The sequence below is a fragment of the Peromyscus leucopus genome, chromosome 12 (genome assembly GCF_004664715.2).
Source record: "Peromyscus leucopus breed LL Stock chromosome 12, UCI_PerLeu_2.1, whole genome shotgun sequence".
Classification (NCBI taxonomy): Eukaryota; Metazoa; Chordata; class Mammalia; order Rodentia; family Cricetidae; genus Peromyscus; species Peromyscus leucopus.
The window spans coordinates 22,254,256-22,398,434 of record NC_051073.1 but is presented as its reverse complement, the minus strand read 5'-3'; the positions used below and the strand labels follow the sequence as shown (position 1 = coordinate 22,398,434).

At 37.7% G+C, this 144,179-nt stretch overlaps 1 protein-coding gene across 2 annotated transcripts; it reads right to left on the bottom strand.

The window, feature by feature from the left end:
- Positions 1-41,894: 41,894 nt before the first annotated feature.
- On the bottom strand, positions 41,895-126,908 carry Samsn1 (SAM domain, SH3 domain and nuclear localization signals 1). 2 transcript variants are annotated; one of them, XM_028874776.2, is made up of 8 exons: positions 126,609-126,908; positions 73,695-73,766; positions 69,129-69,278; positions 63,798-63,927; positions 61,601-61,752; positions 58,670-58,876; positions 56,010-56,160; positions 41,895-43,231 (listed from the first exon to the last, which is right to left on the bottom strand). In XM_028874776.2, exons 1-8 carry the CDS (start codon positions 126,891-126,893, stop codon positions 43,032-43,034), a joined length of 1,347 nt encoding a protein of 448 aa, XP_028730609.2. In that variant the 5' UTR covers positions 126,894-126,908; the 3' UTR covers positions 41,895-43,031. The 2 variants fall into 2 exon arrangements, with proteins under 2 accessions (XP_028730609.2, XP_028730608.1); XM_028874775.2 differs by lacking the exon at positions 126,609-126,908 and adding an exon at positions 91,664-91,849.
- Between the last annotated feature and the right edge of the window lie 17,271 nt (positions 126,909-144,179).

Sequence of the window (144,179 nt, the reverse complement as noted above, 5' to 3'; positions counted from 1 at the left end):
TTGGATGTTTTCAGGTTTGTTTACCCTGTCATCTTTTTGGACCTCTAGTAGGCATTCACAAGTCTCCCATTTGTGAAGATTTTATAGGATATGGCAAAGCATTCATTCAAAAAACAATGAGAGGAAAACTATAGCATCTTCAAGGACATGTGTGGACCTAAGGAAGAATTTTAAGTGTTCAGAATTATCTACCTCCCTATTCATTTAGAGGACAATATGTAGATATTTGCTCTCTTGGTCCATTTAATGTTGTCTATAACAAAATATCTGGCTGGGATACTTTGTGGAGAAAAGAACTATGTTGCTGTTATGGAGACTGGTAATTAACCAACATGATGGTCTAGGGAGGATCCCTGGCTATATGACAACAGGGTACAGAAATGGGGAGGAATGGCCTCACTGTAGATGGCCAAGCACATTGTGTGGCTAGCCTTACTTTATAACAACTGACTCTTAGGAGAACTAACTTTTTTTTTAAAAATGGCCATCAGTTCCCTTGAAAGGTAATAACTCTAAGCTCTATTCATTTCCACTAGCTCGCATCTTCAAAAATCTCTATTTTTATTCTTTGACAATTGTGTACATGTATATAATGAATTTGATTCCCTCTCATCCTCTCTTGCCCTGTCTAGTCTAGCCCTCCCTTATTGAAATGACCTCCTATTCTTGTGCCTTTCTCTGTGCGTGACCTACTAAATTGAAATGAGGTTTCCTGAATGAGCATGCATCTGAGGTTATTTACTGGAGCACCATCAGCTCTTCCAAGGCTACAGCACTAAGGAAAAATGACACCATTTATCTCACCTGTGATTAACTATCAGCAGTCCCTGAGGTAGGGGTGCAAACTCACAAACCCTTCTGTCTTCCATGATGAAATGCTGACTTGCCCAACCTTGGTCAGGTAACAACAGGTGTGGTGAGTTCATGAGTGCATTGGCTGGCTCGTGTTCAAAAGACCCTGCTTTGGAGCAGGCCTCTCCAGTCTCTGTTTCTTACATCACCTCGGCCCCCTTTCTGTGATGTTTCTTGAGCTTTGGGGCATGTGGTAATGATATAGATGTTACAGTTAGAGCCATACACTCCAATCATTTATCCTCTAAACTTTGTCAAGTTGTGAGTCTGTGTAACAACTGCCATCCACTGAAGAATAATCTTCTGTGAAAAGGGATGAGAGCTGCACTAATCGATGGGTGTAAAGAGAAATAGTTAGAAGGGAGTTTGATACTGTGTCTTTTTAACAAAACAAAGCAGTTGATTTCCCCCACCCCCTGGCACATTTGACTTTCCTAGCCATGGCTTCTTGGCCAGGCTCACAGTAACAAACATGAATTTCACCTGTGAAGCAGAAAGTAATGGGTTACTCCAATAACATTCATGCTGTTATTGTACCAATAGGCTGGTCTCCTCACACAGTTATTATTACAGATCATAGGGTTCATGACTGGATAAGACTGTTGACTTTTGGTTAATACTCTGGGAGTATTTGTGTAGCTGGAGAGCTTCTCTCTGGGTCCCGCCGAGCCCACTTATAAAATAAACACACAGATGCTTATATTATTTACAAACTGTATGGCCATGGCAGGCTTCTTGCTAACTGTTCTTATATCTTAAATTAACCCATTTCTATAAATCTATACCTTGCCATGTGGCTCATGGCTTACTGTCATCATGACATGCTGCTTGTCATGGTGGTGGCTGGCAGTGTCTCCTTCATTCAGCCTTCCACTTCCCAGAATTCTCCTCTCCTTGTCCTGCCTACTTCCTGCCTGGCCACTGGCCAATCAGTGTTTTATTTATACAGAATGATATCCACAGCATATTTGTCTCTTTTGGCTTCTGGGAGGAGCATCCTCCCCTGTATACAATACCATTATTCAAACTATTTTTATTATGGTGATATGTATGTTTTTAGCTAGTTTATAAAATAGCAAGTTTTTATATTGCTTTTCAAGCATCCTTGGTGTTAGTTATCTCTCCTATAGATCCCTCTGTTTTCTCCTCCCCTTGTAGCTGAAGATTTCCTGGTCCTTCCCAGCTCCCACAGCCCTATGGCCACTTGGACCCAAGTAAATACACAGAGGCTTATATTAATTAAAACTGCTTGGCCATTAGCTCAGGCCTACCACTGACTAGCTCTTACACTTAAATTAACCCATAATTCTTATTTATGTTTAGCCACATGGCTTGGTACCTTTTCTTAGTTCTGTGTTCACATCTTGCTTCCTCTGTGTCTGTCTGGCGACTCCTGACTCTGCCTTCCTGTTCTCAGAATTCTCCTCTCTGCTTATCCTGCCTATACTATACTTTCTGCCTGGCTACTAGTCAATCAGCATTTTATTTATCAACCAAATCAGAGCGACACATTTACAGCATACAGAATGACATCCCGAGCATCCCCTCCCTCAGTTTAAAACATCTCCTCCCATTCCTCCCTTTCCCCAGTTTATACCCACTGTGTTCTACTATCCCCCCCTCCTTTAACTCCCTCCTCCATAGCCCCTTTGTAGTTTTCTGGCTTCTGCAGGTGCTTCAAATTAAACAGACAAATTCTGGAATCAAAGTTAGGATCTATTCATGAGAGAAACTATGTGATGTTTGTCTGTCTGGATCTGAGTTACCTTACTCAGTACAATTTTCCAAACTTTATCTATTTGCCTGCAAATTTCATTTTTCTGTACACATGTATAAAATTCCATTGTGTTTATGTACCACGTTTTGATTATTTGTTCATCAGTTGATTGGCACCTAGATTGTTTCAGTTTCCTAGATATTGTGAATACAGCAGTCTCTCTGGAGTAAGAAATCCAGTCCTCAGGGTATATGTCCCCCCGAGTGGTATAGCTGAGATACATAATAGTTCTGTAACTAACTCCTTTGAGGAGTCTCCATACTGACTTCTGTAGTGGCTACATGAGTTTTCACTCCCACCAATAGGGAATAAGTCTTCACCTTTCCCCACATCCTCACCAGTATTTGTTGTCATTTGTTTTTTTTCTTTTAAATATAATTTTTTAAATTTATATTATAATATATTACATAATTTCTTCTCTCCATTTTCTCCCTCCAAATCCCTCCATGTACCTCCTTCTCTCTTTTAAATTCATAGTATCTTTTTTGTTATTATATATACCCATGTAATATATAGATATTCCTAATAATATATATTCCTGAATATAGAAATACAACCTGCTGCATCCAAATAATGTTAGTTGTATGTTTGTGTTTACAGAACTGACCATCTTATATTGGCTAAACAATTGGCTTGACCTTAGCCATTCTGACTGAGATAAGAGGAACTCTCACCTCATTCTGACTGAGATAAGAGGAACTTGGTGCATGCACTGGCTTTTCTGGAGCCCATTACCTATGTTGGGACACCTTGCCCGTCCTTGATGCTGGGGGCTTGGTCCTGCCTTCACTGAATGTACCAGGCTTTGCTGACTCCCCATTTTCGGAGGAGGAGACAGGGAGTGGGTGGGTGGGAAGACTGGGAAGGGGAGAGCCAGAGAGGGGGATCTGTGGTTGGTATGTAAAATGCGTTTAAAAAAAATAAATAAAAAAGAGGAAGTCTCAAAGTAATTTTAGTTTGTAGTTTGAATTTCCATGATGATGAAGGATGTTCTACCCATTGAAAATTTTATTTTGGTCATTTGTATTTCTTTTTTGAGAACTTATTATTCAGTTCCATATCTCAGGTTTTTTTTTGTGTGTGTGTTTGTGTATGGGTGTTTTTGTCTGTATGTGTATACATGTTCCATGTGCATGTAGTAGCCCATGGAAATAAGATGCCATCATATCCCCTGGAGCTGTAGTTATAGACAGTTGTGCGGGTCCTGTGACTCAAACCTGGGTCCTCTGGAAGAGCTGATCCTGCTGATCCATTTCTTCAGCCCTGTAGCCCATTTTTATGAACTGGTTTATTTTCATGATGTTTAGTTTTAGAGTTCTTTAGGTATTCTAGGCCCTAATTTTCTGTAAAATGTATAGCTAGGAAAATTTTCTCCCATCCTGTGGGCAGCCTCTTCACTCACTCATCATTTTCCTTTGCTGTACAGAATTTGGAAAACTTCATGAAGTCCCTCTTGATGATTGTTTAGCTTCCCCTTTTAAGGCTTTGCTACAAGGCCATGTTGGAGAGCCAGTTTCCACTCTAGGAACTTTGGGAGAAATGATTCAATCCCAAACCATACAGCCCCTTTCAGGGCAAAACACAGTGATTTCAAATAATTTCAAAGTGTTATTGTATTTATATTTATAATAATAGTTCAGATACATTGAGCACTTTTTTTTTTTTTTTTTGGATTTTTCGAGACAGGGTTTCTCTGTGTAGCTTTGCACCTTTCCTGGAACTCACTTTGTAGACCAGGCTGGCCTTGAACTCACAGAGATCTACCTGCCTCTGCCTCCCGAGTGCTGGGATTAAAGGCATGCACCATCAACGCCTGGCAACATTGAGCGCTTCTTATGTGCATTTGATATTCACTATCTTATTAATGCATTATATGAGACTGTTGCTCGACCTTTTCTTAAACTCTCGTGTAGTTTGCCTATGAATCACTTCACCCTTACTGTCACGCTGGTCTAGTGATTCTGCCTCCAGGAAACAAGTCTTACAGGGTGCTTGGCCCCACACTCAAGGTCAGCTGGCTAGTTTTGGTAGCTATCATCATTCATCTATCTTGCAATAAGCCAGACATGAGACTGGTTTAGAAAATATGGAGATGTATGTAACTTACTGGGCTGTTTTCTGTTACATTTGTTTTTGTGATCATGTGTTAGTGTCTCTGTCCTTACTAAAATCTGTAATAACAGAAACCATCCCAGGTGTGCTCAGAGGAACACTCCTGATGCTGACTCATGAAAATAGATAGTAAGTTGTTCTTGAATTGGAATGACTTAAGAAGTGTTGCCAGAGTGTTAACACAGATACTACACTCAGGGTTTTACTTTTCATGGTTTTAGTTGCCAGTAATTAATCATGATTCTGAAATATTAAAAGGAAAATCCCCTACACAAATAATTAATGGGTTTTAGGTTTCACATTGTGCATTATTATTTATTTCCTATATCATCATGTAGGATGAGTCTGGTGCAGTAAGATGCCTGAGAGAAACCATTCACCTAACTTTTATTACTGCAGATTACGTGTTTTGCTTTATTATTAATTACTATTCATCTTTCTTTATGTAACTTGTAAGTGAAACTTTATTATGTATCTATATAGGGCGAATAAACAATGCGTATAAGGTTTGGTTCAGTCTACAGCTCTAGACTATCGTTATACACCTAGGAAACTATCCTCCCCAGGAAAGATGATTTAAAAGATCATGGTCTTTTAAAATAATGCTGCAAAATCTATGTCTGGTTTAATTATTTTAGATTATGTTGGAGATATCTTTAAACCTTAAACAGAGGTAATTTTTGTAAGAAATACATAAAACATATTTAGAGAATATTTTATATTGGTGACAAACCTTAAAAACATTCATACCTAAGTTGAGCATAGAAGAAGTCATCATGAAAGTTGTGGATGTGCTTTCCTAGAAAGAGAACTACTAATCATTTTTTTATCCCACCCTCTGCCTCTGCTTATCACATTGTCTAAATCTACGGGGTAGGAGAAAAAAAAAAACCCTGTGATCATAAGACAAAATAATGCCCAATAAAGTTGAATTTCAAGGAGTTGAATAGCAATTCCCTGTCATAGCAAGAGAAGATTTAAAGGTATGGACTCCTGGTTGTGAATACCCTGTCTTTAGAGAGAGGGTCACATGGCCTCTGAGGTTCATGTGAAGTTATGCATCAAAAGGATATTTGAAGGAGACACACAGAGGGGATAACGTGCGGAGTGATCTGGCCTCGCCACTGTGAAAAAAAATGCCGCCCCAAGGCATTCTTTGTGATTTCTGAGTGAATCTGTCATTCACACACAAGGAAAGGAAAGCAGTTTTTGAAAATTGCCTGTATTTCTCAAATTATCAATGGTGAGCCAGGTCCTTACTAATGTACCCCAAATGACTCCTAAATTCATTGGTAGACCAAAGTAATATGATCAGAAGGTATACTGTCCCCTCAAGTTAATATTTATTAATAGGTTAAATTTTAATAGATAATAATTTACAACATTTGGAACATAAGAAACACGTCAAGGTTATTCTAAGAAAGATCTCCCCTGAAATTCCATAGCTATTATTTTAATAAATGTATGTGAAGAGGGTATGCATTTCAGTATTCACTCAAGTGTTTACTACGTAACTTAGGAAATGGGAGGTTCATTTTTCTGTGGAAGATGGAATCTCATATAAATGGCAGTGCTTCATTTCTGAATAGAGACCCTTTTATCTTTCACTAGATGGGAGAATTTTCATTGGTTCAAATTATACCAAAGACTATAGGGAGAGCTTGCTTAATGCTAAACTCTTTAGGTATTCCTAGGCTACTGTCTGGCAACAGGGCTCCTGTCTCCATTATGAGACTACATGAACATTTATGAAATTGCTGTAATTCACTTTTACTCTTATTTTGCAACCACAAGACTCTTCTTTATTCAAAATCATATACTTTGCAAACAAAAAAAAATGAGACAGAGTTCCAAACAAGGTTGGAATGTGAAGATTTCGGCTCAGCTGCAAAAATGCTACATTTTCTTTAGAACAGTGGTGTAGCCCATATTTCAACAAATATGTAACTACTTTGTTGGACTGCCTGTTTGTGACAAACTTTTCTTCCTTCAGCCTTGAGAAAATAAAAGAAACATGTCTATAATAATTTAAAAGGTACATCACATCAAATTTAATTTAGATGACTTAGTTGAGGTTATATAATTAGCAGCTGGGCTGTTATAATGAGGGAACACAGACCAAATGCCCCAAGTAACAGAAATGTATTGTTTTGTTACAGTTCTGTAGGCTAAATATGAAGGATCATAGTATGGTTTATAGATGGATGCTTTTTCTGATCATCCTGTGATCGTCCCACCTTATCTGTGTTCTAATTTCTTTTTCTCATAAGGCGCCTTTAAGCTGGGCGGTGGTGGCACACACCTTTAATCCCAGCACTTGGGAGGCAGAGCCAGGCAGATCTTTGTGAGTCCGAGGCCAGCCTGGTCTACAGAGTCAGATCCAGGAAATCACAAAGCTACACAGAGAAACCCTGTCTCAAAAAAGAAAAAAAAAAAAATGGAGCTTTTAATCCCAAATCCCAACAGGCTGGATTAGGACCCACCAAAGGCCTTCTTTTAGTTATTTATTTAAAGACCCTAAATAAAGTTACAGTCTGACGTTTTGGAGGTGAAGAATTCGACGCATGACTCTGGGGAAAACTATTCAGCTGATAAGGCATCTTATAAATGGAGTTTCTGGTGTTTGAATGGTGGATGTTTGGTTTCCAAAGTCCAAATTTCCCCCATTCACAGCTCCCTGGGCCATTCATTCTTTTCTTTGCTGTTTCATTCCACCTCATTAAGCGATTTCATTTGCTACCATCCCAAGGTGCTGCTGGTAGCTCGGAAGATTTGAAGGAATTAGAGCCCTTTGTCTCTTGAGTAGACAGAGTGGAGGACTATAAGAAAAAGAAGCCGTAGTCTGCAAGTGAAATTCCTGGAGTGAGATTTATAATGGTTGTGTACGCAGTCTGAAAAGTCCATTTATTAAATGAATATGGGTGGTTTGAAATTCTCAACCAAGGAGCTCTAGCTTGAGGAGACAACAAAATCACCAGGTCCAAGTAGCCGTTGCTTTATTTGTTCTGCTCTCTAGTCCTCTAGGTAGAGAGAATTTATATTTTATCAGCGTCAAGACAAGGAGTTGAAGCTCAGAGAGTTTGTATGACTTGCTCACGTGGGGCTAGGACTGCAAGCTGCTTCTTTTGATTCCAAGTGCCGTGATCTTTGCCTGCGTTGGCGCTCCCTTCATTCAGTGAGCCTGCAGGATGCTGCGTACAGTTCTGTAGGTAACATGGAGATGCACCACAGGATACGCTCTCAAAGAACTTCCTTTATAAAAGATCAAACAAAGGTACTCCTCACCCTCTTCACTCTGTTCCCACTGAAGCCCCAGGGCACACAGACAGATCTACAGATCCCTACTCACAGAGTCCTACCTGGTGTCATATTGCTTTACATTTTCTGCAAGTGAGACTCTTACGTGCTTGTAATGAGCTAATACACAGGGATTTTGGACCATTCACAAGACAACATCCACCCTGTTATGTATGTATGCTTATGCACTTAGATTTTTACACCTTCTCTTCTCAGTGGATGCTAATGTTGTAAATAAAATTGAAGAAAGTGATTCTCAGTTGTCGATGTATCAGTGCCTTTCTTTGGGGTAGTGTGAAGTAAATTCTATGGATCAAATATTTAGAATATAAAGTAAAATAATACAAGCTAAAAGATGAACTGAAAAGAAATAATTCATGAAACTTTTTTCCTTAATTTTTGGGACCTACACAGTAGATTCAGATGAAAAGATTTTCTTGTTGGGTGGCAGTCTAAAAAGTGGTCAAGAAACCATTTTTGTAAAGATTAACTATGAGTGGTGAAATATAGTTAAATGAAGGAACACTAGCCTCACCTGTTCAAGACCCTGGGATTCGATCCCGAGTGTTCCCAAAAGAATGGAAAATCTACACTATTTTACTTAACTGAAGATTATTTTGATAATATGATACAAGCCATGTCTCCTCAAGATAAGAGCAGAAAATTCCAGACATATGCTTTGGCTAAAATTTGAAAAGGTGTCGACCACATACGACAATCATCCATGAAGCTCACATTAAAGACACTTGGTCTAGATAAAATAGCATAACTTCCCTCAAAAGAGAAAAAATGGCCCAAGAGATTATCTTTAATATCTTTCTCCGGTCTTTAAGTACATCAGCCACAATGTCTTTAGCATTGTCTGGCTAAGAAACAACAAAGGAAGAGAAGAAAAGTCCACTTCATTGGGCTAAAAATGTTTTAACAATAAACTAAAGCTATGCATACAAGGCTGTGCATACCAAAGCACAGTAACTCTGTGGCTTACTTTCAAAAAGACAAGCAAGGCAATAAGCAGCTAACAAGTGAATGACATAACACTTGTCAGTAGAGTTTCTGCCTATAATAACTAAAACTGGAGTGGAGAAATACACACTAGAAAGGAGGTTGGATAGTTGAGTTATGGCCATTGATTTTGTTTTGATGTTAGGGAAAATTGTTTTATTCGATGAATTGTTTTATATTTGGGGTCATGTTTCCTCCACTTCTTTAAACCTGCATTTTACAGTATTGCAAGCACTTCATGAATAGTTATTGATTTGTAATTTTATTTAAAATTTCCAGGATTTATTGAGAAAACAATCATGGCTAAGTCTCAAGGTACTGGCATCAGACTGCCTACACTAAACTCTTTGCATGGTCCATCACTAGATTGAGCACAAGATGCTTGATTGTGCTGACATTAAGTTTCTTCAGCTTTATGTATAAATTGAATAAGAGACTAAACTCACCTACATGAATTGGGATATTATGAGAATTAAATAGATTTACTCATGTGAGGACCTCATACACTATCCCTTTTGACGTCTATCTCAGACAGGCAGCATTAAAAATCATTTTTATGAAAATGCACAATTATCTGCATCGGGACTATAGACAAAGCTCAAAGGGACAAATCTGCTTCATTCTTCAGCTTCAGTAGCTTAGGTCACATTGTGGCAATTAGCTAGAAGATGAGCTAGTTGAGGGATGGCCCCATGACTGTCCTCATATTTGTGATCTTGGTGGCATTGCTGGATGGCTAGAGAGGTTGACCATTGCGCTACAAACTTATTCACCAAGCCCTATCCAGGTAGTTAGGAGACTCCAGGCTCCAAGTTCTAAGGAGCAGAAGCAGATGTGGAGAGCTTCTTGGGAGCTCCATCCAGAAATTAACCCAGAAACATTTACGCTATATTTGGTCAGTCAAGGCAGTCAGGACCCACCCTGATTCTGGAAGGAGCAACAGACTCCTCCTTGGCATGCAGTAAATAGCACAGAATTTATATTTATCTTCAATCTTACACATCTTCCACAATATCTAAAAATGGCTTAAGTTGTCTAATTCATAATTACTATATCTTTATTTCCCACTTAAAATCTTGTCATGGATTTGTTTCACTTTGTTATACAAAACTAAACTTTAGTCTTGTCTTTCTTTTATCTAACTTCAAAATGTGGGATGAGTATGTGCATGTAAGTACAAGTGCCCATAGAGGACAGAAGGTGGTGTTATATTGCCTGGAGCTGGTGTTACAGGTGGTAGTGGGTCATCCAACATGGTGCTAGGACCTGGACTGGGGTCTTCTGCAAAAGCAGGAAGCACTCTTAACACCTGAAGCATCTCTCTGACCCCTTTCCCTAACCTTTTTAAAAGCTCTCATCAATAGGTGTCAGTGGAGATTTAAAGACATGCACACAGTTCTAAAGTCACTAGATTAATTATGTAAATGTCCCTCCTTTGATAGCAGCCAGTTTTTATTTATGCCACAAGATCCACAAAACTCAGTTTCAGTTTCTTCACTGGTAGCTCATAACCTCATTAATACTAACTCACAGTTCTGTGAGTGTCTTCCCGTGAGAACAAGGACAGACAAAAATGGCCACATGTGAGCACATTACAATTCATTTACCCTGAATCTTGTATTTCTTGACTGAAGAGAAATTTGTTGCTTCTTTTTCTCTCCAATACTAGCAAACATCTAAATTAAAAGAACAGGGCAAAGCCACATAAAGTGTTGTGCAAGTTCTCATTTTAAAATGTCTGGTAAAGACCAATACTGGTGTGATATTAATCTAAGAAGACATTTCCTGCAACCACTTAGGGCCCATAGAAGTCAGCAGCTTAATGGGGTCCCATGCTTATCTGCTGGTTTAGCTGTATTTTTAAACTATTGTTTTGGCTGTATTTTTAATCTACTGGTTTGGCAGCATTTTTTATCTTTTGGTTTGGCAGTCTAAGTGAGTATTTATTGTCTTTAGACAAGTCTGTGTATTCTTTTTATTTATTTTTCTCTGAGATTTTGTACTGTCCCAGTGGTACACAAATCTTGGTTTTGGTCATTTAAAAGTGAGTCCTTCCAAAACCAAGCACTTTTGTGACTGGGTCATCGAGCTCCCTGGACCTGTTAAGGCTTTTGAGGTGTACATAAGGAGAAGCAAACTGATAAGCCAGGCAAGGAACTCCTGCAAATGGAGAAATATTGACCATGAAAATGTAGTGTAGTGGTATTTATTTTGGGGGAAATGATGCATTATATCACTTAATTCTTTGTGTAAAAACAAAAACAAAATTAAAAAAATATTATTATGGAAACAATCCCACCCTTTCACCCCAGCCCACCTACCCAGCAAGCTATGTATCTATCAGCTGAAGGAATCTTGTTGTGAGGTCACATTCTCCCAAGCTTCCCAGGATGACTACTCCCTCCTCCCAAACCCGCTTTACTTTGTGTAGCAAGGCCAGTTCAGAAAGGGGTATTTGCTAGTGGGACTATTGATTCAGTAAAAGAGTTGCAATTCAGTTGTGGTGCCAGAAAGCCTATTTTTCCTGTTGAGAATGATCAACATATTTAGATTGTGGATGGTAAAAAAAAAAAAAAAACCAAAAAAACCTGATTATATTTGTGATATTACTTTTGGCTGCTTAGGCAAAGAACTTCTTGGAGTTCACAGATTTGGACGTTTTAAATACCTTTCTTTCTTTAGAGAAGAAAAATTGCCTTCTTCAAAATTAAAATTGATGTTCCCTAGAGACCACCTGCCATCTGATGTGTGACATCTTTCCCAGCATGGTATTGTGACTCTCACAGACTATCTGAAGCCAAGTTTGGTTAAAGGACCGTTAATTAGGAGCCAGGAGGCCTGGCGTTGATACTTTCTTCTGCTCCTCCATGGTCGCTGACATGGGAGTAATCACTTAACTTTACTGGGGATCCTTTTCATCTGTCATTTAAAGCAAGGATGTGGAAATACATAGTCATATTCATCCTTTTCCATTCAGGCAGTCGAAAGAAGCTATACCAAGCTTAAAATGTTGCTCTTCAACATAAATTTAGGAAGAGCAGGATCAAGAGAAAGACTTCGACTCCCCTTACCTTTAATGCATTCCTTAGTGTTTGGCTCTCTTGATGACACACTCTGAGAACCTTTCCTGGGGTGTGAAGATGAAAAATGTTGAGCTGGTTTCCTCCTCTCAGCCACCTTTAACCCACACAGCAACATTTCCAATCAGACTGATGTTCACTGTTCTATTTCTGGCAGCAAACTCCTTGGCCACAGGGTCTGTACAATTTCTGCTTTTTCTCAACACAGCACTTTGCTAGTACATGTAAACTCTGTGTTAATTATTTTTGGCTGTTAGCTGAGAAAGAAGAAAAGCTCACATTTGCTAAATAAAGAATGACAGAGTGGATTTAGAAGTGCTCTCGCTACAAAGTGGTTTCCACTGTGGAGCTAATGCAGACTTTTTCTCTTTGCTTCTATGTGCTGCTCACAGTTATCGATTAATCATTTTTCTTTATTAGCTAATGTCTTCTTGGTAGTTTAATGTGTTTGACTTTCCTTCTGACTCTGGAGAGTGTGATGCTATAAACTTGACACTGTCAGCAAAAGGATTCCAGAGATAATTTCTTCTACTAAAAAGTAAATATTAGAAGGTGATGTTTTCCCTTCATGCCCTTTTCACCCATGTGCTATATGTACATGACCCAGCGTAAGGCAGAAGACACTGCTGATATCATCCCATTTTATTCTGTTCATTATGGTAGCTTCCACAGTGGTCCAAGGATATACTATTCTGTGTCTTTCAAGAAGGGATGGAGGCCCATCCTTAGAGCTGTGATGTAGCCATACATCTTCCAGTGTTACGTGAAGGAAAGACTCTGGTACAGAGGTCTTCCCTTTAACTACCTATGTATGTAAAACTTCTAGGTGATAGTGAAAGAACTGATCTGCTCTTTTGGGTTACATTTCACAAGAATCGTTTTATCAGTGAGAACTCAATAGTTGAAGAAATACAGTTTATTATGAAAATGGAAATTCCCAGGACAAGAAAGTAAGAAGTTGAGCATCCCCAGTTGTTACTCACCCCCCACTCCCAGTGTCTGTTCCCTAAAGAACCCCCGTGGGATGGAATATCCTCCCACCAGGTCTTAACCAGTCTACCAGTAATAAGTGTACTTATCTAACAGGCCTATGTCCATTGTCCTGAACTTTCATGGTGTAAATCCAAAAGTAAAACCAAATACATGTTCCCAATTGATTACTCTATGTACTTGTTATGGTGGGAAGATCCTTTTGTATCAATGTCAGAAGGAAAACTCAAAGCTGAACACATGGTCCTATTAACATTTCCTTGAATTTTAGGTATAATTTGTTGATTTTTTAGTGTAGAAGAGAGGAATCTTGTTCCTTGTGACATTGGACATCCTTACCACAGAGATACCCAGTGACTAGTCAGCATACCACTCAACATATGGACCCTTCTCATACAGCACATTTCCTGTGCTTAAGTCATCTATGATTTGGGATAAATTTGCAGTTAATGTTAGAAATATGCTGGTGTTACTTACATACAACTATTCATTAGCCAAAATAGGCTGGTCCACATATATGATACCAGAATCATTATGGATTTGGCTCATGCTAACTTTGTTCCACATCTAAGAGTGATGATACACTCATGCATAGCTTCAGCAGTCCAGAATGTTCTAATATGTGGCTGTCCCAGCATACTACTTATCCCCAAAGGGGAGGAGATAGAGGAAATGAAGGTGAAAATCCAGGAGCTTTTCACCGTATCATACTGGAGGGGACTATTTATCATCTGTTCGCACTTACTTGGTTCACACTAGTCACTTTGTCTTTGCATGTTGTAAGAATGGGATATGTGCTGGGCGGTGGTGGCACATGCCTTTAATCCCAGCACTCGGGAGGCAGAGCCAGGCGGATCTCTGTGAGTTCGAGGCCAGCCTGGGCTACCAAGTGAGTTCCAGGAAAGGTGCAAAGCTACACAGAGAAACCCTGTCTCAAAAAAAAAAAAAAAAAAAAAAAAAAAAAAGAACGGGATATGTAATTCTCAAGTAGAAATAAAAAAATAGGGTGGTAGTGATGTCTGCCTCATGGGTGATAACTTGCATTAGTTTTATAATTATTTTATTTTTAAATGTCCTGAAGTTCATACAGTGGGTATCTTCTTTTCTTAAATATTCCTCTTTATTTTTATTTTTGTTGTGTGTGCATGTGTGCCTGTGTGCGCGCATAAGTGCATGTGTGTGTGTGTGTGTGTGTGTGTGTGTGTGTGTGTGTGTGTATGAGTGGCATAGGAGACCTGGAATTAGAACCCTTGGAGCTGAAGTTACCAATGATCAGGAACTGCCTGATGTGGTTGCTGGGAAACAAACTCCAGTCCTATACAAGGACAGTATTCTCTTTTAATCTCTGAGCAATCTCCATAGCCTCAAATAATACTATTTTAGCTGTGAAAATTAAAGAAAGACAAATTGTCTTTATCAAGCTATACCACTTGGGATTGTAATTCAAGACCTTTAGAAATTCTGGATGATTTGAGTCTGGCTATAACATCATTAATGCTACCTAAGAGGACTAATAGGAATTTCAATGTAAATGTGTAAAGATTTACTTGGTTACTATGAATTCTGTTTGGAGTATCTGATTCAGTGACCCAGCATTGACACCTTCTAATACCGAAAATCTCTATCTTACACTCTTAGTCAAATCTGTGGTTAATTATACAGACCTTCTGCTGAGTAGTATGGCAGAAGAAATATATTTATTCATTTGAGATAAAGTCTTACTATGTAAAATAGACAGGCGCCATCTCACTAAGTAGCCCAATGTGGCCTCAAACTCTCAGCAATTCTCCTGTCTCAACCAGTCACATGTAGGGAGTAGAGCTATGTGTCACCATGCCTTGTTTGGTCTAATTGCTTCCCTGACAATCCTCCTGTTCTCAGCTCAAATTCAGTTGTAAATGCTCCACTTTTTGGAGAATATATGAACTGAACTGTTCATCAGATTCACCAGTGCTGGCATTAAGATTTATCTTCTTAGGCCCTCTAAATCATTTACTAATCAGTCTATGTTTCTATTTTTTTCCCTCTAACATTTTCTGTCTTTTATTGGTTCATGTTGTGAGTTAAAGCTTAAATAAAAAAGCCAAGTAATGTTTTATAAATTTTATAAATATGAAACACTTCTCAATGGAAATATAGTTCAGTTATGACATTTAGACTTAATGCTCATGAGCTTCTTTCAGATTAATATTTTAATCAGAAAAATAATGTGCCTCACTCTGAAATGATACCAGAATCTTTTGTGATCCTTAGCACAGTTTTAATTGCTTTAATTAGGACTGTTTTCTCAATGAATCATTGCTACTCTGAAAATGTGATTATAATTTTAAGTAAATGTTTAAACAAAGTACAATATTTATTCTTGAGTATGTATTTGAGATTTAATATAGACTTTTCACTTCATTTATATGGAAATTCTCTTACTTAGCACTGGATTAAGAAATACTACTTAACATTTCTTCTTCCTCCTCTTTAGCATATTCTTCCATATTAAATGACTGTAGGTAGTTAATTATGATTTGTAAGTGGTGACCCTAATGGCTGAAATCATGAGAAGTTCAAAATACTCACTTTCTAAGCCACTACAAATTAATTATACTTTAGCACCAGTAACATGCTTAGGGACTATGATGTAGAAGAGGCAAAATAATGAATCCCTCCAAGATGTACCTACTTCCAAAATCTCCACCAATGGCAGGAGCCTGAGTTTTCTCATTGTCTGGGCAGTTTCCAGCCTGTTTGTAGAGTTCTGAGCCTAATCCAGCAATGGAATAGAGAGACAGAAGAACAGAAATTGCAAATCACAGTGAAGAGAATCTGACAATAGAACCAACCAAAGTTAGATTAGTGTGTATTTTAAAAATTATTTTCATTGTAAATGATAGAATGTTCACAATGCAAAATGTAATCCACCAGAATTAGAAATGTCCATACGCTCATGCTGTAGAGAGTCATTATTAAAATACTCCATGTTTCTGTTCAGGTTGTCCCCAGTACCTTCTCATATATACACAGCCTCACCATGTTAAGGAGTAGCCCAAGCCAATGCTATGATTAGCTGGAAACATAGTAAACCACAGTGAATTTAATCTACCAAATGTAATCTAGCAGCACAGTACAACAGAGAGTGTCGGCTCGATCACATAGGATAGAAGTCACATTCAGCTTTCCCTGGCCAAGGCCAGAAGATATACTTTCTTATTGGCTGGCTGAATACAGCCAAGATCTGGGGAAAGATCAGCACTCAAAATTTCAAATACGGTTTCTTCTTAATAAGTATCACTTTTATGCAATTGTATAGTCAAAAAAATGTTAGGTAGAACCATCAATAGTCACAGATCGCAGGTATGTATAGTTGAATATATTCATCTATATACACACAAAAAATAAAAACAAATGCATGAATATATGCATTCATACAACTGTATATTGTTCTAAAATAGAAATTATAATGATATATGGCAATCATATTCCAATGATGTTTTATATAATCTGAAAAAATCAGTGAAGCTAACCATCTCTTTTTAGACATTTTAGGTTATTAATTACTTACTAAATCCTGGCTCTTTACATGATACAGAGGTTGTAATTTCTGCCCTAGAGAGCCATCAGGTTCATAAGAATAAACACAGTTTTTGCAAGTGAGAGGATTCTTAGGGTGACATGAGAAAACATGGCAGGAAATTAATCTGCGCTGAGGGTATCCAAGGGTGTCTTTTCAGAAAAGATTAACAACTGAGCTAAGTCTCAAAGGCTAAGAACTTCAGCAAAGATTGGTGAGTGTCCTAGAGAAGACAAAAAAAGCTGTTGATCTTTCAAATATCATGTGCCTAGTTCACATGGAAACAGTGGAAGCCATCTGCCGACAGTAAGGGATACAGTGATGAGGCAGAGGTGGTAAATTTATGGACTGGAGGATTAAGTAGAAATGGACCATTTAAGTCAGTCCGAATGAATGCTTGGATTTCATCCAGATAACACGTAGGAAGCAAGAAAGAATTCTTAAACTGAAGTGTTGTATCATCACTTTGGGACTGTAGAATCTCCACCAGCTTTTAAATAGACTAAAAGGGATAAGTATGGAATGATCAAGGTTATTTATGATGATATTGTAATTGATTGTATGTATGCATATGTAAGTAAACACTGAGGTAGAGGGAATGAAAAGAGAATACAGGGATTAAATAGGTTTTATTGCTAACGTTTGCTGTAACTGAGTGACTGACTGCATGTGAATTATGAGGATGAATGGTGGTATAACACAGGGTTTAGAAAGAAGTTTCTTTTTGGCAGCTTAGATTTGAGATTCATGTGGGATATATTGAACAGCTGTGGTTGACGTTTATATGAAATATTAAAATAAGTCACTGGGTTCTAATGCTTGGCTAAAAGTTTAGACTGAACATGACTAAGAGCCATATATTCTCAACTTTGCTGTATGTACAAAAATCAAGATTTAAAAAAGTCTACTGCCAAGACTGTGTTCTACATCAACTTAAACAGATTTTAAAATTCCCTGGATGGTTCTGATGGACACATAAGACAGGATCACAAACTGGTGGCACAGACCTGTCCATTTCAACCTTTTTTTGTATATAATGAAATAATTTGAAATGCTTTTAAAATTCCCAAGGTTCAGAACACATTCTGTATGAATTAAATTGAAGTATATGGAACATTTTGCATCATGTCTACTGAGACACAGCGCACTAGGAAGTTTATCGTTTTAGTTTTTATTACTGTCCATGTGGTTGTGTGGCGATATGTATACAGGGGTATAGGTGTATCTGGAGGTCAGGAAATGGTGTCAGATCTCCTGGAGCCTGATTTACAGGTGGTTGTGAGTCACCAAACATAGATGCTGGGAAATGAACTTAGGTCCTCACCATGAGCAGTTTATGCTCTTAACCACCGAGCAGTCTTTCTAGTCCAGATTCATAATTTTAAAAGTAGAAATTTCAGTGTATGAAGCCATCACATCCCTGGTTTCTCTCTCTCTTAGAACAGTGTTTCCAAGGTTCATCTGTTTGTGGTAGCAGTAGTAGACACCTGCCCAACCTACGTAATTTTCCATTGCCAGATTTCTGCCCATTCACCAGCGGAGGAGATTTGGTTACTTCTTCATTTTGACAGTGGTGAATAATGTTACTAAGAACCTTTGTGTCTATGCTCTGACATGAACTTTCTTTTTCAGTTTCTTGGGTAATACCAAGTATTGGAATTGCTGACTCATTTTGTAACTCTGCCTTTAACTCTACAGGAGCATTACTGGAGGAACTGATAAACGAATTTTTCAATCATCTACACCATTTTACATTCCTACCACTGTGCATCCCAGTTTCAGGTTTCCCTCCTGCTCAGCGTCTTTCCTTTGAACTCTAGCTGTCACATTGGGTTGGGAGTAACATCTCATGCCTTTTTGATTTGCATCTCTCTACTGTCTGGTGTTATTCAGTGTGCTTTTATGCTCGGTGGTTAAGAGCATAAAAGCTTTTTATATACTATGAGGCCATATGTATATCCTCTTTGAAGAGATGTGTGTTCAAAACTTTGTCCATTTTTATTTGAGCCTTTTTTCCGTTTGAATTTTAATAATGTGTATTTTTCCATTGTTGTGGAGTATTTTCTTCATATCTATTGGGTCTACTTGTATTTATGTAGTGTTATCCAATGTTTCTATTTCTTGCCAATCTTTAACATAAATCTTTTTCTATACTTTTTTAAAATCATAACTAATTGATCTAGTACTGAAACAGTCAGTCTATTTCTCCTTAGGATGGACTATTTTTCACATCTTTCCCCATATGTTCACTCAACCTATCTGTGTCTATGACTTCCAAGGGTGTTACATATAGACAGCATGTGGTTGAACCACATTTAAAAATCCATTGTGTCCAGTTGTTAGACAGAGCCCAAACTGGACATTTCTTGTTACCACATTAAGCTTCCAGTACCAGGATTGGGTTACATCTAATTGAGTTGTTGGCCAAAGGAGTCCCATTGAAACCCCCAAACAACTCAGGCTGTTGCCAAGACAGTAGATTGCTCTCCACAGACTAACAGTGAGGCATCATTGCTCAGAAGAACACCTATACAACTCATTGAATAGAGAGAAGCCAAGCTGGGGCCTACACAGGGCCTTCACCCCTCTGCTCTCGAGTCTGTGGTATATACAGGAAGGTGTTCTGCATGCAACCAAAAGAGAAACGAAAACACCAAGACAGCCACAACTCCTTTGATCTACAGGGTTTGCTGTCTTGCCTGCAAGATATGCTAGGGAATGGTAGTGCAAAGCATATGAGGGTAACCAACCTATAACTGATTTGCCTTGAGGTCCACTCCATGAGATGAAATCCATATCCAGAACTGCTGAGGTTACCAAGAAGCAAAGACAAGAGAGCCCAGGGACCTAGGGTAAAACCAAAGACTACTCTTACGGAGACATTTTCTCAACTGAGGCTCCCTCCTCTCTGATGACCGTAGCCCATGTCAAGTGGACATAAAACTAACGAGGACATCACCTACACTGCTGGAAGTAATCCCAATGAAATGTGTTGGCTCTTCAAACTGGTCTTTGGTGGAATTACTGCTTTGGCCCATCATTGCTTCCCTATCTCAGAAAAGCAAAAGTCTCCTCAGGAAAAGTTACATAACATTCTTTTGAGGATTTTTGTCAGTTTGTTTTTATAGTATTTTTTAATTTCTTTTTTTTTACATGTACTATTTTATAACAAGTGTAAATCATTTAGCAAACCCTTTCAATAAACAGCGTTTTAAGAGAACAGTTCACTTAATCATTAGCAAAATACCACATCAAAAATATATTAAGACACTAAAATAAATACACACATACTGCATTGTCAATGTATGGAAACATCATGACGCACACTGACTGACAAAGTAAGATTATTTTAGCTTTGAATGCATAGTAATCTAGCTAGCAGATTCAGATGTGTAAATCAGACCTGTACTTCTATACTTCCATCTTATCCACAAGATAAAGGACTAGTGACAGATTTGAAGCAATGACTTGGGTCAGATTGCATTCCACGCATAAGATGTTCATTCATTTCAGGTTTTGCTTCCCTTGGCCATTGCTTCCAAAGTCAACCTGCAGTAAGGAGTCTAGCAACTTCACGACTTCTGAATTTTCAAGTAAACAGCTTTATCAGATGATTATCATCAAGGACATGATTTACCAAAACAACTCTGAGATACCACCTTACGCCTGTCAGAATGGCTAAGATCAAAAACACTGAAGACACTTTATGCTGGAGAGGATGTGGAACTAGGGGAACTCTCCTCCACTGCTGGTGGGAATGCAAGCTTGTACAACCACTTTGGAAATCAATATGGCGCTTTCTTAGAAAATTGGGAATCGCCGGGTAAAAGAAAATAAATGAAATACACAGAGGTTATTTCAAAACAGAACATGACCATCATCCAAAAAAAAAAAAAAAAGTCACGATTCCCGATTGGGATCATCTTTTGTTTCCCACGTTGGACTATTTCACACTCCGGCATTGGCCAAAGGACACGAGAGCTGGTTCTGGAGCATACAGTTTCTCACACAGATGTCCCCAGAGGAACACCAGAGACAAAGTCACGTGAGGCCTCTCCCGTACAGAGACTGTCTCACAGGGGCAGTGAGGGAGGACACCCACTAGTTTGTGGAGATCCCTGAGAGAGTATGATTCTTAAAATCTGGACTGTACATAATTCACATCAGCCCTGTTCAGGTACTTACTGGAAGAAAGATGCAGCTGTTTGCCAGAACTCAGCACTCCACTCTAGATCTCTGCTGCCTTAGTCTCCATCGCGGATTTCCGAGTTCTGGTAGTTACCTGGACCACTGAGGCATTGCCACAAGACTTCTTCTCTTTTGAAACAGCCTTTTTTCTCTAGATATTAGGATAGCTACACCAGCTTGTTTCTTAGGTCCATTTGCTTGGAAAGCCTTTTCCCAGCCCTTTACTCGGAGGTAGTGTCTATCTTTGAAGTTAAGGTGTGTTTCTTGTATGCAGCAGATGGATGGGTTCTGTTTTCTTATCCATTCTGTTAGCCTATGTCTTTTTATAGGTGAGTTGAGACTATTGATATTGATGGATATTAATGACCAGTGATTGTTAATTCCTGTTATTTTTTGTGGTTGTGTTGTGTTGTCCTTCTGTGGTGTATGTTGGTGTGGGATTATCTATTGCTTGATTTTTCATGGATGTGTTTAGCTTCTTTGGGTTGAATTTTCCCTTCTAGTACTTTCTGTAGGGCTGGGTTTATAGACAGGTATTGATTAAATCTGGTTTTATCTTGGAATATTTTGTTTACTCCGCCTATGGTGATTAAGAATTTTGCTGGGTATAATAGTCTGGGTTGGCATCCGTGGTCTCTTAGTGACTGCATGAGATTTGTCCATGATCTTCTAGCTTTCATAGTCTCTATTGAGTAGTCTGGTGTTATTCTGATGGGTTTACCTTTATATGTTACTTGGTCTTTTTCCTTTGCGGCTCTTAATATTTTTTCTTTGTTCTGTGTGTTTAGTGTTTTGATTATTATGTGATGAGGGGACTTTTTTTTTGGATCCAGCCTATTCGGTGTTCTGTAAGCTTCTTGTATCTTCATAGGTATTTCTTTCTCTAGGTTAGGAAAGTTTTCTTCTATGATTTTGTTGAATATATTTTCTGTACCTTTGAGTTGGTATTCTTCTCCTTCTTCTATCCCTATTATTCTTAGTTTTGGTCTTTTCATGGTGTCCCAAATTTCCTGGACGTTTTGTGTTACGACTTTTTTGTCTTTAGTGTTTTCTTTGACTGACGAATCTATTTTCTCTATCGTGTCTTCAGTATCAGAGATTCTCTGTTCCATCTCTTGCAATCGGTTGGTTATGCTTGTTTCTGTAGTTCCTGTTCGTTTTGTCAGGATTTCTATTTCCAGCATTCCCTCAGCATGTGTTTTCTTTATTGTCTCAAATTCATTTTCTATAAATCTGTACCTTGCCGCATGACTTACTGGTATCTTTACATCTTGCTTCTCATGGCAGCAACTGGCAGAGTCTCCTCATTTCTGCCATGCTGCAGGTCAAGCCCGCCTGCCATGAACCAGCTCAAGCTTGCAGGCTTTGGTGGGCCTGAGAAAGACAACCAGGAAGCTGCTCTTGGTTCTAATATAGAACTCTTTTTAAAGCTTTCTCAGGTTTTAGGTGGAAACTCTCACCCCATGTCTTGGTGCTGCATAATTGGGGATACTAAGTACTCTGCAAAATGTAGGCTTTTTATCTCTCCCACACAGACTGTTTTGGTAGCTATCCTCTACCAGCCTGGATGACAATAAGAGCTGTTGAAGTTGTCTGTATTATCATGTCAATGTTTTTGAAAAATCAATCCTTGGATTTGTTGCCACTATCCTGTTCCTACATTACTACTGAAATATCTAGCTTATGTAAATCTACTACATGAATTTTTGGTCAATTAAAAAAAGACTCACACTTACAGTCATGATAACATAATGGAGACAAACATTCAAATACCTATAAAAACATGTAAATATACATGAAACATCTGTTATTCAGACAATACTTGTGATTGACATCCATCTTCTAGGCAAGGATCTACTGGGTGACATGCAAGAACAATTATAGTAAAGCTCAAACTGTGAAGGGCTGTGACATCTCAAAGAAAAGTAAGGCCGTGAGATTTGTAGGCAAATGGATGGATCTAGAAAAAATCATCCTGAGTGAGGTAACCCAGACTCAGAAAGACAAATATGGTATGTACTCACTCATAGGAAGATGCTAGATGTGGAACAGGATGACTGGACCGCTACTCACATCACCAGTGAGGCTACCTGGAAAACGGGACCCCAAGAAAGACATGGATTAATGGATGAGATCTACATGAACAGCCTGGACATGAGTGGGAGCAAGGATGGCGAGGGTCCAGGGCAAGAGAGTGGGAGATCCCACCTGGATCAAGAACAGAGAGGGAGAACAAGGAATAGGAGACCATAGTAAATGAAGATCACATGAGAAAAGGAAGAAACAAAGAGCTAAAGAGGCCCACAGAAATCCACAAAGATACCCCCACAAAAGACTGCTGGCAATGGTCTAGAGACAGCCGGGACTGACCTACTCTGGTGATGGGATGGCCAAACACCCTAATAATCATGCCAGAAACCTCATCCAAGTACTGAGGAATCTGGATGCAGACATCCACGGCTAGGCCCCTGGTGGAGCGCTGGGAGTCTAATTAGTGAGAAAGAGGAGGGTCTATATGAGCGAGAATTGTTGAAACCAAGGTTGGATAAAGCACAGGGACAAATAACCAAACGAATGGAAATACATGAACTATGAACCAAAGGCTGAGGGGCCCCCAACTGGATCAGGCCCTCTGAACAGGTGAGACAGTTGATTGGCTTGATCAGTTTGGGAGGCATCTAGGCAGTGGTACCAGGTCTTGTGCTCATTGCATGAGTTGGCTGTTTGAAACCTGGGGCTTATGCAGGGACACTTGGCTCAGTGTGGGAGGAGGGGACTGGACCTGCCTGGACTGAGTCTATCAGGTCGATCCCAGTCCTCGGGGGAGACCTTGATCTGGAGGCGGTGGGAATGGGGGTGGGCTGGGGGGAAGGGAGGGGGGCAGGAAGGGAGAGAACAAGGGAATCTGTGGCTATTATGTAGAACTGAATAGTATTGTAAAATAAATAAATAAAAAAAATTGATGGAAATTTAAAAAAAGAACATGATTTACATTAGCATTTTCACAGTTAAAAAAAAAACCACAAGTTATTGCTGATGACTGTTCTTCCTATTGGAACTCTCCACTGGCATGTACTCTACAAGATAAACAAGAAACCCCCTGTAGCTTCTGGTTAATAAGAAACTGGAAAATCCACAACAGAGGCTTTTTTTGTTTTGTTTTGTTTTGTTTTTTGGTAGATACATTAGAAACATTCTTGTGAGAGGCCTTTCATAATTTACAACTATGCATATAGAAAGGTTTCATGATAGGCCTATATGAAACATTTCCTTAGAGATTCCTGACCATATTAACAACCAGAATTTTTTGCCTATATCTGAAAGATAAAATTATGGGAAATGCACCCTGTGTGCTTCAGCACAGACAGTGAACCACTCCACCAAAATGTAGCTTCTGCACCTCACTTAGCTGCACCCTCTTCCCAGGTTTACTCAGGTTGTTCTCTAAGCTGAACCATTCATGATGTAACCTGTGCCTTGCGCCCAGCCACAGATGAGGCAGGACTGGAAAGTGTGAGTGAGGTTTTAACTAAGGCTCAGGAATGCCAAGAGGGAACCTGTGTGTGTAACTGGATGTCCTGGATCAGCCCTTTCTTTTGCAGTCCTGTTTTAAAGATGTTCTCTTCCCTAGCTCCAGCCTTCCACATGTCACACCCTGTCTTTTGGGTGGACGGTGTGGAATAGAGGATGAAGGAAAGCATTTTCATTTTGCCCTTAACCTAGGAATTCAGCAGGTACATAATAGAAAAACTAAATATTTATTGTCGATAATGTTTACATAGCAATATCAGAGCCCTCTTTAGCAAAATAGAAATAATTTAAATGATTTCTTTGAGAATTACAATTAACATCCTAACTGCAAAAGTATTGTTCATATTATAGCGACTTAATTTAAGTAGTATACATTATGCTTCTGCTTCTATAGCCTAAATATCTTTCCCAGGATAATATTATTATCATGCAGTTGCATTTTTATTTATTATTATAAACCCATCCACATTGTTTTATAAGTATTATTTTATTAAACTGTATTACTGTATAATTTTATAATTGAAAAATAGAAATCTATATTTATAGAATATATAATGCTGTGATCTATGCATTTACTGCAGACTAACATATTCCATCAATTCATCAAACTTTTTATGAGAATATTGAAATCTACTCTTTTAGCCATTTTGAAATATACAATTAATTACATTTAATTTTGGTCAAACACACACACACACACACACACACACACACACACACTGGCAATATGTAAATTTTTTGAAAAAGAAAGTGGTGAAAGATCTATACAATGGATTTTACAAAATAATAGCGAAATATTGAGGAATCAATAGATGGAAACATGTCCCATTATCATGAATTAGAATAATTAATATTATCCATACTTCCTGGAACAATCCACTTTTTACCAAATATCCAGTACAATTTCTATCAAAATCTCAAATAAATAATTTTACAAAAATAGAAAATATAATTAAAATTGTATAGAAGTAGAAAGGCTACTGAATAGTCAAGGTGATCGTATACAAAAAGCACAAAACTGAAAAAAAATCACTCCCTATTATTTCAAAACTATTCATAGTGCTACTGTAATCCAAACAATGTGGTACTGGAATAAAACAGGCATTTCAAAAAGGGGACAGGATAGAAACACAGAAATAAGCCTATGTCTTTATCATCAATTGGGTTTTACAGATGTGCTGAGAATGCACAACAGGGACATGATAATGTCTTTCATATAGGATGCATAGAATATGTGAATTCTGCAATCTCCCCACAGGTACTGGCTACATGGCTTTGTCTAACTTCTTTGAGCAGCCACACTTCTACCGTGTGGATAACACTTGTATTTCAGGTTTATCTGGAAGATGATGAGTTGTACAGGTTTTGCAGCAAAAACTCCTCTTGTGCATTCTGCCTCTTGTACATTATTTGAAAATGGAAGGTAGTTTTATAATGTCTATTTGATCATATATAATTTTTTAAAGTGTGTGTAATCACTCCATTTTCTTCTACCTCTAACTAGTGGGCCTTTGATATTTTTTTAGTTCAACACTACTTGTCATATTCCTTGTGGGCTGAGATCTATTTAGACATTGCTTGCGTTAAGCCACTCTGTATATGATAGTTTCATATACAGAATAAGAAAAGGCATTTAAAATCTCAAGGAATCAACACACAAGTACACTTCAGAAGACATCTCCACCTAACTGGAGAGGCATTTCTAATAAATGGGCTCATTTCCATGACATATGAGAGAATCCTCAGTAAAGATTAAATCCTTTCAAAACAGACACTGAGAAGAGGCACATCTGGCACAGTGCCAGATGTTGAAGAATGGAACTGTTTTCAGAGCTCCTGAGCTGATGTTGTTCTTCAGAAATCTGCTGGTGGAGGGTGAATGGGGAGACTGGAATAGTACGCTCCAAATGGAAGAAGGGTGGACCTGATACCCTAGCATGTCCGAAGAAGAAGTAAAGGAGCAGAATTGCCATAGGATGCAGGTGGATGGAAAACAGAGTATAAGAGGACCAGGATTAAATGATCAGCTAAGGGAACCAGGAGAGCAGGAATGGAGCTGCTTTCTGAGCTGGCCCAGACATGAAGAATGGGAAACACGGAATTCACCTTCCCAGAGCTGGAGTTCTCTTTGCCACCAAGATAAAACACTGTCTTTCTTGTTTTTTTTTTTTTAGTATGTGTTGAATTTTCTGATGTGTTTTGGCAGAATGGACAGTGTGATTTAACCCCTTACCACGTTTCATGCAGGAATTTCAAACCTGTCCTCATGCTCCACTTGTGGGTTACTGTTTTAAATGCCCAGGAAAAACAAAACAGAGAATTGTCATTGCTGTTGAAATTATTTGAGCATGTGTCTTGCTGTTTAACTGCAACTAGCCTGGAATCCATGGAGTAGCAAGTTGACTTCAATCCTGCAATCCACCTGTCTCAGCCTCTCAGTTCTTGCATCACATAAATGGATCAATGTATTTATCTCCAATTCAGTTTCACCTTAAAATGTTTTATTTAACAATTTATTGGGGCACTCTCTTGCTATGTAGCCTGGACTAACCTTGGCCTCACTATCCTCTTGTCTTGTCTTAGCCTCTTTAGTGCTAAGATTTCAGGCACGTGCCACCACACGCAGCCAACTGTCATTTAAAATGAAATGAAATTATGAGGAAATAAAATTGAGGAACAACATTTCATTCATTGTACTTCTATTAAAGTCTGCTTCCTATACAACCTGTAGAATGGTATCCCAGTTGGTACCCCCATTTTGATTATAAAAGTATACCTATTAGTATTCTCTTTCCTTCTTTTGTCCTTATCAGGTGGCCTGTAACATAGATTTATTCTTTAAATTAGAAATGGTCAGTCAATTTTCTTTTGGAATATTCTAATTCCACTCTACTTCTTGAGTGAACTGTTCAAGGCATGCTTGAATTCCCTATCTATACTGGCAGCTGTATGGAAGGCATTCCGTTCTCCCAAAGCTGATTTGTTCATATATACTATTTGGCAAGAGAGGGGAGCTGGCCTGCTATTGGATGGCCCCTCGTCTACGTGTCTACTATTACTTTGGCTGGTGCTGTTGATCAGTTGGGGGTTTGCAGGCAGCCAGGCAGTGCTACTGCCCTGGAGCTCTTCCTTAGCAACCTGCAAATGATGCTGACACCATGGAAGATTTCTTCACAGACAGACGTTTTCAATTAACCAAATTACTCTAACAGGGCGTAGCTCAGGAAGATTTAAGGCAGCTCTGGTTGCTATACTAGCCAAGGAGACTGCTTTGCCAATTGAAAGGCAAGCACATTGTTCGCTGCCAGCTTGCAGGGAGATGGTTCTTGCAGGGATAGCAGATCTACCGTGCAGGTTTGATTTAAGACCCTCTATTACCATACCTTTGTAATTATCATCAGGCAATGATGAGTCCTAGGGTAAGTGTGGATCTTAAATTTGAGACTCCAGAAGCCTAACCAAAATGAATCATGTAAAATGAAATCTTCTTGGTAACTTCTTTTCAACTAACTAGTTTTTATTTGCAAAAGAATAAAAATAAAATAAAGAAATAAAAAATAACGGTTTGCCAATTATACTAATTCAGTTTCTCTGTTCTCATAAAAGTGCTGTTTCACAAGGCCCTGACAGAGATTCCTCAAGACACCTTACAGAAAGCTTTGCTTTCCTTTAAGTTTGTTGGCATAGATCCCATATTTCATAGAAAGCTGTGAAAAGATTTGGAATAGTAAATTTGCTTATTCTAAGGATGGGTAGCACACTCAGTGATTCTAAAAGTCAAGCATATAATAATGATATTTTTTATTCTGTTACTTAAGATCATTGACATTCAGACTGTTGTGGTGTGTGTGTGTGTGTGTGTGTGTGTGTGTGTGTGTTGTGTGTGTGTGTAGTCAGAAGGTATAATTCCTCAGGCACAAGCTACCTGTTTTTGTTTTTTGTCAGATAAGGTATCTCAGTAGGACCTGGAATTAGTCTAGTAGGTAAGGCTGTCTGCCAGTGAGCCCTAGGTGTCACTCCCTAGTGTGACTCCCCACCTCCAACACTGAAATTATAGGTCAGTGCAACCATGCCTGACCTTTGAAACTTGGGTCTGGGGGTAGAAGTCAGGTCTGGCTTTTGTGGTTAGCACTTTCCTGAATAAACTCTCCTATCATCCCTTTTATCTCACTTTAGTGGTTTTTCTTTTTGTCTCACCTTAGGAAATTTTTCTTCTTGAAAAATATATTTAAGAAGATTACAAAAATGAAAGAAGTTATTAGTCTCATTATTTTTGAATAATGCCTAACTTCAAGCAGGAGAAGTTTGCTAAATATCTAACTTTTCTCAACACTCTGTCCTGTATATGATTAGACAGCATAGTATGAAATAGCTCCAGCTTGATGCCGTATCTCCATGCAAATCTGAATTCTTCTTGCTTGTGAATAGACATGGCCATAGACAAATCGCTTCATTCCTCTAGGCTCAAACCTTTCCTATGAGGAAGTGACATTGAACTTGACTACCTTCATTCTGTTTCAGACATCTATCACTAGGACATGGCACAACTCTCCTGTTGGTGAGTTAACCAACACCATGCAAACTGTACTCTGTATATAATACCATAAGATAGTTATTTAAGACATGCTATCAATATATGGAAATTCTTTTCTCCCAGGATTTTACCTGTGGTATTATTACAAATAATGAAAATTTTGTAAATTGGAAGTAAAAAGTTTAAATATGAGTTTCTTTCTCATGTTTCTCTTCACAGGGTTAGAATGGAAATGGTTCTTTTTGGTTTGGGTACCATTATAACTGTAGAGATTCTTGTGTCTAAAGGATCACTTAGCCTTTAGACATATTCATATTTATATATTCATATTGTATATGTTACTGTATTATATATTGAATTCTGATTTCTTTGTTAGCAAGTAGGACAGTGTGGGGCTATTTTGTGACTCTAAATCGCTGAACATCCTCAGGGCCCAATATGTGACAGCTGACCCCACAGCTAATCACTTAGTAAACTGTGTTTCACTTTTTAAAAGGTAGAAATAAGCTTCTGAAAATACTGACACTGGCAAAAGATCTTTCAATCCCCAGAATGTAAGCAGTACTCACAACTCAATCAAAATGGAGTGAATATAGCATTTTGTTTACTGTCCTGAACTTAAACTCATTCTGTAGTAATTATTGACAATTTATTTCAAATTGACAATTGCTCTCATAAATTATATCCCATATAGCCAAGTAGTTGTGACCTCACAACTTACTATACTTTTACAGTAAGTGTTTGTATGGTGCTTTTTCTTTTAAGATTATGTGATTACAAAAAGAAAATGTAAGCAAGTTGTGTATTAAGAGCCATAATGCCATGGCTTAGAAGGTAAATATCTAGCTATGGCAGTTGATAGGTCTTTCTGTCTCCTCAAAACACCACACTTTTCCCTTGTTTTGTTGAGTTGGCTCTGTTATACGTCTTTGTTCATGTTGTGTTACCATTACAGTCATTGATATCACACTTATATCTGCAACTAGGTTAGGAGCTTGTTGATAGTGATGACCATGTTGCTTATGTTTCATTAAGTCAAGTGTCTAATGGACTTTCTGTGTCTAGAAAATGTCAACTAATATTTGCTGGAATTTTATAGGCAGGGCAGTCAACATTTTACACCCTGAAAAGCTCACAATAACATCTACAATTGTGTATATTTTCCTTACGTCAAGTGATACACTTTGTTGGCCTGCTAAGGTGACTCAGCAGATAAAGCACTTGCTGGGAAAGCCTAGTGCCATGAGTTAAAATCTAGAACACCCACACTTAGGTGGAAGGAGATAAAAGACTCCACAAAGTTGTGCTCTGCTGTACACTCTGCTGTACACACCTCCTCAACACCATAATCCGTAGACAAAGACAATAAATTAACCAGTTCTCTCTCTCTCTCTCTCTCTCTCTCTCTCTCTCTCTCTCTCTCTCTCTCTCTCTCTCTCTCTGTGTGTGTGTGTGTGTGTGTGTGTGTGTGTGTGTGTGTGCTGATGTGCGAGTGTGGAGGTGAGAAGAAATTTGCAGGGTCAATCCTTGCTTTCTGCCATATGGGTTCCCAGGATCTAGGTAGGCTCATCAATAATGGCTTTTCCCCACTGAGCCTCTTGCTGGCCCAGAAATAATTTTTAAGAATACATTTTGTTCCTTTAGGCATTTCCAGAGTTAAGTATTGAATCTTTTGTAAGTGTAGGATATTTTAATACTGCTAAATACCCTAACCTGTCTAAAATAGCAAACTTACTAAATAAATTAATTATAAAGATGACAATGTACATTAAAGCATGAAGCAACTTTGAGCTTACTGAGAAAGAGTAGAACTATATTAATAGTCACATTCATGATGTCTGAATCTTATCTCAAAGATGTATTATAAACAAATCTTAAATTTATATCTTCAATCAGGTTTGAAGAATTTGAAGTCTTCATTCAGAAGAAAACTACTCCAGACCTTTTAAAGCATAGTAAGTGAAACACAAAGACATGGAGCCTAAGAACACTCCAGAAAATCTAAATATATCTGGGTGCCTATATTAACATTTAATATTCAAAATGAGGAAGTAATTTCTCTCATTAAACGTCTTGGTGTGAAAGTTCAGTCTTTCATAAATGTTTAATGAGTTATTATTTCCTACAATTTAGAAGTAGATGATTGAAACATTGTAACATATGTATATTTGTTTGCTGTGCAAAGAAATGGAGTACGAGGGTACCTTTGACTGTGAGTGTACCTTGGAAAAAGTCAGGGCAAGAGAATTCCTAAGTTTTAGAGAGGGGGAAGGATGTGGGAATAAACTCGAAGTCACCTGATGTAAACACCTCTTCATTCTTAATTCTTATAAGCATTGTTATTAGTGCTAATGACACCATGTAAATAATGAACTTGGCAGAAGAAAATCCTCCTTAGGTGCCTTCCTTGTACAAGCTCAATATAAACATCACGTAGACATTAACATGACTTTTACCTCTGAAGAAGGTAGATCTTAGGTGCTTAAGCACTTGAAATAAGTACATGGGAAAATTAAGCCTCGGAGCAAACCGCTCCCATTTCAATAGCCGTGCTCTTTCCTTATGTAATGCTGACTTGTACGCGGAGGGAAAGCTCTTTCGACTTTTGCTGTCTATAATTTAGGTAGCTCTTTGCATACTGACTCTGGCACCGTATCACATAGGAGCTTCCAATAACTGCCAGTCACATGGTGACAATTATGCTTGATTAAGCAGATCCAGTAAGTACTTGATCGACTTTTTCCCATAAATGCTGACATTCTGAAGCCAAAGGGAAAAGAACACTGGCCATTATCCTGTGCACTCTGGCCATCTTCCCTTGTACCTCTGGATAATACCAAGCTCTGGGCTTCTTAAGATCAGTGTCCCCAGATACTTAGAGTCATCCAGACCCCAGGGCTTTTATCAAATGTATCCTTAGGTAGTTTGAATTTTTTGCAGTCTGTGACTCTTATAAACAGAAAGGTGGTGATATATAAGATTTGAAGGGATATTTGGCAATGTATCATTTCTGCTATTGGTCATATTAACCTTGATAAGTGACTTTGAAGTTTTAACAATGTTTCAGAATCCTCTAGAATTACATACAAAATAAGTGTATACATTTAAAAATGATTGTGATTGATTCCATTATGAGAACATAAATCTTGACTATTGTTTAATCATCCACTGAAAAGGCAACTTTAACATTTTTTGGAAAGGTAACCCAAGGGTTATAGGTGTCAGGGTTATTGAACAAACTTGATACTCCCAGGGGCTGTATCATCTTTCATCATGCTGAAGAAATTAGTCTAGTTTTATATGGCACTGTGGCCTGGATCCATATCATTCACAAATGACTCTCCTCGGAAAATGGCCCAGGTTTCAGGTTCCTTCCTGAGCAAGCTCCATGCTCCTTGTCTAGTCATAGCAGGTTCCTTCCTGAGCAAGCTCTGTGCTCCTTGTCTAGCCATAGTGGGTTCATCCTTAGCAAGCTCCATGCTCCTTGTCTAGCTGTATAGGTGAAGGGGTATAAGGAGTCCATGAAAGAGTAAGGAGAACTGTAAGAGCTGGGGAGAGGAGTCTCAGAAGAGATTTTTATGGTCCAGCCACGGCCTTTGGCCAGAACTCATCACATGGACTCAAGTGACTGGAAGAGAGCTGAAGTATGCCCCAAAGCCTAATAAACACACTTTGGTGAACACAGATCATTTTCTCTGCCTCATAACTTACATGAGTGAGGCTCTCTAGAACAGGGAAAGCAAAAGCAAGCAAGCGTGAAAAACTTTGATCATAACAATTTTAATGGGTACCAAAGAATGCCATTATAGTTAATATAAGCCTGTGTACAGGATACATGAGCCCAGCCTCTTAGGCATGTTATTTCTATTTTCCTCATGTACTGATACAGTTCTTGAGAAAACTCCATTTGGAATCCTTTGTAAGGAATGCTAGAAAGCAGCCATATTTTAGGTCTTATAACTTGTTTTATTGACTCAAGGCTGTGTTCTTACAAAGGCTAACATTTGGTTTAAATCTCTACTATTCTGTCTTAAAATGCTTAACAATTCTGAATCAAAGACACCATGCGTTTTCTTTTGCACTGGGCAGGAGTCTAAATATTCTGAGTATCTTTCATTGTATACACCCCACTTTCTGACTTGCATGTTTCATCAAGGACAAAAACTAATGCCTCAGGAATAAGTGCAGGATAGAATATTCAGATGCATATCATGTACATCCACCCTTTATAGTTTAGTAGAGAAGTTTTGTGTGTGGACATATGTACTCAGAAGCATGTGTGTATTTGCCCATGTGCAAATGTGTATTTTTCAGGGCAAACTTTATTAAGAGCAATTTGTTTTAATTGCTAGTCACTGGGCTTCATTCCATTGTTTATTGTTAGCTACTCATGTGTAGACTTGGTTGATATCAGTAGCACAAACATTTGTTTCAGATAAATGGCGTTTCAGTTGGATAGATTTTAATTAAGCAACCTTTATTTTACAAGTGGTTGCTTTTGAAACTATGAGAAAAACTACTTTAATTCTTTACTTCTGTTATCCAGAATTGGAGGTTGTTCAACATTATCTACTATGACCTTGAATAAGATTTTGTCTGTGAGTTTCCAAAATATTTGCACATAAAATTAAGGAGTAAGAAATGTTTCTATTGTAATACGTTAGGTTTTTCTTCTACTGCTAATGTCTGTACCAGTGTGTGTGTGTGTGTGTGTGTGTGTGTGTGTGTGTGTGTGTGTGTGTGTGTACACTAGAGGTCCATGTCTGGTGACTTTTTTCTATTGCTCCTTAGTGAGCTTCCTGGATTCACCATCTTCAGCCCTGAGTGCTAGGGTTACACATGTGGGCCATGCTGGCCTTTTATGTAGGTTATGGGTATCTGAATTCAGGTCCTCATGCTGGCTCTATCATCTCCTCAGACCTCTTCCTCTTCTTCTTATACTGACAATTATGATTGTATTTAGGGATCCATACAATCAAGCCTGATATTCTTTTCTCAAGATCCTTAAATACATTTCCAGGGACTCTTTACTCACGAAAAGTAGTACAAGCAGGATTCCTTGATTTAATGTCTTTGCTCTTTGGAGCAATATTTCAGTCTACTACATTTGCTCCATCCACTCTTCATTATTGACCAAAAAGGGAGATACTAGATGATATACAATAGTACATTTTTTTCCTCATGGTCACTGACAGAGGATAATTTGTGCTGGAGAATTATACACTTAGCAACACCATGAAGGAAATTCTGCTGAAGTAGTTGACTTTCGTATCTGCTAGGATCCAGTCATCACACTGACACTGACCGACACAAATGTTAATTGTCTAGCCCAGAGCAAAGTTAGTATGTAGTTGATTGTTCCCACCTTGAGACTCTATTTTGGTCTCCCTGTGGCCCTATATTTGCAATTGTATTTACTTGTTACTCATATGGGATAGAAACACCTCCTGGTAGATTCGTTTTGGTGTATTTCATCTACAAGTATATAAAAAGGATGGAAAAATGACCAACTAGGCTATGATAAGCTCTGTATCAATCAAAGACAAAAAGTTCTAGAATGATTTCAGTAAGTATCATTTGGAAACACAATTCTTAATAAGTAGAAAGAATGTTTTCTTACCCTTCTCTAGATAGAAACAGCTAAACTGCTAGGAACCTTGCTGCTGATCAAGGAGGAATCTTCAATTTCACTTTATTTTATTTTATATTTGCTGAGTAAGACTATTCTAATCATGAAAGAGAATAACTCTTCCTTCGGTATATTTTTAATTAATCTCCTACTATGACAGATATTGTGTACAACATCCTGTTTAATACAGTTTCTATCTTTGCCCTTACGTTTATGATTTTCTATGGAATTTGTAATTTACTCAAAATAGCAAAAATCTCTGCATAATAATTTAAAACAACCAAAGTCACAGAAAAGGACAGTTCAGTTAGGAGAGGGTAGGATAAGGCAAAACAAGAATACTCAAAATCACATAAATGTCCTCTAGCTCTTTCATGTTCAGAGGGCTAATGTACTGTAACAATTCATCAGTCATTCTAATAGTCTTTTAACTTCTGTCAGAAAGCCTACTAAATGCTAACATCTTAAATGCTTAATATTCAAAATGTATTTTCATTAATCATGCAAATTATCTGGGCATCCATATTTTGAAATAAATTCCTTCAAAATTTAAAGTCCTGAGGTTTTTGTATGTGAGAAACCAATGTTAGTGAGTGATACTGTATAACAATATAACTTTGAATTAAAGCATTTTAGATACAAAAAGCTGCTAATATAATCCTAGTTTGCATCTGATATCAATTTTATATAAACTCTAAAAATGTTATTAATGTCAGATATTTCTGATTCAGTAATAATCAGCTAAAGTATGCACTTGCATCATTCTGTTTTAGTGCATAGTTGGTGGGTGAATATTAATGTTGGTAGATCTCTATTGTTCTAATAGAAATGACCCCATATTTCATATCAAGGAACTGTGGGTGTGGTTATTACTAAGAGGGTGTTTCTTCTAGATTTGCCTGAGCAGCTTTGTGATGATATCTTATATCCTGCCAGTTGCCCTAGTTTCTTGGCTTCTTGCAAAAAGAATTACAGATGTGGGCCTCTGAAACAGATAAGGTGTTGAAAATGTACAGGACCTTGGTTTTGGTGGTATGAGTGGAAAAGTTTTATCTTTCTCCTATTTGTTACTGGAGTTCCTTGACTGTCAAAAGAGATGGAGGCTGGGAGTGAAATAGAAGTAAATGACCTGAGACCATTTAAATGTAGTTATAGAAGAGGCACAGAGCATTGCTCATTGGATTCATGAGTGACCCAAGTAACTGGCAGTCATGAGGGATAAAGATGAATGTAGCACTCTAACTCCCTACAGAAAACAGATGGCACAATCAAATAAGGATCATTTAAGGGATCTCGTTGATAAGGAAACTAATTATATAAGCAGAGTTGAGAGTAGAATAACAAAAAAATACAAAAAGAAAAACAAACAAACAAAAAAAAAACAAAAAACCTAAAGCAAAAACCCAAAAGCCTAGCAGAAAGTGTGTGAAAGAAAACCTTAAGAGGTGAGGGAAAGGAGACATTATTAGAATCTAAAAAGAGTCCTGTGTAAAGATTCCTGGCAAAAACTCACAAGTGACTGTTTATTAAGGAGAACAGCTAGCACAAGGTAACGTTATGGGTAGAACTGATACTATTGGGTCCACATTCCCGTCTGTCCCACCAGTCCCCTACGGGAGCCACCCATTCACTGAGCCCAGGAGGTACCGCAAGTGAACAGACCCAGGACGGAGGCCACAAAGATGAGCTCTGAGTAGATAATGGAGCTTCTTTACATGAGGCACCCCATGTTCAGAAACCTGCCAGTGTTTGATATTCTAGAACGTATTTCTTTAGGTTTTCTGGGCATCCATGTTGAGATTCAGAGCCCTGGATGAAGTAAAATGGATAGAGAAGCATCTGCATTGGTATGAATGTCACTTCCCTGGTTACGGCACCAAAACTCACAGCTACTTTTTGAATGGTTTTCCTTTGTTTAACCCTTTTTGTTTAAACCACAGTCTATATTCCTCCAGGTTTCTTTTATGGCTATTTTGTTTTTATCTTAGCAAAGTTTCAAGCAGTGTTTCTGCTTCCTCAGTGCACTTAATGAACTTCCTTTATCTTTAATTAATCATACCTATTTAAAAACATAGACAAGCATGAGCCAGACAGTTCACTGTTATTTTCTATCAGTTATTTTGTCAGGCATAATAGTGTGACCAAAATGTCTGTAGTTTGTATTGCTGGAGCAACCATTAAGATTTCACTTTGGCTTCTAATTATAGTCTCTAGTAAAGTTCTTAAATATTACTTCCTGAATCTTGGATTCTAAGGTACAATAAAAATTCAAAGGGGGATATGTTTGTTTGTGTAGAGAGAAGCAGATTTTTTCCCAGGGCATTTTCAGTGACTGTTTCGGGAAGACATGAGTAAAGGTTTGAAGAATAAACAGTTGCAGAAAAACAAGTTAGCGCTCTATGTAAGTCCCTGTAGCCTCTGGGTACGAGCTCTTATGTATCTCCTTTTGTTGAGTTCTCTGTATTTTTATGAATATGCATACAGGGAAAAAACCTCCCATCTGCTTTCTTTTAGCTGATTCTATCACATTTTGAGTTGTGCATCATTACTGAGCTTCAGAGAAAGATGATCATTTACATTACATATGGATATAAAAGAGAGATCGAGTTGATGAATTGCAAACAAGTATAATTTATATGGACAAAGTATGCCAGAAGTGCTTTTCACCCCATTTTCCTCTGCAAATGGCATGGTTCCTGCCCATTTTGTTGGCCTGGTGCCCAAAAACTGAAAGAGAAAATGATCCTCTTAGCCTGTGCATCACAAGTCCACTCCTGCCCTATGAGAAAACAGTATTTTGCACTTAGGCTTGCTTGGGATCCCAGAAGGTCAAAAGACATCACTGAATATACTAAAGCCATTTTTTTTTTCATTTTTCTCTTATGGTTTTTAAATTTTTTAAACATAGTACAAACCAAAACTAAGTGTTGGAAATGGAAATGTGAGGGGTTTTCATGATGCAGATGCAGAAGGGGAACAGTGGAAAGCACATATACCTGGTATATGTAACCTGGTAGCACTTTGATTTCCCATGACAATCTTCTCCCTAGATGTGTATAAGCTTTGTGTTTATGTTAATATGTACATCTAGGATGTCTTCTAAGGGCTTCTCTGTTGCCTGTAGCCCAGGCAGCTGAGGCTCTGTAATTTATGAGAAACCAAGGTCCATGGCAATGGCAATCCTAATTTTAATTTTTCCACTCATCAAACAATCATTTATATGTTTAATAATTCATTACTAAAATGATTACTCATGCCATGTATTGAGAGTATAGAGCTACGGCTAAGTGCAGTATAGTCTCTCTCTGAACTGATCAGGTGCAAACAAAAAAATGATGTGCCAGGAAAAAACTCACTGACCAGCTGACCCTCCCTCATTGCCAGCACAGTTTTTCTGCAGACCCCAGGCCATTTATGTTTGAAGACTTTCAAGATACTCTAAGTACATACCTGGGTGATCATAGAATGAGTACTGCTTCCATCTTATAGCTACGCTAGGTAGGGGGAAAATGAAGTTGTGGATATAAAAACCATAGTGACTTTTATACAAACACTACATGTACTGTGTCAAGGGCCTCATATAAATATACTGTGATTTATATCATTTTTAGATGAAAAAGCATCACTTTTTGGTGATAAATGCCTGACTAGAGTCCCATGTTTCTCAAAAGCAGATGGTTCAATCCCATAACCGTTAGTCTGTAGGTCTGCATGCATAGAAAGTCCTCAGAGGAATGCAGGTGTAAACTGAAAGCAGAACAAAGTCAGAGGGAATTCTCTTTGATTCCTCCTGCTAAAACACCTCTTCAGAGTTAGAAACTGCAATTATTTTTACCCTCTGCTTAGATTATAATCACTTATCTATGAGCCTTCTCATAAATTTAGCAGGGTTTCTCACGTTATCAAGAGTATTGGAAACCTTAATGCTAATTAGTTATGAAGTTTTTTGGTGGCAGTATGGGGCAGTACATGTGTGTAAGCCGAGGGGATAGCTCAAAGTTTCTACATATAATTTTTCTCAGAACTTATGCTTACAGCGGAAATTTCTCAATGTTAAATGTCATCAATTTTGCCACACTCAGGAAGTTGCAAGACATGTGGCTATAAACTCAGTGAAATGAAACTAGTCTGAAACCAAATAGTCAGCTACTGATCATTTTCTTTAAAAATTTTTTAAGCTACCCCCCTTGGCAATATGATTAAAAAAAACCCAAAAGCTGCGAATAACATTTTCATTTGAAGATAATATTCAGACTTATAAATATCAGTTATAGAATAAATGGAAAACCAGAACTAAAGTGTTCTGAATTTTGTATTTATCAAAAAACCAAACCAAACAAACCAAACAAACAAAAAACTAAACTGGATTTGATGATGCAGTATGGAGGGGCTACCCATCAGCCCCACGTTTCCCCAGAGTGCTCTTGAGTAGGAGCAACAGGAAATATTAGTTAGAAGAATATAGACCGGGGGCAGAGGATAAAGATAAAATACACAAGATAGCCTCGAGAGTGCCTAGAACCTATTCCAAGGGGCCCCGACTGTCTCTGCCCCAGAGTATATAAAGGAATGCCGAGAGGTGGAGCAAAAGACCTCCCCCCAGTACAGCCAAGTGCAGACCATCTCAGATGGTCTCAGGCCCTGGGTCCAATCATATTCTCTATGCAGACATGCTGGGTAAAGCCACTAGGAACCTGAAAGTGGTCTCCCACAGTGCAGGACTGTAATTCCAGCTACTCAGGAGGCTGAGGCAGGCGGATCAAAAAAATTAAAGCCACTCTGGACAATTTAGTGTACCTTATAAATAAATAAACAGCTGTGCGGTGGTGGCACATGCCTTTAATCCCAGCACTGGGGAGGCAGAGGCGGATCTCTGTGATTTCAAGGCCAGCCTGGTCTACAGAGTGAAATCCGGGACAGGCACCAAAGCTACACAGAGAAACCCTGTCTTGAAAAACAACAACAGTAATAATAATAATAATAATAATAATAATAATAATAATAATAAAGGATAGAAGTGAGTGATTAGTTCTTGCCTTACATTTACAGTGTACAGGATTCAATTCCATGTATTGAAGATTGTTTTATATTAGAAAATTTGGTGGAGCTGAAATTTTTCTAACGTTATTGACTGTCATAGCTAAAACTACAAATATAGGAAACCTCTGGGATTAGGTAATCCCTGCACACAAGAAAGGTTTTACAACTGTATAAAACTACCTGTACACAATTAGTTCCAACAGGTGGATTCTGCTGTCTTCCTAGTGCACATTGTTTGGTCCAAAAGACCTTTATTGACCAAGTCTAAATAATGCATGTGATTGGGCATCTTGCCAGGTTTAAACCTACAGAGCCAATAAGAATGTCCTGTAAATATTAGCTTCGTGGCTTTCTATCTCCTTATCTGCTTTTAAAGAACTCAGACTCAAACTTCCTTCTAGAAACAAAGCAGAAGCTACAGTTCCCTTAGCCCACCAACTTTTGGTGATCCCTTGCTTTTCTGCTTCTTTCCTTTCAGTGATCCACATATGATCAACAGGGGGATTGATAGGTGAGATTAATAGGTGTTTGACCTCCTTTGCATTGAGCAGACGGATGCTCTAAATCCAGGAACTTAGTATTAAAGAAATGCAGCAGCATCTTGGATAGGGACATGTTTCTGTGGAAATGTCCTCATCAGGACAGCTCTCCATGTTCAGTCCTTTCTCCTGGCTACTTTTGCTTCTTGTTTTTCTACTTCTCTCTTCTCCCTTTTGTAAGAGCCCAGACTTTTCTTTGCTATTGTCTCCTTAAAGGCTACTCCCAAAAGGATGACCTTAAATCCTCAACTGATATGAAAGTTTCGTTTTCAAGGAATAGAAATTGTGAAAGAGTTTAACTCAGTAGGAGATTGGCACTGTTTTATTAATAGTTGGTTTCACAGTTTTTTTTTTTCCAATCTAGAGTTTCCTTGCATCACCATAAAAATGTTACACTCTCTTGAACAAACTGAGAGTGGGGTTAGTATAGTTCAAGAGAAAAGCTGAGGTCAGTCTCTGTGCTGTGTCCCAAACCAGTTTCTAGACTAATCTACTAAGAGTGGTAACCATAGTCAGGAAAAGCATACTTTACTGAGGAGGAAATCAACGCAACGGTGTGCGTCACACCTGCTATGACACTGCTGGTGAGATTAGATCTGTTAACAAGACTAAAACTACTGTGCTGTCCTCAGCATTCAGAATAACATTTTATCTTGCCTGGCCGTTCTCTATTACCTTTTATTTCTTATTTTGTAAGATTTGTTTTGATTATTTGAATGCTGTGTTTGTGCATGTCTGGGTTGAGGAATGTTCGTAGGGATGAAGTTACATGCAGAAGCTAGAGGAGCTGGATCCCTCTGGATCTTAAGTCTCAGGTGCTTGTGCACTACTGGGTACTGGTGCTGGGAATTAAACTCAGTTTCTCTGAAAGAGCAGTCTATGCTCTAAACACTCAAGCCAACCATCCAGGCATCTTATTTCAGGGTGTGTGTGTGTGTGTGTGTGTGTGTGTGTGTGTGTGTGTGTGTGTGTATAACTATATGAGCACACATGTGTGAGATTGTCCATGGGGGCCAGAATAGTGTATCAGATCTCTTGGAGCCCTTACAAATGTTTGTGAGCCACTCACTTGGTTGCTGGGATCTAATCTGCAGATCTCATGATTGAGGAGCAAGTGCTCTTAAACATTGAGCCATTTGTCCAACTCCACATTGTCTTCAAAAACTTTTTGATAATTGGAGACATTCACCTGTAGGTTGGTAAGAGTGACTTAACTGGAAAGGTACAGTTAAAGTTGTACATTGGAAATAATCACCAAACTCAATAAACTCTAGCAACTGTTTCCTAAGTGTTCCTCATCAGCCAGATTTTACTACACCCTGGGTAGTTAAAAGCCTGGGCAAATAAATCTATCAGGAGGAGATCAGTCTTGTGTAAAGTCAGCTATCAGGTAAAGAAATAGAGGATTTCTGTAACCAACTATGTATAAGGGGGGGGGGGGCTTGAACATACAAAGAATAAAGCACAGAAGGGGCTCACAAAATTGTAGCACAGCAAGTCACTCTTTTGTTGTAGTTTGAGGTCAGAATAGAGGGAGGATTTGGCTGAATAAAAAAAGGATCAGGAAAGGCACTGAAAACATATACTGAAACCATACACGGAGAGTCATGGAGGGAAGAGAGGATTTGGAAGACTATAAGTAGGTTATGCACTGCAAAGTGAGGTCAGAGAGAAGACTCATAAGGTGGGTTCAAAGTCCTCTGCAAAGAACTTTCATGTGTTTACATGTTATACTCAAGTTAATGAGAAGCCATCAAATGTTTTAAGCAAGGAGAATGATTTTATTTGAGTCGTGAATATTTTTCTAGAGACTATGTGGGGATGGATTTGAAGATGGGATATCTATTGGAAAGACATTACAACATTCCACACAAGAGTCCAAAATGTGACAGCAGTCCTGGGAATGGATGAGATGTTATAAATATTACAAGAATTTCAAGAGGTAGGATCCACATTTGTGAATTTGTCTGAGGAAGAGAAAAGCAGATCAAAGTATAAAATAACTTTCCATTTCAGTAACTAGCTCTGGTTTAAAAAAATGATGGGGTAGAAAGAAAATAGGAGAGACAATTTTACAGTGAAAATGAAGTGTTTGAGCATGTCAAGCTGAAATCTGGAGTATTCACGAGTTCAGTAACATGGATCTGGGATTAGAAGGTGCTTTCAGAATCCATAGTTTCTTAGCTGAGGACTGACTATACAACATGTTCTAACAGAAACTATCTCTAAAATATAATATTAAAATACCTTAAGTAACTTTAGCCTTGTAAATACAATATGTACATGGTATATTTTATTATTATGGTTGAGAAAAATTAAAAATATTTACATATAAAAATAAAATACCTCTACAATTATTTTCACTAAATCAAAGCAGAAAGTGTATTGTTAACTCCATCTGCATATTAGATAACAGAATGAAGAAATAAACAGAATATCGTTAGTAAAACTCCACCTTTGATCAGAACAAAGTATCTAATCTCAGACTATGTTTTCCAGCAATTAAAAAAAAAAGAGTGTATATGCTGTCTGTAGAAATCAGTTCAACTGAAATGTCTTCTATAATATATTCAATAATATATATAAATACACAGTTTTCATGGTTATATTTTTAACAGTTATGAAATAAAGGTAAGTACAGCATATACCATGCATAGGCATGGTATCTTGCATTATATCATTTTTCTAATATAGGTAGATGAACTATAACACATAGTATTTAATAAATATACATTTTACACACACTGGGAATTTAGATATAAATTTGTATGTGCAATCATTCATATTAAAACAATTTGCGCTTTGGGGTGCATTTGAAACATTTCCGTTTGATCTTGTAGCAGATGAAGAGTTCAAATGGAATTCCTCTGTAGATAAGGAGATGTGAATGTGTGTTCAGTCACTGGGTTCTGTGATGGCAATCTTCTGTACCATGTCAGGCAGATTTTCTGACTCTAGGTCCTCTTTGCCATTATCCGAGTTTCCTGATGAGATATAACAGCCAGAGTCCCTTGGGCAGTCATCTAACTGTGACTTACTTAAAACATCTGGTCTTAAGGACAGAGGCACAGATTCATCTCCTTGCTCTTCAGTGGCTATGAATGGAAAATGTGCAGTGGTTAGGAAAAGCCAAGACAAGTTTTATATGATTGTCAGTTGAAAACATTATCCTATTTTAACTATTCCAATCTTGACTTTACTTCAACAGAAACTCCTGTGAATACAATACACATTTACACCAGATATGTGTGCTCAGATGTTCAAAGTCTTGGAAGTCAGCAATTGCTTATCATTGTTCACTTCTAGCCTCATGTTATTCATGTGAGCTGCCTACATGAGCAAAGACCAATATGGACTCTCATTTTACATTAATAATAAGTTGCCAAAGAAAACAGATTGTATCCACAGTATGACAGATGCCTGGTCCAAATATTCCTTAAAGGATCATTAGAAAAGTCACGTGTAGTTTGAAGTATAATCCAAGAGATGTTGATGTACATTCTGGAATAATTAATATGTGGATATGTAACTGAAAAATCGCTCACCATGACAAACTGTACGGCAGGTCTTCAAACACTTGGAATTTAGCTAGTAATATTTGCAAAATTCTATCTCTGCATTCACCATAGAAACATATGTAAGAAAACTAGGCAATTTTTTGAGTATCAAATTCTGAATTTCCAAGAACTGCTTCATGAAATCCTTTTTAATTCTAAATAACAATAGTTTATTTTGAGATGTATTAAATAAAGCAGTTTTATATACAAGAAAGCATTATCTTTTAGAATGAAGAATATTAGAACTCAAACAAGAAGTTTCTCTAAAGAACCTAAGCAACCTTGTATCCTGTGACTCCCTTCAGGGATCCTTTGTCATGAGGCTTCTCTTTGTCAATGTGAAGTTTCCTTGTCCTCTTTGATGCCAGAGATAGACATTCCTCTGCATCGTGAGCCAAGTTCTTCCAACAGAAAATGAATCTCTAGCTGTCATCTCTTAGCTGTATTACCACATTAGCACATCTCTGTTTTCCCCTAACAGCAGGGATTCTTCACTGCTCTCACACTGGGATGATCAAGCACATAGATTTACAATTGAGGCTAAAATTATGACTCATATTCTTAATCACATTGTCCTGCACTTCCAATTAGAGGAAGATATAGCAGAGCTTCAAAATCCAAAAATGTTTACAGTTGACTCACATGATGCTAATTATGTTATCTTTAGGAATCTGTCTTTATCTTACACATCATCCTCTGTTTTTCAAGAGCATTGTCTAGGCTCCATAGTGTCAAAGATGCTCTGCCATCTAGCCAATCCATCCTCATGATAACATCTGATAGATGTAAGAACCAAGCTCTGATGATTTCAGATACACCTGTATGTAGTGAATGAACTTCCTTTTTTTGTATCAGAATGCTAGTGGTTATGTATCACACTTAGATAAATTGAGAAAATGCTTAACATTTTTTATGATTCTGTAGTTACATAAGTAACTACATTCAGAAAGGCTGAAAAAATGTTAAAAAACACTTCCTGATCTACTCATCTTCAAAATTAACACACAATTTCCTTTAACCCTTTCCTGGAGGATTTTAATTTGAAACCACAAAAGCCACATTTATTCCATTCTTCTGAATAAATGATTCCTAATGTATAATATTAACATATAATATAATAAGTATAGCATGAATCCTAAAGGGTCCTATTAATAAAGACAAACCTAGGGCCTGGTATTGGGGTGAATGCTGGAAGATCAGAGAAGTAGAACAAGCCACAGCTTTCTCACCTCGCCACTTCTTCAGCTGATCCTGTTTCCTCAGACTGGAAGCTTCTGAGTCCTCATCCAAATAGATCTCAGCTGAACTGCTGCTCTAAAGCCTAAAAGCTTAACCAGGTCTAGTTTCTGGTCCTCATGCCTTAAATACCTTTCTGCTTTCTGCCATCACTTCCTGGGATAAAAGGTGTGAGTGAATCACCATGCCTGACTGTTTCCAGTGTGGCTTAGAACTCACAGAGATCCAGATGGATCTTTGCCTGTGGAATGCTAAGATTAAAGGCGTGTGCTACCACTGCCTAACCTCTATGTTTAATATTATGGCTGTTCTGTTCACTGACCCCAGATACATTTATTAGGGTGCACAATATATCAACTAGAAATAAGTATAATATAATACAATATAATATATCAATAATATTCTTATGATAAATTGTTACTACAACTTTTAAGTATTTTGGTATCTGACCTTTCAATTCTGGTGGTATTAATGATTTGATCATAAAAGTTAGCTGTCTTGAAGCACTTGCTGTTTATTAGCAAAGATCTTGAAGTTGTAGGAGATTTGCTTAGTAAGTGGACTTGATGAAGATATGCCACTGTGTTTCTAAGCCCTCCTTTTATGGACAGGCAGCTGAGTTTAGGCATCATTTTCTAAGGAGTTGGTCCTCTTGCCTTTTCATCTTATTGTTACTGAAAAGAAATGAAACTTTCTGAGACACAGAATCTGCCAGCTCTCATTGGACCAAGAATGGCTGCCTGAAACACAGAATGCATCAGCTCTGACTGGACCAAGAGCCCTAATAAGACCAAGAGCAGCTCCCTGAACTACAGAATCTACCAGCTCCAATTAGACCAAGAGCTAAGACTGGACCCAGAGGGTCCCCCTGTGCCACAGACACAGCAATCAGAGAGTGGACCAATAGCAGCTTGCTGAAACACAGGCACCTCTTGCATCTATTGCAGGAAGAGATGGTTAGATGCCAGTGCAAAAATACATACAACATAAAGAGCAATATGGCATCCCCAGAACCTAGCCCTTCTACAACAGCAAGGCTGGAACATCACAATGTAGAAGAAGTGACCTTAAAAATAACTTCATGAAGATGCTAGAGGCCTTTAAAGAGGAAATAAAAAATTCCCTTAAAGAAACTGAGGAAAAGACAAAAAATTGAAAAATATCAATAAATCCCTTAAAGAAAGCCAAGAAAACCATGAAAAAACAATTAAACATGTGAAGGAAACAGTTCAAGACCTGAAAAGTAAAATAGAAACAGTAAAGAAGACACAAACAGAGGGAATGCTGGAAATAGAAAAATCTGAGTAAACGAACAGGAAACACAGATGCAAGCATAACCAACAGAATATAAGGGATGGAAGAGAGAATCTCTGATGTAGAGGCTACAATAGGGGAAATAGATTCGTCAGTCAAAGAAAACACTGAAGCTGAAAAAGTCATAACATAAAATGTCCAGGAAATCTGGGACACCATGAAAAGGTCAAAACTAAGAATAATAGGGATAAAAGAAGGAGAAGAACACCAACTCAAAGGCACAGAAAATATATTCAACAAAATCATAGAAGAAAACTTTCCCAACTTAAAAAGGAAATACCTATGAAGATACAAGAAGCTTATAGAACACCAAATAGAGTAGACCGAACAAAAAAGTCTCCTTGCCACATAATAATTAAACCACTAAGCATACAGAATAAAGAAAGAATATTAAGAGCAGCAATGGAAAAAGGCCAAGTGACTTATAAAGACAAACCCATCAGAATAACACCCGATTTCTCAATGGAGACTTTGAAAGCCAGAAGGACCTGGACAGATATAATGCAGACACTAAGAGACCATGGATGCCAGCCTAGACTAATATACCCCCCAAAACTTTCAATCATCATAGACGGAGTGAACAAGACATTCCAAGACAAAACCAGATTTAAACAATACCTATCCACAAATCCAGCCCTACAGAAAGCACCTAAGGAGGTCAGATATACCCATGAAAACACAGGCATTAGATACCCCACAGCAGTAAATATCAAAGAAGAGAAATACACACACACACTACCACCAAAAAATAATAGGAATTAACAATCACTGGTCATTAATATTCCTTAAAAGCAATGGACTTAATTCACCTATAAAAAGACACAGGTGAACAGAATGGATACAAAATCAGGACCCATCTGCTGCATACAAGAAATACACCTCAACTTCAAGAACAGACACTACCTCAGAGTAAAAGGCTGGGTAAAGACTTTCCAATCAAATGAATTTAAGAAACAAGCTGGTATAGCTATCCTAATATCTAACAAAATAGACTTCAAACTAAAATCAATCAAAAGAGATCATGAAGGACATTACATACTCATCACAGGAAAGATCCAACAAGATGACGTTTCAATTCTAAACATTTATGCCCCAAATACAAGGGCACCCACATATGTAAAAGAAACATTACTAAAGCTTAAATCATACATCAAACCCCACACATTAATAGTGGGAGGCTTCAACCACCCCACTCTCACCACTGGACCGATCTGACAGCTCGAAACTTAACAGAGAAATAAGGGACCTAACAGATGTTATGACTCAAATGGACTTAATCAATAGCTACAGAACATTCCACCATTACAAAAAAGAATATACCTTCTTCTCAGCACCCCATGCAACCTTCTCTAAAATCAACCACATACTCAGTCACAAAGCAAATCATAACATATACAAAAAAAATTGGAATAACCTCCTGTATTCTATTGGACCCCCATGGCTTACAGTTAGATTTCAAGAGCAAAAAAAAAAAAATTTACAGAAAGCCTACAATCTCATGGAAACTGAATAATGCTCAACTGAATCACCAATGGGTTAAGGAAGAAGTAAAGAAAGAAATTAAAGACTTCCTAGAGATCAATGAAAATGAAGACACCACATACCCAAACTTATGGGACACTATGAAAGCAGTGTTAAGAGGGAAATTCATAGCACTAAATGCCCACATAAAGAAGTTGGAGAAATCTCACACTAGTGACTTAACAGCACACCTAAAAGCTCTAGAACAAAAAGAAGCAAACTCATCCAGGAGGAATAGACACCAGGAAATAATCAAATTGAGAGCTCAAATCAATAAAATAGAAACAAAGAGAACAATATAAAGAATCAATGAAAGAAAGAGTTGGTTCTTTGAGAAAATCAACAAGATAGACAAGCCCTTATCCAAACTAATAAAAAGGCAGAGAGAGAGAGAGAGAGAGAGAGAGAGAGAGAGAGAGAGAAAGAGAGAATCCAAATTAACAAAATCAGAAATGAAAATGGAGACATAAAAACAGACAACAAGGAAATCCAGAGAACCATCAAGTCATACTTCAAAAACCTGTATTCTACAAAAATGGAAAAAATCTAAAAGAAATGGACAATTTTCTGGATAGGTACCATATACCAAAGTTAAATCAAGACCAGATAAACTATTTAAATAGACCAATAACACCTAAGGAAATAGAAACAGTCAGTAAAAGTCTCCCAACCAAAAAAGAAAAAAAAAAAAAAAAAAAAAAAAACAGGACTAGATGGTTTCAATGCAGAATTCTACCTGATTTTCAAAGGAGAGTTCATACCAATATTCCAACATTTGTAGATATTTGAGTATGACCCCTCTAGTCATGCTGGTGAACAAAAGGCCATGTTTTATCCGATTAAGTGTGGACCTACTGCCTCAACGTAAAATGAAAAGCCCTGCACTACTTCTGTTCAGAATAACATTCTAAGCAAAACTTGCAATCATCATACTCATTTGTTCTTAGCTCTGTCTGTGTCCTGTTCAGGTTGAGTAGAGTTTGTGGAGCAATTCTGAAGACAGACAACTTAGGCTCCGAAGCCTCTGATTTCCAAACTTATCTCCTTTTTTTCTTTCAAAAAATACTTAGCTTCTTTTTTTTTCATCCTCATAAGCCTCTACACACTCCACAAATGGTCCCCAGACAGTCAATGAAAATTGGATTTTTCCAGAGCACATACATTGTTTTAGTAATGAAAGAGCATTTGTTTTGTTTCCACCTGAGAAATGCTGTCTCACAGTCTCTGAATTCTAGGAATTGCTTGGTTTTAAATACAGATTCTTTACTGTGAGAGTCCCTCCATCTGCAATTTTTGTGAAGAGAGAAAGTAGATTCCCAGGCTGAGACCTAAGCAGTACAGTAATTTACAGAACAGCAGTGATTTGCTAATGGTTTCCTCGTGAAGGGAAAACATGACTGCTCTCCTCAGATGCTTCCCACCAGGGCTGCAATAAATTCAGGCAGGTTATCAGCTGGAACCCCTCAACTGTAACTATAAAAAGAAAAGGCAGGTCATTATAGAGCACTGTGGAGAGGACAGAGCCATAGCACCCGGGCTCTGGATGCAAAGGGCCAGAGTTGTTCTTGTTCCTTTTCCTCCTAACACTAATGTCAGGGATTGGGACAAATGTAGGTCCTGGGCTATGGTTGTTGCTGTTTTATTTGTTTGGGTTTTCTTTTTTGCTACAGAGAGAATAAACTCACAGTAATACATTCACATTTTCTTCTAACTCATTTAGACCTCTCATGTGTTGTTGGAACAGAGCAAGGCTAACTAATTGGCTTACCTGGAAATTGATAACACAGTCTACATCAGCTCTGTCCTGTGGTCCAATCATTTCAACTAGCCAGGCAAATAACACATTGTAATAAGAAATAGTTTACTGCCAAAATTATTGACTTCACAGAGAATATCTGAGTGAATGTTTACACACTACAACATTTCTGGTGGTACTTTAAAAAACAAAACAACAACAAAATAAACAATATGTATTTTTCTATACTATGGTTATTCAAATTATATAAGAGCATATGTTCAGATAATTAACGAATGTATTCAAATGACAGATGGATTTACTGTTTATTTCTTAGATATCTATAATATTTTATATTTTATTTTTAGATACTGGAAAAATTAAAATAGTATTTTTATTCAATATAGCCACAGAATGGTTTGTGAATTTCCCAAACATGAGCATAAGTGAGTATAATTATTGATATATCTCTCTTATTAGCAATTTAACAATCAATTAATAGTAGCCACAATAAAACTTTAATAATTGAATTCTATATGTTACATAAGGAAATTAAAATTACCATATTAAAAAGATTATTTAGAGAATATTTTATTCCCTACCAAAAGTTTTAGAGAATTATATAAAGTCCATAAATCAAAAATCATAGATATAAGATTGTCATCAATGTTGAAAAATGGCATGGTGTTTAAAACATAAGACAGCTAATATAATTATTCATAAAATAATTATATTGGAGTTGTGACATTTAATTAATTAAGTGTAGGCAGTCTCAATTATATTAAAAGTGAAGAACACTTTAAAGACATAAAACTAGATCCTTTTCCTGGGAAGAACTTTTCTGTCTCCAAGGAAAGCAAGCTTCCCAATTCTCACATGTTACAAAGTTAAAGGTTCAGTGAAAGTCAGAACTTCCCATTGGCTTGACCTTCCAGGATTTTTAACCCTAAATTTTCCAGATTTCAACTTTACTATCATGTTTGCTTTAGATGTAAAAATATCTGTTTCTGTGACTACCTAACATATAAAATAATGTAAGCTGAGAAACACAGGGAAATGCCTGGACAAAGGAAGTATTGATGGAAAGTGTTTGTATACTAACAAAACAATATTTACACTTGTTAAATTAAAACTAAAGGTGACCAAAAAGGATTCTAAGAACCTTGAGAGTAATGAAGGTGCTGCTTGGCTTTATGAAGCTTGCGTTCTGTGACTGTGTACCATCACCAATGAAGAAGAACAGGCATATACATTTTAGGGCAGCTACAAGCCTTTTCAAGTTTGAGCTCCATTTGAGTCCCTAACACTGAAATCCAGCCATTCTACAGGTAACCAAGCCTGTATTTTGTATAGTGAGGCCTTGTCTAGGGAGGCAATCTTAATAGCTAAAACATCTTAAATATGCCCTTGAATTATGTGGTAACAACAGTTACAATTTTTTTTGTGTAACCTAATTTTTAGAATGACAACAAAATATGAGAAGTCCATTCAAGGGAAAGCAATTGGTTGTGGCTATTTTTCTGAGCTGTGAGAGAAGATGGAGTCACCCATGTATCCTTGCAGCCTAGTATTCTACCCTCTAATGACATGTGTGCCCAGAGGAAATCCAATTGCCTAGGCTAGGTCACAGTTGCACTGTAGCATTAAAAAAAATGCTAGAGTGTTACATGTACATGCACATGCACACACATGCACACAAAGGCATTACAGTAGTCTTTATATGACTGATGTGAAAACTAAGTTCTTCTCACTAGAAATTACTCTCTGAAGAAAGGATAAAAATGTTTTTATATGTTTATTTTTTATTGTATGGAATATGCTATTTGCCATAAATGAAATCTTAGAACGTAACAGCAAAAATAAATCTTGAAATTTAAATCCTAAAGCCAAGCAGCTATGATTAGAAACATTAAATTGTGTGGGTGTGTGATTGTGTAAACAAATACCAATAACATATCTGTCTGTCTCATCCACTTGTTTATGTGAGCAATTATTGTATCTTTTCTAAAAATGTGTATCTTTTTTTTTGTATCCAGATTCGAATCATATTCCAGGTGGGTTAGAGAGCCCAGGTACACATGTCAGGGCTAGACTCCAGGTTAGACTGGCACACTGCTGGGCCAACTGCTGGACGGCTGTCTGCCATGGCTGCATACCTCCCCTGCTAGAGATGCTTGTTCCAGCTACTGACAGAGCCCTCCCATTTGCCCTGCATCAACTTGGGCAGGCAGGAAGGCACCACTGGGGATGGTAGAGCAATGAGGAGCTGCTGTGACCACAGCCTGTGCCAACAACCTGGCACACAACCCAACCTTCGCCCTTCCTCCTCGATTGGCACTGAAATCAGAATGTACAAGTGTCTGAAATAGACTGAATACTAATTCTGCGAAGTTTTCTTATTTCATGACCATAATTTTACAATTTAAAATTTAATTAGCCCTCTGTGCTCAGAAAGGAAGGTATTTCCATCCCCCCTTTACCCCAAGGACACCAGTACATAGTTTGGTAGACACATTTAAGATACATCAATATAATTCCAAATGTACAAAAAGAAACTGTGCAGAAGAAATTGAAACTATACACTACAAACAGCAGTTAGCTATTTTATTCTAAGTAAGCATTTCTGAGTAAGATAAAGGGGCTTTAAAGATGTTGTTTGTAGAAAACCTCCAGCAGCCCACATGCATATGTGCGTACCCACCCATGTGCAGACACACACACACACACACACACACACACACACACACACACACACACCCCTCTTCAAGTTGATGAGAACATTTCCTACCAAAGCAGAGACCAATTTTAAAGCCCCATCATAAACACAGGAACCTATATATGTACCAAGTAAACAGATCCCGTTTTTTTTTTTTTTTTTTTTTTTTTTTTGTTCCTTCAAGAGCTGGCTCACAGTCCACATTTTGTCCCACACGTTAGCTACATCCCCAGGTGAAAGAGCCAATGACCTTATTCTGCTCAGGGATAATGCAACATGGGAGTGTATTCTGAATACCTCTGATTATCCTGCTGGGACTGCAGAACCCAAAAGTCATTGTTGTCCAGCAGTAAACCCATGACCAGCTCGAACACCTCTCATTGGCCTTCCTTCTATCAGAATCTTGCCTCCCACTAGGTAGTGTCCTAAAATATTTAACCCAGTTTACATTATAAAGGTCAAAGTTAGAACAACAGTATCTATTTCTGGGCTAAGAGAACATGAAAAGAGCTTTTTTTTTTTTTTATTTTCTAAATCTTAGATTCACGTTCCCCGCCCATTGTCATATCTTCTATCCTCTTTAAATACTTTATATACATTAAGGACTCACATCTGGCTTATTCTCTTTCCTGAATTATCACAAGGTTTTAACACTTAAGAAACATGCCCACTTTGCTTATTTATTTTTTATTAAATGACTGGCAAAGCCAAAACTCTCCAAATGTTCACCTAACAATGGAACCCCAAACTAGGAATGGACTGACATACATAAACTGGTCTTATTCCATGATAGTAATAAAGACATGTACATAAATGGAGCTAATTTGTGCACCCTATTCTTTTCATAGAGTTATTTTTAGCCTGTGACTTCGACATGCATTTGGTTTTTTAAACAATGTCACACTTTTATATAACCATATATTCAAGGTCTTTATCATTCAAGGAACATGAAGGTTGTGCATTTAATCTTTAGGTTGGTTGTAGAAGATATGATTCACAAAGTAGGATAGATAAAAATAAGCCTGCAGCAGTATGGTGCCGCATCATCAGAATTCACCATCTTATCAACAAATGGAAGTCATTCTTCTTTATTTCTTAGGCGAAGCAGTTTCATAGAAGATAAATAGCTTTCAGTCAGAATAGCCTAACACACAATATGCATCTTTTTGACATGTATATTCTAACACTACTTTATACCATAAGATTAAAATAAGAGCAATCTCGGGGTTGTGTGTTGAAAGTGACACAAGTCAAGTCTGCATTTTTCTATTATTTGTCTCCTGAAAGTAGACTCTGTATGGGTGCTTCTACATAAGGGCCATAGTTGAGTGTTCAGCATTTCTTGACTTTCAAACACCACATTCTAAGAAGTCTTATGCAGGGAAGTAATTTCTGGCATTTATCCTCTTTATATGTCCAACAATGAACGTCACATGATGTTTCTAGACAATTGTATTTTGTCTTCAGATACCACAAAAGGCTGGAACAGACAACCTCATAGGCATAGGAGACTAAGTCCTGGATATGACTTGAAAAATCTACTTAACTATTCATGTTTTAGCTTTTCTATCTTGCGAATATTACCCTTTAGGAAACTGATGAAGTAGCAGAAAGTTTCCCTTTTAAAATATTTATTTTTCATTTTTATCTTTACTGGGTTGCACATGCAGAAGGTGGAACTTCGAGCTTTACAGCAGTGTGCCTTTGATCACAGCCCTACCTCTCCTTTTTTAATCTATTTCTTTGAGTTCTTCAAAATTCATTTCTGATTATTTTCTTCAGCTGGAAATAGGACAAGATGGGTGCTTTGAATTGTAGGAGAACAGCAAATATTTTCAAACATTCAGTAAACACTCTACTCTTTCCTTGTACTTGATGGTCACATTATTTTGGAGATTGGCTACATCACTACACATGATCAACATGAAACACCTACAGAACTAGCTTCTTGCATTGTTTAAGTGAGGAGCCATGAGTGGAAATGATAGAATATAAAAGAACCTGCCTCATCTACCTAAGAGATTCACTTTATCAGTTCTCACTGGCCAGTTGTATCTGGGCTCACGCTACTAAATAAGCTGTCTAGTTTTCTAAGTCAGTCTTTGCCTACATTTGGGACTCGATCCTCCTGTGCTCATGTCCCAGTCCCCAGAACTTCAAATAAAACTTTAAAACCCAGGCCTAGAATTATTTCTACTGATGTTGGGTTAGTCATGTAAGCCAAAGATGTTGGGAAAGGAAAAATATCTGTGTAAACCCAAGACTGCAAGTATAAAAAAAAGGTAAGAAAGATTCGAAAGAAGTGCATGAATTCTTACCACACACAAAACAAGTATAGACAGACTATGCCTCAGTTTGGTAGGACTTTTGAAATGAGGTACAAGATAACCCACAAAGGAAGTCAAGAGGTCTGGTTGCGATATACAGGTTGCCTCCATGATCACCATCTGAACTGTTTCTTGCAATATTAAGAATCTCAGCAATGCCTCTCCAACATTGGGCTGGAATCTTAACTCTGAAATCACTAGAAGCTTCTGGTCAAGATGCAAGGGACTTACCGCCTCAGATTCTCACTGTAAGTAGGGAGATTAACTGTCTATCTGAGCTCTGAACAGCACCAAGGAAAACAACAAACATGAAAACATGGGATGAATTTTTACTAAGAGTATTGTGTTTGAAGAAAGTAGTTGAAAGCTACTGTTAGTTTTACATTTGAAAGAGAAGACTAGATTGGATGGTTTCAAATACTTTTTTTTTTTTGAGCTTTGAAGTTAGATTCCATTCTCTTTTTGTGTTTTTTTCTTTAAAAATTGTTGGAGAATTCCATACATGAGTACATTGTATTCACATCATCTCCACCCTTCCTCCTCCTCCAACTGCCACCATTCTCTCCCATCCTCCACCATATCTATAATTATTGTTCACACACACACACACACACACACACACACACACACACACACACAACAATAACAACAACTATACATACAAAGCTATGGAGTCTAACTAGTTTTTCCATATTTGCATGTGTTTAGCAAAGAGGCTCGGTTCCTCTTTTCTTCCATTACAAAGTACTCTGCAGTATTTGGCCTTCCCTAAACTCAGGGTTTGGGGGTTTGACTAGATTTAATAGAAATAGTGTTCTGAATGGGCAATTGTAAAAATAAAATCTACTCCAGTTTTATAAGCCCAGCTGGCATAACTTGTACTCAACTATAAATGAATCTGCATTTATTATTTCATCTTTAATTTATATTTATAAATACAGAGAGCCATCTCTGATAATAAAAGTGAGTGCTGAATATTTTTGCAAGCTATTATAACATTTACAGAGAGTACTATAAACACATGCAAGATGTGACTATATGGTAATGAAATGAATTTTCCTGTGTTGTGGGGAAAGCTCATTAGCTCAGAGCCAGGCTGTGTTGTTCTAGGAAGACATGTATGACATTTCTCACTAATGGCTCACACTGTCACTAAAAAACTTGTCTCTAAGTCTCTTGGTGTTTGAGAATACAGGCATCCACTGTGTGTAAATTAATAGCTTGGGAGAACCAAAACAAGAGACCCAGTGAATTTTTTCCTTTTGTAAGAATACAGTGAAAATCTTTTCCTAATTATACATTTTTGCCAGAGTTGTATCAGATATTATATAAAAATTCTCCGAAGTTATAGGGAAGAATGCTTTATATGATTCTTAGTAAGTGACATTGGGCTTTGCTTTTAATAATTTTACTATTTATATTAAGGCATGATGATCAGGAAGGAGAAGAATGGGTATGTACACTTACTCTCCTCATCCAGGAGACTCTCAGCAGCAGAGAGTAGCCTCATCCTGTCTTCTGGATTTGCAATGTTTAATTCAACAAGATGACTTTCTTGAATATCCTTCAAGTCTTCCAGGGTCTCATAACCATTGAGCAGAAATGTTGAAGTATATTCCTGTAGGAAGAGGGAAATGTGTATAACCTATAATCTAGTAGGGCTCAAATATTGTGTCTTCTCTAAATTAGTAATTATAGAAATGTCTATGATAACAAAAACACCAATGGAACTGATGCCTAAGCTCATTTTGTTTACACTAGTTCCCCACAAACAAACTCTAGGGCATTTAATAGGAAGTACTGTAGATTCTTAACCTTCAGAAGGACAAATGTAAAGAAGTAATAATCACTTGAATCTATAATAGTGGGAAATCATGGATCATTTACCAGCTGAATTGTCCATCCCATTTGGCACTTTTACTTTATCCCTAGTTAAATTGACACAGTATTTTCTGAAGTTTTTCAATACAGTACCTCTAATAGATTAAGGTATAGTGATATTTCTGAACCAATCTCTCTTTTTGATTGCTTGGTCATGAAAACATATACTCTCATTAATTTCCTAGTGTAGCTAAAAATGAACTTGAGCTCCAGTGAGATGGATCAGTAGATAAACTGCTTGCTGCCTAGGCTGATGGCATAGATTGGGCCCCAGAACATAAGGGTAGAAGAAAAAATTCACTCTTGCAATTGTCCCCTACCTCCGAATTCACACCTGGGCACATAACACACACACACACACACACACACACACACACACACACACACACACACACACTAAATGAATAAATAAATGGAAAAAGTAAAAATGAACTTGAAACAGACACAATTTTGTATATAGAATGAGTTTAGCATTTTGACTGATTGAAAGATATTATAGATCTAATCAATCACAAACTTGCTATTTCATTTCTAAATTAAAATTTTAATTACAAGTGAAAAGCTCGCAGTTGAAGAAAGTGTTTATTTCTTTTCCTCAGTAGGGATATTTTGTCTATCGTTTGCATCAATATCTATTAGTGTAAAATGCTTAGACTTCTGATCATAAAGTATTTCAGTGATTCTCAAACTGTGGGTTATGACCCCCACTGGGGTTGTGTATCAGATGTCCTGCATATCATATATTTACATTATGATTCATAACAGTAGCAAATTTATAGTTAGGAAGTAGCAACAAAACTAATTTTATGGTTGAGGCACCACAACATGAGGAACTATATTAAAGGTTTGCAGCATTAGGAAGGTTGAGAACCACCACTCTGGTATTTCTATAACCACTGTTCTAACAGACTGAATATGCAAAGTGAAGTTAAATGGTTTTTCAGTTTCCTCAAAAAATGTATCCCATTTTACTTGAATATAGTTTTAATATCTTTAGTTCAGTTACTAAAATTGAATATGGTATCAGAAAGTTTTAAGTAATCAGGAAAAACTTACTGCAAACCACATTTTAACCAAAAAGGGGGAAGAAGAATGATAATTTGTTTAAAAATAGTCTGTTTTAGAAGAACACAGCATGCCCAAGTTTCCATTATTACACAACAATCTAACTGTGACTTCCTGAGTACAATGTTTAACACACTTAGATGTTTTTCCATGGGTGACGGAGGCAGGTTTCAAACTGTATTTCCTCCCAGGAGTATCACATTGTACCAATCATTCTGTGATGAAACTTAAACAGTATATTGGTAGACATGAGAGTAACTTAATAACTCAGAGATACCAATTTAGAAAAATATAATTCCTATTGTCTTTATGAATTGCAGTATCCAAGTACTGATGAGTGAATTTTACAATGGAATGTAAAACTGAGAATGGAGTGATTCTACTGATGGTGTATACTGTACTATGCAGCATATTATACCGCTTAACAAGAGCTATTTCTTTTAAAAGGTACTAATATAATAAAAATGGGGTTATAAAAACAGATGATTGGAGTGCCAGTGGTAGGTGTGATGGGATCAAGTAAAGTGCTTATAAACTTATAAAACGAACTTTTCTTTCTTTTTTTTTTGTTTTTCGAGACAGTTTCTCTGTGTAGCTTTGTGCCTTTCCTGGAACTCACTCTGTAGCCCAGGCTGGCCTCAAACTCACAGGGATCCGCCTGCCTCTGCCTCCCAAGTGCTGGGATTAAAGGCATTCGATAAAACAAACTTTTCCTTGAAATGATCCTTAGAACACTAATGATCACTGTTTCTGAAATTACTTCTGAGATGATTATTTTTAGTTATTCTCTTTGCACTTCCTTTTGATCTCTCGGTCCCTCAAATTTCACTATATTCTTCATATTCTCTTTACTGTTCTCACTTAAGCATTTTCCCCTGGTCTCATGTTCTCCTGGATATACATTCTTTAATTGTCATTACCTCTTTTCTACATTAATCTCTGCTGTCACTGGCTGCTAAGTACCATTAGGGATTAGTCCAAAGGAAGGGTGTTACATCAAGACCTGTCCTTGCATAATAAAAGTGATAAAGGATAAATAAGAGCTGTTCTAGGAAAACAGATTTTTCCTTTGCTGTAAATCTTATATTTTTAACAACCCTGTGTAAATATTGGTCCACTCTCCTCAACTCTTCATTCTACCCGTTTTCCAGCAAAACCAAAGAGACCAAAGGTTCACTAACCTGAAGGTGAATCCTCTCTAAGAAGTCCTGCAGAGTCTTGGCACTCTCTCTTTTATTGCTTCTGGGCGCCTTTATTTTCTTGGGAGCTGCTTCCTCTTCTGAGATAACATCCACATAAATGAATTTGAAGTTCCCCACTTTATTGTTCAGCATCCCTGTCCACATTCCCATCGGTGTTTTACAGATAATGTCTATGATGTCTCCTTTCTAAGGACAAAAACAAATACAAGTCAAATTCCACAGCACCACGATGCTTTGGTAATATGGACAAAGAACAGAACTGTAGGAATCTTCGAGGAAGGAAGGTACTGTGCTACAGATCTTCAGAGACTACAGAAATAGATAGGAGTTCACTTCTTCAGTGAAAGTGTTCACTATGGAGAGAAGAAAACACCAGCATGCTTGATGATGCTTTTCTTTTCCTTATCATATTAACTCACTAACTTACATTTGCAGAACAATATACATGATATACATGTTAAATGTACTATTGTCTTATGCTTACTAAATATGTATTGGGTAAATAGTATGAGGCATCAGACTATTTCTTTAAGTGTTAAGAAACAGTGATAATAAGTGACTTTTCTCTAGCCTACATGAAGTTAAAGATGATGTCAGAACTCAAACTCAAGTTTTGTGAGCTTAAAAAGAATCCCTTTTTATTCCCTCTCCTAAATCAATATTGAAACATGCTTCAATAAACTATCATTCAAACAGGCTATCGTAAAGGGGAAGAAAGACACTCGGACTCTGCCTATGATTTTAGCTCATCTGATATAGTTTGTTTACAGTATAAAATAAGTCCATGTAAACTGTTTTTATCAAACTAAAGTAATGGGGAAAACTATCTTTCTGGCCTGGGTGGAGACCTAACTTTTCAAGGTACTCAAAATATAAAAGGATTTATCTGTTTGGTCTGACCATTCATCTAGCCAAAGGACTAGGAAGTGGGTTCACCTTAAGCTGTGCTCAAGGCAGAAGAGAAATAATGAGCCCTTTAGTGAGCTAAAGAGCTATTGCTCCCTATAATTGTCACCTTCCTATAGCACTGCAGACAATTTCTCAAGTCTGTCTGAATTACTCAGAAAAACACAACTTTTTCTTTTCATCCTCTTATCTTTTTTAAGTGTGCCTTCCCTAATACTTTGCCTTCTTTCTTTCTCTGCAGTGCCCATCTCTACCATGTGGTTGCTTTTCTGCCATGTGGGTGACCTCCATGCAGAACGAACTCAAATGCCATGTCTTTCTCTGTTCCTCTTCTTCTTCCCTGTAGCTGGGAAGACTTACAACGTGCTATGCTGTTTTTTTTTTTTCTAAACTACAATAAAATTTTCTTAAATTTTGAGATCATTATTAATTCTTTTATTAATGGCACTAAGAATTTCATGTAAGTGCCTCAATTTCCCAGGTAACATGTTGTGACCTCATTGGGATTGCTCAAAATTTATTATAACATCAAAAGGAGATATTATATTGAATAAAATCCACAACGAAGTTTTCAGTGAAGCATGAACTAGGCAGATTGATAGGGCAAAACCAAGTAGCATTTTGTGTATTCATATCTAAGACTACATTTAGCTGTAGAATGCAATTACTGGCAAGAGTAAAATTTCTCCTGGGGATATTTCTTTCTGAGGAAATTTCATTTCTAGGAAAATACATGCCTATTTTATGAGTCATATTTACACAAATAAGAATCATAGTTACTCTTTTGAGATACAACTTTACATCCCCAAGAGATGCTATAGATCCCAATATTTGCTACTTATAAGGCTCTATCCTTAAAGTTATGCTTAAATCTATATTTTATGCAAGTCTGTGAATGTATGATTGACATGAAACACAAATTTTATTTGCTATAGTAATATATAACTGAGTATGATTGTGATTGAAAGATATGATCTCTCTGATTTGGTATAGTATGTGTACTTGTCTGCCTTCTGGGTTTGGGTCTAGGTGTTTGCACTTTTCCCTGAGAGAATGAACTAACAGGTCAGACACCATCCACCTAGGAGACCAGCAATCTCCCAAGGAGCTCTAACAAGTTTCTAGGTGTGGCAGTTCTTCACTGGGTCTTTCCTGTCAGATTTTACACTTGTGGTCTTGCACCTTGTAACTTTTAAACTTCTACATTTCAACAAAGTTAACAGATGACCCAAGCAAAGAGTGTTTCCTTCCTCAGGAACTGTGGGATCTTTATTGTGCTCTATGAGAGATCCAGAAAAATCAACTTAATGGCACATAGGCATAGTTTCATAGGATGTATAATAAACTATGTTCTACTAACACATGGGGGCTTTAAGAAGGACTTCAAATCCTAGGGAGATCATAGCAGAGCTGGCAGCCTGACTTAGGCCAGGGGTATCCTTATGAAGACAACAGCTGAGCCATACACAGGTTTATGACCTACAAAAACTGTGATCGAATTAATATATGTTATTGGAAGCCTCAGAGTCGAGGGTAATTTGTTGTAAGGTAAAATTTGGCGTGGGGTTATCAATTGGAAAAGTGCTCTGGTTACACAATACAACCCAGTTAGAAAGAACTGGAGTTGCCCAGCCACATCTGGATCCTCAAGCCTTGGCTCTGCTGGGTTCCTGCCCCATAGTTCTGTCTTCTCTCCCTCTCTTTGCTCCATTATTTTTAATCTAACTGGAATCAGGTGGGCACGACTAGCTGATCACCTGAGAGTTTCAGAGTTCAGAAAAATGCAGACAATTTATCTCTCTCCCACAGACTCTACGCTTGTATTATCTTATGCTAATGGCCACAGTAGACTGATCCCTCTCACCCCCTCTCACACTAAGTTCAAATTCTTCCCATTGGGGGCCGGTCCAGCCTACTATGAGAAGAACATACTTCCTGCAGTCCCTAAAGTATATCGTGCAACTAGCATTGACAAACCAGGAAGCACATGTAATGTGGGCCCACCTTGATTTTGAGGGAGTCGGTGTCATAGGGACTTGGTGTGAAGTCTGTGTGCACTCTGGCCCGGCCACAGAACGGCCCTGAGTAGGGGCTGTCGTCATCCAGCCGGAAACTGTCCCTGTTACTTGTTCCATCTGAACAGCTCGTTACTCCACCTGGTGAAGGAAAGGTTCACAGTTCTCATGGAAGGTTCTCAGCCTCCTGCATCTTGTCTGAACTGGAGCAATGGATGTCAGCCTCATCAAGCCCCTCATCAAACTCCTTCAGTAGCTCACTCTTCTGAGCTAGCCCTGACTCTTTTCCCTACCAGTCTGGATACGCTCCTCAATCCTATTCCAATACCATCTCATTTTGAACTCTATGATCTGAGCTAGCTTAAAGGGCAGTAGGCAATGCCCAATCGCTGCATTGGAGCATGGCACAGGTTCAAAACTTGACCTAGACAGATAATTTCCATACTCAAAAACTAAGATAGAATTTGATGGACACAGTTTAATTATTATGTATTATTATTGATCATAAATGCCCAACACATGACACTTCAGGGTTCCCTATAACTTACATAATTGTAATAAACATCCTCTCCAGAATTATGAATGTGTACAAAGACTGTGAGAGAGAACTTACAAAGGTGATGCGTTTGCTTGTCATGGGGTGGAGAGGAAGATTGCCCAAATATCTGAACCTCCATGCTATACTAATCTGCCTGTATACTCGCTTTCTGGTCCCCTTCCTTTCTGGTCTTGAACTTCAGGTGTAAGAAAACAAAACAGAACTAAGCAAACAGGAGGAAGCATTCCCTTCTGCTCCAGCTCGTTTCCTTTCTGTGGTGTCAATTCTGTTACCAATGGAAAGGCCTCCTTGTTCCTCCCTCTCCCTCAGTCTCCTCACTTCCTCCTTCAGATTGACCCTTTGCTGCTGGGGGAGGCAACAGCTGCAGCTGCAGTTTCACTAGGATGCAGTTTCACTAGGATGCATTATGAAATGAGCTAAAAAGTCCTGCAGGACATTCCACGTTGTGTGTGAACAGAAATGTGGCATGTAAGTGGGACACCATCTCCCCATGCCTCCCTTCTGGATGAAAGTGTGGGTGCAGGCTTTGCCTCATGGGTTCGAGTAATAAAATTCTTCCCACATTTAGTATCACAAGTTGAATGTGAAAACTTCCAACAGAATGGTTACTTATGAAATCTGAATCACACACACACACACACACACACACACACACACACACACACACACACTACATCCTCCAACTGTTTCTGCGTTAGTTTTTCACCACAAAATAACTGTTCTACAGCTAATATGAGTAAAATTGAGGATATTTAAAATACAGGCTTTTTGGAAGCCATCTTCAAATAACAGAAGTAGTTGACTGCAAAGGAAAAAGAAAATAAACTTTGCAGTGACATTTGAAAGTCCTGAAGAGACTGGAGGGAAGCTAACAGTTTACATATAGAAAGATATAAGACCCCAGCACCATCAGTACTTTCCTGTAGCTCTTATAGCAGAAACACGTGACTGAATCTTGCGTAATGACCTCATAGACAAATATCAGTGTTGACTCAGCAATCCTTCCAGCTGCCTGCTAATCCTCTTTCCCACCCGACTGCTGACGTATCTATCATGTGGTATTAGTCATTGCTTCAGTCTCTACTTACTTATGGTAAATTCAAATGACAGAACTGAGGCAAATGTCCTGCACTTTGCAGAAAATGAGGAAATTTTTTAAAAAGAAAGAAAGGAAAAGGAGGAAGAAGAAGAGGAGGAGTGGGAGGAATGAGAGGGGGAGAGAAGACGGAACAAAGAGAGAAAGGAAAAAGCAAAGAAGGAAGATAGGAGAAATAAAACAGAATTTTACTTCTCGATTTCAAATAATTTTCTATCTTTTGAGTCAAGATAAAACTAGGTTTCCTGAACATACAATTTTGACATCAGGTTTTATTATCAATACAATTTTTTGAGGCATTTTCACAAGAGCCCTGCAGGCTATAATGTCAACGTATACTATCCTATGTGTCACAATCAATAACTGCATGTATATCCCATGTACCCAGCCTCTTCAACTTCTCTATCATCAAATGTCTGCATCTTTGTTTCTAACCTGGTAAACAACCTCAGGCTGACCATGCATTGTTTTTTTAACTGGTTTAGCCCAGGCTTCATTTCTTAGCTGTCACCCCTTATGCATCAGCCTTACTTGAAGAACTCTGCCCACTGTAGAGGCTATCCAGAGAGTCGCTGGGTTTGAGGGAGCTCTTCTCTGTATGTGTTCCAATCATGGGATCACTGTTCCGATATGGGAGGGCTTCCTCTCCATTTTCCTCCTCCTTCAAAACAAAACATATCAGAGGTTAAGTGTACGGATCAGATTTCCATGGAGATGTTCACTGTTCGCACTGACTCTACAAGCAAGACACATTTAAACAATAAAAGACTCATGAATACATCAGCATAAAATATGAGAGTCATTAATCTTCAGTTCATTTTCTAGGAAAAACAGTTTAGAGGATATTTGGAAAAATTCCCTAGATGAGACATCGTTTAGTGTGGAATTCAACTGCAATTATAATGGTCTGTTTTTGAAAATAAAGATGAATATCGTATCAAGATTATTTAATCAGAAATGTTAGCTGTGTTGGCATCAGCGCTTTGTCTAAAGTGCAGTTACTTCTTCATGTTCTCGCTCTTATCTGTTCGCCACCATTACTAATCCTTTGAGATCTGATACTACAGGTTTGAGCTCTGCACATTTGTTTCATGTCAGTTATTTGCACACTACCAGATCACTAGATATGAATAAAACATGCTCACTTTGCAATTCTAAAGCAAGCCTTATTTCAGGAGCTTTACAAATCTCATACTGTGCTTGCCACCTACTCAAGTGAAAAGCAAATCTTGCATAAAATTAGAAAAGACAGACAATTTCAAAACAAATTACATTTCCTTGAAAACATCTCAAATGTTTGCCATTTTTAGAAAGTTTGGACAAAGCCTATGAATTTCTTAATACTCATCACATTGTAATTCAATAGTCTTATTTTTGAACATTACTGAGCATTGATAAAACTTTATAATAAACATAGACTTAGTTTGATTCTCTACTTTTATCTATTCTTTATTCATTCAGTTATTCAGGGAATGTTTATAAAGCACAGCCTAGGTACCTGCCACCTTTCTAAAATCTGTGGCCACTCTAATAAACAAGATCACAGATGAAAGGTTTTTGCTCTAACAAATGATGTTCTAGTCTGAATGGGTGAGGCATACTTTATAAGCTTTATATATCTTTAAGGAAGTTGGACATATGTACATGGAAATATTATCATGAGGCATATAAGTATTGTAAAGGAGATAAATGTATAATTTGAGGGAACCAGTAAATTGGGCAAGAATGAAAAAGGTTAGTTATTTAGGTGAAATGAATTCCAAAGACTTCAATTATAAGGTAGAAAATGCCCAGAATCTACTTGAAAATGTATGAAGATAACCTTTTATAATATGTTGGCCTGAATTATGAGAAAACAGCACTTTGTTTTCTTCTGAAGATACTTTTCTAAGCCAAAGGAAAGATAAGAACAAAACTAAACTCATAATTAGCCTTGGGTGTTCAGGCCAATGTCATGAGAGAAAGGAGGGAATTGCATATTACCTCAAAGCAGTGGTTGAGAGCCAATTCATGAAGAACATTGTAGACCACTGTGATAGCCATGGGAACATGACACCTAGATCTTAATGTGTGTTGTAAGAAGCACATGAACCTTGGGTTGGACACTGAATGCTATAATTCCATATTGTTTGTCATCTCCCCAAACTCAACATGTGCATTAAATTTCCACTGTGAGGTATCATAAAAGGGGAAACTTAATCTGACTTTGGTGTTTAGAGGCACAGCCAGTCTGACTTTGCTGTTCAGAGGCATGGCCTTTGGGAGGTGATTGGGATTAGACAGATCATCATAATAGGGCCTCCCCGACTGGGTATTGGTGGCTTTACTAACAAATGGATAGACACTAAAACATCTACACATAATACTGCATTTGTCGCTGTGTGATAACTTCTGTTGCCTTGTAACTCTGCCACCAAAAAGGTCATCACGAGATGTGGCCACCCAATCTTGGGTCATAACTGTGACCCCAAATAAGGCTGTCTGTGAATAATAACCAGTCTTTTGTGTTATGCCATTAGCAAAAGAAATAGGACTAATACACCCTAGTGATTCCAGTTATTTCCCTTTGTATCTACCTGTGTGTTTGCACTGAGGCCAGACCCTCACTGCCTCTCAGTAAGTAGCGGAATATTTACCAATAACATTTGTGCCTGTTCTGGTGAGGAGAACAAAGGAGCTCATCTAGTGGGAAGTTTTGGTTCAAAATCCCCACAGATCTAACCAAAACGTTCTCAGAAGAGGGCTGATACTTTTCTTCTCTTCCTCTCTTTTTATAGATGTCAGCCTTGTATTGCCATTGCAAGGCTTGCCCTATGCACATACACTTCTTAAGAGTTCACAGGTGCTGGGAGGTGGCAGCACACCTTTAATCTCAGCACTCAGAGGCAGAGGCAGGTGGATCTCTGTGCGTTTGAGGCTAGCCTGGTCTACAAAGAGAGTTCCAGGACAGTTGGGCTGTTACACAGAGAACCCCTGTCTCGACAAACAAAATAACAACAAAGAGTTCACAGGCATTTCCCTAGCTAATCCTTGGTGTTTCTTTTATGTCTTGGAGGTCTGCTCCACAGAGGACCAGCTAGAGGACACTGTAATGAAGGAATCCTTTACAAGACAATCTGAAGTTTTAATCTGGGGCCTGATGGGCCTTGTTCCTGCCTTTCAGAGATCTTTTCACACTTTCTTGTCCAGAAAGGATCTTATTGGAGAAACAATAGACAGAACTTAAAGGTGGCTGTGGTAATGCAGGCAGGGGAGGCTAGCGACTTGGTTTAAATCAGGGACAATTTGAATAGAAAAAATAAAGTCCCCCCCCCAAGACAGGGGTTCTCTGTGTAGCTTTGGTGCCTGTCCTGGATCTCACTTGGTAGATCAGGCTGTCCTCGAACTCACAGAGATCCACCTGGCTCTGCCTCCCAAGTGCTGGGATTAAAGGCATGCATCACCACTGCCCGGCTCAAAAAAATAAAGTTTTAAGTATTCTTTGGACATTAGAAACAAGAGGATAATAATGATTATATTATGATGTATAATGATAATTATGTTCAAAGTGGGAGAAAGAATTTGGAGTGATTCTTATTTCCCCTTACTTTTTCTTTGGTATCTAGAATCATGAAAGTATGGTCTTTTGCCATTGGAAATAATAGATGAGAAATAATTGTTTTCTGATAGAAATGTTGAGAATTTCAATTTTTTAATATGCATAGGTTGTGGTATCTATTGGACATTTCTGTGATACCATCAAATTTGATTTAATATAGCAAGTAAGTGAAGAAGTCATATCTAGAGATACTTTGAAAAACAGTGCATAACACTGTCTAAGATCACAAAAGAGGAGAGGGTATATTAATGGAGCATCCCATATTTTGAGAAGCCTTAAGAAGACTTAATATTGCTGGGCGGTGGTGGCGCACGCCTTTAATCCCAGCACTCGGGAGGCAGAGGCAGGCGAATCTCTGTGAGTTCGAGGCCAGCCTGGTCTCCAAAGCGAGTTTCAGGAAAGGCGCAAAGCTACACAGAGAAACCCTGTCTCGAAAAACCAAAAAAAAAAAAAAAAAAAAAAAAAAAAAAAGAAGACTTAATATTTAGGGAGAGGGAAACAAAAGTAAAGCCAAGAAGAGTTCTGTGAAAGAGAAAAGTTCAAAGAATGCTCAAAGAAACAAAGAGAAAATTTTGCATGTAAACATGTCATCACGTGTGTCTATAGCTTAAAAGCAAAGTGTCATTGTGTTTGGCAACAAAGGGGTTATTACTATTGTGATAGTATTCTGGGGACAGAATTCAAGTAGAGGAGGGCTGAAAGAGAAAATGGGCATAAGACCTATGGATTGACAATATAGACCTGAAAGTTTATGCATACACTTTTAGATTTATGATCTGTATGTTTATAACAATATTGAGTATGATGGTGAGGTGACTTTAAACATTGCTGCCAAGGCAATGTAATGGGGAAAGAAGAGTTTTCAACAAGTGAAGCTGAGTCAACTAAATATTTCCATAAAAAAAAGGAAGTTTTACTCCCCCGAAACACCAGATAGAATATCTAACCACAAATGGCTCTTACACTAAAATTTAAGAGCTAAAATTATAAAGCTGTTAGGAGAAAAGGCAGAAGTAATCTTCATTATATTGTGTTAAGCAATATTTCAACTATGATGCCAAAAGCAAATAGCAAGAAAAAAAAGAAATTGGACTATTATAAAATTATAAATATTTGGGATACAAAGAATACAATAAAAATGAAAATATGATGCACAGAATAATAGAATATACATTTAGAAGTCATATAATGGATAAAAGACTCATTCAGAAATTATATAAACATTTAAGACTTATTAAATGACAATAACCAAATATTAAAAAGCCGAAAAAAATTTAAATAGACGTTTTCTGAAGAGAAATAGATAGAAACAACAAACACATTAAAAGATCTCAGTATCATCCATTAGAAGAAAAACATAACTGAAAAATTACAGTGTGAATCTACTTCGTCTGCACTAATGGCTGATACTTAAAAAAAATACCACAAGCTGACATGATACAGAAACATTGGAGCCACTTACATATTTATATCGGCTAAGTAAAATTGTGCATAGTTTTGGGCAAGCAGTTACCAGCTTCTCAAAATATTAGATGTAGATTTACCATACATCAAAAAGAAACAAAAAATATTTTCATACAAAGAATCACACACAAGTGTTTACAGCAGCATTAATTATATTATGTCCAAAGTAGAAACAGCCTAAATACCCACCAGTAGATGTGGAAAATGTAGACTATTTATAAATGAATAGTATATGGTAATAAGAAGGCATGAATTACAGGTGCTTGCTTACAACTTAAACAATATACTGTTCTTCACACACTAGATGTGTGGATTTTTTTCTTTAAAATGGGAGTAATAATCATTTAAGAACCATACAACTGGGCCAAGCAAATAGCTCAATGGGTAAAGGCACTTGTTGAGCATGCCCGAGGACTTGAGTTTGATCCAAGGAACCCATGTAAAGTTGAAAGAGAAAACAGACTGAAAAGTTGTCCTCTGATGTCTGTGTGCACCCTGTGGCACTCACGAACACAAGAATACAGGTTTCTTCCTTCCTTCCTTCCCTTCCTTCCTTCCTTCCTTCCTTCCTTCCTTCCTTCCTTCCTTCCTTCCTTCCTTCCTTCCTTCCTTCCTTTCTTTCTTTCTTTCTTTCTTTCTTTCTTTCTTTCTTTCAGAACTACAGAACTTCTGGGTATGACAGTAGAAGGAAAAAATATGTCTAAGTGCTTCATAAAGCACTAAATAGTCTAGATCTAGGGAAAGAGCCGACTGAATATGTTACAAAAAATATAAAAATATCGATGAGAAAATATACTTACTTTTTCCTCAGAAAGGGCTTTGATGTATTTTTTCCCCACTTTCTTCTTCATTGTCCATGAAATAGCCCTCATTTTTTTACCTAGATTTGCTCCATTATTTGAAGTTTTCTTTTGTTCTTCACTTCCATTTGTTACTTCCCCTTCATGGACCTGATATAGAATGATTTACAAAAGATGAAATGATCATTTGTTTGGGTTGAGTGTTTGTCAGTGCTAGGGATTTCAAATGCTAGGCATGCGCACCACATCAAAACCCTGTGTCCAACCCTAAGAGCACTCATTGATACTCTCCTTAGAGAGAATCCAAGTTTGGATTTTTTTTTTTTGTGTGATCATTCTGTGCTCTACACATTCTGGGTATAACATGTATTGTTAAACATTTCTAGCTGGCTACCTGCATAAGAAACTTGTTCAAAAGTTCTCATCTTTGCATGTGAAATTCCTTGAGAAATTCAGCTATGGCTTAATAGCTTTATTAAACAATCATTTTAGTTATTGTTTTTGAGATGACCAAAATAGAAAGTGATTACAGTTATATGATGGGAGGTATTTTAATGGAGGGATTAGAAGATCCTTTATCACCCTTCTGTGATGGAAGAGCATTACAGTAGCCTCTTGCGTCTCAAAGGGATTGGCATGGTCATAGTGATTTTTAAAGAAGTTTGGAAGTTAGCTAAATCAGTTGAAATCTACAATGTTTTATCTGACCGGGTATGTATGCATGCTCATTATTCACGTTAAGTAATAATAAATAGTATCTGTCTCAACACTAATAAATCCTCACATAATTCATAGATTGTGTATATATAACAATTAAGTCTTTTATTTGGTTTGCTGTTACCATATGCTCATTAATAATCTTCCTGATAAAGCAGTCATTTCTTCTCTGACTCAGAAAAAAAAAAATCATAAGTATTGGTGTTCGCCTACAAAGCTCAACAGCATAGCATAAATCCATGTGGTAAGATACAATTAATGATGGGAAATGTCTCTGTAGTGATCTTAAATACTTTAGTATGAAAGTTTAACCACATAATTAACATTATTGTTAATCAATATTGTTTATAAAATATGTGTTACATCATATAGAATCTGTGTAAAATAACATTTTTATGAACTTACACTTAGCTACTTATCAGATAACAAAACAGCATCTTCAACATTTGGGGACAGTTTGTTTTAACAACTCATTTGTGGTGATTCTGACTCACAGATGTACAACAGAACTTGAAAGACACGGCAAAAAAATATCGCCATGGTTGTGCATCTGCTTTACTTTACAAGGTTCTCACCAAAGTTTGGACATGCTTTTGCCTTGACCATCTCTAAACTGCCACAGATTTCACAAGCTATCCAGGTTTCCAATTAACATAGAGTAACAGGAAAGAACTTATCTGATTTGTCATTCTCCATGCTTGTCCACACTTCCTGTTGTTTTACCTGGTTTATTCCTCTTCTCTGCCCTTATTTTATTTGACAATTTGATTGCTCATTTAGTGGTTATCTGCATTTCCCATGTGATATGTGTTCCATGAGAATAAAGGCTTTCTCTGTATGCTTCATTCCAGTCTCAAGAGTACTTCAAGGCATGTTAACTGTTGCTCAGTATCCTCTAAATAAATGAAATTCCCGATGTGGAAATTTGAGGCAGTTTCCCCCATCCCCTGAAGGACATATTTGGATTAGATGTTCTTGGTACCTCACATGTTCAAGCAATGAACTATGAAGGTCATCTGCTTTAGTACTGCCCACCATGCTTGATAGGTGGATGGCCAGTCATTCCCAGAACATAAAAAATGATGGGAAACTTCTGATTAGTGAGCTTGAATATTTTAATATGAGAGTTTAACCACATAGTTAACATCATTATTAATCAATATTATATTTTGCTTCATATCTTACCCCAAATTGCCTATGATAAATACGAACGGACAGCCAATTTAAACCCTCATTGCACATTATTAATTTCTACATTCAAGGTTATAAAGGCAGAGTCTTTGCTTAATTCCAAATACCAGAATAAAATATAATTTGGAGGCACTCAAATTTTAATTAGCCTTTTTCTTTTCTCTTCTCTTTGCTTAAACTTTCTTGTTTTAATTGTAAAATTATTTTACTAACTGAAATAAACATAAAAGTATATTATGTAGTTAAAATCGATATTGTTACTATTATTTAGGCTTAAAATAATGAAATATAGTTTTGTTTTTTGCCATCATAATTTACAGAGGCTTCAGAGAGAGTGTCTCCATATATGTTAAATTAGTTTTCTTTTCTGTGAAGTTCTCCATAGCCTGAACTAGATTTCTAGTTAGAATTCATATATCTGTTGATGTCATCATCATCTTAAGTGATATTGCTGCCAGGCTCCAGGCCTTATGAAGTGAACATTATCATCCTTCCTTACAACACTACTCTGAGGTAGCTAACAGAAACCCTGTCATTGTGTTAGTATCTGTGGAAAGGAGGAAGAATTGATACTGGGTTTCTAAAAAACTGGAGACTACTTTATCAGCTCTGCCAAACGCTTTAGCAAATTACAAGGCCATTGCTACTTATTCCAATGACAGGGAATGAGCTTGAGATACTTTGATAGGCTTGTTAATAACCATATAGCAGAATACAGCTCTGTGTATTTACACATGTACATACACACATACATAAATAAATGTCTATACGTATATGTGTGTGAGTCCATATATAATTATATATAGTCACACATAAATGTAGAGAGAGTAAAAAGGGATTGCAGTGGTTGGTGTTTATAATCAATTTGGCAAGATCTAGCGTCACTTAGGGAATGAAGCTCTGTGCATGCTTGTGGGGGATGGTCTTGGTTATAGAGTTGAGATGAGATGAGCCACCCACTCTAGCTACTGTCCCTGGCTGGGCTTTATAAATGGAGAAAGGAAACTGAGCATTCATTCATTGCTCTCAGCTTCTTGACTATGCATATGATATGACCTGCTCCTTTACGCTCCTACAGCTTTGACTTCCCCACCATGATGGACTGTAATCTTTAACTGTGCTCTGAAACAAACCCATTTTCCCGGAGTTGGCTTTTGGCAGGGTATTTTATCCCAATAGCAGGAAAAGAAACTAAGACAGGGGTGTGTGTGTGTGTGTGTGTGTGTGTGTGTGTGTGTGTGATGGCTGATGTATATATATTACATAAATCAACAAAATATATTATACATATAGGTATATGTTAATGGATATACTAAAAAAATATATGAAATTTTATTTTAATTTACTTTATCTAGAATATCCCTTTCTGAAATAAAAATAATATATTACATATAGATGCATCTGTATGTAAGATTTATCTAAATCTTTATCTAACCTCTTTATCTAAAAGCAACTATTAGTGAGTTCACTGAGTTAAGGTCAGGGTGAGGATTAGGTCTAAATATGTGCCGCATTCTTGGTTTTCTCGATGAGACTCCCTCCCATTACTTAACTGGTTACGGGACCTTTCCTTAGTCCCTCATCCTGGGTGGCACCTAGTAAATAAGATTGTATGACAAGGTGACAGATGTTAAAGTCAGAGATGAAGTTGGGTTCTACCTTCATCATTTGTTAACTCTGTAGTAGAAATACATTGTGCTCAGGAAACTCAACTGCTGTGGGATGTTCTGTATGTCAAATGTGTTGCTCTGATTGGTTAATAAATAAAACACTGATTGGCCAGGAGCCAGGCAGGAGAAAGTATAGGCAAGACAGGGAGGAGAAGAAAGGAAGATGTAAGGTACTGGTAAGCCACACGAGCCATGTAGCAAAATATAGATTAATAGAATTGGGTTAATTTAAGATATAAGAACAGTTAACAAGAAGCCTGGGCCATTAGGCCAAACAGTTTAAATAATATAAGTGTCTGTGTGTTTATTTTATAAGTGGGCTGTTGGATTGCTGGGGCTTGGCGGGACTTGGAGAGAAAACCCTCTAGCTACACTCAACAGTCAAATTGAAACACCAATAGTTTCCAAATAGATAAGTAAATTGATAGCACTATACTTCCCTCATGACAAGCACTCAATTAACTATAGCTGTCATTGGCACTGCTATTATTATTATCTACCAAATTAATGTTATGGTGAGCTTTGTTTAGGACATATACAAAGTGTGCATAGTTTACAAATATGCATGTAATGCTAAGACATTTAATGCATACACTAGAAGTGACAGAGTTCAGTGGAGTAGCCACATGCTCATCTTATCAGAATGACCATCAAGCCCATTTAACAACAATAGCGTGGTGTCAACTCATGCATGTGTATTGCTTTAGCATGGAAATGCTCAGGAGACTTGGAATTGTCAATGTAACTTTGAATTATAATGATCTTTAAATTGTAACTAACTTTAAATTCATGTTCTGCCCAAATATTGAGTAGGTTTTTTAGATAGCTCTTAATGCCCAACATGGTACTAGGCCTTAATTGCTCATTTATTTCAAAATTCTGTGTAAGTATACATGACTTGAAAAATGTATTTAATTTCCTTACCTAACATTATAAACTTTTATAATATGCCATCATAATGTTCATAAAGATAGAATAAAATACTAACCTCAGTTGAGTCATCAGATTTTGATGTGGAATTATTCCGAAAACGATCAAAATTCCCAAAACTGCTGCTGCGCTGTAAAATTGGAAAAGGAAAAGAAATGTTAAGGTTTGTGACTTTCACAACTGAAAGTAATAAATTTATTACAGCCTCTCAGAAATGCATTTTGAATATGTAGGCTATGAAAAGTTCTTCTCTGGGCGCTCAAAAGACATTGAAGGTATAAATATTATTCATATTTTTATACTAAAACTTATAAAATGTCTTCCTTTGATTTGTGTAATAGTGGTTAAGGCCTTGGTTAATTTTTTAAAATTTATTTATGGTATTACTTAATCTCTTGACACAGCAACTGGAGCCTCTGAAGATTCTAAACCAAGCCATCTTTAAAGAAGCTGAACACTAACTTATTTGCTCTAGGAAAGGACAGCGGTATTTACTAACCAAGCTGGCAACCAATAAACATCCATCGACAATGAAACACAGCAGGCATCCGAGTTATCTTTCTTCTGCCTCCTGAGTTTGCTTAAAAACAAAATTAACGCAAATGCACTTCCCACTAGTAAGTTTTGTTAGCTTTACCTTCTCTGCTGGTAACCAGAAAGAGAGTACATAGATGTGGGCCTATTAATAAACTTAACAGTTACGCATACACAGTGTGAGCTCGAGAGTAACACTGAATTTCTTCGCATTTCACATGGAATTGCACTGAGATCCCACTGCCCATCCCCCATTGTGCAGGGCAGCTTCCCTCACTGATTTCAAGGACAAGCTCAACATGTTATCAGCAGACGAAAATTTATATTCTCATGCAAATTCACTCTAGGTAGGTAATTATAAATAGCCTTAAGATGCTTCGAAGTAAATGGCCCTCCTGAACACATTCTCAAAATTCTTCAAAATCACTGATTCAAAAAATTGACTTTCTCACTATCAATTTGATTTTATGCATTGTTTAGGATGGCAGGTATCTAATCTTATGGTTTGTGTGCACGTGCATATGTGCACGAGTACGTGCATGAGTGTGTGTGTGTGTGTGTGTGTGTGTGTGTGTGTGTGTGTGTGTGTACCTATAAATCCAAAGAAGATATCTTTTCATTATACCTCATTTCAAGGAAATCTGCTTTAGAAATGAATAGATTTTACTGAAAAGGTAACCTAGTAATTTGAAAAAAGGTCAATAGCAGTAGTGAGTAATCTACATAATTTCTACTTGTCTACTCAGAAATCAGAGTTCACTTTAACCAGAGAATCCAAGTTCTTAGACACATCTCTCACCACCATTTGCCTTTAAAACTCCTTATTTCCTTTATAAACTGAGTTGAAATAAACAGATCCTGGACATGTAGCAAGTGGTAAGTCTGATAGACATTGTGCTCTAGAATATTGCTCCAAGAATGATTACAGTAGCAGACAAAGTGCCTTTTGCTGACTTACTTGCCTCCTCTATTGAACAATCCCACAGCTCTTCTTGCTTGTGGTGAGAGGAGAGCTGAGATAGCTGAAATTGTGTTCCACAGCGGAAAATACCAAGTCACCTCATACAGAGCTTACCAAACTAGAGATCTACCCGGAACGTGAATCACTTTGACTTGCCTAGTAGGTGTTTCCATCAGACCATCAATGATCTGAGATTAGAAGGAAGTGAGGGAACTATTGTCCCTGCTTACACATGAGTACATCAAGGACATCTATTACCCCATTGTATACTTGAGACATTCTTATGGCCTACTAGATCGTAGGCCTGTGGCAATTTAGTAGCCTCTATCCATCCTGATGCTGCCTATTACATATTAATGAGAGTTGCAAAAATGCCTCCCACTACTAGATAATGGGGCCTGCTGTATGGGAGGGCACAGAATAAATTCACTTCAGCATTTCTCTACACTATATTCTTCCATTAAGTAATCAATAGCTACCACCTTTTAAAATTAATTCTGCCCCCATTATATCAATAAAGAAAAGCAGATATAGGAATAGCGGTTTTAGCTTTAAAAAAAAAAAAAAACAACTTTGGGTTTTGTTAGTACTATCACTACTAATCCCTCAACAACTTTAAGGTACAGGAGTCTGTCTGTCAATCCTAAGGTTCTCTTAAGAAGCAAATTTTAGTATTTACTTACAAGGGCACTTAACATATTTCATTATCCAGTCTGAAAGTTAGTTACTGTTCAAGAAGATGGTTTCAGAACATATTTATAGGTTATAGCTTATGTCAGAAAGGAGTTAATACCTATAGACATGAAGTGGATTTATAATTTCTGCTGTCAAGTTTTATAGTGAAAAGGTGAAATATGTGGAAGCAAAGTCTGCTTCCTACATAGTAGTCTTTTTTCATTAAGAAATTTTATTCACTTTACATACCAACCACAGAACCCCCTCTCTTCCCTCCTCCCGCTCCCCAGCCTCCCTCCAAGCTGCCCCTATTCAATAGTAGTCTTTAATAAATGAGACTATGTTTGAATATTCACAAATTTGTATTATAATGTAATCGTTGTGCAGATACTAGCTGGTGGCAGAAGCTTCGATCAAGATAAAGCAATTACACGAAGAACTGTCTCTGGAAAAAGCAGCTTGAATAAAAAAAAGCAAGTCACATGTTAGATAATATTTGATACAGGTAGCATTAGATCATGTTTGCTTTTTAGATTGTGTGTAAGTATATTCAAGGGCTTGGAGTGTAGCCCAAAGTAGAACACATGCTTTACATGTTCAGTGTCTTAGGTTCAAACCCAGCTAGCTCAACTCCAGCAAAATTCAGTATATAGTCCTTCTTATCTGCTTAGAAAACCACTTGTAAAAGGGCAAAACAGCTGTGGAGGGAAATTTGTCAACATCCTATAAATTTTCATATATATTTATATTTTGTCATGGCAAGTAAATTTCTAAATTTCTGCATATGAACGAATACATATATACATACACATCACATTCATTGTAATACTTTACTCCAAAACCCAGAAACCCCAATACTCATCAAGAGGACACTAAATGAGTAGCATGTGTATGTATCAATGGAAATATAGTGAAATTCACCTGTGCCTAATTCAATAGAACGAAAAGAACAAAACAGAGAAAGGTATCCAGAACAGGCTACCTAAGTGCATGTCTCATGAAGGTAAACACAGGGTTTCTCTCACAGAGATATGTCAAAATGAATGAGTAAGGCTAACAGGCAAGAAAATGTATTTCTCTGAATATACTTTGCTTCTTTGATTTGAATACAAAACTGTGTAAAACCTCCTTATAGGAGGGAATGGGAATGGGTTGGGAGGGAAGTCTGGAGGGGTGGGAGGAAGGAAGAGGGGGATCTTTGATTGGTATGTAAAATGAATAAAAAATTTTCTTTTTTTTTTGTTTTTTTTTTTTTTTTTTTTTTTTTCAAGACAGGGTTTCTCTGTGTAGCTTTGCGCTTTCTGAATCACTTGGTAGCCAGGCTGGCCTTGAACTCACAGAGATCCGCCTGCCTCTGCCTTCCGAGTGCTGGGATTAAAGGCGTGCGCCAACACCGCCCGGCTAAAAAATTTTCTTAATTAAAAAAAGACTAAAAAAACTGTGTAAAAGTTTCACAAATTCGTAAATCAAATTCAATCAAAATAAAAAAAAATCCCTAAACTTTAAAATCCAAATGAAACAAATCTTTCTAACTCTAAATTGAGTTGATTGTTTGGGGGGGGACTTATTGTTATTATAAAACAAAGCGAGATCAACAAACACTCTTCACCACTGACCCATCACCTCTCCAGCCTCCTGAAATCTAAATCCACTTTAGCACAAGTAATGTTCTTATATAAACATGGTTTGGGATTATCTGTTCCAAAGTCTATATATGGTCCCTTGATCACGGGTCTCCTTTTTCACATAGTCTCCTTGGGGGAGCAAATGTCAACTGGAGTGTTGGAACACAGACTTGGATATGCTTCTCGTACACAAAGCAAGTAACAGTTGGGGAATCCATCCTTTGGTCTCCAGTCAACTCTAGCTTTGCATAGCAACCTCAGTTCTTACATATTGTCATTTCATATGCAAGTGGCAGCATCCTCAGCAATCACTGGTCCTTCTGGACAACGATATTTGTGTAAGGGTTACAACTTGAATAAAAAACAAGGCAACAAATTCACAAAACCTCCATGAAAATTCTCCACACTGAGGTCCTCCTCTATGCCATGCCATTCCTCACAGACTTTTAGTCCAGTCTTTTTTTCTTCTTCCTATTCAAATTAGCTGTTCTCTGAAAAGAATGGAAGGATGGAACTAAATAGACTTTTTAAACTACTTACCTGTCTGTATTAGGAACATGAACAAAAACTATGGAGTCTCCCTTAAAACTATGAATCAAGCTTCTGTCCCAAACCAGGAGATTTGACCTTCCGTTTCTTTCTTACCCAGATACCAGCTTTTAGGGTGATCAGATAAAATCTCATCTATGCCATGACTTTCAAATTTGAGTAAGGCACCAATAGAAGAAGTGTCAATCCATTTCAAAGGAAATATTTGCACATGTGAGTCAGACACCCACAGTATTTTGAAGTAGACTGGCGAATTAAAAATTATACATACTTACTGCCAACAAGTTCTTACATCTAAATATCACTCATAAGACATTCGTTAGTATCCATTCTTCAGATCAAAATCCTGTTTGAGCTCACCATAAATATTGTACTATAATAAGATAAATCTCTACAAGCCTGTCAGCCTTTATCCCAAAGCATTCGAGGATTTAATTGTTCTGGCTGACTCGGGTGTTAAGAGGCTGGAGAGTGAGAACCAAATTTAACTCACTTAAAATAATCTGTTAGGATTGCCTCAGTGTTAAATAATTACAGCATCATGTGGTACCAATGGAAGACAGTATCTGGGGTGTCAGGGAACTTCAAGATTTAAAAAAAAACAACCAGAACTGAAAATTCATGCCTTCAACACTAACACTACAACCTTGTATAAAGGCAACACAGAGCTAAGTAAAATGATCAAAACAAAACAATACAAATCAGTGTTCTGGATATTTCCAGTGTGTGTCTGGCTTCTAGGAACCAAAGTTAGCTAGTTTCTTGTCGACCTCATTAGCTTCATCTCAACTGCAAAGTACATAAAGGGTGTGCAGATGTTGCCACTGAGTTATAATGTTTGCTCAGAATTTCCATATTGAAACTTTAATTTTAGAATTTTATGTGCTGCTAAAATGTTTTTTTTTTTTCTGTAAATTGAATGTACTTCAGAGATTACCTAAGGGAGATGGGAAAAACTTCAATAATAACAGAAAATGGTCAATACAAAAATGATAATCATAATAGCTAATTTAATGCATTAAAAAAGTTCTCAGAATAAAAAGACTCGAGTAGTTAAGATTCTCAACTTTACCTCTCCATGATCTACCACTATGTTTCATTATTTTATACTGCAACCAAAGACTTAAGTTATGTTAAAGTTCTAGGAATTCAGTAGAAATTCTTCTATTTTAGTTGAAGGGAGCTCATAAGAAATAGTTTGATATGTTTTAAGTACACTTTTTTCAAGTATGAAGTATCATGTGGCAAAACTTTCTACGAAAAATCTTTAAAAGTTCTGTAAAACATTTTAAATTTTAAATTTTGTACATTATACATTTTCAAAATGGTAACCATGAGATGAGGTATGGCACATTGGTAAGCTCTACCCTTACAGACATAAGGCCATTTGATCACCACACCACTGAAAAATGTTGGGTATGGTGCTACATGCAACACTGAAGGCAAAGACTGAGGTGTATTTAGAGTTTGCTGGCCAGCCAGTTCAGCCTCATTTGTGAGCACCAGGTCAGAAGCCCTGTCTCAAATGAGATATATGCAGTTACCAAGAATATTAGACGTTGTTTTACAGTGTCCACATTTATGTGCACACATTTACATACCCACACAGTTAAACTGGTGAGTACACACACACAGACACACACGCACACACACACGCACATGCACAAAAAATTTCAACACTGATAATACTATTCTGTAAATATGTATAGGCCCATACCTATAATTGTAATTTATGCATACTACTACATTAAATAATCAAAAGTTGGGGACATAAGATTATCTCAAATCAATATAATTTTAAGTGCTTCAAATTTTTTTATTCTAAGATAATTCTGTAGTTGTTTACTGAGACACTCTTTGCAAATCACCAAATCCAAAAGTAATATTGCTTAAATAATGATAAAATAACAAAAAGGGGTGCAATGTTTAGTATATATGAAAAGGATTCCTGAAATACAAAAATATGACTAATGTAAACTATAATTACTCTCTAACTTTTGAGGGACAAAAAAATACTATCTAATGGACATAATCACTTTAATGAATAAAATTTTTTAATTTGGTACACTGCTTCATCTCAACTGCAAAGTACATAAAGGGTGTGCAGATGCTGCCACTGAGTTCTAACATTTGCTCAGAATTTCCATAATGAAACTTTAATTTTAGAATTTTATATGTTGCTAAAATGTTTTCTGTAAATTGAAAAGGTACTTCAGAGGTTACCTAAGGGAAATGGGAAAAACTTCAATAATAACAGTATAACAATAATAATTTTACTAGATTTCTTATTGACTGAGTAGACAATACCTCAAACTAAAAATTAGCAAGTAATTTGAAATTTATATGCCAGTATGCTAGTGTAGACAGTTTGTTTAAAAACTTTATGAGGAGTCATACAGAGAAATGTTCAGAAGCCACTTCTAGGTTTAAGAACTCCTGGCTACCTGTGTGCATAGGGTTATGGGATACAGTTAGTGCTTGGGAAGATGTAGGACATAGGAGGGAAAGACATAAGGAACCAAGGTAATAAGGCTTATAAATTGCCATCTTTACCAAAAGATGAACAGTTTCCTTCAGCAACTTTCACACTACTAATCTTAGTTTCTATGTACTGTGGTACAGGGAGGCTCTGTAAAGGATAGATGATTCAAATTTCCAATGACAAAAAAGCATACATTCTTCTCCAATAAGTTTAGAAGATAACTTTTGTACATATTTGATTTTTTAATCTATGACTAAATATTAAATATGATTTTAACTGCTCATGCTATTACTGAGTTTAATCTGTTTAGTAAGAAAACTAAACTTCAAAAGCAAATATATAGTTCTGTATCATAATATTTTGTGTATGATATGGCTAACAACTAAAGTAATATTTAATATCCTGGTAAAAAGAAGGCCGGGTTTAGTGACTCATTCCTTTTATCCTAGCACCTGGGAGGCAAAGGCAGGTGGATCTCTGTGAGTTTGAGGCCAGCCTGGTCTATAAAGTGAGTTCCAGGACAGCCAAGGCTGTTACACAAAAGAAACACAGTCTCAGAAAAACAAAAATAGAAGAAAAAAACAGACAACTATTATTTAGCCGATGAACTTCAAATACTGTTACCTTGCTATATTAGCCCAAACTGTAAATTAAAAACTCTCTTTGGTTTCTTAATAAGTGCCTAGTTTTTCAACTTGTAAGATGAAATTATATCATAGCTTTATATAATCAGCATTATTATAAATGAAAAAGTATGAAGCAGAAGATAAACCCAATAAATTTTGGTATTAGGTGAGTTCAAAAAAGATAAGAATAACTTACCTACTTATTTATTGCTCAGTTCTTTATAGAAGCTAATAACAAACACCTTTATTTATCCTTTTCAATAATTAGAGGTGGAAAAACTGCTGCAATTTTTTTTTAAATGAAATCATGATCAACATTGTGAAAGGATGTGTGGTACTTCCAAGCCCAAGACACACTTTAAGATATTAAATTGTTTAATATGTTGATTTGAACTTTAGGTCTCTAAAAAATATCCTAGCAAGCTTCTCAATCATGTATTACTACAACTAAATCATCAGGGTTAATATATTAATATGTTATATATTAATATATAGTATAATATTATTTATTAATGTAATATATATGATCACAAAGGGGTGAAGTTTGTGTATAATACTCATCACCAAGAAATAGATAAAGATGTGGAAACTTACTTGTGAAGAAAGAATCTGCTCCATAATTTTCCCAGAAGATACTCAGGAGCTCACCATGTAAGTCCCCTACATCTTAAACAAGCTCTGCTTTCAAGTGGCCTCTGGGTACAAAATGACCTTTCTAAAGGTCTCCTCAAAGGATATTTTAGCCATGCAGTGATCTCCTTGAACACAAGTAATGACAAACAATAAGCTAATTCCAAAAAGTTTTTTTAAGTCGTTTTTACTACTTTTAAATGGGTGGGTTTGATGCATGATTTTGGTGGCCCTGATTAATGGGCACAGGCAGCCCAGCTTCTGGAGTTGTAATGTGTCCGTGAGCTTCCTTTCAGCCGAGCTCCACCATTAATCCAGTGGCATATGTCAGCTCAGCAAAGCAAGGTCACTCTTCTGCTTCAAGGGGAACCTTTTTAGAAATAATAAAACTGACAGAAAGTTCTTTTTTGCATGCTTTATGCTGCCTGGGGTTGAGTGCTGCAGTTAATATCATAAAGCTTATAAACATCCCTTCCCAGCCAGCAACTGCTGCCACAGGGCTTAGGAATTTAAACGTTTTCTTTCTTTCTTTCTTTCTTTTTTTTCTTAGTAAGAACAGACATGTTTATGTGTGGCAAATATATGATATGCATTTCCAAACATGGAAAGAATATGTGGGAAAAAATAGTAGGAAGCTCGGGTGCTATGATTTTTTGGAGGAGACCACTGGGTTTTGTAACTTCTTCATTATCAAATGTTTGTTTTTCTTTCAACAGATTTGCATCTGGCTGCATGTGTATTTCAGGGTATTGAGGGCTACAGAGCAGTGATAGAAATAAATTAAGCTAATGAACACTCAGTGACCTACAATGACATGTCTCATAATTGTAGTACATTTACTTCTGGAGGAATATGTCTTAAATTATAAACATGTGTTTCATTACTAATGGCTACTTTAAAATTGGTAGATATTAATAATGAGGTAATAATAATGAGCTAATCTTTGAGTAATTTGTAGATACCCTAACGTAAACAACCCAAACAAAAGCTATCATTGAGCCAAAGGAAATGATAGCTGTGCAGCTCTAATGAAGAACACATAGAAGCATAAACATTACAAAATTTAAAAATTTAGGCATATATTACGTTGTATTGTTTTTACTCTTGAAAGTCAACTGTAACAGCAAAATATTCCTGGAAATATCTCTGTAATATTTCAATGTGCTCTTTAGAGCTAAATATACCATTTCTATCACTACAAATTATAAAATAACATTTTATATTGGTTAAATATGCCTTGAGTCTTATTCTAGAAAGTCAAACTATACAATTACAGAAATAAAATCCACTATTTACTGTTTTTCACTTTATTACATAGAGAAAGGCTATTAGAAGTGACACCAGTTAGTAATTTGGGTCAGTCCTCCTAGGAAACCATTATATTGGTCCAGTCTCTAGGTCAGGCCTGGGGATTTTGTCAAGCTTACAGAAATAAACAACTTCAGGTTGACTCACTTGGACACGAAGATACCAAATGTTGACACTGTCAAACATCTCCTGTGAGAACTTCCTCTCTCAAAGAGCATGCATGCTGCAGACTAATGAAAGAATTGCCTTCCCTGGAAGAAATGGCACCCGAGGCAGCAGGTCATTGCTAGGACCTGCTTCGCTTAGTGTGGCTGGATAACGGTGAAGTCAATTAAGTGGCATGAAGACCAGAGACATGATATTATTGCCAGTCGCATCTCACGTTAGTGAGCAAGTCTGCAGAGCTATATGGGATGTTGGCTTCTGCTCTGTGTATCTCTGGAGTCATGGGTGTAAATTTCTCTCTCTCTCTCTCTCTCTCTCTCTCTCTCTCTCTCTCTATCTCTCTCTCTCTCTCTCTCTCTCTCTGTGTGTGTGTCTCGGTCTCTCTCTCACGCACACACACACACACACACACATATATATGTATGCACATATGTGTGTGTATATATATACACATGTATACACATATATGTGTGTGTGTATGTGTGTGTGTGAATAATGCTCCCTACAAAGCAACGTTAATCCTGCTAACAATTTTTTGCTCCTTTTACATTATAATACACTATTTGGTTGTTGTTTTGTTTCATTGCATTCTGATTCGAGAAACGGTTGCTCTGTTTTTATGTGTGTGTTGCCCAGATCTTTATCGTGGATGGGTTTTTAGACTTCTCTGAAGTAGGCTACTTCTGTAAATGACTAATATTACCCATTAGTCATGTCACACTCAGTGCACATATACTGAAAAAGCACTACAATTTTGTACTCTATAAAGCATTTGGTGGTAGTCAGCAAAAGAAATAGAAAGCCAGTGTAGTCTGGAAGTCAGAAAGACTCAGTTCAATCCTTCTTGAGTTCCCTCAAGTCCAAGGGCACAAGTATGAGTAAGATCCATCTCCTGTTCTTGACATGAGAACTGGTTGGAGTGAAGCTAACCATAGTCAGGAAAATAGAGAAAGTATGAAATAAGTGTTACAAAATTAGAAAAGTGGGAAAGAACATCTCCTGAACATAGACCAAGGCCAGGAAATATACCTATGCTAATAACCTACAACAAACCTACAAGACAGGCTTTAATGTGTCCTTCTTTTCCAATCATAACACCAAGGCTAAAGTGAGGTTTAATAAAGTCCTCACAATCCTCTGGTTAGGAAATACCAAAACCATACCTTCAAACCTAATTCTGTGAGACGTTGGTTTGTGTTGCCTACTTCTCTGCCAGCTAACCACTTCTACACTGTGCTGGAGTGACTGGTGCAGGCTTTCTTGAGATGACAGTCTGGCTAGGTAATGAAATAGGTATGAGTTCATGAAGACCCTGAGTCATTCCGGAGTAAGAGCAGCAGAGAATGTGGTCGTAGCATCATGAAGCACCTAATCCAGACTGTGAAGTAGTGAGTATCTTTGTAAAGCACCTCAGAGGATCCTAATATGTAACCATAAAGCACTGCCTAAGGGTATAATAGAGCAGATCTTTTTGTCTTAGATGTTTTAAATGATGCCTTATGGAAGCTACTGAAATAGAGCAGAGGTACATTTGCGTGAGAAAAGATGAGAGTGTAGAGAAAGCAGGAGGGTGTGAGAAAGGGGAACCAGGCAATGCAAACAGGAGTAGAGGTCAAGTGTGGGGCATCCATCAGAAGAAAAGGACCCAGGATAACTGGAAGAAAGAAGCAGCTGAACATCAAATCTGTCCCTCTACTAGAGGGAGCGCTTGGGCTCTTAGTGGCTCAACTGTGTTGCCTCCAAATCCCTGTGCTGTCTTCTAATTTGAGAGTTTCAGAAGGTTGACTGTGTGAAGTTAAGAACGTCAAAGAGATCTCTAACTAAAAAATGTAACCATTAGGTGTTCCCTAATCAAATCCTCCCGGTTTCTTTATAAGATACTGTCACTGATACAAAAAGAGATCCTGGAACAAAAAAAATGCACAGGAAAGGACAACATGGGGACATTCATCTACAGGCCAAACCTGGAAGCTCCGTGATGTGTTGGTCTCCTGCAGACTTTGGTTGAGGTGGACTGAACTATATAGACAGTGGCTTTCTTCATTTATCTAAGAATCAGTCCACCTATAGTTTCAAAACATCCATTTTTCTTAATGGAGGAGAGCTTTTTTTCTCTACTAAGAAATGAATGTGAATGGCTTATTTCTAAATAATAATATTAGCAAGCAGGAGAAATGGGTCAGTTTGATAGTATTTATTTGGAAACTTAGATATACTGTTTATGGACTTGATTCCCTGTGGCCAATGAAGCCATTTATCGCTAAAGCAGGGAAGGACTTAAGGAACAGATGCTTGAGTACATTGAGTTTTAACACACCGAGTGCATTAGTAGTCGAGGCAGTGACTGTATATTCTTCCTATGGGATATAATATCCAAATCCTAGAACAGGGGAAGCTATGCTCTCTTAATTCTCTCACCATCTTTTGATTTTTCTGCATACTTATGTAGTGCTTTTTAAATATTGGCAATCTATTTGGTCCCAAATCCTTTGCTACTTGCTTGAGATTAAAATTTAATGTTGGAAATTCATTCTATAAGACAGGAAACTCTAAAGCAAATTACTGATCTGTTGGAAAGAGTGTTCATCACTACAAAAAAAAAAAAGTTCAAAATTTTAACCAATTTAACAGTGAACTGAATAAGCTCAAGTTCATATTTCAATTGAAGCACCCTAAAAATTAAAATAAAATTAATAAAAATAAATATTTTTTGAAGGAAGAGGTAAAAACCCATCAGAAGTTGAGTGTTAATGATAGGTTTTTTTTTTTCAATGAGTGAGTTGTAAAATGAGCCATTTCTCCTTAGAATTTGGGCACAACTGAATACAAGAGTGGTGGAAGGTAGGAGCAGTCTTAATGTTTAGTGCATTTAAAGTGTGTGTACTGCTCAAAGGGATGCCATTGGTACAAACAGGACAGTTTCTAAGTCTTTTCAGCAGCCCACTCAAGATGTTATTTCTCCTTAGTAGCTCAGCGGTTTTTTCAACTCTCATTGTTTGAAAAGCCAGTCAACTGAGTTCATCTAAATTGTTATCTTAAAATTAGACCCAAGAAGAAACAGCAGCAACAGTAGGGCACATATTTGGGTACAGAGGGACTGTCATATAAAATCCAAACTAGTTTTTAACCTTGAGTGAAATATTTCACATGGACAGGATTACACCGCTCTCTCTATATAAGGGCAAAATAGTGCTACCTTATCGAGGTCTTGGCAAGATTGTTAAAGTTAATGGTACCAGGTGTGGGATACCTCCCTTGAGTTGTTGGTCAAGTGTGTTCCGGAGATCCCCTCAAATAGTACAGGCTACCACCAGTACTCTTGGTTGTCTACTAGAACTTGATGATAATACCATATACCTGTAGATTGCACGCATTTGGATATTGGATAGTGGGAAATCCAGTTGGTGCTAATCGGGAATCTTCCTCTCTACAGGCTAGCTTTCATAATACTGGAAAGTACTATGTATGTTATGGGACAGGGGGTTATCACAGTCTACCCTGCTGTGAACCCCAGGAACTACGTTAATCAACAACATGGTCAGACATGCCCATGGGTGTAATAGAGGCACAAAAGTTAGGGCGGTAATAAACTTTTCTGATTGGATCTGAGGCCTCATTCATAGGAGGAAATTCATGCCTGATACTGGAAATCTGCTCAAGAAATGATAGTTGAGGAGTTTACAAGTCCACAGTGGTGACCCTAAAAGTACTCTTCTGTTAAGCAGACACAGTACCAAATTGTCTTCTAAATGTTTGTCTTTATACCAACAGATTGGTGCAGCTCTCAGACTTCATCAGAGAAGTGTCTTTCTGCACTGGGTGGTGATTAATGCTAAAACTCCTAAGAGATCAATCTACAGATTGTCAGAGGACTGTCGAGCCACAATCTGGGACATCTATGTACCCCACCCACAAAGCTCTAGGGGCCGTTATGGAAGAGGGCAGAGATAGATAGTATGAGTCAGAGGTTAGGGAGGAATAGAGCAAAACAGTATCTTCTGGCCATGACAAAAGCCCTGATTCATGGACTCACAGCACCTGTATTTGCACAGAACCTGCAGGAGATAAGCTCTAGCATGGTGGGTGGAGTCTCACCAAGTCCCACCGCTAACTGAGGAACTATGGACAATTGATGGTTTCTGAGGGATGGACAGTCAATTTTCTTTAAAGGTGTGGTCCTGGTAGGTCAACTGCACCCTAGTGGATGACGCCAGCCCCATGAATGTACAGGCAACACAAATTGGACTTAGTGGGGGATATTTAAAAAAAAAAAAGGTAGAAATGATTATTTTTGACCAGCAAGAAAAATTTAACACAGTCCTAAATGTTGAACTTTACCAAATATAACACCTATGCTGTATCTGGAAGGATTTCGGGGGTGATATGATGAATTTATTATATAAAATTCTCAAATAATTAATGAAACAATTGACGGACGTAGGCTCCTCATGCAAATGCAAATGCCCTCCGTTCTCCTGTACCTGGTTAAATAAGAGTTAAAGTGCGTTTTAACAGCCTTGATACGAAAAAGCAGTGCAGAAAGCTCTTTAATGCCACAACTATGTGTCATCCCTGTCTAGGAGCATAAATTTGCACAGCGGGCAGTGCAGTGAAAACAGCTCATAATCAACTCATCACCTCTCATCATTGCTGGGATCAAATGCAAATGGGGAAGAATGCCACTTCAGTCACTGCTAGTGAAAATTAGCATCTGTGACACTAATGGTGTCTCATTTTGTATGCACTTTAGATTAAAAAGAGCCTTTTTTAAAAAGCTATTTCAAGAAGTGCCATTATTCCAATGTTTCCCTTTACAATGACAGTGGTATTGAATCTTAACTCCGAGAAGATCCCGGCTAAAATGCATTTACACAGATTACCACACAGGACAAATTAAGGACGCTTTGTCCTAATTACAGTTCCAAATTTCATCTATGTGGTTCATTCTCTTTTTCTTTCCGAACTTTCTAGCATGTTCCGTCCCCTGGAACAGTGGTGGACCATGAAAGAACACCAAGCTTCCTAAGGGTCATGCACAACCTTCAGTAGATTGAAGTTATTCTTTAACACTCAAAAATCAACAAAAGATGGATTGAAATACACACACACGTACAACTTGCTGCCAAGCATCACAGTGAATAGACTCATGAAACTTTTCATTTTTCAAATACCAGTTGAGAGCCTACTATGTTGGAAAGCTAAGCAAATGACAATATTTTGAAACCATTTGGCAATTAAGAAAAAAAATGTACACAATTCTAAGTGTTGAAATTTGGGCAGATATAGTGTCTGGAGAGATTCCATAGGTACAAATCCTGAATTTAGTTGGAGGAGAGAAACCCTAAATTTCTCTTCAAAGTACAAATGTCCCTAAAGATGGAGTCTCCCTGATCTCTTTAAAATTCGTTTGGCATTTAAGACAGACTAAGAGAATGGCAGTACAACATCCGATATTGGAATAGTGGAAAATGGTATGAGATATTTTTTATATGACACATTTTTTATCTATGTATCTTTGGTTAAGGTAATTGATTTTGTTAAATATATGTAATTTTTATGTGCCTTTGCCCCTTCATTTATGAGGCTATCAAAGAGCTGTTCTTTAACAGAGTTGTAGTGAGTATTAAACAGAGTAGAAAACCCACAGAAAACAACTGTTTTATAATAAAATCATAATAAACACAGGCAGCAAAAATAAACATGTTAGACAACACAAGAAAAACTATGTCCTATAATTATTTGAGCCTTTGTAGATCATATAAACAGTATAGATAAAAGGTTATTGAGTCCGCGTATGGATATGCTTACAAATCTCTAAATCACTGCCAGCACTGAGCACCAGTGCTAAAATAACAAAAATAAAACTCAAGGAGGAAAGCATGGTGTATAAAACAGGGTTATTTTTAACTAATATAGATGTAGAATGCTTAGCCACTGTTCATCAAGTTTCATTTTTGTTCAGAAATTACCTATGTACCAGATGGAGTTCTGGGACACACTAAATTTGTAAGAATTTATTAACCTTTTAGTATATATATTGTTAAGTATTTTATAATGTGTCTTCAGATATTTTTGGGTACCTAATATGGAAGAACATTGGTTTCTCACCCTCAACCTATACATTTATTGTTTAATAATATACCTGAATGATATTCATCTTGCATATAAGCTACTTAAATAATATAAACTTTAGCAAAATAGGAAAACAATATATAAAACAGAGGTACATCATAAATGATAAAATAAGATGTGCGAAAAATATATTTTTTGTTTTCAAGTTTTACTCATTGGTATGTTTATCAATAGGTAATATAAACAAAAGAAAATAATACGTTTTTTGTATATAGCATTCTCTAAAATCTATTATTGCATATTAGATTCATGAATATTTCAATGCCACAACTATAAAACCTATTAAAAATACTAATAGCAAAGTCTATTTCTTTAACTTTATTTTTAGCTGATATATAAGAAAATAAAAATTGTATGTAATCTGGATACCATATAATGTTTTGATACATGCATAATTTTTGTAAGTGTTTAAGTCAAACACATCTCTTCTCAGATATTTATCAATTCATTCCGTGTGTGTGTGTGTGTGTGTGTGTGTGTGTGTGTGTGTGTGCCTGTGCACTGCACATGTGAGTGGGTGTGTAGGTGCCTTACATGTATGTGCATGTGTGTGTGAAGGCCCTTGGACAGCCTCAGGTGATATTCCTCCGAGGTCATTGTCTGCCTTGGACTTTGAAGCAGTGGCTCTCACTGGTTAGAAAATCCATGTTCTTGCTGATTAGGTTCGGCTGGCTGTCCAGCCTGCTCCAGGATCTGCATGTGCATCTGTCTCCCCAGTGCTGGGATTACAAGCACATAGCACCACACTGTACTTTTTTTTTTTTTTTTTTTTTTTTTTTTTTTACAGTGTGCTTGTGCTTCTGATGTAAACTCACAAATGCTCTGTGTGTAGAGAAAGCACTTTATAGTCTGAGCTGTACCCAGATTCCCAACTTAGTATTTCATTAGAAGATGCTACATTTTAATTACATAGAGTCATCTTATTAGGCAATAGCATCCCAGAACTTATTTCCACCTAATTCAGTACCCACTGATATTCTGTTTAAATAAAAACTTCGTTAGTTTTTATTTAAGATAACATTAGGTATCATAGGTTTCTCCTGTGTTGTGTGGTACTAGAGCATTAAACCTATGGACACAGTTGGTGCTGTACCACCCAGTTACATCTGCAACCCTAAATTTATAATTAAAATACACCAGATGATTAGATAATATTTCCCTCATTTTTGATGTCACAATAAAAAAACATACTCTTGAGAGCACAGCACAAGAATGAATGCCTGTGGGTCAGGATATGGAAAATATTATCTGATAGATAATCAGTATAAACAGTAGCATCCTGTATTTCAGGCCAATTTCTTGGTCGCTCTTTTGTGTCTTTCTTAGACAGGTGTCACATTCCCTTCTTGTGTATGGAGGAATTTCAACTCCTTTTACTAGAAATATATAAACACAACAGAACATTTATGACATCAGAATTTCATACTAAAGAAATTAATGTTACTGGTAAAACTACTATAGTGCTATAATAAAATGTAAACAGCTTTTTCTATATTTTTGGTGGCAATTATTATCAAGAGAAAGAATAAAAGAATATTCTACATAAGACTGGCTTACCAGTTTAATAACTTATAAATTTTGTGGCTTCTCAAAATAGAACACAATACTTTCTCTAGTGGCAATGTACAAATGCATGTCTACAACAAGATTTCATAGTATGACACTCAAAATACAAAAAGAAAAAAATTAACCCCTAAAGTCTCCATTTTACAGTCTTCTTACAATTACATATTTTAAGTGACTAAAATTTAACAGATAAAATAATTTATTCAGTATTCTAGGAAGATATTGACCACCTCAGTAGTGAAAATTGTGCAAAGAGAGTCCTTGTTATTAATGGCTGAAGCAGAGACCACCGAATCATTTCCATGAAATTATCTGAACCCAAACTTAGCTACCAACATAAAGAATTGAGTCTAATACACAATTGTGAAGACCACAATCAACCATTGATATCTAATTTTGCAAGTGATTTTCCTCATACATACTGTGATGCACTAAGCTCTCTACTAGAATTAACTTACAAATGACAGATAAAATATCATGTATATGTGTGGGGGGTAATAGTGTAGGATGTGTGTGTGTGTGTGTGTGTGTGTGTGTATGTGTATGTGTGTGTGTGCACATTCATGGTGTGTGTGTATGGGTATGGTGTATGTTAGTGTTGTATGTTTGAATGTGTGTGTTTAAGTGAGTGGGTTTGTGTATGTGAGTATATATGGTATGTGTATGTGTGTGGAGTGTGTATAAAGTGTGTATGTGTATTATGTGTTTGTACGTATGTGTTTACCTTCTAGTAAGAAGTCTTGGCTTATTTAACTATATTAGAAACCACCTTACCTTTGGTTTTTGCTGTTTCTCCTTCTCTGAGGCATTGGATGGCTTCCTCTTCAGCATTTTGAATTCGGGCCACTTCTAGCGAGGACAGTTTCTGCTGTTACAGAGACAACTGAAAACTGACAGCAGTTTCTGTCTGTGATGTGCAGCACCAGATAGCTCTGAGCCCTGTGATCTGGCACTTCCTCCTTTGGTCAGGATGTGACTTCAGTGTCTACTTGGGTAAAGGTTTTTTTTTTTTTTTTTTTTTTTTCCTCTCTCCTACCTTACCGTAATTATTTGGCAACTCTGTACTATCTTCCTAGTGCTGTATTCTATGACATGATTCCTCTCTCACACCTTTAGCATGCCTACATTAATCCTGCATGCCTAAAAATCATTAAGGATATAATAATTTGAAAAACAAAACTTATTTTCTCAGTTTATGTAAAAATAAAATAATTTAACATATTAAATAGGAAGGCACAAGAGGAAAAGATCTGAACCAATAAATGAAATAAAACAAAATATTGTGGATTTTCATCATCAAAAACAAGAGACTTTTTAGAGAATTCAATTTTTTATGTCTGTAATTTTTCATTCTTTGAGGTTATTATTACATCATTTTTCCCCGTCCCCTTCCTCCTTCCAGTCTTTCCCAGGCACCTCCCTTGCTCCCTTTCAAGTTCATTGACCATTTTTCTTTAATGCTACATATGTGTGTGTATGTAAATACATAATTTTACATTTCTAAATAAAGATCAATTTGAAGTTAAATAATATTAATCCTTCATAATGCTGTCCCTATACTACAAAGTATAGATTGAATTTACCCAGCTAAAAATAGGATTATAACTCCAGATATGAAGGATTAATCATAGTTTACCTTTTAAAAAGCAAACGTACCATTGTTATAAACCCTGATTAATAAATAAACCACTTCCTGCTACATAATATAATTCCACATTTTGATAATTGCTGGTTGGTAGATGACCTCACCAACTGATCAGTGCTGCCTTCAAATAAGGCATCCAGTGTCGACTAAGAAAGCCTAGAATAGCCGGGCGGTGGTGGCACATGCCTTTAATCCCAGCACTCGGGAAGCAGAGGCAGGCGGATCTCTGTGAGTTCGAGGCCAGCCTGGACTACCAAGTGAGTTCCAGGAAAAGGCGCAAAGCTACACAGAGAAACCCTATCTCAAAAAACAAAAACAAAACAAAACAAAAAAAAGAAAGCCTAGAATAAGCACCAATAAGTCTTACAGGTTTTATTAAAAGCCAGATCCACATATCCAGAAGTAAATGTCAGAAACTCATGCTTTCTTACAAAAGGAGGCTTTATCAGAAGCACATGTGTGGTGTGTATCAAATGCTGCCTCTATTTTAGCCCGATGCTTCATGGAAAGTTTCTGCTTATCGACTCTTTGGGTTAAACCCAGTAGTGCCAAATTCTCAGTAAGAGCTTCTAGGTGCCAAAGCTCTGGACCCTCTTTCTCGGTTGGTTTCCCCCCCTACCTCTGTGCCTTCCTTTTTGAGGCCCAGTTAAAACTCACTAATTCACTTAAGAAATGCTAAATTGAGTACCTACTATGTGCTAATAAACAATATATCAAACCTCTTAACTAAGAAGAATAAAACAATATTGTATGCCCCACCATAGAGTTGGGTAAATAAAATACACTTATGAGGATTATGGTTAATAGACTTCTCCAGTTATTGAGGTATTTTGAGAATTAAGGGTTAGTATTTTCAGAACACTGACAGGGGAATAACACGAGAAACCCTCAAAACTCCAAGGCTTGGTAATTCCCTAGAAGTGTGCCCTTCTGTAAACTTTCTGGTGTGCCTTAGTTAACCTAAGGTGGTAAGTTATTCCATCAGCTAAGAAATTGAAAGTCATAAAAAAATTTTTTTTGAGAAAAACCCTGTCTCGAAAAACCAAAGGACAACAAAAAATTATTTTCTTAGCTGAACGTTTGTGCTCTTTGTACTCCTCCATTTCTTCGTCTAATGGATAGAAGTTTAATTCAGCAGTGGAATTTGTCAGTTAGATGAGAAGGATAAGGAGTGGTATGTAATGCCTGAAAGTTTCATTGAGAATAAAAGGCATTGCCAAAATAGGCCACACTTACGCAACATCACTTCAGAACAGTTTTACTTAAAAAATTACTGGGGGATACTAAATGAATGTTAAATATCACACAGTTATATCTAGAATATTTGCTATAGTTTATGTTTTTATAATGACAACTAAAATATAGTGAATACTTACATCCTTGGTGTGTGTGTGTGTGTGTGTGTGTGTGGGTGTGTGTGTGTGTGTGTGTGTTCAGTTTAAATGGGGTTATACAACATGTTAATAGTAATGCTCCCCCAGAGCCATAGGCTCCCCAATAAAAACCACCTTGCCAGTCATGGGAAAGCTTCCTTTTGAGTTCTTGATTGGTGTTGGGGACATAGTTCAAGAGACTCACACAATGATATACACTATTGCCATTAGCCTTGGTTACCTCCCAGAATTTGAGGGTAAGACCATACTGATGAAGATGCCAAACACTCCAGACACAGGACTTAGATGAGTCAAGCTGGAACTTACCTGGAAGCCTCCTCCCTGAGGATTACTCTAACTGTGTCAGATGATGCTTATGCAAGCTGCCAACAATTACTTGACCAGAAAAACATGCCTGATGGTACAATGGAGGCACAATTATATTGGGATACCAACAGCTATCTCATTGGACTTGAGACCTGTTCAATAGGAGGAAGCCTATGCCTCATTCTGTAAACATAGTGAAGTGTCTGTGGCTGAGAAATCATGGACCCTAGAGAAGAGACTACTACTGTCATTTTTCTAAACCCATATAATTCCTATTCTAAATACTTATTCTTATACCCAAAGTGTTGCTATCACCTCAATCTGCTACAAAAGAAGCTTCCTTTTGTAGCAGATGGTGTTTACTACAAAGATCCACAGTGGGTCAAAATGTAGAGAATAAGTGACTGTGGGTGGCTAACCTCAACTGGTGTAGCTACCATGAAACCCCTATACCTAGGGTTCAGAAATACAGTGAAGGTGATGTGAAAATATTATAAGAGCCAGAGAACTAGGACCCTTGCTGCTGGATATATGTATAGACATATAGACACACACACATAGGTATGTATGAATGCACATATATTAGACTTAAGGTATATACACATGTATGTATGTGTGTGTATGTATGTATGTATGTATGTATGTATTTAATTTTTCCTTAATGGACATGGATATTGGCAGGTGGTCCATATGCATTCATACACCCTAATTTGACTTAGTAGATTATAAAAAAATATAAAAGGACATGGAGTTGGGAGGTATATCTGTTGGGGATCTCAGAGGAAGTGAGAAGGGGAATCATGTGTATGCATAAGTCAAGATTAATTGTATATATGTATGAAATTATCAGAGTATAAGATTATTTTTTAAAGTAAACAATATCATACTTAAGAATTTCATATAAACATCTGTTTATATTTCTAGGCATTTGATCAGCTCTATTATCATAAGGAGTATTTAAAATGTAAATGAAATCAATATTTTGTTTCAAATTTATAGATGAGGGAAGTGATTTCCAATCTTCAATTTACTTAGGGAAAATATTCTTTGGCAATTAAAAGATAAGAAGTTTGAGTTCTTATTACGGTATAACTATGTTACAGTCCTTGATGTCTAGAAGACATCATGTAGCAAATGCTTCCATTAACCTACTTGTATGTTAGGGAATTCTACAGTTCAGATATTTAATGAATGACCTGAAATGCTCTAGTAAGTTCAGAAGTAACAGTACAGCAAGGCTGAGGTGGAGGGTCAACGCTGAGCACACCTGATCGCTGGTCATGATTAGGATCAACCACTAGGCCGTGTGTTGCTTCAGATATGTGCGAAAGAAGGAAATTGCGAAAGCACTCTCGGTACTTTGCCTTCACATGCTACCTCAATGGTTTTCGAACAGATGCAGGATGAAACAAGTATGGGACGGGGTGTACATGACCACTTCCTATTTCTGTCATGGATGGTGAGTCAGATTTGTGAAGAAACTGCAGTGAAGCGACAAAGTGAAGGATATGTTTGGATAACTCAAGTTAGATTTACACAAGTTGTTTCCTTGGTCCACCAAACATTTATTCAGTAACCACCAAAGCCAAATCATAATTAGCAGCAAAGTAGTTATCATGGGAAATTTCTGTCTGATGGATGTAAGCTGAACATATTGATCTTCTGAGGACTTCATTCCACATCACTGCCTTTATCATTATAAGGTAAAGTATTAAATTACATAAAAGTATCTCATTGCTTCTAGTTTACATTTTTTTTTTAAATTTTAGGGCATTTTACTTGTTCACTTTATGCATGGTTTTGAAATCAAATCCTTTAGAATAGGTCTAGACACCCTGCATTGCCTTGATGGTTGTGCCTTTTTCAAGCCTGTATGCTTGGTACTATACAATTATTTGCTCCACACTTTACTGAGACAACTATGTCTGAGACCAGTTATAGAACCCATGGGGGGCCTGCCCAGTTCTGAACAGAAATAGAGGAGGGGTAGATGGGGGAGGAGGGCACAGAAGGGAACAGGGAGGGGATCAGAGGGGAGGAGGGGGACAGAGGGGAGGAGGGAGGGGAAACTGAAGTCAGAATGAAATGAAAAAATTTAATTAATAAAAAGAAAAGAAAAATAGTAAAAAATAAAATAATATTCAGAGAGAGAGAGACACAGAGACACAGAGACACAGAGAGAGAAGAAACAACCTAAAGCACTACTGCCTGTTCCTCAAGTGCTCTGTTGAGCATGGTGATGGGGAAGTACCTTTCAAGAACTTTGAAATTAGCAACCTAAGATTGTCATCCTGGACACCATCTCTGAACGTCATAGTGGAAAATAGACCCAAAACTGAAGAGGTTATTCCATTATGCTCTGCAGAATTCGATGTCTTGGAAGAGTAAAGAGTCAGCTGTAAACGCAGCTTGGCTTGGTCGTTCCTCCTCCTCTTTGGCCCCTCAGACCAGGCTCTTTGTTCACAGAGCTGGGGAGGGAAATGTACTGAAAGTGGTCTGGGCGGAGCTGCTGAATCCCTGCCTGTCTATAACCCATGAGAAGCTGCAGACCGTAAGCTATCACAGGAACCTGCCTCTGTGCTGGCTTTACTTCCGGCTCTGTACTTTTCCTTCTCTGGGGAGTCATTTGCCGGGTCCCTGGGGTTCCTGTTTATTAGTCCTTGCTCTGTAGAAACTGTCTTCTCATCTTTTTGAAGACTTTTCAAGCCTAAATGTGAAATTAAAATCCTTTTCTATTAATTTTTCTTATGATGTCCTGCCTTACCTGAGATCTGTGATGCATTTCCTATTCATGCACAAATAGGGATGGTCTAGGCCCACAAGCACTTCTCCTACATAATTTAGAATATTGGATTAGAATCATAATCAGTTTTGCCTTGTGTAAATAACAGAGGTCAATCTTGGTAATGACCTTTCAGGATGGTAGGTTGCAAAGATTCAAAGCCTAAATAATTAACTTTCCTGACCACTCCACCCAAAAACAGTACATAATGTTGTGATGGATGGATGTAAGAGGTCTGGCTGGATAGAAAAGAACAAAAGATTTAACTCTTTCCCTCTGTTCTTAGTTTAGGCTCCATTTAAAATTGAATGGTCTCCTTAGGGAGTTACAGACATCTGCAAGGAAGAGGGCAATTCAATTTGAGCATCAACCTGAAACTCTTTGTGGTTATTTCTATTATAAACTTATTTTTTCCATGAAGTGAATTACAGTTCATGCACCCTTCTGTCTGTATGCAAGCATGTGTGTGTGTGTGTGTGTGTGTGTGTATCTGTCTGTCTGTCTGTCTGTGATCTGTGAGTGTAAAAAAGGTACTCTTGTACTCACAATGTTCCTAGGAGATGAAACATAGATGTATCAGAAGGCTTTGGATATCGGGAAGTTTCTTGTAGAAAGTCTAGCCCTGAGACATTTCTTACTTTAAATTTCTAAAGAGAAAATGAAACACAACATGCTGTTTTCTTGGTTGTAGGATAAAGTAAGAATGCACAATGATCTAAGTGCACAGGGGAAAACTTCCTTGAAAGAGTTGAGAACTTCTTCATTCACATTTACACATGGAAGATGAGAAACAGGGTAAGGGCGACTGAGGAAAACAGAAAGGGAGGACAAGTTTTGAAAAGGGATAATTGAAAAAGAGAAGTATAAACTGAATAAATTAGGAGAATTGATAAAGGTAATGCATGGATATAAGTCACTATTATTACTTTAATAAATTAAAAATACATACTTTCTATGTAATTTCAAATCATATAAAGATGTTATAGTGATTTCCACAATAAAGATAAAGCTTTATCCATGTGTGATTAAAGATTATAATATTCATGAACTAATCTCAGCCTTCAATTTTAATAATATTGATGAAGTGATTATGATTTTAAGTGCTCGTTATAGGTCATGAAGTATGCTGTGTGATTTGTTTGTGTTTCCCATGCAATCTTTATAATTCTCTTGGGCTCATTCTAATGTGATCATCTTTGAAGTGCCGAAGTCAGGATTCAATCCAAATTCTCAGCTCATAACCATCACTCTATGTCATAACTGTGTCTTGGCACACTAGGAGAACTGGCATAGAATGGTTGGAATTTATGGGGTAGTTGGGGGTCAGGAATAGTGAGGGAGATGGGGTGGTAATAATACTGAGCTGCTTGGGTAGTTGTAGAGAAAATCAATTCAAGAATGTGTAAAAAAAATGAAGACAAAGCTATCTTTCAATTCAACTTCTTTGTTGTAGATTTTATCACTACTCCATGCTAGTGTTAATTATATCATAATCATCTTCTCTAATTTTATACTTAAACAAATTGGTGTAATGTGGGTAAGAATACCACTCAGTCTTCTCTATATTTTTTAAAGGTTCTTTTCAATTTGAAGCTGTCCAGTGCTGTAGTCTGAATATCTGTCTACAGAACCTAAGAATTTATATGGTGAAATCCTCAACCCAGATATAGAGAGGGACCTTATATACTATTGCTGGGAGCATAGGTTGTTACAGCTACCATGAAAAACAATATGGAAAGTCCTCCAAAAACTAAAACTAAAAAAAAAAAAAAAAAAGTTAAGCTATAAAGAAGAATGAAACCTTTTCATCATCCACAAAAATGAATGTACTGGAGGACAATGTTGTATAAAATAAGTTGGACTCAAAAAGGTAAATGTCTAAAACTTAAAATTATTTGAAAACAGAAGAGGTACTATTTCAAAAGAAGGGGGTGAGAGAGGCAGGGAAAGAAAACTATGTTTGGGAGAGTATCTCTTGAAATAGCAGTAATTATGCAAAAGAAAACAGGCATATTAAAAAGGGAGCCAGTGATTCTCAAACTAGATAACTAAGAAAATATAAAGCATAAAACAGTTCTCAGACTTAGGCATGAACATCACTGTTTATATAATGATAAAGCATATATACGTACATATAATGACTGATGATTTAACTAACTAGTTACGAGAGCTGGAGAAAGAGAAGAGGGCACAGCCCTCAAGGATAAAAACAAGAATCAATAGATATTGCCTAATACATAAATCAAAAAAGAATATACTTATCATTTAGAAGACTGTATGCAAGCAGCCATTTTATAGAAAGTTTTAATACTGCAGGGGTGACAAAAGAACTGAAGGATGAGATGTGAAAGGAGGTAAAGAAAGGTTCTAGGGACTTCTGGTTTTAATTCTTTGATGTAAGCATGTTCAATTTTACTGAATAAGAATAGCTTTAAAAGTGTAGGACAGACAATATTATATAAGTAGGAAAATGAGTATGATCATTTGGACATAATGTTAAGGCAAGTAAAAGTGAAAACTAAGACTCATGACTAAGGAACTAGCAAGCATTTTTTACACACAGAGATTGGAGCTCTATTAATCCATATCAAGGAAAGATGAAACGGACCTCAAGACAGTATCAGTTCCACAGGTAGACAATGGATAATAGATGGCACCAGGCGTCTTTGTCTATTCTGGCTGGTATAACAAAATTTCATGAGCTAGTAGCTTTCTTAACCATAAAAATTGACTTCTTGCCAGGCGGTGGTGGTGCACGCCTTTAATCCCAGCACTCGGGAGGAAGAGCCAGGCGGATCTCTGTGAGTTCGAGGCCAGCCTGGGCTACCAAGTGAGCTCCAGGAAAGGCGCAAAGCTACGCAGAGAAACCCTGTCTCAAAAAAACAAAACAAAAAAAAAAAAAAAAAAAAAAAAAAAAAAAAAAAAATTGACTTCTCAGAATCCTCTAGACCAGGAATTCCAAGATCAGGGTAGCACTAGAGAGACCTGGAGGTGAACATTTGAAATTTGAATCAGGTATGGGACATTACGTAGCCAGATGCTCACACATTTCTGCCTCCCCAGTCTATGGTTGGATTGTTCTCCCTTGAGAAAGATTCAAGTCTCACACTCATCTCTTCAGTCAGACTTTCACATGCAGAAACATTCATCTATGATATAGTAAATGATGAAGCTCCTTCAGATCCTTTACATTTGAGTGCTGTTTCCACAGTATATAGAATTTGCACCTGCGATTTTTTTTTTCTCAGAATGTAGAAGATCTATCAACCTGTCTTCTCAATTACAGAGTAGTGGAGATTTGCCAGTGTGTTTCCTGGGCTACCCTCCTCTCCTCCTCCCTGTTCTGTTCCTCTTTCTCATGGTACTTCTCCATTATCCATGGTTACATTTTTTTTTTATCAAGATTCTTCTTCCTTCCTTGCACATTTGTTTTCTTAAAAATTCTTTCTCGTTATTTTTTATATTATTATTACAGCATCTCTCCCTTCCCTTTTCTTCCTCCAAACCTCTGATGTACCTGTCTTCACTTTCTTTTAGATGCATGGCCTCGTTCTCCACTAATTGTTATTAAATACATATACATTCCTAAATTTAACTCGCTCAGTCTGTACAATGTGAATTGTGTGTGTTTTCAGGGCTGCCCATTTGGCACTGGACAAACAATCGGTGTGCTCTTCCCTGGAGAAGGCCGCCTCCCCTGCTCCCAGCTTTCCTGGGTGCTCTCTAGTTCCTTGCGCAGGGGTGAGGCCTTATGGGCTTCTCCCTGTACATGTTGGCATGGCCATTGGTGTCATCCTAGCTTGGCTCATGTTTGGGAAGTCATGTCAGTGAGACTTCATGTGTGTAGCTTCAGACATTACCAGGAGACACCTTTTCCACTAATTGTTATTATCATAATTGTCTTTAGCTATGATAATTTCAGTTTGTAGGAGTTCTTTCTGGATGTTCTCATGAACCACATTATACTCTTACAAGAGGCAATGAAATGCAATGGTTAAGAAATCAGAGCAGGCATTTAGATCAAGCTGTTAAGAGTAAATAAAAAAAAAAAAAAAACAAAAGAAAAAAGAAAAAGAAAAGAAAAGAAATCAGGCTCTAATCAAGTTGTTAAGTACAAATTCTCACTCTCCGTTTACTTGGGTGACCTTGGCAATCTTTTCCATAAAATGGGCATGACAGTAATATTTACATGCATTTGTGTTGTTAGAAATAGTAAATAAAACACTCATAACATTACAAGCCAAGTACCTGACATAAATTTGACACTATGTAATAACCACAGAAATAGGTAGGAATGTTCTCTTGTGTTTAATCTTCGATACTTTCTGTATTCATTTTTAGCAGATTTTTTTCTTTTTATGTTAATTTCCAGGTTTCATCTTCAAGGCTCGCACAAAATGTCTATTCGTTAATGACTGTTGATACATGACTAAACCAAAACATGGAAAAGCCAACAGGAAGCTCTATGAAAATGGTATGTGGTAGACAGTGTCAATTTTGACCCTGACAGAATCTAGAAACATCTGGGAGAAGGACTTCTGGTCATGCTTGTGGAGGAGTATCTTGATTATGGTAATTGGTTTGTGAAGACTCGTTTCAATTGTAGGTTCAACCATTCCCTGGCAAGGGAGCTTGGATGGCTTGCTTGGTAACAGCAAACTGAGTACTAGTTTGCATTCACTGATCTCTTCTTCTGGCTGGGTATGATGTGACCAGCTGAGTCTAACTCCTGCAGCCTTGACTTTCCCACAGTGATGGCCTGTAGAACTGTGAGCTAGAATAAACCCATGCTTCTTGAAGTTGCTTCATTCTGAATGTTTTATCATAGCAACAGAAAGTAACAAGACAGCATGCTTGCCATGTGATTAGGCAACAAATACTCTGCTAGAAGAAAAAGGTAGTCCATTTCTTGGATTATTTGCTTGCAGGCTCTGCAGAAACTAGTCACCCTGCTGGAGCTGTGAGAGGGAAGAGAATCTCCCTTGGCATTCACAAACGCCAAGACTCTCAGGGCCTCTGAGGTCCATACTGACTCATTCATTGCTTTGCAACATCCTTATTCTAGTTTTGATTCCATCACTATGATAAAACACCTTTACAAGAGCAATAGAATTTGTGGATGTGGAGGAGGCTCAGTAGCTAAGAGCTCTTTCTGCTTTTTCAGAGGATCTGAGTTAGGTTTCCAGTGCCCATGTCTGTAACTCCATCCCTAGAGGGTCCAGAATATTCTGAATTCTAGGGATACTAGGACACGCATGGCATACACTCACATAGACATATATGCATGTAAATAAATAAAAGAGATATTTTTTTAAAGTAACTGTGAGGAGAAAGGAGTTTACCTGGCTTTCAATTCCAGGTGATAGTCTGTCACTGAGAGGCAGGCAGTCACATCACATCCACAGTCAAGAGTAGAAAGAATCAATGCTTCCTTTTTGCTATTTACTACACAGCCGATGTCCTATTCTGACATAGTCTAGAGCTCTGCTCATGAAAGGATGCTTCCCACAATGGGATGGGTCTCCTTACATTCCATTACCAACACAGTCCCTCACAGACATGCCCATTGGCCAATATAATGTAGGCAATTTCTCATTGAGATTCCCTTTTGAAGTGATTCTAGGTTGTATCAAGTTGACAGCTAAAACTAACCACTCGAAGCTTCTAGCATCAGAGTCTGCACCTGACACTTTATCTGGACCTTTATTCACCTCCCATCGTCCGGAATATCAAATGAATTCACTCTCCCTGTCTTCTCTGAATTGCTTCATCTCCTTGGGATTGCAAGTTTTTGATAAACAATGTAATATTGATACATTATTGAATTCATCATATTTGCAGCAGGAAAGGTTCAACTGGTCCATGGTCTCAGAGGTTTCTGTCCATATTTGGTTCTGTTGCTTTGTGCCTCTGATGACCCAGTACATCATGTAAGGGCATACTTCATAATAGGCTTATTCATTTCAAGGCAGACAAGAAGCAAAAAGAGAAAGGAAAACACACAATCCTAATCTTCCTTTCAAGAATACACACCCTCTCTTCCTTCTAGTAGGCCTCATCTTCTCAAGGTTTCACCACCTACCAACACCACCACAGACTGGGACCAAAGTGTCAACCTATGAGCCTCTACATGACATTTGAGACTGACTATCAGTAAACAGAAACTCATTGTGGCAAGTCTGTGGCATCACATGCATGTTATTTGTCACAGGCATCTTTATTCTGCCTTTAGAAACAGTATATTATTTGCTAAGCTCCTAATTGTAGGAAATATTTAGCTAATAACAGAAGACGATTCCTATCATTACCACTTCTACCCTGTAATGTCCAAAACTGACATAATGATATGGCAACAGGTATGACTCAGTAGAAAAGGACAGGACTCAGGGTGAAGCTCTTCCCTAGAAAGCCATTTTACTCCACATGTCCATATGCTTCTCATTACACTGAAAACAACAACCTCTTCTTTCTCAAGATACCTGACAACTCATGTTTTTAATCACCAAAAATTTGAAAATAACTTTGAAGATAATATAATTCAGTATCTTCAGAATCATAGCTCATCAGTCTGAAAGCAGCTCCTGATCCTAGCACAAGAGTGATAGGGGAAACTTAAGTACATCTTGAAGAAAACACCCCCTTTCTAAGTCAATCGTACTGTGAAGGTACTGTACCTGACAGGTGCTATTTAAATCTCCTGCTAAGTTCAGACTTTGTTCCTCAGAATCTCAAGAGGAAGGTAGGTTACACTGATCAATAGAGTGTGATTTCCTGTCTACCTTCCGAAGGAGAAAAAAATGTAACTAATAAAATATTGCTGAAGAGATATATCTGTACTTCCTTTCCTTAGAAAAGCAATTCTTAAATGGGAAGATAAAGATCATTTTTATCTTCTTTCTTTCTTTGTTCAGCAGAGATTTATGAGAATTTCATGAATGATCAGAATATTTTTTCAGACCTTAAAGCTTGAGAGTATACTATAGTCATAAAACTATAGATGATAATTATATAAGCCATTTATGAAAAAGATCCCTAACATCATTATGCCCCCCTCTTACTACAGTACAATTGTATGGTGAAATGTTTGTGTTGGTTCAATAACAAAAGAAAAAATAGATTTGTGAATGTTTTTACTGTAAAACTATTCACCACAGCAAAACCAAATTTTTATCATGTCTTATAGATGAACAAGCTTCAATTTAATTGGAATTCCACTTTTACTTTCATCATGAAGGGTAACCCAAGATGTCTTTAAGAGAATGAGTATATTATATATACATTGCCTTTCCCTAACACACACAAAATGCAGACTCCACATAAAGTGTAAAGCCACAGTGAAGCTCAGCCACTCAGAAACTCCAGAGTTTCTTTACTAAAGCACTTACATTTGTCATTTATACAAAGGCACATTCAAATAATCATTTACAGGATTTTATTACTACATCATGTACAACTCAATTATGTTTCTTTCTCAAAAGAAAACTTTCCCCTAAAAGCTATATTGTGAGAAAGGAGAGTTTGATTTTCATATCAACTGAGTAGTCTGACCAATCAAACAGCCAAGTTAACATTTGTGCCCAGCAGCCTAAAACAAATGATTGATTAAAAAACAAAACCATGTTGGAGAGGAATCAGACTCCCTGTTCTGTTTTTTAGGGCAGAGAATTCTGACTACCTATAGTGCCCTTAGTGTGACCTATGTACTTAGACAATTAGTAGCTTTGAGTTCAGATATGTTGTGTGAACTTGGAACAGATGTATGCTCTCTGGATCTAACTCTTCTTATTAGTAAAGTGGCGAGCTATTTCCTTGTGAGATTGATTTTGGGATTAAACCACATAATGTACACAACATTTCTAGTGTAGAGAATGCTTTAGTAAGTTTGGACTTCATCATCTGCAGCAGTACAAATCGTGACATGCCTAGTACATGAGCCCCACTCTCCTTCCAGGATGTGGTCACCATGTCACACAATTTCCTGGTAATACGTCCCACCTGACTTCCAAAGCCAGAGCGTGTGTCTTTGCTGCTGACCTGATATTCTCATACTGTCACATGCTGACATGATATTTGACTATGCTGTTTATTCCCAGCCAGGGGAAATTTCTTCAAGGGAAGTCAGTTCTGCTTTCGCTTACATCTCACGTTAACCTTTAATTGGGAGTTTACAATTGAATTTAGACTCCACAGCCATTCCTCTGACTTAGCCTGAGTCATGCCTCAGTACTGTCCTCCTTTCCCTGAAATGACCATGTAGATTGTGTGTGTGTGTGTGTGTGTGTGTGTGTGTGTGTGTGTGTGTGTGTGCTCAGACAACCATTCCTTTCTCTCTTATCTTGGCATTTACTTAAGGTTGGAATGCTTTTCTTTGTGCTTTGAACACGGCTGGCTCCTTGTTATCAGTAAGATGCTATTCTTTTTTTTTTGTCTCCATATAGGACCTTCTTAAGGCACATACCTGTAGATGCTCCATGGTTCTTGTTTTATTAGTTACTTTGAATATCTAGAAGGCAAAATATAGGCCTATTGTTTGCCCTGTCATTCAGCCTGGGGCAGATGCTGGCTCAGGAAGTGTTCATTGAATGAGTTTATAAACTCTTCTCCATCTTCTTAGCCTGACAAGCATCATGATCAAAACCTCAGCATCCATAGCCCCCCAGAGTGAATAGGATGCGGCAGCTAGAATCAACGCTGAATTCGGTGATATAAAGATACTGAAAAATTGTTGAAACACAGACCAGGAACCATTTGAAAAACTACTTTCTGGTTTATGGAGAAATCCATAATATATATTCATATACCTTCATAACGATGATAATGATCTATTATTGATTTATGTAGCATTCTCTCCCAGGGCTTCTACATCTTTTTACATATATTATTTTACCTTAACAGCCTTCCTGTGAAGTACTCATCCTGATTTTATGCATATGGGGCCCTGACAACTTGAATTTCCCTTTCTTTGAGTCAGCTTCTGATTCCAGAACTCCTGATTGTGAGCCATGAGATCCCCCATAAAGTATTCACAGAAATGAAATTGCTTCTCCAGTGATGGAAATTACAGGTCTCATCTCTAGTAGAAAATGTCTCTAAAATCTCTATTGAATCTTCAGACTCTCTTTTGTGGAGATGGTGCTTTGGAAAGTGACCCTTCTTTTTCAAAAGAGAAAGTACAATGTGACAAGAACATAGGGGGAAACATGTCTGTTGGTTTGGGGGTTCACTGTCCACTCAGTACTGGTGTCTATTGTTTACATGAAACCAGCTCCTTGACTGAAGCCACCCAAAGTCATCTCTACTGGAGATTAGTGTGTGAACAAATCCCCTTCAGTAATGGCAACTTGGACATGACTCCAAGTTGGAGACTGTAGGAGTCTGAGCTTGTTCCAGAATCGTGAAATTTTCTCATTGTTTTCTTTTTTTTTTTTTTTTTTTTTTTTTTTTGAATGGAAGATGTGTCCAGTGTTTTCCAAGGGTTAGACTTTAGTGGGAATCCAGGCTAGTGACACAGTGAAAGACAAGGCAATGTGCTCTGTGCATGTAGTAAAGAATGGAGGAAAACTGCTCATCTGCTTAGAAAGGCAAGGAAATGCTTCACTTATGAGGCAATGTGTGAAGAAATATTGAACAAAATAGGAATTTGCCACATACCTAGAGATGAAAGAAAAGGAGCAGGCATTTGAACAGAGAACAGAGAACAGTGAACAGAGAATACAATAGAATTGGACATAAGAGTGGTAGGCATGGCTGTAGTTGAAAGTTTTCCTGTGTTCAAGCTGGCCAGCAGTCTGGACAAATCTCTCCACTTGCATCCCACCAAGCAAGCACACAGAGGCTTATATTAATTATAACTGCTTGGCCATTACCTCAAGCTTATTAAGTGACTAGCTCTTATATTTAATTTAACCCATAATTCTTATTTATGTCTAGCCACATGGCTTGGTACCTTTTCTCAGTTCTGCCTTGTCATCTTGCTTCTTCTGTGTCTGGCTGGCGACTCCTCACTCAGCCCTTCCTCTTCCCAGAATTCTCCTCATCTGCTTACCCCACCTATACTTCCTTCCTGCCTACTGGCCAATCAGAGTTTTATTTATCAACCAATCAGAGCAAGACATATTCATAACATACAGAACGACATCCCACAGCACATGGTCTGGGAAAGGGGAAACAATGTCCTACAGAAATGTGTGTTAAAGAAGAATGAAAGGTTTAGAAGGCACTAACCAAATGTCAGATTAAGAAGAGTTAGGTATTACATTTGTATTGTACCCATCAAAACAATACTGTTATGGTTGCAGGTTAAAGAAATGTATCAGTAGTTAAGAGTGCTTGTTCATCTTGCAGAGGACTCAGGTTCCATTTCCAGCATCCACATGGATGATTCAGAATCTTCCTTAATGCCACATAGGAGATCAGATACTGTCTTTTCACCTTCTTGGACACTGGTATATATGGTGCAAGACATACATTCGGACAAAACACTCATAAGCATAAAGTTAATAAATCTTTAAAAAATAATTAAAACTAATATGTTGAATCCCTCATACCTAGCAGCTCAGAATGTGACTTTATAGGGAAATAAAGTTGTTACAATGGTAATTAAGACAAGGTTACAGTGAAATAGATTGAGTTTGTCATCCAACATGACTGGAATACTTAATGTGTGTGTGTGGCAGAGGGAGTACTTGGACCTGCATAATGGGAAAGCTAAAGAGGAACATACAGAGAGATATCCATGTGAAGACAAATGATAAAGCTGGAGTTAGGTCACCTCAAATCAAGCAGTATTGGACTTCTAGAAGCTGGAAATTACAAGGAAGGATGGGAATTCCTTAAAAAACGGAGTGATCAACATCTTGATTTTGAACTTCTTGCCTACAGAAGTTGTGAGACAATATCTATTATTTTAAGTCAATTAGTGTGTATTCTTTTGCTATGGTGGCCCTAAGAAACTGATAAAATGGACTGAATAGTATAGTTGTCAATGCATTTGGAATATACATCCATGTAGGATATGGGACTATTGAAGATTTCCAGCCAAAGGAGGAGAGGGATGTAACCATAAGAGTGTGATAGACATAAGGCTCGGGTGAATGTGGAGCATACATAAGGGAGGAAGTATGTATCCCTCCTCCAATTTGCAAATTTTTCAAGTTTATTGATTACTCTGCTTCCCAAACACCTCTTCATCTGTAAAATAAACAAGCAAGGAAGAGAAAACTTCACCTTTCCTTTTTCTATATGTGGTCTAAAATGCCATCTCCAAGATCCCCTGTCTGTATGATATTGTATGGATAAAGAAAAGGAATGCATAGAAATTAAGTCTTCCCAGAGTACCTTATTTAGTGATGGAAATGTCACAATGAAAAATGAGAGCACTGATACTACAGTATAGACATTAAAATTATTTTGATATTGATATTTTGAGGTTGATAAAAATAATTCAGTTGAGACCTCATAAACATGAAATAAAATTAACCTTCCAGTAGAAAGCCATTTGAGTTCCCAGAATTGTTTTTCTTGATATTTATCCTAATTGAAGAAAGTGATTTATATACATATCTAGAAATGTCCATTCCTATGCAAGCAAAAAGCCCAAGAAGCATGATATAACTAAGATCAATATGAAGAATACAGAATTACTGATGTTATTTCTGTTAGTTTTCTTTTCTCAAAATGTCATAAATTATGATAGTTAAAATTTTTATTGCTAGTGCATGACTTCTCTCTAATTTGGGTAGGCGGCATTCAAATTACAACACTCCTAACGCTATATACTCCTTAATGATCTCTAATCTGAGTAGTTAAATAGGTCTATTTGAAATGCAGAAGACTTGAATATGTTTTCAATATATGAACAACATAAAGCACATGTACACACTCTTTATAAGTGAGAGATTATTACTAGAGTGAATGAATTGACTAAAGAGCACTAAGCCACTGTAAGCATTTTTGTTCTTTGTGCAGTTCCATTATGACTTTCTGGCAAACAACATGCTCATGCTGTATTTATGCAAGTAAAGAATTTAATTAATAACACTAAGTCTTCAAGGTAGCATTCGTTTCTGTTACTGGAATTGCATAACTAATGGTGGTATAAAATATTTTGTGGCATCCTAAGAAATGTAAAGGAAATTTATAATTGAATTACATTGAAATAAGTTTATCAAGATTTCTGTTTCTTTTAAATCTGAAATATGTGGTATAAGAAGTTTAAAAATCAATGCACTTCTTCAACTAAAATTCTTCCAAACATGAAAAGAAAACCTGGCATGCAAAATGTAGTACTTAGATCTGTCTTTGAACCAATACATGAAATCATAAAATTTATCTAGAAACAAAGGAAATAAAGAAGCTGGGGAGGGGTTTTTTTTCCCCTGGAAAACCTGTCATTTGGATGTAATGTCAGGGGGAGGACTCTACCATTGGTGTCATAGGCTCATTGGCTGGAGAATCACACTGAGCACAAGCAAAAGAAGAAAGAAACTTGTATGAGACGAACACTTTTCCCAAAGACCATGCTGTTTGGTTGCTCATTGCCTGTGAACATGTATGCATGGGAGTTCCTTTGATTCGATTTAAGTTGTGTGGTAGTGAAGGGAGATCCTTTAAGTTTTTTTTATAAGATATTGTTAATTTACACTGTCACAACAATTAAGTTTGATAATTAAATTAAGTAAAAGATATCTAAGAGTTTCAAGGCTGGATGGGAGAGCAAATTACAGAAAGAATGACTCAGTTTCAAAAACAAATGATTATTCTCACAAATCAGGATTTTGTTGTATCTCCTTGAATTATTGGCAATGGTGTTCCCAGAGAATGCCCCCCAAACTCTACAGGCTGCTGCCAATAGTATTGGCTTCTCCCCAAAACATGACAGTAGTACTCTGTTGCTGAAGACACCACATATTTATGGCTTAGAACATGGAGAAATCTAGTGCATACTCAAATGGAAGCTTCACCCCTGCTAGCCATTATTCATAGTTCTAGAATGTGCTATCAGTATAATCATCAATTTCACCCCAGCTAATAGCCCTACAAGCTATGATGACAACTTGCTTTCAAGATATGCTTCCTGGTGCAATAGCAGCACAAATGGTAGGGGAACAACCAGTCAGTTTTGGTTTGGAGTTAACTAACGCCTTGTCTTAGTCAGTGTTCTATTGTTATGAGTGTTAGTTAATTGGCCACACTGTGCTCTTACCCTGCAAGGAAATGTCACGAAACACGACAGAATCCACTAATAAGAGTTTTATTAAAGATAAAGGGACAGAGAGTGTGCAGGTATGTAGGAAACATGTGTGTGGAGAAGAAGAAGAAGGAACTGGGAACATGGCGCTGGATTTTAAAGGCTGGGCATGCACAGGTCGACATCACTACTCCACGTGTGTGTAGATCCCATGGCTACATTGCGCGCTTACGTAAACATGCAAAGTCACAGATCCTGGTCATGCGAGACGCCCTGACCTGGAAATGGCTATCTTGACCTGGAACTGGCTAGGCAGAAGTGTCCGCCAGGCATATGCAAACACGCCCAACCGTGGGGGCATGTTGTGAACCCTTCAATGAGGAGACCATGACCCAGGCAACTCTTATAAGAGAAAGAATTTAACTGAGGCTTGATTACCGTTTCAGAGGTTTAGTCCCACCATTATCATTATGGTGGAGACCATGGTGGCATGCAGACAGCCATGGTGCTGGAGAAGTAGCTGAGAGTTCTACATCCAGATTCACAGTCAGCAGACAGAGACACTGGGCCTGGCTTGGGCTTTTGACAACTCAGAGCCCACCCCCAGTGACATACTTCCTCCAACAAGGCCATACCTCCTATTCCTTTATGAGTAGTGCCACTTCCTAATGACAAAACATTCATATATATGAGCCTATAGGGTCCATTCCTATTCAAACCACCACAGGCCTACTCCATGAGACAGAGCTCATACCTAGTACTGTTACTGAGGATAAGAACCTGGACTAGATAGGTCAAGAGACCTACTACTGTGATTTGGGGAAATGAACATAGCAATAAAATGTAACCCAATAACATACCACTATACTATACACATAGATCAGTGCATCGTTCAACAGTCATCAGACTAGCTTCCTGCAGTAGAGGGTAATGATGGAAATGTCACAATGAAAACATCGAGACCGACAATCGGATAACATGCAGAAAGTAGAGACTCTAGACCACTTAGCTACAAATGGAATGTCTTTATCATACCCCTCTCCCCAAGGCTCAGGGATTCATGCAGAAGAGGAGGTGGTAAGATTATAAGAGCCAGCGGTGGTGGATAACATCTAAGGAGCAGTATTCTCTAGATATAACAGGGCCAGTGTACACATGAACTCACAGATACTGTGTCAGCATGCCTAAGACTGTACAACAAACTCAAACCAGACAAAATCCCAGCGTGAATGGGGGAGATGGGCACAAAGTCTTGTTTCTAACCAAGAAGATAATCCCAAATGGTAACTCCTGGGAAAGGGCAAAACAGTTTTCTCTAATGGAATGACATTGAGGATATTAACCACATTACAGGGCAGACAGGCCCTATGCTTAGGATTAGTTGGCCAAGACAATCTGATCCCAAGCTTTTTAGGTCTTTTTCTATAGTTTGATATTTTGTTTTTGTTTCAAGAGAGAGAACCTAAAGTTGCACGGGGAGGGTTGGATCTAAGAGGCCTTGGAAGGCAGAAAAGAATATGAGGCAAATAAACTGGATGAGACTCTCAATGAAGAAATTAAAAACAAATAAGTAGATAAAATAAAACATTTAAAGCAGAGAAAGGGCCATATTGTATCAACTGAAACCTCTGGCACATATCTTTTAGGGAGGGTAATGTTAGTATTATCCAGTGCAAAGCACCACAAACAATTATGCACACAGCCTCAAAAATCCCACTCAGACCTAGTAGAATGGTTCAAACACCTTGGGACTTAAAGATCATGACCAGACTATATTAAAGATTCTTACTCTGAGCAAGTAAGCTTCATAGTTAGCAAACCACGGGTTTCTTTAGCTCTCTGAAAGAGGGAATGACTTTCACCCTTCAGGGACTGTGAAGGATGCTGTTTTAGGGTCCTATGATCATAAAAAAATGGTGTTTGAGAGAAGTCTTAATGGTTCTTAGAACCATGGAAGGCAGTCCAATAAAACATTCAGGGAGAAGACTGAAAACAGTAGCTAGGAAAATGAAAGAGGCCTCTTAAGTTCAGATGCTAAAATTGAAAACAGACAATAATTGTTCTGAGAGAGCCAGACTTCGTTTACACAGGAATCAAAGAAAATAAACATTACAATTAGGAAAGCTACTTACATTCAAAATTATTTTTGCAAAAGCCCAGAAGATATGTGGTGAGCAGCCTTGTGGTGTTTTTTTTTTTTTTTAACCCTTTGCTTGGAATTTTTTCTATTCCACAATTTATAAAAAAAAAAAAAAGTCCCAGAAACTCTGATGGGATTTTTAACGAAGTCAGTTGGAAAGCACAAAAGTCCCTCTGGACTTTATCTGTGGCAACCATGAGAGGTGTGAGACCATTGTCAGCCAATCATAATGTTCTTGAATATTAGCTATTACCAAACTTTGATAACAAACAAACAAAATATGTCACATAAGGAGCTTGTGAAAAATGCCCAATGCCAAAAACTCTGGATAAGCAACCCTGGAGTAGGCAAGCATTAAAAATTTTAGCTAGTTCTTCTACTGTTAGTTCACGGAACCGAAACCAGAAATGTTACTTATAATGTTCTAATCAGTTGTGAAACAGAAACCATTTTATTTGGAATCAATAAAAGAACAGTTAGAAGAACACATTTCTTCTTGTCCATCTTAAAGTTGTATACTGAAAGATATTCATCATTTGTGGCATAAAGGGTTGATCTTTTTGTGGTAATCAAGCCCTTTTCTCCAAGTGGCAGTTTTTAAATAATGAAACAGAAAGCAACTATTATGCCCTCTGTTACAAAGCTGACTCATGAATATGTACCCATGGAGGGCCTTAATGATCACCTGTTATATCTATTGTTTTACAACTAAGAAACAATAGCTAGTACTACCTGGCATATTCTCCAGCCTAGAATCTTTACAAATGAAGGGGTTTTCCATACAAGGGAAGCCCATTGAGAGCCACCTCAACAATCATCAAGATCTCTCCCAAGTCAATCTTTGTCATCTAGTATGCAAAGAACTCAGGCCTTAAATCGTGGTGGGTTTTTCCTCATGTAAAGAAATGCTGAACATTTGGGTTGATGTCCTGCAGATTTGGGTTAATATCCTGCAAATTTGCCTACTCATAAGGAAGTAGGGTCATAGAATTGACTTAGGAAATAATTCACCACTTCAACAGAATAAAGTCCCCTGGGACTATTTTTTCTCTGGGTGCTGAAAGTATAAATAACAATACATATTTGCTTTCTCTGGAAATATTCTCACATAATAAAATGAAGGACTCTTTTACCATTTCTATCATTGCATTCTAAGTTTCAGGTAATTTTTGCTTGTTATGAAGATGTTAGAAGGCAATTTCTTCTCTGGGTTGTTTTCCATTTTCTTCCCACATGCACACATTAAGTAAGAGTTAGGTTTAGCCGGGCGGTGGTGGCGCACGACTTTAATCCCAGCACTCTGGAGGCAGAGGCAGGTGGATCTCTGTGAGTTCAAGGCCAGCCTAGTCTACAGAGTGAGTTCCAGGAAAGGTGCGAAGCTACACAGAGAAACCCTGTCTCGAAAACAAAAACAAAAACAAGAGTTAGGTTTAACCCTAACCTGCTGCTTTGATAGATTTCTCTTGTGCTTCTCAGAATCCATCCTGTTACCCCAGTCCCACATAGACAGCAATGCTCCTCAGAATTCTTTGCCTTCAGTTTTCATCTTCAGTTCCACAGAACTCTCAAAGTTATAGATTATGCAAATGCAAAAAATTAACTCATCAAAAAATAGCATACATAAAATGGGAACTGGCCTAAGAAACCCGAAGAATACTGTTTTGACGGGAAGCTGTACCATTAACTACTACAACTACTGTATTCCTGTTACAGCTTTTTCTGATGTATTTATCACCAAGTGAGAACAGTTTAATCTGTTCCATACAGAGAGAGCAGGAGGAACTCTCAGTGGCCTCAAAATACAATGTCCTTTGCCACAAACAACTGATCTAAATTTCCTGCAACTGGCAGCTCTAACTTTTCTTTTTTCTAAAAGGAAATAACCCTTCTCTAAAAGTCAAATTTGTTTCTAAAGCTGTGGTGCCTTTAACCACTTCTTTTTCCAGTTTTTCAGTTGACACCCTGTCATGACTTACGGTGGCTTGCATCAATCATTCTAAGTTCTTACAGAAAATATTTTGTGGTGGTTGACTATCACATGCTAGAAACTAAATGCCCTTTGCGGGTGACTGCACTGATACCTCTGATTTCTTGCCAAATCATTCAGAATGCCGCAAATCCATTAAATCTCTCCACGGGGAGGGAAAAAATTCCCGCATCCTAGAGAGAATTTATGAGTTCATTTCAATCACCACAAATGAAAGCCACCCTTAATATTCATTAGAGATTTTACGGTGGCAATATGCATTATCTATTCAGATGCCCCTCTGAAAGGCCAATTTCCCTTGAAACCCTGCGTGGCTCCCAGCCACTCTGTGGAAACAATGGCCTATGTCCAAGTGGAATGGGGGAAGCAAATGGATGACATTTCCTTATCCACTGGTAATGATTCCATTAAGCCATGATGGTGGCTATGAGCTCCTGAGTTTAAAAATCAAGGGCAGAATTGGAATATACCGCCATGTCATTGTATCACTTCTCTGCTGTCATCTGTGACCATATGTCCTAAAGTGGATGGGGCTTTTTGGTTGACATCACAAAAGATGACTTTTAAAAGTGGCATTTCTGTCATTTAGAGAAATGCGTATTCTGGGGATATAGTCTGTGAGCCTGAGGATTTTCATTAATCTCTGTCTTTATTCAACCATTGTTCAAGTACCCATCATCTTTTGTCTGTTTGCCCCTCCACACACTGTTCTCACCATATGTAGCGAGCTTTTCAAAATGCAAACTTAATTACTTCCCTCCATGCCTTTAACAAGCAAATAAGAAATGAGCAAACAAAAGCTATCATCCCCACTTACGCAGCTTTCCACTGTTTTTAGAAGACAAACAATGAAACTCAGGGTAGCTTGGAAGGTCTCGTATGGCCCCTTCCTCTGTCTTACTTTGTGCCTCGTCTTCTAAGAGATTCCTTCCCTGTCCGTTCTGACCATTTTTCTCTCATTTTTAATTTGGGCTAATTAAGTTCAACTCATTAGATTTGAACTCAACTAACCATGTCATCAAAGTGTTTTCTGCTCCCTTGACTAGGTCAGATCTGCCCATTAAAGACCTTCGTGGAACCACATAGAGGCAATAGCTATTATCATTAAAGTTGCCCTTTCATTTTTGTGTGAATATTTTCATTTTTGTCCCATTTAAATTGCAAGTCATTTTTAAAAAAATTCAGTATTTTCTCCTTATTTGGAACAATGTGAATATTCCAGTTGTTGAGCATAAGAATAAATAAGTTCTTGCTTTTGATGTATACTTTATCTGAGAGTCCTTTTCCTGGATGACATGCACCTTGGCTTTGGGTTGAGCTTGAGGTTAGCTGTAATAAGGGTATATTTCTAACCCAATTATTCATCAGTGTGGTTGTATTTAATAGCAGGAAACCATGGGATGCATAAAGATTGTACACTGAATATTCATAAGGAATTTTAGAGTGAATTCAACTACTTGTTTTACAACTACCCAGGAAGGAAGGGGAACATGAATTTTTTTCCTTCATTTTTCATTCTCCTATGAAAAATACTGTTATGACCTGGAGTTATATCTTTACCCTGAAATAAAATATCATGAAATGTGTATGACATCAGGCTATGATAAAGTAGATGAGTTTTTTAAAGCTAAGTCGTTTTACATGTGTTAGACATTGTTAACGCAGTGATAATTTGGGATGTCAGCGATGCACAATGGTGAGGCCAGCATGCTCCCCAGTCCTGTGGTCAGCAGAGACCCACAGGCATAAAGTCCCTGGAACATCGGAAAGGCAAAAACAACCTTGTCTGATATTTACTGAACGTTTAGGGTGAGGTCACCCTGTCTTTATCTCCCATGAGGAAATTGGATAAACTATAGGAAAGAATAACTACCCCAAACCAGCATTGTGCATTCAAAGCAGCATTCTGGCCTGAGATGCCGAGTTGCTGAGAAATGCTAATGGTGTGCCCATAATAGAGACTATTTAGTTGTTTCTGTGGCCCACACCTAAGAAAATGCCTGATCCCTCACAGATGTAATGTTCTTGCTCAGTTCTTTCAGTCAGTACATAAAAAAACAGAAACTGGGAGACATCAAGAAATTTATCAATTTCAGAAAAATAATAGGACAGGTGCACTTCAAGGCCAGACTCACTTGTCTTCATATATGGAGCTCACACTCTGTCCCTTAATGCCATATTTATCCACATATAATGTACAATTAAAGGAAATTTAGTTATATTAAAGTTTAGACTACAATTTGGGTTTATGTTGGTACCAGCTCTGTCCCCAGAACTATGGAAACTCAGCTAATTCACTCAAATTATATGGTTCAATTTTTCCATCTATAGAATGGCAGTCAATTTTGCCCAATAATATAAGATTGAGGAATGGCATATTGTTCCTTGAAGGTAGGGGCTCTATTTAGTAAGACCACAAATACCCACACAGACTTCGTGTAATTCATTTGTTTCATTTCATTACACACTGTAAGTTAGGAATGAATGCCTTTATTTATTACAGATTAGTAAAGTAAGGATGCTAACCACATCTCAAAAATTATAAAGCCACATTCTTTTCAGAAACCTTTAGGTTCTTAAAGGTTTTATCTTAAAATCCAGCACTGCCACCAGTTACTATATTGTGTGAATTATTTAATGTCCTTGAGCTTCGAATTTCAATCACTGAAATAAGGAAAATAATCCCACCTCACTGATTCCTGACATAAATAAAGTATTAAAAAAAAGCCACCAAAAGCACAGTAAATGCTATGCGTCTCTTGAGGCCACGAATATCATTGTATCAGTTCCAACATGTGATCAGAACTAGAGTGTACAGACACAAATCATTCAAGTTGGCAGTGGTATGTAAGCATGTGCACATGTGTGTGGTAGATGATGGTGACACAGGAAGTATCTGGCTGAAATCCAGTGCTTTACACTATGAAACTCCTACTCTTGTGTCCCCTTGTACAATTTACTTTACTTTTTTATTTGTTTTGTTTTTCAAAGAATTGACTTGACACCTCTCTCTCTCTCTCTCTCTCTCTCTCTCTCTCTCTCTCTCTCTCTCTCTCTCTCTCACACACACACACACACACACACACACACACACACACACACAATTATTATGAAATATTTCTCTGAGAGACATGGCCCATCTTAGCTCCAAAGAGTGAAAATGTTGACAGTTGGTTTTGTGGTCAGGAAGTCCTAGGAGGAACATGAGTGAGGTGAATTCACATGCATGGTTGCTTGTTCTGTCTGACCTTGTTTGAGTTATAACTGGTGTTGTATCCAGAGAACAAAAGGGAAGGGGGAAGACAGGACACCAGAAGTACAGTCATTCAGGAAAATATAAAAATAAAACTCTAAACCTAAAATAGCTTGTGGAAAAAACACACATGCCTATCTGAATAGGGTCAACAGACTTCCTTGAAGGGGCAGGTGCAGCTTGGGAAGCACAGGAGGAAATCTTTAAGGCTCTCCTTCAGTATGTAGACTGCCTTCCTTCACGTACCACTATGTCACAAAATATGAGAGATGAAAAGAGCTTGATAGCTCTTGCCTGTCCTCAGCATGAGCTGGAAGCTAATAGAGATTCAGCATACTGATACTACTAAGAGATCCTACTAAGGGATAAAGCTAAACTAAAACTCAGTTGAGTTCAAGTTGAAAATTTCATTCCTTTGGATGATAACACACATGCATACACACACACACACACACACACACACACACACACACACACACAATTTAACTCTGTCATTAACCTGCTCAGTAACACTGAATTAGGAAATTTCCTTTCCATGGAAGGCAAATGGGTTCTGCACGCTATGCTGACTACACTCATCATATGAAATGTTCAAGCGTTCATCCTTCTCTATTCCCAGACTTTGAAGTCCATCTTTGATGATCTGCTTTATGGTACTGACCACAACAGAATGTTCATCTCTAACTAAGGAGCTGCAATTTTCCAGTGGCTAATGAACACAGTTGGGTCCACTTCAGATGGATGTTGATTGTCCTTATTCCATTTGATCCAACAATGAAACTGATTTCAACATTCTATGGAAGCCAACTTATAGTTACAGTTAATTATCATGAATACTATTCATGTCATTTTATGTTAACTTTAGAAAGATTTTATTGTATGGAATATCAACTTTTTCCTTAATTTGATGCAATTGGATAAGTAAACAAACAAAATGGTGGTGATGGTGAGGGGGGTGTCTTGTGCTGGTCCACACTGCCAACTTGTCAGGATTTAGAGAGGCAAACTTCTCAGCATGTCTTCTAGGCTTGGTTGACTGAGGTGGAAGACCCACCCTTAAGTGGGTGGTAGTATTGTATGGAGTGAATGGAAAAGAGAAAACTAACCAAGGACCCAGCATTCATCTCTCTGTTTTCCTGACTGGGAAAAATGGACCAGCTGCCTCCAGCTCTTGTGTCCATGACTTGTCTGCCTTGATGAAGTGGGCCCTCAGACTGTAAGCCACAACGAACCTTTCCTTCCTTAAGTGGCTTTCATCAGCCATTTTGTCATGGCAACAAGAAAACTGATACAAATCAGAAAGGTAACTCATTCTGGAAGAAAGTCTAGGTTTCTGTACCAGTTCTAGTGTTCAATCACAGATCTCTTCTTCTAACTAACATCCATGAGGATTCTGTGGTTGAGAAGTGACAAATTTCAACTCAAAATATTACATTGGCTTAAATGTTCTATTAAGTCTCAAAAGTCTAATTTAATAATATCTCTATTCATCTTGGACTTTGAGAATAATACTTCACACAAAGCAATTACATTTTCTCATTTCATCTTTATTTCTTATTGTAAAATATTTTTATTAGAAATGACAGTTAAACATTTTGTACACATTTAGAAATTACTTTCTTCAAACTCACCTAAAGAGTTTCCCATAAACCTGACAATAGATACTGTTGCAATGCTTTGTATTTTAAGTGTTTCTTTCATAGGCTTACTTTTTAAGAACATAAAATATGTTTGCATGTCTGGCTAGATCTTGTACAGGGATTATACAATTAATACAGGGTATTTGCAGCCCAGTGAATTTTTACATGAAAGGATGTACTTATTTGTTCTGTTTTAAATATTTCCTATAAATGAGATAACGTGGACTGCTCTATATGAATATGAAATAGTAGCTCATTCACCTACCATACCACCCACACACTTACATTCTCCTAACATCCCAGAGTTACACACTGAGCAGCTTTGGGGTTGTTTGACAAGAATTTGGTATATAAGGAAATAGTAAAATGGATGGTATCTTCTAAATTATTTTCTTGGGTAAGTGCTGATTCTCTCTCCATCAAGCATTATACTGACTATAATTAAAATTTTGTCATGTAGATTATTCATAATTAATGCTTTGTTCTTGCTCATTTAAAGCTTTTAAAATTATTTTTAGAATATTTGTTTTGAGGTTCATTAATTTCAGTGTTGAGTGCAAGAAGTGTGGGTATCTTTTTGTATCACATTTTTTTATTTTTCTCTTCAAAATTCTCAATCCATATTATCATTTACAATGCCTTTATTTTTGCAAGTTCTCCAAATACATCTGCATCACACCTTAATTCCAGCATAAGCAAAGTTTACTGCTCTGCCAACAAATGATTTTTGATGCCTTAGAGTTGAAGCATGGCATGTTGAAGTATGAGGAATTACTCACTGATGGTGTATACCCTGCTTTCCTCCAGACAGATGTGTGAGCTGTCTTCTTATCATATGTTAATATTAATTGAGTCAAAAATACTCCTTTCTGTGAGCCCACAGACAGTTTTGGTAAGGACATGATATGACTAAGAAGAAGAAAAAAAAAGTCTGTGAAGTTAGATTTGTCCTTTTTTACTATCTACCCTGTCTACCACTCTGCATTCTTTGTGCATCCCCCTTATATACGATTCCTTTTCACAATGATTTTTAACTGGTAGGGCATTCCTTGAATTCTTACCTATTTGCCCGGTAGTTTAAATGCTTAAAAAGTCATCAAATAAAAAGCAATGAAAGGCAAAAATTGAGGAAGTAGCTCATATACTAAAAATTAGGAGAGATACCACACACCTTTGTGTGACGCACACAGGGGCCTGGTAAAAGGGCATATTGGATGAATCAGTTTATCCCTAGCCCTATAGATTCCAGTGGCATTTAGATGTGCACTTCAGGATTGTTAGTCAAGTAGAACCAGTCACTTAAACTGGCTATATTAGATTTCTTGTCACTGATAAACAGAGGTGGCAGAAATAGCTCAAGGGGGAAGACCTTGTTTTGTGAATGGCTTTAGAGGTAGTCCACAGAGCCTGAGAGGGCGTGGTGAAGCAGTGCACTACACACCATAGCAGCCAGAAAAGAGTCAAGCCACCACAGAAGGGAGTGTCCACAGATGGTCTTCCACGATTCTGTCATGTCTGAGTAGTATAATAAAAGTTTGAATCCACCAATGCATAAATTATTGGTTCCTTACATAAGAATTCTTACGATCTGATTATCTCTGAAACTGCTCTCCCAGACATACCCAGAGGTGTGTTTTATGTATCTCAAGCCTATCAAACGGACCAGATTAAATGTCAGATAAATTAATCAGGTAATAATGTGACCTGTTCGTTGGAGGGTCAGGTAAAGATCAATGCTACTGGAAAGGATTCCCAGAATTACAGAATAAAGAAACGGAGAGGGTAACAAATCACTTTAGGGTTGTTCCGTGGGAAACTCTGCACATTCTCGAATCTACTCAACTGCTAAAGGGTTAGAGAGAAACTGGTTTACCTAATACACCATCCTTCTCATAGACCACTGGTTTTCTTTGGCAGTCTGTACATTTTCATACTGCGTTAAAAGTAGGGCTGTGTATTCCAAGAATACTATAACAAGATGATTTTAATCCATTGTTTCCCATTGCAACAAGGAGACAAACAGTAGATCGTTTTGTTCTTTTTTGTTGCTGTTGTTCCATAGCTTTAGCACAGATTCTGTTCTTCACACCGAAATGGCTTCATTAAAAATATTTCCATTATTCATGCTTCGGTTTGTTATACTATCTGGGTGAGCTGGCTTTCTCATCCTCGGATACCTTCACACAGAGCTTTGTTTATTCTCCTACCTTCTTCAAATACTCGGTCAAAACCTTACCTGTTTGACTTCTGTTGAGCTATTAGTCACTCTTACTTTCAGTTCTCTGCCCTTAATATTTGGATTCTTTATGGCTTCTCATTGTGCTTTCTATTCTTTCTGGCTTCTGAATTCCTTCTTCCTTAAAGATCATTTCTTGCTATCAGTTTCAAATGATATTGCATTGTTTCTATAAAAATAAACTTCAAAATATTTTAGGTAGATGTTCTAGTTTGCTTTCTGTTGTGATAAACACCATGAACGAAAGCACTGTGCTGGGAGGAAAATGTTTATTTGACTTATATTTCTAGGTAATAGTCCATCATTGAGGAAAGTCAGGGTAGAATGAAACTGAAGCAGAGACCATGGAGGAATGCAGCTTACTTCCTTGCTCTATGGTGCATGTGTAGCTGGCTCTCCTGATAATGCCACCCACAGTGGGTTGAAAACTCCTTTCTCAGTCATCAACTAAGAGAATCTCTCACTGACATGGCCATAGACCATTCTGATCAGGCAGTTCTTCAACTTTGGTTCCTTCATCCTAGAAGACACTAAACTGTGCCAAGCTGTGAAGACAGAACTGTATATAGCTCACTTATTTATATCTAAATCACTTCTATTTCTTTTTTAAATTACATTCATTTATGTGTGTATATGTGTGTTGTTCTCTCTCCCTCTTTGTGTGTATGTGTGTGTGTGTGTGTGTGTGTGTGTGTGTGTGTGTATGCACGCATGCATGCGCATGGACATGCCACAATGTTTATGTGGAAGGCAGAGGACAGCTTGTGAGAATAAGTTTTCATCTTCCTTCTTATGGGTTTCAGGAACTCAACTCCGGTAGTCAGGCTTCGTTCTAAGTGTTTTTACCTGTTAACTCATCTTGCTGACCCACTTTTATTTCTTAATATGATAAAAATATTTTATTTATTCTTTGTATCAATCTGAAAAATGCCAGGGTAGATTACTAAACTTATATTTGCTTTTCTAATAATATTCTACTACAGAAAGGTCTTACCTTTTTGGTAACACACAAACGCTTTGCTTTCTTACCCATAGTCACTTTGGAGCCCATATCTCACGTTCCCTCACTTCCCTCTTAGATGTTCCAAGCTCTTAGTGTTCAAAATACCATAAGTATCATTCAGTCTCTCTTAGGAGTTGACTCTAAACACTTGGCTTCAAGCATCATTTTGGTTTGCCTGCATCATTATCTTTTTTCATATGCATCTAAAAATCCCTTTTCAAAAGCACTCATCTCAGAAGAGATGTTAAAAAAGATGGACATTAGCGTTTTTTTCTCTTGGATGTTTCTCTTGCAGAGTATATGCTTTTATAAATCTAAGCATGTATCCTTTACCCATTTCAGTATGTATCAATTCCATAGTCACTTATCTTTTCCCACTCTTTGGGCCCTTCAAACCTTGCAACTTAACTGTCTATTAGACATCTCTGTGTCTCATCCACCTCGACTTCTGGGAAGGACCCTTCACAAACAATGCATTTCCATGTCTGATTCTGTTTGCTCATATTCGCAACCCAATAAAACATAGCTTCTTTGTAATCATAACACAAGTCTCTGTGTTGTGATTGGGGATTAAGCTTAGCGTCTGTAGATTGAAATCTAACACATTTCACTTAGTCATCTCAGGAGTCCTATTTAGGAGATATTGACAAGTTTCCCATGCAAATGGCTACTTTGGATATGCAGATTCATTAAGGAGCAATGGCCACAGTAGGGACTGCCACTTCTGTATATACTTGGAGTTAGTGAATTAAAGGGGGAAGTTCACTCAGGTTCACTCTCGTGTTCATGTCTGTGCAAGGTTGGATCTTTAGAGCCAGCCTTGAGAACCTAAGCCTAAACGGGACTTCATAGGGTCAAATCAGAATGAGTCAATGTTAGATCTGCACTGTGGAACCCAGACCCAGCTTCACCATATCTGAGCATGTTGGTACACTTAAAAAAAAAATCTAGTCATACTTTTACCCTTTAAAATTTCAGAAACGTCTCTTCTGACTCCTGTTGTTAATAGTAACGCTCATTTCAGAAGTACAACTTTTCCCTTAATGCTCTCTGCCTTCTCATTTTGTAGAATGAAAGTTAAATAACCCAAATAATAACTCTGCAATCACTACAGAAAAAAAAGATACCAGCTCTGCTAAAATGAAGCAGGATGGTTGTCACTTGCTATCATTATGGTATATAGGTGTAGAATATAAAAATAATAATTTGCACTCATCTCACTTCTTTCACTATAGTGTCTCAAGTCCCTGAGTGTAAGTGGTCTCATTAAGTTTACCAAACCAATTTAACTCTAACATAATCTTGACTCACTCCCCAAACCCACTGAGGCCATCCTGTCGTGAATGCTTAACGTTACCATTTAAAATTCCAAATGTTCAGCAGATATGTTTAACCTTCTGGCAGATAAACTCAGCCACTCAGTTATGTACTAAATCACATAAGACCCTCTAAATAAGAAGGAGACAATGATACCCCTGTGTTTATCTACCACAAACACTCTTATGTACCCAAATCCCAAATTTACGAATAGCTGGGTTCATTAGAAAAACTTTGGTTGTATGGACAGAACAGCAAGAAGAATTGCTGTTATCGAGATATTTAGAAACAAGGCATGGGAAGATACTTCATAGCTTAGAGCACTGGCTGCTCTGCCAGAGGACACCGGTTTGCTTCACCCCCCACATGGTGGCTTATAACTCTCTGTAGTGCCAGTCCTTGGGGACCGGACACAGTTTCCCAAAACACTCACATATATAAAACAAATAAATAATTTAGAAATTTTCTAAGACGGTAAAATAAGAAACAACGTTCATTGGTTTTTAAAACTATGTCCATTTAAGCAGCATATGTTGCTCTTACGTTTATTTCATTCTATTCTAGGGATAATGGACTTTACAGGAAGTAAAGAAATGCTTAACAAATACTGTATTTGATAGAATATGGAAACCTCTATGAAGCCAATACACGTTTTTAACTCTCTAACCCAGTGCCCAATTTTGTAATGCCACATAGTAGGTATTAATATGTGTCTGATGGATATATAACAAAACAGTAAGGTAATGACCAAGGAGTCAATCTGGCATGGCCCAACAAGGCTTTCTAAAGGACAAAGAATTTGATGTGAGCTCCTTGGCTAGAGAAATGGCTCTAAAAGAAAGTGACACACCAGTGACACACCAGTGACACACCAGTGACACACCAGGAAGAGACCATCACACAGACACAAAGACTCAGAGGCAGGAAAGCACAAGGCAGCTTTTAGAAATATCAAATTGTCACTTTGGCAGTACAGCACAGGAAAACTGTAACGGACAGTAATTAGATGAGCCTGAAAAAATTAGATTGAAGCCAGGCTGCTGAATCTGGAGATCCCTGTGTTCGGGAGTGCAGATTTTCTTCTTGAAGAAAGCCCTGGGCACTTCTGTTTAGTGTGCCATTTATCAGCTTTGTCATTTGCTAAAGAATCAACATCTTTGATCTTGCTTCTAAAGCTATCGATGTCTTCAACAGCTGGTTCGAATTTTTTATATTGACAGCTCCTCTTGAAGAAGCTGCTGGAGAGATGTCTGCCACGTCTGGCTGCCCCAGAAGAGAATGACAGCAAAAGGATGAGATCCACCCCTACAGGTGACCATTGTGAGGTAGTGTCCCTCATTTCCTTACTGTCACCATACCAATGAGACACATCATGGTGCTTTAATTGTAGGTGACCTTAGCGTTAATCCTCAAAGATATTTTTAATATTTATGCTTATATTTAATTAAGTGTGTGCATGTATGTGAGTATGTGCATGGGAGTGTGGGTATCCGGGGAGGTCAGTAAGCATCAGTTTCTCTGGAGCTGGAGTTACAAGCAATTATAATCTACCAAATGTGTTTGCTGGGAACTAAACTTGGGTCTTATTCCAGAACAATATGAGCTCTTAATTTCTGGGCCGTCTCTTCAGCCTCATTCTTCAGAGATTTATTGAGCAAATCTTAGCACATGGGGAGAATTTCACACAAAAAAATGGAATTTTTCAGAGACTCTTAATGCACTATAAAATACAGCTGCTATCTAATGACAGATTAATCTTTAGAGAAAAATGGCATAGAACAGACTTCCTAGATACACACAGATGCCCCATTAATCCTGTGTGAATACACAGAATCAACTCAAGGGAAATTAAGGTATAATGTACACCTAAGGAAGGAACTTAGAACCACACTAACAAGACCAGACACCCTTAAGTCTTAGAGGATTTATGGTATTTAATTTTGTCTTCTCAGATACCTTGTGAGTTTAATATTACTATTCTCATTTGACAGTCAAAAAATTAAGATAAAGTGGTTTGAATAATTTGTCTAAGCTGAAAAAGTAGCAGAGCTAGAAACCAAATCAAATTTATCTGTTTATAAAGTCTTCCTTTACAATTTTCCTTCTCAAATATTCTTTATAAATTCTTTCTCAAATATAAATTCTATAGTAATCTTTATCAATTCTTTTTCAAATATTCCATAATTCTAGAGTGTAACTTAGTGTACAGGAAACACAATTAAACATTAATTAAAAATATTTTCTCCAATATATGACCACATGAATTCCTGATCATAGCCTCATATCCTTTTAGCTTTTTGGCTTCACATTTTTTCAAACATTTCTATGCTGTGGTTTCCATATTTATACAACAACAGGGAAAGGTTAGTAGCAGAATATTACAGCAGGCCCTTACCTTTATCTAGTTATTGTGTGATTGAGATGATTTAATTCATGTGAAAGGCTCTTGAGAATGACAGAAAAAAAAATCCTCCTTAATGGTGGCTATTATTGAGCAGTGAAACCTCATCAAAACAGCAGTGTTTAGACAACATGAAGAACATTTCCTTGACCCTGATCAGTAGCTGAAGTCCACATTCACCTAAAGAGAAGCTTCTGCGAAATCCCGTGCTGTAGTATACTCACCCACCAAAGAACATATACAGCATTAGTAAATGGTAAAAGCCACGGGCACGTATCTGCTCTTGGGAAAGTCAACCCCAGCTCTGGTGATTTTCCTGATTATGATTAACGTGGCTAATCAACACCCTTGTTATCTGTTTCTCCACACTAGTACAAAGCTTCAGATTAAGAAGATGGACTTACTATGTTTTTAAAGAAAACTTACCCATATATTCGAGAGATCCATATCTGTGTAAGAAGACTTAAGACGCAGTTGGTGACCACAGGAGCAACAGCCGCCCCAGTGGCCTCCTTGGGTAATTGGAAAATCAACACCTGTCCAGGGAGGGTTTTCTGGAAATGGTTTCCAGGTCTTCCACAGTGGAACTCCAGCTTCATAAGGAGACACTGTGTCTTCCAGGATGTGCCCATTTGAAGTGCTGGTTCTATCCCCGGGTGCAGAAGGAGACTCCAGTCCAGCATCCAGTTCTTCCCATTTCCTCGCGTACATGTTAACATCTCTCTTCTCTTGGGATTTGGTTAATTTCACACAGGATAGCATTGTGTCATCACCACCTGATGAATGATGAAAGAACATGAGTTAAAACTCAAGACTAATGTTTCATTACATGTAGAAAGTGTATGTACTGTGCTTTCTGTTTAATAGACGTGGATGAACAGCATGGGATAAGACAGGAGATTGTTAAATTTCACCAAGCAATTTATAATCATCTGATTCTTTTAAAAAAATAAGTACTTTTGGTGTGCAGAGCTGTTTTATAAAAGTCACATTTTCCTCAAACTTTTTGAAATGGTATCTGTTGATTAACATTAATAAGATTTAAATGAATAGTCCTATATGCAAAGGGCATATTGAGAGACACTTGAGGAAAAACTACAAATTAAAAAACATATTCACATCCTATAAGCATAACTTGGAGTGTTTCTATTCATAAATATTTTAAAATTTGAAGCCATATGTATAAAAAAATCATCATAAAGAAATAAATCAAATCATTTGCCTCACTTAAAGAACTGAAATCCCTGTAGATGGTACTGAAATAATATTTGCATTTAGATTTTTCTATTTTAATATTTTTCTTCATCGATATTTTGCATGATATATATCTCACTGAAATATTTTGCAATATCAAGAAAAATATGGAAGAAAGCAGAAAAAAAGGGTAGCACATCTTCAGTATTATAAAATGCATTAGTAAGGTTTCTATGTGAAAAGGTGGCAATGAGTTTGATGAAATAGTCCTTGTCCTCAGGGGATTGTTCCCAAGACCTTGTTGATCCAACTGTGGATAGTATGCAAGCTTATAGATTATAATTGATTAAGTTTAATTTATGAAGTAGACACAGAGACTAATAATATTAATGCAATATGCAGTTAAAATAATATGCTGCATTAAAAGTTACATGAATGTTCTCTCTCTCTCTCTCTCTTTCTCATGGTACACATAGCCTATAAAGCATATATACTGGATAAAGGAGTGATTTGTGTCACTGAATAGAAGGACCAGGGCATCGTCAAACATCAGCATTTATAAATTGTTTATTTCTGAGATTTTCCATTAGTATTTTCTGGCATGAGTTAATTCTGGCCAATTTAAACTGTGGAAAACAAAACTGCATATGAAGAGGGGCTACTGTCATATATGAAATAATTACAAATACAAAAATGTGAATAACTTGAGGATAATTGCTCTATATTTGAATCTCAACTAGTGCAAGCAAAAATATGGTGTAGAGTTTTATAAATAAAAAATTACATATCAGCATTGCATGACACAGGCATAGCACCTTTCTCCACTCACATAAGAAAATTTACAAATACTGTCTTCTGTGTCCTGGAAATGGAAACAGAGAACACCCTTATTGTTCCTCTGAACTTTATCCACCGCACACTCACCTGATTTGTTATGAGGAAATGATGGGATGAAATTCAAAAGTTGCGGTTAGGATTTCTGTTTTCAAATAACAATAAAGAAGAGCTCAAAGGTCAATAATTCCATTAAGACCTTATTGAAGCAGATTTCACTAATACAAGAGTGGCCAATCCAGACTACAACCCACAGCTCCAGAGAGGCTAGCTAACAGGGAAAGACCCTAGGAGGGACACATGGATGACCCTGTAAAGGAGAAGTGGATGAGATCTACATGAACAGACTAGGTTTGGGGGCTCAGGGGGCAGAGGCCAAGGAGTGGAGGGTGAGAACATAGGGAAATGGGAGGGTCAAGCTGGAACAGGGACAGAGTGGGAGGGCAGGGAGGGAGATACCACGATAGATAAGGACATCATGGGAATAGGAAGAGGCAGGGTGCTGGGGAGGCTCTCAGGAATCCACAAGGTTGACCCCATCTTGGTCTGCTGGCAGTGGTCCAGAGGGTGCCTGGACTAGTCTAATCTGGTGACTGGTCTAGCGAAAAATGTAGCTGTTATCATAGAGCCTTTGTCTAGTAACTGATGGAGGCAGATGCAGAGATCCACGGCCAGGTACCAGACTGAGCTCTGGGAATCCAACTGATGAGAGAGGACATCGAGATCATGATGGGAGGACGTGCAGAGATGACCGGCCCCACTAGTGGAAGCCCATGAACTGGCTGTGGAGCTCCCATGGGACTGGACTAGGCCCTCTGGATACAGAAGACAGTTGTTTGGCTCGAACTGTTTGGGGAACACCCAGCAGAGGGGTCGGGATCTGTCCCTGGTGCATGGGCAGGCTTCTGGAATCCAATGCCTGTGGTGTGATGCCTTGTGCAGCCCTGGTGCAGTGGGAAGGGGCCTGGAGCTGCCTAGGCTCAGTGTGCTGGGCTCTGCTGACTCCCCATGGGAGACCTTGATTTGGGGATGTGGGGATGTGGGGATGTGGGGATGTGGGGATGTGGGGATGTGGGGATGTGGGGATGTGGGGATGTGGGAATGTGGGGATGTGGGAATGTGGGGATGTGGTGTGGCTTGGGAGAGAGGGCTGGGGGCTGGGAGGAGGCAGGAGGGGGGAATCTGTGGATTGTATGTGGAGTGAGTAGAAAATTTCTTACTAAAGAAAAGTGAAAAAAAAAAAAGACTGGCCAATCCTTCTTCAGAGACATTGGACCATTTGCTGAGCTTACTCACGGGGCTCTATTAACACCGGCTTCATCTCTTCCAGGCTCTGCACTCTGGCTTTTTTGATCCACAGCCATTTCTGCAGTCGTTTTAATGTCCTCGTTGATCCCACTGGGTCACCACCTGATTTGATGGCCTAGCACAAACACAGCCCAAGATAAAGTCAAATTATTCTTCATAAAAGATTAAATATAAAATATGCCAAGATCATAAATGTGAGGAAATTAATAATGTGGTCTTAAAACCTGAAGCCTGGACAATTTAAGCAATAGCTCGAAAGCACACTGTGTGCTGGGGAGTTCAAAATTATAGTATGTTATATCTAGTTAACTAAAGCCGAGGAGTTTTAGCAATCTATTTTTTAACCTCAAAATTCAAGAAAATGGAATGAGCACAGAACAATCTAGAAATGCCTCACTGTTGCCCAGTGTGAGATGGTAGAAAGGACGAGGTCCTTCACAGCCAAAGATTTGGGTCATCAGGCTTGACATTGCTTCTAGCAAGCATTGGGAGAAACAAAAAGGACATGGAAAGAGGGAGGCAAGAACAATGCAAAGCTCCTTTGCTTTCCTTCTAGACATTCCTGTGGAGCTGACTTAGATGATGCCTGTAATTCTGACACAAATAAAGACTGAGACAGGTGAATCTCTGAGATTTGGGGGGCATCCTGGTCCACACAGAGTTCCAGGCTGGCCAGGGAGAAATAGTGAGTCCCTCTCTCAAAAATTAACTAATTATTAATTAGTTAATCTCTGGGGAAACTGCATTTGATTCCAAGTATGAAATAGTTTTCAAAAAATGTTACATTAAAAGGCCTTTAGTTTCTAAAAGGTACACACTGAATGATAAAAATCTAGTTACACCATACCACACCACATTATGTTCTAATAAATCAGCATCGCTTATTATGTCAAAGTAAGGATAAAAGGAATTAGCATGGTATGAATGAGGTCTTTCTTTTTAAAAAAATAAAGTTGTATTTATTTATTTTATGTATGTGGGGGACAGAGTCGTGCCCCTGTGACAGAGCACCCGTGGTGGTCAGAGGACAACTTGCAAGAATGAGTTCTCTCCTTGCACCCTGTGTGTCTCGCAGATTAAACTCGAGTTGTGGGGCTTGGTGGCAAGTTCTTTACCCGCTGAGCCATCTTGCCTGCTCTGAACTAATGACTTTGGGAGTTTCTTTGGAAAACAAAAATTAGTAATTGCCATTAGCTCAATGTCACTGAATTTTTATTCATTTTATCCATTACATTTTAAGGATATTTGTCTTCTTAGGGCTTTAAAGAGTTTGGAATTTAGTATTTTGTGTGCTGAGTTTCATATTTTTTGTATTGTAATTTGTATTTTGTTATATTTACATATGTGAGGATAGATTTAGATAGAGATAGATTACAGATAGATAGATAGATAGATAGATAGATAGATAGATAGATAGATAGATAGATGTAGGTAGATGATAGATAGATAGATAGATAGATAGATAGATAGATAGATAGATAGATAGATAGATGGATAGATGGATAGATGGATAGATGGATAGATGGATAGATGATGGATAGATGGATAGATGGATAGATGGATAGATGGATAGGTGGGTAAGTAGATTAGATAGATAGATAGATAGATAGATAGATAGATAGATAGATAGATAGATAGATAGATAGATGGACGGACAGGCAGGCAAACAGACAGACAGACAGACAGATAGATAGATAGATGTTAATTTATTTTCTGGACAGAAGAATACTTTGCCCTCTGTTTTCATCTCTTTTGATTGATCAGCTGACCCATGGCATCTAAGCAGATGTTGCATTTTCTGAGCACTGACTGACTCATTTGCTTCCTCATTGCTCTGTGACTGTGGCATATCAGAAGATGTTTCCCACTCCTTCGAAAGGCACTATATGCTCATATGCTTGAAGAAGTATTTGAAAGTAAAGGCTGTCGGGCAGACAAGCATTTCCAATATTTATAATCAGATTTTATTTTGCTCTTTAAGAATGACTTTGAACAACCGATAGGAACCTCATGTCCCATCTGTGTATAATAGCACCTAAGGAAGAAATGTGACATTTTGTCAGTGCAAGCCATACTGCTTACATTAAATAAATGGGAAAATATTGAAATAGCTTTAATCTTTCAGAGAGTGCTATGATGTGATATTCTTAGATATGCAAAATCCTCCCTCTCTTTCCAAAGGTCATGTTTGGTTCAACACAATTTCCATTGCTATTTATTTTGGGTATTATTTTCTCAGTATTCCTTCCCAGTGCTTTCTGAGTTACTCTGCTTTATAGACTCTTACAACTCGAAAAGGGCTATTTTCTCATCTTTAGCCCCTTCCACAAACAATACGCTGACATCTCACAGCCGTTTTTTCTTTTCTCTGCTTCTTTGCTTATGGCAGCCGCCTCCTGTCACAGCCAAAGCTTAATTGTGACACTGAACGCTGGCTCAGTAGCCTCCTCTCCCCTTCTTTGTGATAAAGGCTTTTATTTGATTTGGGAAAAGGTGTTATATAGCAGGGAAGGGGAACTTCGTGTTAATAATTTGCCCTCAGGATGAAGAGAGGCATTTGGAAGGTGTCTAAATTCTGAGAAGAGAGATTTTATGACCCAGAGGTTTGACAGCAAACCGACCTCTTATTATTTTCTTCACACTCTGTAATAGCCTTTTTAAAGCACAATATTGTTATTTTCTGTATTATGTTCGCTTACTCATCTTTGAATTGCCAATTTCCAGTCTACTACATTTGGTTTTTATCCCTATATACTTAGAATGATAGTACACAGCTTAGTATATATTTGTTTGATAGGTGTTTTTTATTTCCTAAGAAATAAATTATCCTTAGTAAATTTTTAATCTGGACTATGTACTTTCTGGACTACTGTTATTTTATAGTATAAGTTATTACTATAAGAGTTTTAAAATACTAAAATATTTATTAAAAATATTTAAAATAATCTTCATCTTTATCTTCAAATCTGTTACCTATAGATGTATAATAATTGTGACCCAAATTTATAATCATGCTCCCTTTAAGAAAATCAACTTAATATTTAGTCAACCAATAAAGCACCTATGTGCATTAGACACTCTGTTCACATTAGGCTTTGAAGAAGGAGATGAGTTGCTTTCTACATAAGCCTGGAGAAAAATATATATATAAATGAGAAAATATGAGATAAGAAGTGCTCTGTTAAAAGTTAAGAGGGTGAGTGCATGAGGCCAGAGAAAGGGGGTCATTCACTTAGACTGTGTATTTAGCACATTCTTCTCTGAAAACACTAAGATTAAGGTCTTATTTCTGTTGCTGTGACAAATTCCCTGACCAAGAAACAACTCAGAGGAGAAAGAATTTATTTAGCTTACAATTCCAGGTTATAGACCATGGTAGCAAGAAAATCACAGTGATAGGAGATTGAAGCAGCGAGTAACATGACATCCCATAATCAAGAGCAGAGAAAACTGCATGCATCATTGCTTGCTTGCTTCTGCACAGCCACCTTCCTCTTCTCATACTGCTCAGGACCCTCTGCTTAAGGAATGGTACTGCCCACAATGAACTTGATCTTCCTACAACGACCAACAATCAAGACAACCCTTCAAAAATATCCGTAGGCCAACCCGATATAGATAATTCCTCATTAAGACACGTGTCCCAGGTGATTTTAGGTTGTGCCAAGTTTATAGACAAAACTAATGGGGGCACAGACCAAAATGAGGAAAAATAGCCAACCTGTGAAGATAGGGATAGTTTTGGATTCAATAAATGATCAGGAAGGACCTGAAGGATCTGAATAGATGTGGTGGTTTGAAAGAAAATAGCTTCCATAGTCCCATAGGGAGTGTCACTATAGGGAGCTGTGGCCTTGTTGGAAGAAGTGGTCACTGAGGACAGGCTTTGACTTCTCAGATTCTCAAGCCACACCTAGTGTGGCATTCACTTCCTGTTGCCTGCCTTTCTGGCTGTAGAACACTCAAGTCCTTCTCCAGCACCCTGTCTGCCTGCACACTGCCATGCTTCTTTCCATGACAATAATGGACTAAACCTCTGAACTGTAAGCCAGCCCCAATTAAATGTTTCCTTTGTAAGAGTTGCTGTGGTCATGATGTCTCTTCATAGCAATAAAACCCTAAGACACAAGCTGAAATGGGTCAGCCAGACAAAGAATAGAGGAAGAAACTTAGATTATTCAAGGGTTCAAAAGCTGAGATTCTGGGAGAAATCTTACATGTGTACCTCAGGAAAGAAAGAAGGGAAGACTCCAGAGATGGACAAATGCTCTTCAAGGAGGTCTTGGTAGAGCTCATTGAAGAATATTCGGATTCTAAGGGGAGAGTCACAACTTGGTTTATATTTTTTTCATCTCCCTTGAATTTTGACCTCCTTTTTATGAACTTTCCTAGTAACATTGGAATATGCTCTAATCTCATAGTTAATTCATTGTCTTACCACTTTTTTCAATTAAATTTTATAGGCCTCTGTGTGTGTGTGTGTGTGTGTGTGTGTGTGTGTGTGTGTGTGTGTGGTGTGTTTTATTATGTGTACTTCCTTTTATTTGGTCCCTTGTTTCAGGCATCCTTAGCTACTTGTCAATTAGCCCGTGTCCCTCCCTCTTTACTTTAATGCCCATAAGATCCTAGGGAGCATTTTCAAGTTCCTCTGCTCCGTGGCTTTTAGTAACCTTGGGCACAGTCCTTCTGAAAATACTTTGCTTTCTGTTCCTGTGACACTATATTCCACTGGTTGCCTTGGGTTTTGCTTTTTTTTTTTTTTTTTTTTTTTTAGCTATTTCTTTTCTAATTTGTATATGTTGGCAACTTCCTTTTCTTGAAATTAAACGCTTACACCCCTTTAGGGCCAACTCTGGAGCCTCCCCTAACATCATCATCATTTTCTTCATATGTACACTCACATGTGTGTGCCCACACACAAGTCTGTTACCAGAACCTATGACAAAGACTCATAAGCTGCACCTTTCTCCCAAACTCTGTTCAGAGCTCCATATCCCTAGAGCAGACAGGCTATTTAAAATGATTTATAAAGATGATTAAGACTAGCTGGGAGCTTTTTCCCAAGAGGTTTCACATCTAGTCTTCCCCACCTCACTGAATGCCGTCTTCTTCATCTACCTAACTGAACACTCCATAAATCAGAGCAGAGTCTACTCTCCTCCAACTGGAGTGTATTCTGGAATCTACTCCTTTGTTGCCATCCTCACTGCAACCATGCTAGCTTAGCTTTTTCTCATTGAAAGTATTTGCCGGGTCTCTCTAACTGGTTTTCTTCTTACTTCTGTCTTTCTTTGTAAGGTAGAGTCCTCTTTGAAAGCTGCAAATCACCATCCAAATGGTAATTATATGTGACTTCCAATGTGATTTTTCATATGTACATATTTAGTATGTAAATTTTTTTTCTTTCATATATATTTAGAAGTATGAATGTTAAAATCTTTTAGCTCATTTTCTCGTACATTTTTATATATTGTATAAAGTTTACTGGGAATTCAAAATTAAGTGTATATCATTTTCTTATACTTTGCTTGCTTGACTTGGGATTTTAGAATAAATATTAGAAATTGGTATCAGTGAATTATTGAACTGAGTTAGTCATACAATCACATTTTATGAACTTGAGTGGAAATTTTAGACCTATAGTCGGCCAGAGTATTTAAAAAATGAAAAGACCTAATTGACTTCACCAAAGAAAGATGATTAACAGAACTGTGATGAGAATCAAGTATTCTGGTCTTTAGCTCAATGTTTGTCCTAAGACATTTTTATAAGGCAGCATAATAACTAGTGATCTAGTGTTAATATGAAGTCGTCCAAATGAAGACTAACCAAACTCAGTGTGTTATTTGTTGATTAAATACAGTTTTCTGGTACAACCAGTAAGTCAGATACACTCCCGGGTTTGTAGGCTCATCATCATAAATTCATAAGTAGATACTTAAATTTGCATAGTTTTAAATATAGAGCTATAGACATCATAACTATGTGCATGTGCTGGAAGGGCATTCACATCTATTGATTTACCCATTCCTGCTTCAGAGGTGAAACTTAGGCTTGTAGAGACTCACTGGTCCACACCACTGAACTGTCTGAACCACACTATCTTCGGGTCCTTAATGGACCAAGCCTGGAAATCACTGTGGTAATCCTTGCACAAATGAAAAACTTCCTTGCTATTCTTTCTCCTGTCTTAATTTCTGATTTAGAACCATGTTTCTTTCTATAGCAAAATTGTTGCAATAGAGAATCCCAATCACCTGAAAGCTACCTTATATGGTTTCTTCTACTGGACAAAGATTTGGATATATTTTATTAATTTCATATTTTGGGTAATTATTGAATGAATGAGTAATGCAAACTATGACTGAAAACCTCAGGCATCTCCATGGACTTAGCATGGCAGTTTTCATGCACTTGGCCTGACTGTTTTCATGGACTTAGCATGGCAGTTTCCATGGACTTGGCCTGACTGTTTTCATGGACTTAGCATGACAATTTTCATGGACTTGGCTTGGCAGTTATCATGGACTTGGCATGGCAGTTTCTATGAACTTGGCTTGGCAGTTTTCATGGACTTGGCCTGACAGTTTTCATGGACTTGGCATGGCAGTTTCCATGGACTTGGCTTGGCAGTTTTCATGGACTTAGCATGACAGTTTTCATGGACTTAGCATGACAATTTTCATGGACTTAGCATGGCAGTTTCCATGGACTTGGCATGGAAGTTTCCATGGACTTAGCATGATGGTTTTCATGGACTTAGCATGACAGTTTTCATGGACTTGGCTTGGCAGTTTCCATGGACTTGGCATTGACAGTTTTCTCTACATTGCCTAGACTTAGTTTGATTATTAACACTTTAGCAGTCCACAGATCTTTGAAAATTATTTTATGCTCAATAAATATTAAGTGCAAATAACATAATTTATATAAAAAAGTATAAAAGTCCCTATAGTGATCTTTTTTTTTTTTTTCAGAAACACCATTACAGGTAATTTGCTTTTCCAGCATGTTTTGTGCATGTCTGAGTTTGCGACAATGAGCATGTATTACTTTTATGACATGAGATTCTACATTGCTAAGTGTCCTCTGAATCCGATTTCGATAATCAGATCAGTCTGTGCTAGACAGGCTGGAAGAACTCAGGTTACTGCTGTGAGTTATTCCTATCTGGGGATCGCAAATATAGATGTTGTTTTCATGATAATAACTAAAATAAAGAAGATTTAATTTTTAAAATATTGACCCCCAAATTGAAAACTCCATTTGTCCATACAAGGACTTCGAGTCCTAAAACATACTCTAAAAGTTATTTTATAAGTTCCCAATAATCAATTAACATTTAATAGTACAATAGAGAGTAATGACGTGAAGAAGATTACAACCAGAATCATTTCATGCAAATTCATGAAAACAAGTACATTTCAAAAGATTGTTCTACTGTGTCTCAGAATTACATCCAACTGCAAAGACATTTGGAAAGATATTTATATATGTAAAATAATATTGATTAAAGAAATAATTCTAGTTGGAGGAAAAATTGTCACACTGACATTAGATATTAGATAGTCACACAGGATTATAATTATATAATTATCACTTAATGATAGAAAAATGAAATTAAACTAAGGCTAGATTTAAAATGTGGCTAAACACAATAAAAGAATGTCATTAATGGAATGTGTAATGGAATTGATTAATTAGTAAAAAAAAAAGTTCTTATATGCCAATTGAACCATGTATTATTCAGTTTTATTTACTGAGCTCTAATCTGTGGAAAACATAAGAAGAAAGAAACATTTTTTCCACTTGTGATGCTCATTGCATGTAAATGGCAAGCATTTGTTACATGTTACAGTTTTGTCCTCTCTAGAAGGCAAACACTTAGTTTCTAGTGATGTCTCACACATCTCGGTGTCTTAGTATGTACAAGGAATATGTTTAGTCAGCCCAAACACCCATGGTGGATTAGGTTAATGTGTGTCTAGAAGTACAAACAACATTCATTGTTGTTTGTTTGTTTGTTTCAACACAAGAGGAAGATTATGTGGGGTGGGGTGCAGTGCCTAGCTAGAGGATTTACAAGCAAGTTTTTAGAGCTAAACAGTATTTAGAATCTGTAACAGAGTCCTTTATGTGACAGTCTTAGTCTACAGTATAATCACAAGTTGCCCAATGACACACTGATACAGGCTTTCCTTCCACTGTATACCAAGCAGGTTTAGGGCATACCTAATCTTAAAGTAAGTTACCTCTGGGAAGGCCGTGCCAAAGAGGTTATCAGCCCACAAACGGTATTTGCTTCCAAGGCATGCAAAATGTGCAACTTCATGCCATTTCTACACTTCTGCAAGGGGAGTTGCACTGCTCTTGACCTGTTGACCTTTACATGAGGGGGTCTTGAAGGCACACCCAACCTAGCAGAAAACTGCCCGGATTACACAAGCTACAGATGCAAATAGGGGGTGTGCTGGTTTCTAACTTCCTGTATGATACTCTCTCCCTGTTGTGAAATTTTGAAGAAATATCTAGTACTGTTCATAAGACATTTATCACTTTAGCTGTACTTTCTATCTGAACAAAACGTTAAAAACAGAAAATTTAGGAGCTAGTATATAAATTAATTTGTATTAGTTACCTGTGGGTTTCTAATAATAGTAAAAGATATTCAAAGAAACAAGACAAATATAAGGAAAATCTAGTGTGACAGTCAAATCTGTTCTGCCTTGATACTTTATTTTTGTTACTGGCCATGTGAACTTAGGTGAGCCACTTCACTGTCTACACTACAGGTCTTTCATATTTATAGTATAAAAAGAAAAAAAAATGCATTAGAGAAATTCACTGTTTCTCTAATAAGACCAGGGACATGAGGCAAGATAAATAATTCCTTCTGTGATTTTCCACTAATTCTTGGTCCTTAGGAAAGCAGCAGGGAAGTTGTGAGGCTTGCCCCTGTTCTCAGCACTCAGCGGGAGAAGAGGAAGATGGCTGTGTATTTGAGGACAATTAGGCCAGGGCCATACAGTCAGCTCCCTCCCCCTCACCCCTCACCCTGTCCCAAAGCCAACAAAAGGAAAGGAGGGAGGGAGGGAAGGACAGAAGGAAGGAGAAAGTGAGAGGGAGGGAGGAAGGGGAGAGGGAGTAGAGGAGAAGAAAGAAAGGTAGCGAAAACACAAGGGGAATCAGTTAATGTGGAACCATAGACTATTATAATTTAAATAAATTGCTCCTAGTGCAATACTTTACTTTTAAAACAACTAGAAAAACAGAGACCCTGTAATGTGACTTTAGTGGCCAAGGAGTCCAGCCCCTCCAGTTTCCCCCACTTCTATGATGAGGTGTCCCCATCCCCCACATACAGAGCTTCCTTTGCATCATGAAGTTTTCTTGGTCTATACCCTAGCTCACTGAGCTCCATTTATTCTCTTTTCTTCATGTTTTTGATAGTTGACTACTTATTAAAAACTCAAAAGCCACAAGGGGAGCAAGGGCCAAGCTTCAGGAAAGAGAAGTAGTATTGAAATCAGACCTTTTCATCATCTCCTTTTATTTAACAGAGGTCTCAAACCCTGGACCAAACAACAACAGCAACACCTCAAAAGACAGCTGTGAAGAAAACTGTTATAGCCCTTAGATGTTAACATGTTATTCATCTGTAAGAAGGTATGCAGAAAGATATTTTGAAGCTATTAGACTCATACCTACATAAAGAAACATGATTTGCTGATGGTGTTTATTGGCAGACAATCTACAAGTCTGTATTAAAGTTCCATAAAAGAGAAGCAGTTATTAACTGAGTTGTATAATTTAGCTTGCAGTGTTCCCTCAAGCCTGTCTGGAACACAGACTATAAATAGGATATAGCGTTTACTCAAGTTCATAATCTATAATCCCTGCCAATGTAAATGGTTGTCCTGGAGATTTGCCAGACCTTCTGAAACATGTTCTTTCCATGAACCCCTGTCTAGCAATGGCTCCACAAAACAATAGGAAGGTGGCTGGCAGGATCTAGAATTTTAATATTATAAAGCATGGTGGTCACACAAAGGTCTATCTAGTTGTTGTTGAGAAAGGAACTTGCATTTAGTGCACAGTAGCCATGAACTTGTCACCTTCCTGTCTCTGCCTCAGGAGTACTAGGTTACACACATGCACTCAGAGACAGGGTCTCTTGCTCACTAGTCTACTTGCCAAGTAGGCTGGCTAGTCCATGGGCCAGTGAGTCCCAGGCATCTGTCTGTGCCTCCCCAGATTACAAGTGTGCTGAGACACAAGGTTTTGTGTGCGTGTGTGCCTGCCTCTGTGTGTGTGTGTGTGTGTGTGTGTGTGTGTGTGTGTGTGTGTGCGTGTTTGTGTGTGTGCTGTCTGTGTTTGTGTCTGTGTGTCTGTGTGTGTGTGTGTGTGCGCGTGTGCGTGTTTGTGTGTGTGCTGTCTGTGTTTGTGTCTGTGTGTCTGTGTCTGTGTTTCCAGGGATCAAACTCCTGTCCTGTGCTTGCAAGATGAACACTGACTGACTGAGCTATTCCCCCAGCCCCAAAATATTACATTTGTAGGGAACTTTTCAAACAGCACTCTATGGTTCTTTAAAGAAAATGCCTCATGCTTGTTTTTGGTGAGAAAAAAATTCAATACAGACAAGATACATTTTTTCCTATTCTGTAGAAACATTTTCATGAGTCAACCAGAAACACATTATGTGGTAAAGAGTACAGGACATGGAAGAGTGAGAAGCAACAGCTACAGATGGGCTTCAGAGGAGGAACTGGACTCTAGGTTCAGAGGTCTCCTCCTTTGGTATAAGAAGAGAAAAGGGAGATACCTGTACTGACATTCTAGAAGGCAAAACATCTAAAACAGAAACGCCAAAGAGCTACCAAAATATCTGGAAAAAGATGCATGTCTAGTTGATATTCACCCTGTTATTAAAGTACAGATTGGTGTTTCATTGTTATATCCATATATAAAGAGATAAATATGGGATATACAGATCAAAATATAGAATATATACATTATATAGGATATGTACACATCATACCACACATGGACACACACACACACAAGCACACATACCTATGCACACACTTGGTGGCTTTCTCATTTGCATCAATCCCAAACTATGACCGAAAATCCAGAAGAAGGTTGATGGATCTAGAACATGTTTTATGAATCAATCTAATCTACAATCCCTTAGTGCCCACATTACCTAACACAAAATGGGCATCCATTTTAAATCTGTGATGAGATTGAACATAAACCTGATGTATAATTGGAATGGGATAATTAATATCCCTATTCATAGTACATTTTTTCTATTGTATTTGGTGTTTCTTGGGATAAGCTCATTACTGTCAACTTCTACTTCTTTTGAAATTCTGTCACATGAAGCCAAGCTCACCTCATTCCCACAGCTCTCAAGACTGGAAGAATGCACTCTGATGGCATTCATAACAGAGACAGAAGCTTTCTGTGGTCTGAATGTTGGTGTTTGCCCAGATTACTATATTGAAAGCTAATACATACTAAGGTAGAATTTGGTCGTGAAAGCTTGTGATCTGAGCACTTGGAGGGTAGAAGCAGAAGGATCAAAAGTTCAAGGTCATCCTCAACTATATAGTGAGTTCTGGGACAAAGTGTTCTAAGACCCTGTCTGAAGACAAAGAAACAGAAAACAAGATCATCTTCAAGGGAGTGACAGACTCACGAGGGCAGATACTAGTCATGCATTAATTCTTTCATGCATGAGATTAATAAGGGCAGTTCTCTTTGTCTCCTTCTCCCATGTGGGCTGAATTTGGTAAAGCATAGTCTTTAATGCATAAAGACGGCCTCACCAGACCCTGAGTCTGTTAGATCCATGGTCTTGGACTTCCCAGCCTCCACAATTTTATGTAATAAATATTTGTGGCTTAAAAGTCATACTTCCTTTTTATTTTGGAAGGGGCTTTACAATTGGATTATAAAGGATTAGAGAGAAGAGAATAGGAATGGTTCTTGAAGATCTCCTTGGAGCAGTAACCATGCTATTTTGTTTAATATTTATGACAACCAGAATACTTTCTGTCATTAGCAACTTAGAGGTAATACAATTTTGAAGGGCAGAGTTTGAACAACAAGTTCAGGACAACGGTTATAGTTCATAATCCAAGCTGATTACTATAGAGTCCACACCTAGGGGGAAGTCTCCATTTCTAGCACACAAGTTCTTATCAGAGAGTGAGAGGCAGGACACAGAAACTAGCAGATTAGCTGAAGTCAGTGGAGCAAGTACTAAGACATTGAATTTTACTTTACTGCTGGATTTAGCCTGTGGCACGTCAATCACTGGGCCCACATCCCAGTGCTATGGCACACTGGGGGGACACAGCAGTGTCTGTTGCAGAGGAAGTTATAGAAGATATTTACCAGTCATTTTCTGATTTCTTTTCAATATGAGTACGAAAAATGTGACAGAATTTCCAGTGATTCCTCCCAAACTTTTAATAAAATGATCAAAAGGGAAAATACCAACATGTATTAAGAATTAGAATTCGACTAAATGGTGTAGCTCATTCATAAAATTCCCTCCTTAGAATCAACTATTTCTTCTTTGAATAAAAGTTGTGCCAAAAGTCTGCTGAAATTCTACTTTAAAGGGGAACATACACTTTTTATGTAGATGCAGCTTAACTTTGAACATGGAGAAGAGGAAATCCAGAAGAATTTTAATTTTGATAAATGCAAAGAAAGATGCACTCCATATTAACATTCTGTGTCTCCTGAGCACTGTGACAGCAGATCTCTGACAAGACGTGTTTGGGTTTGGAATCGCATGAGAGACACACTTGTTTTCAGAAGGATTTACCTAGGAAGGACAGATTCTGAACGTGGGTGGCACTCTACCCTGGGCTGGGGTTCTGAATTAAATAAAGAGAACACAGGAAGTCCCGCGTTCAGGTCTCTCTGCTTCCAAGTACAGTAGGACCAGTGGCTTGCACTCCTGCTGTGGTGGGCTGTGTGGGTCATCAGATGATGATCTAAAAGAAAGCCTTCCTTCTTTACCCACTTTTGTCCAGTGTTTAATCACAGCAATCTGAGAAGTAACTAATACAATTACCAACTGAAGTTCCTCGCGTAAGTATCTTCTGTTCAGAGAGATTCAAATCTCTTTCTAATTAACACATTTTGCCCACTATTCTTTCTATTTGAGAGTGTTGCCTGGCTCCTGGGTGGCAAAATTCCTCCACAGAGTACTATCCATAACTTCAAAATACTGCCAGGGAGATCTGATCATTTCAAAATGTAACCACAAATGTGTTCAGATTGTCCTCTAATAGTGGCTCACCATGGCCCCCTCTTAGAGTGATCTTGCACTTTCTCCTAACAGAACAGTTGCTGTGTGCATTGTAACTTCTGGGATTAGGTCTCTCTCTCTCTCTCTCTCTCTCTCTCTCTCTCTCTCTCTCTCTCTCTCTCTCTCTCTCTCTCACTTCAGGAATGAACAACTTGTATTTTTCTACTGCGTTTTATATGTGTTTATCTACTAACGAAAGCCCCCACAAGCAGACCTCCAGCTGTCCCTGTGACCTCTTTATTTGAGTTCTTTCTTCCTCACTTCCCTTTCTTTATGGTCTCTTTGCCCTGGAGGACACTGCTGCTAGATGTCATTGCATGCCTGCAGATTTCCCCCTCCTGGATGTCACTGCATGACCACAGATTTCCCCCTCCTTTATGTGCATGCCTGCAGATTTCCGCCTCCTGGATGTCATCACATGCTTGCAGATTCCCCCCTCTCTTTCCCCTACCCCCGGAGAATATCATCCCATTCCTGCAGACATTTGCATTCACTTAGCCTTATCATCAGACTTTCTGGCCTCTCCTTGTTTGTGTTTGGCATCACACTGGGCAAAACCAAAAGTCATCTATAAGGACACTGGGCAGCCCTAAGGAGAGGTTAGCAGGGCACAAACCAACACCCTCACCCAGCTCCTAATAAACAGCTGGGTCTCTTGCCTACACCAGGATAGGAAGTTACTAACAAACACTCCAGCCCCAGTTGATTTTTTAGATTACATCTTCTTGGGAACCAAAGGAAAGAGCCCAAGAGCCTGTGCCATCATTCCAAAATTCCCTGCTCTTAGAACCTGGGGAGGCATGTGTTTAATCTATCACATTTTAGATTAGTTTGCCATGTTCAGTGAATATCTACCACAATACCTGCAGTTACAGAGTGGATAAACAAGTGGGTAAGAAGCATAGATCAATGTGCAGCATCTTTATTATCCTCCCACGTTATCACAGTGCAGCTAAAGACCACCCTGGGCATCTGCAGGTGTCATCTAAACAACAGGTAACCTGGCATCTTTTGTTTTCCTTTCAGCCATATAGATTTTTCACTTTTCAAGTCTGTCTGATGAAATCCATTGACAGGCCTCTTTTGACAGCTTGTTAATGCACCACAGCACATCCCTGGTTTCCACAGTAACCCGGCGCAATGACATCGGTTAAGCTCACCAGAGCCAGCCCCACTTTGATCCGTGGCACCCTTCTTAGCAATGATATGCTTCAAGGAAATCCCTTAAGACTGAATGTAGCTGATGTGCCATGTGACCATATTCTATCTTTATTGGTTTAATTTTACTTTTCATAAACAAATGACTAACTCCAGATGACGATTATAGC

What these genes read in the sequence shown, in the direction of transcription:
- Samsn1 (XM_028874776.2), bottom strand. Translation starts at nt 126,893, where the DNA reads ATGTACGCGAGGAAATGGGAAGAACTGGATGCTGGACTGGAGTCTCCT. An exon ending in TGGATCTCTCGAATATATGG is followed by an intron (nt 73,767 to 126,608) that starts GTAAGTTTTCTT and finishes CCAATTTTACAG; the next exon opens with CGCAGCAGCAGTTTTGGGAA. An exon ending in GAGTCTCCTGGATGAGGAGA is followed by an intron (nt 43,232 to 56,009) that starts GTAAGTGTACAT and finishes TTCCATTCATAG; the next exon opens with CCACTGAAGAGCAAGGAGAT.